This window comes from Gymnodraco acuticeps, unplaced genomic scaffold (genome assembly GCF_902827175.1).
Source record: "Gymnodraco acuticeps unplaced genomic scaffold, fGymAcu1.1, whole genome shotgun sequence".
Classification (NCBI taxonomy): Eukaryota; Metazoa; Chordata; class Actinopteri; order Perciformes; family Bathydraconidae; genus Gymnodraco; species Gymnodraco acuticeps.
Window position 1 is genome coordinate 40,107 of NW_022991766.1, and position 134,864 is coordinate 174,970.

At 40.7% G+C, this 134,864-nt stretch overlaps 5 protein-coding genes across 5 annotated transcripts; 2 read left to right on the forward strand and 3 right to left on the reverse strand.

Moving 5' to 3' along the window:
- Positions 1 to 13,902: 13,902 nt before the first annotated feature.
- On the reverse strand, positions 13,903 to 63,046 carry spata5 (spermatogenesis associated 5). The gene is given in 16 exon segments (XM_034199443.1): positions 13,903 to 14,047; positions 22,302 to 22,381; positions 22,599 to 22,652; positions 28,480 to 28,689; positions 38,345 to 38,499; positions 54,357 to 54,510; positions 55,450 to 55,551; positions 57,254 to 57,377; positions 58,508 to 58,564; positions 58,696 to 58,825; positions 59,128 to 59,437; positions 59,439 to 59,773; positions 59,981 to 60,039; positions 61,349 to 61,506; positions 61,690 to 61,814; positions 62,805 to 63,046. Coding segments are annotated over 16 exon segments (2,373 nt in total). The 5' UTR covers positions 62,980 to 63,046.
- Positions 63,047 to 63,988: 942 nt separating this feature from the next.
- On the forward strand, positions 63,989 to 82,978 carry nudt6 (nudix (nucleoside diphosphate linked moiety X)-type motif 6). The gene is made up of 5 exons (XM_034199429.1): positions 63,989 to 64,316; positions 65,592 to 65,795; positions 71,387 to 71,442; positions 79,406 to 79,460; positions 80,470 to 82,978. Exons 1-5 carry the CDS (start codon positions 64,079 to 64,081, stop codon positions 80,850 to 80,852), a joined length of 936 nt encoding a protein of 311 aa, XP_034055320.1. The 5' UTR covers positions 63,989 to 64,078; the 3' UTR covers positions 80,853 to 82,978.
- fgf2 (fibroblast growth factor 2) lies at positions 82,256 to 93,284 on the reverse strand. The gene is made up of 3 exons (XM_034199430.1): positions 92,688 to 93,284; positions 89,383 to 89,486; positions 82,256 to 82,577 (listed from the first exon to the last, which is right to left on the reverse strand). Exons 1-3 carry the CDS (start codon positions 92,863 to 92,865, stop codon positions 82,320 to 82,322), a joined length of 540 nt encoding a protein of 179 aa, XP_034055321.1. The 5' UTR covers positions 92,866 to 93,284; the 3' UTR covers positions 82,256 to 82,319.
- Positions 93,285 to 95,989: 2,705 nt separating this feature from the next.
- On the reverse strand, positions 95,990 to 99,091 carry bbs12 (Bardet-Biedl syndrome 12). Its single transcript, XM_034199435.1, has 2 exons — positions 99,029 to 99,091; positions 95,990 to 98,338 (listed from the first exon to the last, which is right to left on the reverse strand). Exon 2 carries the CDS (start codon positions 98,324 to 98,326, stop codon positions 96,401 to 96,403), a length of 1,926 nt encoding a protein of 641 aa, XP_034055326.1. The 5' UTR covers positions 98,327 to 98,338; positions 99,029 to 99,091; the 3' UTR covers positions 95,990 to 96,400.
- Positions 99,092 to 99,244: 153 nt separating this feature from the next.
- On the forward strand, positions 99,245 to 104,455 carry cetn4 (centrin 4). Its single transcript, XM_034199403.1, has 5 exons — positions 99,245 to 99,349; positions 100,091 to 100,246; positions 101,802 to 101,930; positions 102,127 to 102,264; positions 104,253 to 104,455. The coding sequence occupies exons 1-5, from the start codon at positions 99,347 to 99,349 to the stop codon at positions 104,340 to 104,342; spliced, it is 516 nt and encodes a 171-aa protein (XP_034055294.1). The 5' UTR covers positions 99,245 to 99,346; the 3' UTR covers positions 104,343 to 104,455.
- Positions 104,456 to 134,864: the final 30,409 nt, after the last annotated feature.

Consider the following 134,864-nt stretch of genomic DNA (forward strand, 5'->3'; position numbering starts at 1 on the left):
TCACAGATTTGGGGAAATTGGTCCGTGCGCAAAGCATTGTGGGGATTTTTAAGAGACCGCGGAGTCTACACATGTGCAGCCTCGAAATTTCTCGCTACGAAGTACGCCGGCCTCGGTAGAATTCCAAGTATGCTGGACATTGGAACAGTCCTTCGGCGGCACTCGATGACGTAGTATGCTTGAAATAGTGGCTCTGCAGCAGCCTTCCTCGACATTGAGAAACACCCTGTATCCCAAAAATAAATCAGATTATTATTTCATTCCACTATTTCAGGATTATTTAGACAAAGAATCCAGAGATTAGTCAGTCATTAGTTGCATCCGTAATCCTAATGTTAATTATTCCTCTTCAACACAAAAAGGCAGCTGGAGGCCTCTCAGTATCAAATGGAGTCTATTAACCTGCTTAACCAACGCTGATGTATACACACATCCCGGCTACATGGAAACACAACTCCCACTCTGACAGCCAAATGGTCCTCCTCACAGAAGGGCCTGTTGGGATTCATTTCATTTCAGCTACAATGGGTAACTTAAATCTTGATGAAGAGGATATATGTTGGTATACCTTTACTCCCCAGGCCTGTCCAGAGCACCTATGAAATTATTGCAGCAAATAATAGCCCATTTGTTTCTCCGAACATGGCACTGGGCCTTGTTAAAGTGAACAAAAAAAAAGAGCACCGACCTGCTTTTTATCACAGAAAAGAAAATAAGACACACTGTAGCTCTCTTTACAACATTATCGGACCCCCCTCTTGCTCCAACTCTCATTTCAAATCCCCCCCAAACTTACACCTTATCCACTTGTAAGCAGCTCTTAATGTGGTGTTGGGATCCCCGGAGCAGAGAGGCAGCTTCAGCAGGGGATATTTGGGACATACAAAGGGGGTATTATTTGTTGCATCCCCCCCAGTTGGCCCCCTACCAGCTTCTATTCTGTATGTGGCTCTGACTGTATCCTGATGGTGGCCAATGATGACTCCTTCCTGCTGTCTGGGTTTTACAAAGACCAGAGAAAGACCAAGCAGCCTGTCCAATATCCTTTCAGGTGGGACATGGAAGATGTGTGCCCTTAAAGTAGGGCTGCTCAATTAATCGTATTTTAATCGCAATTACGATTATGGCTTGCAATGATTACGAAAACAACGTAATCAAAATAAAACGATTATTTTTTAATTATTATTATTACTTTTTTTTTTTCAGTTGAATTATATTTAAAGTTCAGGGTAATCAACTGTTAAAAACATACTGTTCACATTTTTTTTCTCCAATAAATTGATGCTTTCAAAGTAAATGGATAATCGTTTTTAATAATCGTGATATCAATTATTGACCCAAATAATCGAGATTATGATTTTTGCCATAATCGAGCAGCCCTACCTTAAAGGTCCCTTATTATACTCTTGTTCATCAATATATCATAGGTCTCAGATATATACAGAACATGTCTCTGAAGTGCTCCAAACACCAAACAGATCATTGCAGCATTACCCATAATCCCCTCTGTTTCAGCCCTGTTTCAAAAGTGCTGATTCTCTGTCTGTTACTTTAGATGAACATAAGGAGCCCCTCCCCACGCCCCTCTGAGAGACATTTGGTTACAAAGAACTCAATGGTGCTCTAGGAGGAGATTCAGGTGATAAGGGGGGGGGGCTACCTTGGTTGGTGATTGGCTAATGGTTACACAAGACAAAACATTGTTATGACATCATAAAGTGGCCAAAATCTGATCAGCTCATTTTCAGACAGGTTTTTATAGAAATGGATCAGGACAAAAAGAGAGAGAATCTCTTAACGCAGAGGGGACACATGGTGATGTAGAAGAGACATGAAGAAGAGGGGACACATGGTGATGTAGAAGAGACATGAAGAAGAGGGGACACATGGTGATGTAGAAGAGACATGAAGAAGAGGGGACACATGGTGATGTAGAAGAGACATGAAGAAGAGGGGACACATGTTGATGTAGAAGAGACATGAAGAAGAGGGGACACATGTTGATGTAGAAGAGACATGGAGAAGAGGGGACACATGTTGATGAAGAAGAGACATGGAGAAGAGGGGACACATGTGATGTAGAAGAGACATGAAGAAAGGGGGACACATGTTGATGTAGAAGAGACATTGAAGAAGAGGGGACACATGTTGATGTAGAAGAGACATGAAGAAGAGGGGACACATGGTGATGTAGAAGAGACATGAAGAAGAGGGGACACATGGTGGATGTAGAAGAGACATGAAGAAGAGGGGACACATGTGATGTAGAAGAGACATGAAGAAGAGGGGACACATGTTGATGTAGAAGAGACATGGAGAAGAGGGGACACATGTTGATGTAGAAGAGACATGAAGAAGAGGGGACACATGTTGATGTAGAAGAGACATGTAGAAGAGACATGAAGAAGAGGGGACACATGTTGATGTAGAAGAGACATGAAGAAGAGGGGACACATGTTGATGTATAAGAGACATGGAGAAGAGGGGACACGTGTTGATGTAGAAGAGACATGAAGAAGAGGGGACACATGTTGATGTAGAAGAGACATGAAGAAGAGGGGACACATGTTGATGTAGAAGAGACATGAAGAAGAGGGGACACATGTTGATGTAGAAGAGACATGAAGAAGAGGGGACACATGTTGATGTAGAAGAGACATGGAGAAGAGGGGACACATGGTGATGTAGAAGAGACATGAAGAAAAGGGGACACATGTTGATGTAGACATGAAGAAGTGGATTTTTGGATTTTGTAATAGGTCCCCTTTAAATCAGTCACTTAAACTAAGTCTGCTTTTAATATCTGTCTTAAAGGTGTGTTGCAAAGACTCAAATATATTGATGACACTATATTCTAGAACAACATTAAGGTAATTACGTTACTCAAGGGTATCTTTTCCAAATGTTGAAACAATTAGCACAAACCGTGCTGTTTCCGCTCTGTGTTTTGTCTGTGTGTTTAGATAGGGGCATGTTGTTTCAGGTACCGATGAGACGTGAAATACAATCCATCGAGGCAAGTATGAGAAATAGATTCATGTGTTTTGAAAGCTTATCAGGTGCCAAAACACTGCAAAGTCGTTCATGATACTCAGGGACAGGATTTTACAACTCTGGAAAGTCTTTGGGGCATCAATTATTTTTATTTTCTCGTAAAAGTGTTCATGTTACAGTTGTGACAGCTTCATAGAAAGCTTAAATGTAGCTAGATGGCCAGCTAGATGTCAGCTAGCCGTCACTGCAAACCAACACACAACCTTTACTTGAGTAAAAGTACAAATACCACAGAGTAGAAATACTCAAGTAAAAGTCCTACATTCAAAGTTGTAGTAAAGGTACAAAAGTATTACAATCCGAATATACCAAAAATGAAAGTACTTATGATTGTTTTTCCAATAATATATGATATCACTGGATTATAATTGGTGAAATATCAATGTGAACATCATTTAAATTGTCCAGCTAGTAAAGGTGGAGCTAACTCAAATAAGTTGTATACTGCTAGGTATCTTTATTAGTTATTGTACATCATAATCTCTTAATTGATTTATATGTATTTATTTGATTAATTATACAAACCTGTTACGTAACTAGTAACTTAAGCTGTCAGATACAAGTAGTGCAGTACTTGCCTCTGCAATGTAGTTGAGTAGAAGTATATGTAGAATAAAATGTAAATACACAAGTAAAGTACACCTACCTCAACATTGTATTCAAGTACAGTACTTAAGTAAATGTACTTAGACACTTTCCACAACATATTACATCTATCAGAAGCTAGAATCAGAATTGGCACTCATTGTTTTATGCATCTGATTTCTACAGCTGTTTTTATGTGTACAGATGGGAAGTTGAATATTGGGCTGTAGCACGTTAACAAAGGAACGTTTCCTGTGTCTCAGTTACCTATATGTCAAACAAATTTAGACTTGAAATCTCCCGAGTTGGTGTACAGTCAAATCCAATATTATTCAGGCAGGCCTCTTCACCGGGCCCCCACGTAAATCCCAATTGTTGTTGCCGTTGTTGCTTTGTTACTAAGCATCTGGAACTGCAATACACTGATGTATACAGTATGTGCTGGCTAGAAAACGATTGGATGTTAGCCACACTGTATGAAACCACTATGCACTTATTGTGCCCATTAGTGGTGATAACATATGCTACCATGGGGAACGTGATTGTATCAAACAACATTTATGCTCATTGATTAGTAACATAAACATTTAATACAACCACTCTTAGAGAGAGAATAATCTGGTAGATTTGAGGAAGAGACAAGTAAAAGAGGACAAAAGAAATACAGTGAAAGGCAATAAAAAAGGGCAATAAAGACAGACAGAAAGAGTTGTAAAAAAGGGAAATATACTAGCTCTGCAGCCGTGTTGCAGGAGGTGGATTGGGGGGGGGGGTTAGGAGAAGCATTTGTGAGAATAAACGAGATTTCCTGAACTGAGAGCATTCCAAGGGCGCCGGTGGTCTCGGCTTGCCAAGAGGCAAGACGACACATGCTGGAGATGTCTGCCAGGTAGCAGAGCACAAAGAGCCCTCATTTCCTCCCTATCCCTCCCTCCTCCTTACCCCCGACACACACGAACATAAACACACACACACACCTCCCTCCACCATCCTCACGTCTTTCTCTCTATAGCTCATCAAAACAGAGGAGTAGCTGACGGATATGCAGCCTCTTTATGATTTAAGGAAGGGACAAATTCTTCAACACTTAGCAAAGAAATAGGAAAATGGATAATGAAACCTCAGACCTCGATCCAGCTAAAAACACAAGCCGTTTCTTTTGATGTCTTTAAAACTGTCTTTTATTTCGTTGTAATGAGGTGCATAAGACTGACTTCTGACTGACTGACTTCCTCTATACTGTGAACTTCAATCGAGTTTGGTTTTGATCGCTAGAACACTTTCTTGCACTGAGGTAAATCTTTTCATGGTAGATAACTAGAGTTAGTCTGGTCTTTCAGGTTTTGTTCAGCGTCTGGTCGGATTGGAAGCTTTTTGTGGTGGTATTCTTGGATGCACACATGTGTAAGCTGATACTAATACAGCCCTTGAAGTTTGATACTTGCCTGGGGATCCTGCTCCCCCAATGCTCACAAACACACATGCACACAGCTTCCCAGAGCTCATCCATCCCTAGGTGGTATCCCATTACTTGCTTGCAAAAGACACACACACACACACACACACACACACACACACACACACACACACACACACACACACACCCACACACACACACACACACCACACACACACACACACACACACACACACACACACACACACACACACACACACACACACACACACACACACACACACACACACACACACACACACACACACACACACACACACACACACACACCACACACACACACCACACACACACTTTTTGTTTTCTTTTGCCACTGTAGCTTCTACAAGCCAAAACTCTCACTCTGCCTTCTCATTACTGCATCTTAACACACGCAGGACAGGACATACTTTAAATAGTCTTAAAATGAGAACAGTGCTTAAGTTAAGAGAACAATACCAAACCTGCACTCGTGGTTAATGTTACAAACTCAGCCCTGGATGAAAACACAGTATTTAAGCAGAGATACTCGGATAGTTACAGCGTAGGTAATATCACAGCTTCAGCAGGACACCCTGTACTGTGGCAGCGGGGCCCTTTTGAGAACCGTGCGGTCAGGAAAAAAACTGTGAATAAGCTCTAATCCTTTAAGACAGCACCAATAGAGATTCCATCATGCTTGGCCCGTCACGAGACGAGAGCAAAGCTTGGGAGATGATAACGTCAGTCCAACACAAAATAAGGCCTGTTTTGACTGGCGGGCTTATAGCCGGTCTTTTAGCTAAGGGTTGTTTCCTGTTGGGAGGAGGTAGGCTCAGGTGGTGGTTTGTGCCAAAGAAAGGCAAAACAAAAAGGTATTCACGAGAGAAACTTTAAATATCCTCTGATGCCCTCGTGTGAGGCCAAAGACTGAGATGTTGTGAGTGTTCATGGGAGGTTTTCTTCACCTAAGTCTTAAGTCTTTATGGAGGTGGGTATTAAGAGGTATTCATATGAGCCAACGCACACAAACAAAAGCACATTGTGTATTCGAAACACACACGTCAGGGCGATTTTACCTCGGCGTCAGGTGGTGAGATCTTTCATATGATGATTTATAATGTTTGTGTCACTTTCTCAGTAGTCATGAGGCGGGAAACCCCACCATTCCGGTTCACCAGGCAGGTGATAAAAGCATAAATCATTTTCAAAACACCGCTGATTAAGATCTGGGACACCAGCCTGCGAGCATACATGAATGGAAAGCCACAAAGACACACGCACACACAAAGCAATGCAAGAGAGAGAAAGGAGGGGGATAGAAATCAAAGCTTCACTTAGCTAATGCCTGAATATTTACCAAGTGGCCCACTAATTACAGTCTGGTGGAATTTGACTGTGATTACAATTAGCAACGTCCAGACCAGCTAGGAAAACACTGGCAGATGTTCAGGCTGCTCAAACTGGCCTGATGTCGGGTATTTACTTTGTACGACTTCTGCTAAAGCCCATTAGACCACAGGAGGACTTTATAAATGAATCAACATACTCTATCAACTCTATCAACATGGACCTGGATATGGGGCCAGATGCACTGAAGCCATGTGCCTGACATTATAACAGCAGGTCCAGTTATAGGATGTACAGTAAATGGTGAATTGTGAGCGGTTTTAGACTCAAAAGAACCACAAACTCTGTGAAAACAAGCATGACTTAGTATTATAAATAGTGACCCTGTTATAGTCACATGTTGCAAAATTACAATGCAAGGCTCTTACTGGAAGCACGTGTTGGGACACAAGACCACAAGACCACGAAGGCTCATAAAGCATCTCAGCACCGTACATCGAGCTGTGGAGCTATATTTCAGGAAATGAACAAAAAATAAAAAAGATTTAAAAACCAAATGATAGGACTGCATGATGAATTCAAACGAGAATATACGAGTATTGCGATATCCAGTAAGCGCAATATTTGGTAAAGGCAAAATACTTTTCTGAATGAAGCATTGTGGTACTGCAGAGAAGTCCCGGCCTACAAATGGTATTCTAGGGACTTAATCAAAATCGACTTTATTACCAAGTAGGTGTACACATAAGGGGAATTTGCTTTGGTATATGTGGTGCATACAAAGACACAGAAAGAAGAATAGCATAGACAGATATTTGAAACAACGGATGAAAGTCCGTGGGGTTGATAACTTATATACAAGTTTCAATGATGATGTGAACAATGGTTAATACTGTCGAATCATATCACAATTGCAATATTAGTAAAAAATATTCAGAATTAGTTGTTTTTTCCTAACGTGCAGTCCTGGTTCAAATGACTGCCTTAAAGAGACAACATAACACATATGGAGCTGTTACAGAAGCTGCACACAATATTATTATTAGATACTACAGGACACAGTTTATTGAAACATAGGTCAGCTTTTCACCTGGTAAACATGTAGTGAGACGTGTTTCCTGCTGATGCCAGCCACAAACACAGTTGAATGCATCTGTCATCTATTTTATCTAAATTCCTTATATCACTCTGAGTTCATACTTTATCAGCAGGGATTAAACCCCTGATCACTTTATCTACTGAGTGACAAACAGGCAGGTTTAAATGTGGTTACCCCGAAGCATTAGTATTTATCTTTGCATGCTTTTAATCTAGGAATTGTCCGTATTGATCATACTTGTCAAAAGATCTGACCCATGTCAAGTTTGGCACCATCTCCTGTTCAGAAGCAACACTACAGTAGAAAGGGTTTCCAGAGGGAGGAGCATGAGAACATGAAGAAGAGGGAAAAACCTCATATAGGACATGAACATGAGATAAAAAGGACGTGATATTCCCAAGCGGTGGAACAAGACAAAAACATTAAGATAAATAAATACTGTGGGATGCTCTGTATTGTATTTATTTATCGCCTAAAACCATGTGGAGACACATTACAGATAGGCGAAGAAAACAAGGGACATTTCAACATCATATAATCAGAGCTAATTTGAAAAGCCCTCGCAGGAAGGAAGGTGTTACAACCATGTATTTGTTGTCATTGTTCCAACATGGTAACGCACATGGAGAGCTGTTGACTCAAACAACATCCTGGCACATTTCCACTGAGTGAGATATGAAGGTAGGTAATACTGGGAGAGAGGACATTTGGAACAGGGTGTGAAACTGAGCTCATACCAGATGGGACATGATTTGTCAGTTTAATTATTGTTTAACAACATCTCTGTTTATAAATATATAAATATTGAAAGCTTCATCAGAGGCAGTGGATGGATATGTAATCATGTGTCCTCAAGACAGTTGCAGGTTAGCTATACCTCCCAAGTGACTGCATTTATTGGACAAACTGGTGGATAAGAAATGGTTTGATAAGTTTGACTTTTAACTTCTTTGCTTTTCAACGAGGGAATTATGGCTTAAAAAAGAGCTATGCTGAAACGAGCAGTATCAGTTTCTAACAACAATTGTGCTGATTTGAAGTTGAAAGTGTATTCTTTAAAACACATCTTACAGTCTTTCTGATTTGCTTAGAAAACTGAGGAAGACATCATTTAGTGGAGAGTTTCAGAAACTAGCCTTGAGTTACGACATGTTCAAGACAGAATCGTATTCTCTGTCTACTCATAGCCCCCCCCCATCAATCCATGCCCGTTGATCGTCTTTGTTTGTCCTTGTTTGTTTATACTCCCCCCACCCCAACTCTCCCTTATATATAAAGTGACTTTGAGACCCAGAAAAGCGCTATCAAAATATTTTAAAAAAGAGGACATTTCAAATCAAATCAGTACTGCGTTACTGAGGCACATCAGTGCATTAAGCTAAATGCTTAATACCTGCTAAAATATTAAACAAAACAAGACTAGCCTCCTGATGTTAAGCGAGTATAGTTAACTATCTTCACCATTGTTAGCTTAGCGTGCTAACATTTGGATGCTGCCATCCCTAGAGTCATACCACTAGCATGGCAAGTCAGATGTATAAATTCCACTTTTCTATGTTTTATATATTATTGTAAACTGATATATTTGAGTTGTCTGCCAGACAAAACAAGTAATGATAAGATGTCACCCTGTAGTTACAACCATATTATGTTATTTCCTATGATTGTTATAAACAATATCACAAGAGTCAAAGCCCTTGAGTCTCAGCATCCATTGACAAATGTGAAACGCAGCCATGGTAATTGCTCCTATGGAGTATCTATATAGACATACTGTCCTTTCAACTCTAATTCTACTGCCTCTGTTTTGTTTTCGCCCCTTGATCTGATAAGAGCCCAGTTGGGAACTTCTGGTCCTGAACAAAGACCCATCTGCTAGTAATCTTCTCCACTGTAAGCACTGATAGCATGGATAAAGCCCAGCACGCATTATGGTAAACGAATAGGCTATTCAGTGAAATAACAAACCAACACTATCTTTCCTGAGGAATAATCCACCAACACAAACACACTGAAGGAGGGAAACAAAAAGTCTTAGACAAACTGCAAATGGTAAAAGGGACATGTTGTTTGAGTGTACAATCAACAAGACGGACAGCTGCTCCATAAACAGAGTGACAGGGGGCTCTTCCTACTGAACAGGCTGGATAAATATTCCTGGTGGTGCTAATCAATCACCACTGAGCAGTCACAGCGGGTCAGAGGTGGGCCTGGGTGATTGCCGCAATACAAAGGAAAGAGGAAGTGTAAGAAGTTTTTTTAAGGTGGAGGAGGGACAGCAGGAGGTTTGATTAGGGGGGGGGGTTGGCGATATGTCATCATGTAGAGACTAGAGGACTCAACTAACCTATTTACAGCAGCCAATGGACCTTCTACACTGGGAATTACATAAACTGATTATGCAGGGGAAGTTAAAGAAGCCCCAACAACAGATTATACTGGTTTGTCTGCATTTGTGAATAATGTGTTCAACATTTATCAAAAGTGATACAGAAGCGAGAGGAAGTTGCAGCACTTTGTGTGCCTGGGTGGAAACTATCCATTTGTTATCTTTTGTTATCCGATTGTTAGAATGTGATTCAGCTGCCTTACTCGCATTATGTCTGGATGTTTGTCACTGATGTATTACAAAGGCCAGAGGACGTTGGATGCAAAAGGACAGGATGTCTTAGTGATTAAAAAAATAGACTTTAAGTATTAATATAATTAATATGGGCCCTTTGAGTTTATATTTAAACTGCCAAGTTAAATCCGGATGAGGCAAGAGTTTCCCAACTCAAAACGACCTTGTTCTAACTTGATAAGAAGAGGAAATCCACACTCTACTGCAGCAGTGGTTGACAGATGGACATCAGGCCTGCTCCTTCTAAAGTAAACGCTACTTTCTCCACTATCATTCTCTCTACATCCCTCCCATGCTGTCCGTCAAACAGCTGAGGCCCCCAGGAGCCCCTACAATGACTTCATTGACACCCCAGCGTGCCATTAATCTTCATTTGTCCCATCCTATCCTGCCATTGGTATGGAAATGCACGCCCATCTCCGGTGTGAAGTGACAGTCAGCGTCGGTGGCAGAGGGGCGGTCAATGCGTGTTGGGTGCTCGAACCGTAGGGGGTTCCTATCTGTCCATTTGGCAGCTTCCGTTCCCCAATGCATGTCACAGGTTCCTTATTCAAATGACTTGAACTTTGCTAAACAACCACACACAGACACACACTCGGTAGGGGGTGCGGGCGGGAGGAGGTAATCTGATTTCTCAGCTGCCCGGGAGACCACTTCCTGAGAGGGAGGCTTGTGGAAGAACGCCTGGGGTTTCCCATCTGTCCACCCAGGGGTGTGACCCCCTCCCTACTGTTAGGAGTTTCTTTCTCCCTCCCTTTTCCTCTTGAAGCATCTTTTCCTTCCTCAGATCTACACACACATGCCCACGGACGGTTTCTCAGCCGCCTCACCGCTAATGGAGTTTGAAATGAGACGGCAACCAGTTGAAGAGGTGGAGGAAGTTGCTGTCATTCCCCCACCACAGCGATGGATCAATTCTCCACAAGTGGGCTGGCCTACATTTGTAAGTGGAGGATTTCTCAAAGAAGTACTGACAGTAGAAATCCAAATAGATGTTCAAAGCGGTTCACATAAAACAACTACAGATGCAACGACACTGTAGGCCGCTTTCTAAACAAGGATAAGTGAATGTTATGTATAGAAAAAAGTAGAGTAGGAAGAGGAATGCATGAAAAGTAAAGGGAGTGGTAAATGTAAGAACAGATACAGAAAGTATGTAATGGTTTTAATACAAAACAGCAGTTTCTCCTTTCAACTCTCTTGACTTTAAAATAGTTTTCAATTGGAACACATTTATTTTTTTCTCAAAAATGGTGCCAGACATTGGAAAATAGCTATTTATACAACCACGCCAGACCTTCTATGTCTTACAATCCCCAGAGTCAGAACTAAACATGGAGAAGTTCAGTTATTATCAGGGGTGCACAGAACTTTCTCAGTGAGGCACTCAGATGAGTACCAGGAGTCAGTGTGTGGTACTCCAACTTCTGGCCCCACGTAAAGTCATGTGATGAAGCCCTCTGTGTGTCGCGAACGCGACGGGGACGGGGACGGGGGGGGGGGGGAGGGGATAGTGCCAGTGGAGTACTTCGGGAACGTGGGGGGGGGTGAGCATGCCGTGAAGGTTGTGATCAGCTGATTTTGCGCAGTTCACCAGTGTGTGCACAGGGGAGGCGTAGTTTTGGCACAATTCCGTTGTACAGACCGACATTAACAGCTGCCCCGCCCCGTCTGTGCACACGGGGTCCGACTCTGGAAAAGCTTCACAAGTACGTCGGTACGCAAAGGCGCTTAGTGACACAAGTGACCGTATGCATTCAGATTTTTGATGCGCATGCGTACCTGCGTACCAGTTATGTGCACCCCTGGTTATTATGCTCCAAATATCTAATATCTAAATATATAATATCTAATAATATATATCTAATATGAAACAAACTCCCAGAAACCTGCAGGTCCGCTGCAACTCTGACTACTTTTAAATCCAGGCTGAAGACTTTTCTTGTTGCCGCTGCTTTTAATTGAACTATTCATATCTTAGACTGCACTGTAACTTTTATTCAGGTATTTTTTCTTTTAATGTTTATTTCATTAGCTTTTCTTTTTAATGACTGTTTTTAAATGCCATTTTCTTAATGTCTTTCATTTGTGTAAAGCACTTTGAATTGCCTTGTGTTGAAAGGTGCTGTATAAATAAACTTGCCTTGCCTTACAATTAACAAACAGTTAGGTTGCCAATGAAATCATTCGGAGAGTGTTGTGTTGTAGCGATTCTGTCACACCAACACACACAATCCCTCCTGTTATTCAAAACCTACCCGCTCACTCCTCCACAAGCCATTAAAAATGTCTCGTCAGCTGTGACAAGGCGGGTCTATAAAAGAGGCGAGCAAACCAAAATGGATGCGTTTTATTTTGAGGAAGCGGAGACGCGGACGGACGGCGCGATCGTCACGGGGGGAAAACCCTCTATTGGCTGCACGGAAGCGGGTGCTCGGCCCCGTTGGATCGCTGTTTCTCTGCTGCTGAGAATACGATATTGGCAGTTTCTGGCATCAAATCGACGAAAACTAACTGAGAATACCACCTACAATGAAATACAGAAAACGACCTGGTTCCAAAAGTCCCACGTACATTTCCCCCTTGGAAAGGCAGCTATTTTGTTGCCATTGCTTGTATTTTTCAACACATTATAAAGGATCACTAAAATGTTTGTTTAATGAAAAGGATAGTAATATTGATATTATTGATTTGTAATAATTGATATCCTCCTTCAGATTAAAACATTTAAAGTTAATGTTAAGTGAAGAAAGAAACCAAAGACAAAAAAGGGAAGAAAGACAGATGGCTGCCTGAGCAGGAGCTTAAGAAGCGCCGCGACATTCTCCTTTCCTGTGTCCTTTTTGACAAGGCACAGACTCCGTCTTTGATCAGCACTCAGGAAATTTCATTAGGACGGAGATGGGTGGATAAGAAAGCTTTTTGTGGATGGGAAGAGGAAGAGATAAAAGGGTCGAAAAATAGAAAATGGGGGGTTGCAATGGGGGGGAAAGAAGAAAGAGGAGATAAAGGATTCACTTCCACCTGTTGTGCGTTATCAATTGACTGTAAAGGCGGTGAAACTCTGCTGCAGTTGTTCATTAGCTTGATCCTAATTACTACCAACAACCTGATGTTCACCATCTTGGCTAATGATGATTGCATGTTAGCATCTGTTAATTAGCACTAAAGTACAAAATCAGAGGTCAATTGCAGGTCCTGGATATCTATTTCACATTTAGAGAAGATTTACTTGAAAGCATGTAAAGGTCATGGTTGCACTAGTGGAAAAGTCATAGGATCATCAAGGTAATAAGGAGACATCGCCAACAACAGATGCTGGTGTTCTTGATAAAACACATCTTACTCATGGTTTGCAATCAATCAATCAATCTGTTGAGTCTCCAAATGGAAACAGCCATATCTTTAGAGTTTATTTCTTGTTCCTTTTCAGTCATGATGAAACCTGAATCAATCTCTTGGAAGGTGTATGAAAGTTATTTGGCACCACTTAACTGAACTGAACCAAATGAACAGAAGCGCCAAAATGACTTCAAACCTGAAAACCGAAACCAAACGAGGTGTACAAACGCATCCAATCTAAACGCACCAAAACAATGCAGTGACAGAGAGAGAGTCGAAGACAAACGCAGGTGACCTTTAACCTTATCAATCAAGTACAACAGAGGAAGCGAGAGAAAGGAGGTGACAAGAGAAACAAACACATGACATATTCTCAACCTTATCAATCAGGGACCAAAGAGGAGGAAGGAGGGATTAAAGACGTCTGTTTACCTTATCGATCATGTCGGGTCGGTTGGTGGCGGCCAACACGGTGACGTCTCGGAGCTGCTCGATGCCGTCCATCTCTGTCAGGAGCTGAGCGAGGACACGGTCGCCGACACCGCCGGAGCCTGAGGAGCTGGAGAGGAGGACGAGAACAGAAGATAGATGAGTGGACAGGGTCGAAAGACAGGGAAACAACGAGGACATTGATGTGACGATGGTTTGGCAGGATGGATGATGGAGAGGGAAAGGAACGTGTGTAATTTAGTCAGAAACTATACGGAAAAGGAAGTAATTGATGGTGTAAAGTGATGAATTACATGATGAGTGGATTGGCGGAAGGATGGACAGCATACTGTTCTTGTACATATCCCATATTCTATTGACATGTATATAGACCTTTTGCACTAGTTCAGGAGCTCAGGTCAGAATAATTTCATTGCCATTTCTACACTGTAGCTTATCTTAGCTGAATCTTGAATGTTAACATAACATGGGTGGAGAGAAGACGTGTAGAAAAGAGAAGCCTGTCCCTAGAAACGATCGAATAAGGCGTTTGTATTAGCAGGATATTATGACCCATATTTACGCTTATATTATTTACAATCTCTAGTGACCGTAGTAATTGACCGTGAAAACAATGAAGAAGATCGATGTAGGGTGAGAGGAAAAGGGAAAATCGATCAAACACACCAAGGACTTTTACACAGAAGGTTGATCATTGCGTCCATTCATGAAACCACCAAGAGTCAATGTTGAGTTATTTTAACATGACTATTATGTATTAATGTCATATTTTTATGATGAGTAACATCACAGACAGAGAAGTACCCATTACCAATATCCTTTTCTAAACCTAACAAATTGTTTTCTTAAGTAAATTGCTTTATTACCAATGTTAACCACATGTTAGAACTGTTACATTAGAACTGTTACGTTAGAACTGTCACGTTACAACTGCCACGTTACAACTGCCACGTTACAACTGTCACGTTACAACTGCCACGTTACAACTGCCACGTTACAACTGTCACGTTACAACTGTCACGTTACAACTGTCACGTTACAACTGCCACGTTACAACTGCCACGTTACAACTGTTACGTTAGAACTGTCACGTTACAACTGCCACGTTACAACTGCCACGTTACAACTGCCATGTTACAACTGCCACGTTACAACTGCCATGTTACAACTGTTACGTTAGAACTGTCACGTTACAACTGCCATGTTACAACTGCCACGTTACAACTGTTACGTTAGAACTGTCACGTTACAACTGCCACGTTACAACTGTTACGTTACAACTGTCACGTTACAACTGCCACGTTACAACTGTCACGTTACAACTGTCACAGGGCCGCCTTAATGCACGGGCTGACATGGGCTGAAGCCCAGGGGCCTATGAAGATCGGGGGCCTATCATGAGCCAATAAAAAAAAATAAAAAAATAAAAAAATATTTTCTTTTTATTTCGGGTGTTTTTTAAAAATGTTAAATAAACAAAGTCTTGGCTTTCAGAATATGAAACTTGTATTTCCCAAATCATAAGATAAATACATTTTTGAAGCTTGTAAAGGGAAGAAGACAGCTCTCCCTCGCCACTCTGCTCTTCCACAGCGCCGCTTCCCCTCCCTCCGCTGACATTATGAATGTAAGGCGTATAGTAATCATAGATAACACGGCAGGGTCCGTTACAGTTTGTTTTCATCTGATTTAAAAAAAACAAAGTCTTGGCTTTCAGAATATTAAACTTGTTTCGGCAAATTCAGATGATAAATACAGCTTTGAAGCTTTTAACGGCATAATTACAAGCGGAGAACGGAGTAACTCGACGTCACAGCAAGCATAACAACAGCCGGTGTTTCTCGTGAGTGTTTTCCCCGGGAAACAAACACAATACACACAAACGCAAAAATACACAAACACACACACGTATACACACACGTATACACACACGTATACACACACGTATACACACACACACACACACACACACACACACACACACACACACACACACACACACCACACACACACACACACACCACACACACACACACACACACACACACACACACACACACACACACACACACACACACACACACACACACACACACACACACACACACACACACACACACACACACACACTCGCCAGCTTCACCAAAACCAGTAATCCAAACGAAAATATCTTCCCTCCGTAATATTTTGATCATTTGCTCGGCTAATAATCAGATCGATGGATTCCAGAGATTTTTCTAAAAAATGATGACTCCGTAACAGCACCATCTAACAGCCAATCAGAATGAGAATATGTTTCACATGTGACTTATTCAAATTGCGAGTGATTGAGTGACAGATGAAGGTTGTTTAGGAGAAAAAGTTTGAGAAGAAAAAGTGTGAGAGTGGCGCTCGGAAAAGGAAATTGTTGAGGGAAAAGGAGTTTCGAGACAAGCAGCTATTACAAAAAATGCCGAAGCTTACAGGTTATTTTAAACCTGTAGGCCAGGATGAGGAGGAAGGACAGATGAGTTCTGTACCGAGCGGCAGCGGTGCCGGCCGCGGGGCCTCGGAGCCAAGTAGGCCGTCTGGTTCTGATAGCGATGGAGTAGCGGGAGAGGAAAAACAGACAGGAGGGATGTTGGAGGAGATGGAGAGGACGACGAGGACTTGCTACGTGGAGGGGAGCCTCCACGTAGCAAGTCCAGAGAAAACTTCCTTTTCTCTGGAAGTTTTTCCTTGTACGATGTGAGGGTCTAAGGATAGAGGGTGTCGTTTTTCTCATACTGATATTCTGAACAATCTGTGCTGTTGTATTTGCTGTAAAGTGTCTCTACTGTAGGCTATTTTTATTATATGTACAGCACTTTGGCTCGACCAAAAATCGTTTATAAATGTGCCATATAAATAAAACTTCATTTGATTTTCATTTGAGCCAACGGCAACCGGACAAATACATGAGGGAGGCCCGATACGTCACTCATCTGGAGGAGAGGACCAGGCGTGCGTAGAGCAGAGTGGAGAAGTGCGACCACAGAGCCTGCCGAGGCTATAAATGACTTTGATTTGTTGTTTAAATAGGGGGCCTACAAAAACTATCAGCCCCAGGGCCTGATGGCAGGTTAAGGCGGGCTTGGTTACAACTGTCACGTTACAACTGTCACGTTACAACTGCGACCATGAACTCCTGCATGTCAGATTAGACGGTAGAAACAAACAACTCATGTCTTTTGGGGTGGAGGTTGTGGTTGTAGCGAGAAAAGACAAATGGGATAATGGAGGGAAAGAGAAAGAATGAAAACTAATGTCTGTTGGATGATTGAGTACATGGATGATAGAAATATTTAGCAGCATGCAATGTCCTGCTCTCCGGAGGCCAATTCAACACACGTTACTCATAGGTCACCAATATTTGCTGTATCACGTAATGATGAAAATGATCCAGTTCTCGAATACTTGAACTTCTGAATAGTTTCACTGACACTCCGATGGCAGGTTCTTTCATTAGGGCAATTTTTCTTCAGGAAAGGAAAGGCTTTGGCAGAAACAGTGAGCCTTCCTGCCAATGACGTCCCACTGTACTGCAACGCTCAAATAAAACAGCCCTACTTTAGACAAAGTTCACAAACATGTCACCTTGTTTGGACTTGTAAATGTAGTGCTTCTGTTCTGCCAATATAGTGAAATTTGGAAATGCTGGACTTTATCCCACACAAGTATTATTCTATAAGATCAACATAAGATATTGAAAGTCACAATTCTTTCAGTTTTCATGAAGGCAAGGCAATTTTATTTATATAGCACTTTTCAGCACGTGGCGATTCAAAGTGCTTTACAGATTAAAAGCAAAAGACATTTAAGAACAAATACAGCATAAATACATTATTAAAAAGGCATTTATAAACAGGCATAATAAGCAAGGGTAATTAAATAAATAAATAAACACAGCAGGTACAGCATACATGACTGAAAAGGCATACTGTAGTGTGAGTATGGGCAGCTCAATTAAAAGCAGCGGCAAGTAGGTGCGTTTTTAGTCGGGATTTCAAAATAGGAAGTGTTTCGGCGGACGTGCACGATTTAGGCAGTTTGTTCCAAATTGTTGGGGCATAATAACTAAAAGCTGCTTTTCCATGTTTAGTGGTTATTCTCGGAACAGAAACTAAATGTTTGAACCAACGCTGTGTCATTCAATCACAAAGCATTCGCTGCCTCACTTAAAAAGGTGGAGTCTGCCATTTTGGAGGACAGATTGTTGATATTTGAAATCAACAACCAAACAAATTCTCCCATCTGCATGTTTACCATTTCTTCATGTTTACATATTTTGCTGGGTTGTGGCTGAATCAAATAGTTATAAGCTTCGAGGCAAAATAAACGCTGACATTATATGTCTCATTATTAATGACTTAGGCTAAGTGTCAATGTAGCATTTGTTTTTTGAAAGCGATCTGACTTGTGCGACCGCTCTGAGAGCTTTTAGCTGGAACATTTTGAACTTTTAGAAAGGAACTGGGCTCCCCAGCACCGTCAAAGCTCTTGTCTGCCAGAAAAAATGAATATATGGACACTGCCTTATGGAAACGTGCATGAAATAGTCTGCGTCTTTCTGTCTCTTTTTCTCTGTCTCATATTCAAATGCACACAAGTTTGATTGGCTTGACCAAATCAAAAGTATTGCCAAAGCACATTGTACAAGGTGGTATAACACTAACATATTTCAGAAATCATGTTAACAATATTATTTCATTGAAAATCAGAGAGAGAAACAAGGTGATGGATATCATCAACCACCTGTCTCAATCCTGAGTTTAAAAGTCAAAATCTATTGAAAAAAAAAATGTAATTATTTCCAAAATACACAAAATGTTTGCATCTAACTAATGATTTGCTTCGGTCCATATATGTTGGTGTTTATCCTTTCAAAAATAAAATGTCTAACTGACCAAATGACTCGTGTGATTTTGAGAAATCATGTCATCCGGTGCAACTGTGAGGCTCATTGATGTTTCTTTTTCAAACAGAGCAACAACCTAGTATTTCAAACTGTGCCTCTAGCAGCAATCATTTGACTACAATGTGTTGCCAATATGTTGTAACACATAATATCAGCATCCCTATCCTTTAAGATACTCATCATTGCGTTAGTCAGTGCGTTACAAGGCGGTTATTTTCCATAACGCAGTGCAGACAGCCACCCTCAAACCTCAGCTCAAACACACACAGCTTCTGTTGACAGGCCAGCGGAAGTGCCAGACGTCATTAGCAGAGACAAGGCCGCATAGGAACACAAAGGAGCTCTGTCACTGAGATATGAAGGGAGAAAACAGAGAGGGGGGGAGAGTGGGGAGAAAAGGGAGGGAAGAGGATTAGGGAAAGGAGGACAGAGCGATGAATTGGAGAGAAAAGGCGAATGAGAGGGAGAATATGATGTGAAAGAAATACGGAGAGGAAGAATGAAGGTGGTGAGAGGAAGAGGGGTGAGCAATGGAGGGGGAGACAAAAGGACAGAGGATGTCAGGGAAATAAAAGGAGATTGAGGGTGACAGAAAAGGAGAGAATGGACAAAGAGAATGAGGCACAGAGGGAAATAAAAGGGGGAGACTTTCATTGTAACAAAAGAAAAATGGAAATATAAATGTATAAACTGACCAAAAAAATATAATATATGTAAAATTCAGTATCAATTAATGTCAATAATCTATTATAGTAGAGACAAAGAACATAAGTTTGACCCCAACTCTTTTTCAGGTTCATATTTTGTGCCGTTGTGATATGTTTAAATGCGGTAATGTTCAAAAAGTGCCTGTTTTTTTCCGTAGCGCCTCGTTCCTGTTCCCAGAGCCCAGTCTGCTCTGATTGGTTAGCTGGCCGGCTCTGTTGTGATTGGTCAACCGCTTAAAGATTTGTCCCGCAACTTAGCCTGCCACGTACAATGTGTTGGATTGCTAGCCAATAGAAGTGCAAGTGTTACACAGTGATGTCACTAAGTTCAGTAAGTAAACAAAGGAGTACAATATTTTTTGTGACAGTTGATCAATTAACTAAATGGAGGCGTTTCAGGCAGGGTTGCAACCTTTGACGAAACCTATATAACACACTACAGGAAAGGGAAAACATCCAAAATCTTGAATAAGGCCCCTTCAATGTAAAGCAGTCAAAGCCCAACTCCCTCAGTAAAAATATAACATATCTTCATGGAGCAGTTACTCTTGTATTCATTGTTTTTTCTTCCCTTTTCTTTTCTCAGTCAGGAATGCAGTTTTCAATCCTGAACACATTTTTCATCCGTCTGCTTCTATCCAACATTCACTGTCTGTTTTCGTATCCCCTACTTTGCCTCTCTTCCTGTCTTCTCTCTGTCTCCTTCGTCTCACTCCACCAGTTTAGACTCGTGGCAGGTAGGCTGACAGATTTACAGGTGCTTCTCATCTCCTGCCTCCAGAGACAAAAAAACACACGTCCACCACGCAGCCGAGTCTGTCTGGTTGTGTCAACAGTTTTGAATTCTTGCCTGCGTGCGTGAGCCACTTCATTGATTAAACATGGCAGGAAGTGGAGACCAATAAATAACCTTTATAGATCAGCGCTAAGTGCATTTCTTTTTAAATGGCAAGTAGCCCCGAGGCGCGGGTCCAGCCTCGCGTCCAAAGCAGCCGGCCAACAAACTCACACACATTATGGGTGGAGGATCAGAGTGCATTCTTAAAATTGAACATCAAGATAAGGAGGCGAGGGCGGGGTGGGGGGGGGGGTTATTCATACTGAAAAAATAAGCAGACAGAACTTGTCAGTCCCACTGGCAAAAAAATTGATTGATGAAGACAAGTTGCAATAGAGTTATTTCCTGTACACTGGAAGCGAGTCAAGACTGCACTAAACATAAAGGGCTGTTTGGGAAAATGAAAGCGCTGTCGACTGAACGGCTCGACTGACAGACCAGCAACTCAAATTAATTCTTAAAATAAGTGATTTATTCTTCTAAGAGCAATTCTTATTTGTCTTTTTCAATTTGATTTTGTTTGATTCTGCTTGTATAACTGTTAGTCAGTGTGGTCCACTTTGTTAAGAAGCATGTAGGAGAAATGTGAAATAATCTTTCGACTCCTGTAAAGAAAATGTATATACATGTGTACAGACTTTTCATAAAAAGCAATCTAGTTTTTATTATTTTAAATATGATGTGACATAACATTGAAGACTGTAGAGTGGTGAAGTTATTGTTTGATGACAATATGGAAGCTTTTAAAAGCTAAATATTGAGTAGCTAGTATAAAGAACATATTAAGGTGTTTATTCCAGGTTAGCTTGAAAAGTGGCGGTCTATATTTCAGTCTTAGCAGTAAGAGCAAAAATATGAATACTGACGGAAACTATATTGACCCGAATTTGTGATTCAAAGGAGTGTGAAAATGTAAAAGCTATAGAAATCAACACATGTTTTAGGGCAAATGTGTTGGAAGATATTTTACAATAACAATAGAACAAATTCACCTTTACACCTCTCGTTTGTAACACACCAGCCACTGGAAATTGAGATTGAGTCATTGGCATTTACAAAATCTTATATTTTCATAGAGGAGGAGAAACTAATGCTTATGTTAAGAAACCTGTGCTGAGAACATTGAGAGATTGAATGTTTTAGAAGAGTAATATGTTTGCATGTCCAATACCTTTGTTAGGATATAATACAACATTTCAGGATCAAAGGGACGTGTACAAAAACAAAATGTCAACATATGTCTCGTCTCTAAAACCAGTCAGCTTAGTGACCCAGACCAACATGGAGGAGTTACTGTTGGCCTCTCTCTGCTCCTTCCTGCAACATTGAGTTTCATCGACTGATTTACCAGGAAGCATGCTGCATATTTGGCCTTCCCCATCTGCCGTGGACGGGCACAATGAAGTGTTTGTGCGCCTCCGGTCTGTGTCCTCTGTCCGCCCCCCCGTCCTCTTTCCTTTAAGCCACAGATGTTCCCAGTGCCATCCGACTAAAGCGCCTCCGGACAAGACTGTGTCCTGTGTTTGGCCGGTGGCGAAAAGCCGCAAAAGTCTGAGAGGACACCATGGGAACAGAGTGGCCGGCTTTGATAGCGCAGTCATGCAGACTTTTTGAGATGTGTGCGCCTTCCATTCATAAGTGAATCTTTGTGAGACGAGGAATTAAAAACAGGCCACAGCGATGACTGCGCATTTGTCACCGCTGGACAATGAATGACCACAGTGCTGAAAATAGTAAACAGCGGTCAGCAGCGACCTTTCAGGGACAGGAAGTGGACATTTATAAAGTGGCAGGAACTCTTTTGTTGCCGTTTTGTTTTTGAATGTTGTGCTAATTGTAGGGCCACTTTCTATGGTGTTGAGAAAACAAACACACATTGTACCTTCCTCTCTCACTGGCGAGAGCGTCGATCTCATCAAAGAAGACGATGGACGGAGCGACGGCCCGCGCCTTCCTAAACACCTGCGAGCAACAATAGAGGAGAGGGAAACAGGACAAACTGTTAGCAGGACAAATGAATCACTCTCAGCACAAACATACACAGGAAATGTGACACTTGTTAATGTCATAAACTAGCTCTCAGCTCATCCGTTCATTACATCAGCAACCACAAATAGACTTCAACATAACAAAAGTATTAAAATACGTTCATTTGGTAATGAAAATGAAATGTACCAACCTCTCTCACGGCTCTTTCAGACTCTCCAACATACTTGCTCAGTAACTCTGGACCCTAGAAAAAGAAAAGTTTAAGGATTATTAAAGAGGCCCTGTAATGCTTCTGAGGGGTTTCCCTTTCCTGTAGTGTTACATAGGTTTTGTGTGCATGTAAATGGTCAGCAAAGGCCAACGTTTCCTACAGAGGGAGTTAATAACAAGGTACTGCATTATATTCAATAAAAAGCATGCCAGAGTGCAGAGTTTTCATTGCTTAATCAACTGCTGACAAAATCCCAAGAGGCGATTAATGAGGTTGAGTTTAAAGTATCTGATTTCAAGCAGCGGTTAAATAAATGGCACCTTTTTCAGGAGACTCATTTCTAATCGTGTTTATGTTTTGTGAAGTTTCACCTGGTTCCCTGTGTTTGCTGAAGGTTTCAACTGTGAGCTTAAGTTCTGATAGAGCAGAGAGCAGCTGCTGCTCCGTGGCGTCTTTAGAAGATTAAAAAAGAGGAACACAGTGAAACAGTGATAACACAGCGTGAGAATGTCATGAAGGACAGCAGGGTGTGTGTGTGTGTGTGTGTGTGTGTGTGTGTGTGTGTGTGTGTGTGTGTGTGTGTGTGTGTGTGTGTGTGTGTGTGTGTGTGTGTGTGTGTGTGTGTGTGTGTGTGTGTTGTAATTCCACAGGGCTGCTTCTATGTTCACTGAACACTGTGTACTGGTTCATGTTTGTGTGTCACATCTGTGGTTCAGCTGGCAAATGAAGACATTTCTCAGTGTGTGAACTCTACAGTACCGTGTTTGATATACTGCTAGTACGACCACTAACACTGCTGATGGCACTACTGCTACACATTCATTGGGCATGAGTTCACATGCAAACTGTGCGACCAAAGCATATCCCATTTAGTTTTAGATCAATAATGTGTGCAGAATGGACAGCCAGGATATTGTTGTCATACCCATGATTATCCCCACTCAGAAACACTGTCGCATTAATGATTTACTTCTAGTTTTGAGATGTATTCCCACAGAACGACAAACTACAAACCGCTTAAAAAGTTCACAATTTGGCAGCAGTTGGACCATTCACAGTTTGGTTTAAGATTAGTGGCAGCCTCACTATTACTAGCTATTACTGCTGCTGTGTATTCTGTACTATTATCACTGCTACCAAGACAACAACTTTATTCATCTAATAGGGACGATGCTATTTAACATAGAGCGAAAACAGAGAAGTTAGATCTACTGCTAATTTAACTGTATAGGGGTTTTCAAAATGATAATCTACCACCAACTATGATTATAGATATATGCAAAATATGTATTCATATGAAAAAACTAATCTCTCTCTTCAGTCCAGACTAAAAGGACGTTGTCGTGCCAAAAATGACTATGATTGCCGGAGTGAACAGGTTATAAACACACCAGGGGTATCGTTCATGTATTAGTGTGGACAGTAAAACATGATGCAGTTATTTATGTGGATCACTCATGGTAAATGTCAGAGCAGGTTATTTGTCTTGAGCATACAGGAGAAATATCTGTCCAGAGGTAAATATGAGCCTCAATGAATGTTATATGTGGCTATTTATCTGAAAATGTAAATGGCAAGATATGTCAATGACAAGATTTAAATGGTGGATTCTGATGTATTGAAAGACAATAATGCGTGCAGAAAAGACAGCTATCACCAACCAAGAGTCAGTATAATAACCTGTAAGGCTGTCCTACCAGATGATCGCTGTAAGGTATGATTTAGTTTGATGACAAAGAGGAAAAGGATATTAAGCCATTTTCCCATCAAAGTGTGACTGTCAAACCTTTTAGAAATGTCACAAGACTAAGATTAAGCCAGGTGAGTGAGGACAAGCTTCACTACTCCACCTATAATTGCCTTCTTACTGTACATTAGCACTAATCTTACTTTTATCTCACTATGACTACTCGGTGAACCTCCTGTACCCTCTCCCTCTCCTTCAGTCCATTCCTCCCTCTTCTCTCTTTCACTCAGAGGCAGATAAACATCCACTCAGCCCTAAGAAGAACTTCCTCCCTGCAATCCACCCTTTCAACACCTCTGGGCTGACGGGAGGGGACGACACTTAACTCGCAGCCCTTTTGTCTCCTGCAGTAAGTGTGGAGGTTGACTCATTAATCCCAGGTTCCTCTCTCTGAGGCCGAGCCAAGGGCTGGACATGGTGAGTTTAAAACCATTGACAGTGTAGAGATACGAGCTGTGTGTGTGTGTGTGTGTGTGTGTGTGTGTGTGTGTGTGTGTGTGTGTGTGTGTGTGTGTGTGTGTGTGTGTGTGTGTGTGTGTGTGTGTGTGTGTGTGTGTGTGTGTGTGTGTGTGTGTGTGTGTGTGTTGTGTATCGGCGGATGTGAGTGTGTTGGAGTGGCCGCTGCAGTGGGGGGAAACTGAAATTGACAAGATGATAATAGGGCTTTTTCACGCAGAGGAAACAGGCTGAGCCTTAAAGTATCCACATTTAAATCTGGATAACGTATCTATGTCAAAGCAACCGCTGCACTGGAAAAACCTGATACTGTTATTTCAGATGTTGGAGAGCGGCTTTCAGCGGGAGGGACAGGATGTTTCTGAACGGTTTCACAAAGCAGATACTCTTCCTTATGTCTTGAAAACTGCTGCGCAAGACTATAGTTCCACTCATCTATGCATCAAAGACAAAACACAAGTCACCGACAATGATAGTGTCCCGAACAACAAAGATAAATATGTGTCTTCTGCTATCAGTTGTGTCTGCAAATGTAATGCATTTTTTCCAAGAAGATGTGTTGTTTCCATTACTTACTAAATTACAATTGTACCATCAGTTTGATAAACTTCAACTTCGGCCACTCTGTCACTCTGAATAATAGGGCTGCACAATTAATTGAAAGGAAATCGAAACATGTGCCATATTCAAATGATTGTAAAGATGCAGGGCTATCCAAACCTTTACATCATATTCTACTGACTTAACAGAAAATATATGTTCGATATAGTTCCTCTAAAAAAATGTAATAAACACCAAAACATTTTCTTTGTTGGCAGTTGCTAACAAGTGAGTAAATCATACAACAAAACTGTTAGGGAATAATTTGCTTAGGTGTTCAACCTTCAACACAGTTCATCATTTCCTCCTCTCACTGTCTCCTTTCCACGGCATAGTTCTACGGCCTTGGGTATTGCTGCTATCTCTCTTAAGGAGGAGCAGCTTGGGCGCATTGCTGTTGCCAGTCTATGACCGAGCACAAGCCGCCATGAGGTAGTTTACTGTTCAGGGACGTAGGTTCCCCGACGCCCATTCTTTCCTATGGACGAGAGCTCTAGTTAGATTCAGGGTCCATATTGCTTTAGTCTCGCTGATAAAGAATATTGATTATTACACTCCGAACTAGTTAAAACCTCGAGCTACAGAAAGAGTTCTTCAGAATTGGTTTGGCAACCGTTGTGTCAACTCGTGACACACCACATGTCTTGTCAATTCTCCGGCTGCAACTCCAAATAAACCATCAGTGTTTGATCAAAGCTCCAGCTCTCCTCGTGCCTCTCTGACTCCTGACTCTCCATTGCTACAGAAGTTTCCCCCACAAAAACGTCATCACGGCGAACATTAGCCGCTATTAGCTTAGTGGTGGTAACGTGAAGTTGTGTTTATACATTAGCATTTTGCCTTTGCGCTTCAGAAATGACAAGCTGGTTTAATATGTGGAGATTATCCTGCTGAACAGAATGTGATAAGAATCATAATCAATGGGGGAATTTCTATTTATCGAGGGACCTCTTGCAATGCTAACTTCCGGGTCTGGCCTACAAAATTACGTCATCACTTCACTCCTCTATATTATTGAAAGGAATCACAACAAGTTATTATTTTCCATATGGTGCAGCTATAGTGGAACGCTTAAATGTAATTGGACGATGAAAAAAAACGATTTTTGGTATTTCAAGTAATTACTAAGACTTTGTCCCTACACATACAACAACCCCATGAAGCAAAATAAAACAAAACAAACAAAAACAAGTTTGCAAATCACATCCGCAGAGGGCTTAATGACCCCGGTTGAGAGATTCTGTCGAAGCTCTCGGTCTCGCATGGCAACAGCTTGGGGAAGTGTTTACTGATTAAAAATTCAACACGCTGATCAATCAATCTCTGTCAGCCGGGCCTGAATGGGCAGCGGTGCGGGTGACAGAGGAGGGGGCAGAGAGGGTGGGGTGATGAATGAGAGGGGACAAACAGAGGGTCAAAGGTCAGACAGGGAAGCTCTCTGCACAGGAAGTGGGGCAGCCAGACCGCCTCCAGGTCATCGGGGAAACATCTCCACTACTACTGTGACAAGTACGATAAAATGTGTGGATGTGGATGAATACATTTACTATCTGTGATCAAATGCCACTGACTCACAGGTCAGCTGTTCATTAGAAAACCCACACAACGTTTTTAAATATTAAATGTTTGTAGCAATTCATTCACATTTTTCCCGAATAGAATCAAACAATGAAGCGTCCGAATATGTTCCTGTAATAGGTTGGTGCAGCTATAAAACATGTCTTGAGTTGGAATATTTAAACATTAAAACGCCAAAATGAAGACTTGGTTAAACCATTAGAAAGTGAACTGTCAGTCAGACAAAATGAAAGCTAGGGTAAATAACGGAAAAAAGGGTTACAACAATACAACATCTCCGCTATTATAAAATACAAATGAGAAACATTGCATTTTTCGAATGATATTTGTAAGGACAAGAAAGCAAGTGCCACTGCAATGGCAATTCAATGTAACCCCGATTATGTTCAGTTACACACGAAGGTTGACCTACAATCCTTTACTGTGAAATGATATTGAATCATTCATCATCAAGCTATTGATTTGTTGTGAAAGCTTGCTCACAACATGTCATCAATCACTACACCTGCATCTAAGTTAAAGTCATGTTCTTTATATGTGTTTTTGGACCCAAGTTCCCATCGGCGAAAACACGTGGGTTTGCTGTCCTGGCTCCAAGATGGTGGAATGAGCTCCCCATTGACATCAGGACGGCAGATAGCTTGCACATCTTCCGGCGCAAACTGAAAACTCATCTCTTTCGACTCCACTTCGAGCGTTAGAACGATTAACGAAGCACTTTTATACTAATAAAGGACTGGATTACCTAAAGCCAGTTGAGTAGCACTTGAAATGTTTGGCTCTATGAAACCTGATATACTTATATGATTCTGTTTTCTTCAAGGTTGTGTCTTCCTGGTCGAATGTACTTATTGTAAGTCGCTTTGGATAAAAGCGTCAGCTAAATGCAATGTAATGTAATTTTTGGAATTCCTCCATTACTTGTATTCCCTATTGAGTTGTAATGCAGTGTTTTTTCACTCAACCAGAATATGACATGAAGAGGCAAACCTGTAAAACATTATATATTCATATCCAGTAAAAAATGTGGTTACAAAAAAGCATTTTGCAGCATCATCACCTTCTGCACAACAGGAACATTAAAAAAGTATTTTGTTGAAACAAATAAATGTAATGATATCATTCTTAGAATATATAATTATGACTTATTGATGAAAACTCACTTTAATAGCCAGGAAACTAGGAAATGTGTTTGTAAGGGGTTATAACAATTCATTTCTATTTGGAAATACAAAATGATAAACAGTAAATTGTTCTAAATACATTTAGAAGGACAGGTGAAATGCATGTTTTATTGCCATGAAACACTCTAATAGCAATTCAATTGACTCCAATGATATTCAGTTATACCAAACGGTTGAGCTAAAAAGTCCTTGACTATGAAATGAATCATCAAGCTATCCATCACTTCAGAAAAGAAGCTCAATAAACGATACCATTCCTAGAATATAGGATTATGGTTGATAAATGAAAACTCACTTTAATAGCCAGGAAGTTCAGTCCGCTCTCATTGGCCAGCGCCTTGGCGATCATGGTCTTGGAGCAGCCGGGGGGGCCGTACAGCAGGACTCCTTTAGGGGGCTGGATGCCCATCCGGGTGAAGGCCTCGGGGTGCCTCAGGGGCCACTCCACGGCCTGCTTCAGTTTCAACTTCACCTCCTCCATTCCGCCAACGTCTGACCAGCGAACCTGCAGGGAACGGGTGAGGTGGAGTAAAGAAACATTGTTGAATTTCAGGAACCAAATGTGATTATGTTTACATTGAAGTGTTGCCGTAAGCTGTATTGTGAATGTAAATATATAATATGTGAAATGCCAATTTTCTTCAAATTCACAGACACATCTAATACACCAAGTATTTATTGTAACATGAATGCATCATAATAATTTGGTATCCATCATTTAGGTTTAAAGGTCTCCTATTATGCTATTTTTAGGCATATATTATGGGTTTCAGATGTATACAAAATATATAGAATCATGTCTATGTGTTTTGCTCAAAATACCAAACAGATCATGCATTTTAGATATCCCTCATATCCCTTTATCTCAGCCCTGACCAGAATGGTTGATCTGGTTCCTTAGCTTGAAGAAAACAAAAAAAGGAGGAGGGGGAGCTAGTGCCTGCTCAGAATTATACGAGATACAGCTGAATGCTGCCGTGATTAAATGCCATATTATGTTCCAAACCCCATCAAGGATTATTTCTGAAACAGTATGGAGCTCAAATGCTTTTTCTCTTGAGGGTTTACAACAAGGTGAGTTCCTTTTTTTATTTCCTGCTTTTTTACGCATGCTCTCTCCAATACAGGTTAGCTCCTCTGAGTGTTAGCGATGCTTGCTAATGTAAACATGCACCGACCATATTACGTCCAAAACAGTCATTGTTTCTGATAGCAACGTTTCTGATTGGGCCGTGGGTCCACATTTCAGATATTACGTCATATCGGACGCAAATCTGGATCAGCTCCGTTGTAGACCTGTTTTTTGAGATGTGGGTATACGGAGGAAAAGAGAGAGGGTTTTGTTTTCTGACGCTGCGTGAGTTCCCTGACACACCGGGGACACAAATGTATGTTTAAAAGACATTAAAAAGTGCATTTTGCCTGATAGGTCCCCTTTAAACCAAATCAATATTAAAGGCCAATTTAAAGGTGGGGTAGGTAATTCTCTTCAGAAACACTTTTTGTTGTATTCCATGGAATGCTCTTAACACCCCGATAGCGATGAATACATTAAATGCTTTGACAATAAATACATAACAAAATATCATCTGTGGAAGCCGTGGCGCTGTAAAAAGCACGACCAATCATCTGAATCGGCCCGGCTAAAGTAACTGGATGGCCTACCTGCCTGTCAGCCTTCCATCTGTGCACAAACTTATCTCGTGCCCTCATTGGTCATGTGCGCGTTCGTGTGTGTTGGAGGAGGGGCTCTGTAAGGAAGGGGCAGATTATTTTCGGCTGCGTACTTTCAGATTCCAGCGCACTCGAGCTGGTTTCTCCATTCTTACCTACCTACCTTTAATAATGGGATCTATCATTGAAGCTGCTGAAAACCATTTTTGTATGTACTTAAAAGAAGCATTGTATCATGATGTAGATAGAGAACACAGGTTTACAAAAGGCTAAGGAATTATATTAAATGAATAGCGAGGAAGAAGAGGAAGAAATAGAAGACAGTAGAAGAAGACAAAAATGTAGAAGCAGGAGGAGAAGAAGAAGGAGGCGATGACTCAGAAGTAGGAAAATCAAAAAAGATAAAGTATTTGGTATTAAAGAAGAAGACTTAATAGAATAACAAGTTTGTATGAAAGTAGAATAGGACGAAGTAATACAAGAAGTAGTGAAACAAGAAGATGAAGAGAAAGAAAAACAACAAGGCCTGGAAGTATTACTAGAAGAAAAGGAATTCAAATCTGTCTGGAATCCAGTCAAAATACTGAATAATAAGGTTGCATCAGGTTCAATGGTATTAATCAATCACAGTGCAATCAAACAAAATGCATCACATGTATCAAACTGGAGGTGGACAACAGTGAGCGGCCAAGAACTAATAAATGATCAACATCAGTCCAACACGCTGCTCTAACTCACTCCAGTTCTCCTGGAGTTCTTCATTCAGCTCTAATCTCCTGCAGCTCAAACACAAACACATCGCCAACAATAAATGCAACAGACCAAACAAACTGATTGCTCGCTGATGTCCCAGATCCTCTCGTGTAACCCACACACACACATGACCTTTCAACTTTCTGACCGCTCGTGTGAACTGCAGAGAAAGGCAAGTTCTTCCAGGCGGATGATGGAGAGCAGAGGAGGGAAATATAAAAGCATTATTTGGAAAGAGATGGAAGGTCTCAGGTTGAATCATGGAGACTCTGAATGGAGCGAACAACAGCCAACAGCTGTCTTTCTGACGGATGGAAAGAGGGAGGAAGAAAGGGAGAGAGTGAACAACCGGAGGAGATGAGTCAGATAAGAGGAGAAGCCATCATCCCAAAAACCTCTCAGACCTCCCTTCATCCTTCCTGTTCTTTCCTTCATTACCGATCCATTACTCCCTCCCTTCTCCCCCATCTTTTCCTCTCGCCTATATTTCTTTTGATACCTTCACACCCTCCCTGTCTTTCTGTTTCTTATCTCCTCTCCTTTCTGCCCTCACTCTACTCTCTCTCTGAGTTTACATGCATATAATAAACCAGATTACTGGAAGAGAATCAGGTTATGCAGGAAGTCGTACAAAGTGTTTGCATCCACTGTAGTAGATTGGTAATCACATTTCTCTCCGAATCCCTGACCTTGTTGTAAACAGTGTCCCTCCTCTTTATTGTCATAGAGATGCTGACCCTGGGTGTTTCTCAATGTCGAGGACGCTTGCTTGGTAGCACATGTCTTCCGAGCGTCTTGCTTCAGAAGCGAGGCAAGCATCCTTAGCATTCGGAAAACAAAGAGTGGAACAGGCGAGCGAGTGTGCGTCATATGAGAGGCCTCGCTTTACATTTTCCGCCACAGATTTGGCGAAATTGGTCCGTGCGCAAAGCATTGTGGGGATTTTAAGACCGCGGAGTCTACACATGTGCAGCCTCGAAATTTCTCCAAACGAAGTACGCCGGGCTCGGTAGAATTCCAAGTATGCTGGACATTGGAACAGTCCTTCGGTGGCACTCGATGACATAGTATGCTTGAAATAGTGGCTCTGGAGCCGCTTTACTCGACATTGAGAAGCACCCCCTGTCCGTTGTCATGCACATATGTTTACAAACCAGGAAATGTATGTACTGTTGTGTCCCGTCAAAAGTGTTGAGTTCAGTCATGTTTCATGTTTTTGTTTAATCATTTTTTGTCTCGTCTCCCACTTCCTGTCTTATTTTGGCACCTTTTGTGTTTCATTCCAGGTCCCTTCACTCCCTATCCTTGTGTGTGTCTCCCGCTCTCATCAGCATCAGCCCCGCCCCTGATTGTTTCCACCTGTGCCAGTTACCTTTTGTTTAAATTCCCCAGCCTTCCTTTGTCTTGTGTCACTTTGTCTTGTCCTGTTTCCATGCCAGTAATCTGCTTACCAGCGATTTCATATCCTGGGTGTTTCTCAATGTCGAGGACGCTTGCTTGGTAGCACATGTCTTCCGAGTCACTTGCTTCAGAAGCGAGACAAGAATCTTTCCTAGCCTCGGAAAACGAAGAATGGTGGAACAGGTGTGCGTCATATGAGAGGCCCCGCCTTAAATGGAGCGCGATTTCCGCCAAAGATTTGGAAATTGGTCCGTGCGCAAAGCATTGTGGGGATTTTAAGACCGCGGAGACTACACATGTGCAGCCTCGAAATGTCTCGCTACGAAGTACGCCGGGCTCGGTAGAATTCCAATTATGCTGGACATTGGAACAGTACTTCGGCGGCACTCGATAACGTAGTATGCTTGACATAGTGGCTCTGGAGCAGCCTTCCTCGACATTGAGAAACACCCCACTTATTGCCACTCACGCATGCGCAGTTCGTACGTGCTTCTTGGCCGTCGGCTGAAGTCTTTGCGGTGTGTTCCAGTGCGACACATGGCCAAAACGCAGAGACGCGAGGCGACACAACAGTCGGGATCCGTCTGTGTCAGTTATTTGGTGACAGATTGGTGTGTCCGGGCCTTAAGACTTGTTTTGTATTCCTATTTTTGAAAATAAAGTATTTACTCAGCATTTGAGTCCTTTACCTTGTGTATCCAAGTTCGTGACATGTACATGGCCAAGGTATTGGTGTTCTCCATGAGAAATCTAGATAGGAAGGAAAGATTCTCTAACTCCTACTGATTACTGAAAGCAGTTGTTGTGTGTATATCATGGAGATATTGGTGCAGTAGACCAATAGAATATTCCTTCAAAATATAATATATTCAATGTGTTCTCTATTTTGTTAGATTGTACACTGAATATCTTTTAGTTGTGCACTGCGTAAAGCTATTTGACAACATCATCTTGGGCTCTTGGAACATTTGGCCACATATAAAACATAACTAACAGATTCATCAAAAAACTAAACAAATCCATGGCTTTTATCTGATAACTATGGAAATGTTGATCCTCCTTCCTCTCCACCCTCATCTTTTGACTTCTTATCTCTCTTATCTCGACTGCACTCCTATCACTCTTTCTTCTCTCACTTGACCTTCACCATCTCTTCTTGTCTTCCTTAAATATCGCTGTTTACCTCTCTCCCTTCCTCTTCTTCCTCTCCCCCTCCTCCTCCCCCCTCTCTCCATCCAGAGGTAACACATCCCAGGCCACCGGCGCCATCTCCGGGGAACGAAGCACCTAATGGAAACCTGGCGTCTTGCCACATACTGTAAATACCGAACAATTGATGGACAGCGCAGAGCGAGAGAGGGGAGAGGACGGATGGAGGGGAGGGGAGGGAGGAGTGCTGAGGAGATGAGGAGATAGGCCGGAAGCTGACCAGCCAACCAGAACGCCCCATTGGAGGCTCAGAGAGAAATTAAATGAAATAAAAAGTACAGTGAGTTGAAAGCCACAGTGAAACGGCTTGTAGAGAAATGGAGTTAACAGGTGAAGTGATACAGGAAGAATACACAAGACAATATACAAACAGTGTTGTTGCTGTACAGTAGAAAGCATTTAATGCACAGGCTAAATTCAATGGCTTCAATGAACTGTAATAACAGAGACTGGACATCTAGGGTTAATGACAACTGAGCAGTGGCGAACCATGTCTATCACAACTGGACCTTCTGTAGACACACACACACCCCCCGCCCCCCCCGGCGTTATAATGTCCGTCTTTTCACTGAATTGTCGTCTTGAAAAGGGTACTCACAACAATTCCGCAACAACTTCATCTTCACCTGTTGCACTTGTCATTTCAACGTTAAAAACAATAAAACGGCATGAATTGCTTCGTCGCATTAGATCCTCTGTCTCGAGCCAGTTAACTAGCGGGCCTTCTAGAGCACCCTGGAACCGAGGGGAACTCTGAAAGAATACGCCCATTGGCTACAAATCAATATCTGATTGGTTGATCAAACTGTCAGTCCAAACGTACGCTCTCATTCAGTGCAACGGCCAGGGCATTCAATCAAGGATGTAGAATACCTTGGTGAAGGATATTCTACCCAGAGACCCAGAACAAGATCTGATTGGTTGCTTTCTTTTCTAACACAAAACCACTGAAATGCGTAGTGCATGGTCCGAGAAGGACAAACAAATCAACAACACAGATACGATTCTCATTTATTCATTTTATAACATTTTATTTATATAATTAAATCGATTTTTTGTTTATTTTATCTGAGTGTTCCAGGGTATTCTCTGAATACCTTGAAGGCCCTGACGGTTCGCCACTGCAACTGAGTGAACTCATACTGTCGATGGGGACTGTGTGATACTGTTGACAGCTTGGGAACACACCATAGACTTTGAGCTGATATTTTTGTTTTAAATGAATATGACATGACTACTTTTAGCTGCATTACCCTTCATTAAACTGCAGAATGAAAATGAATGTGGCTGGAGTGTTTCAAATAATCCCAAATCTGTTATTGTACACCTTGCTCATGTACCGAGTTGCTTTTTAAAGCTATTTCATTTTCGACTCCACATTGTGTGTATTGTAATTAACACAGGAGATGCATCTTAAGCCAACTAAACAATAGGATTGGGATGTGTCATGGATGCATTACTTCTTATGACCAGCAGGGGGCGACTCCATCGGTCACAAAAAATGTCTGATTGTATAGAGGTGTATGAAAAATTACCCTATATTCCGTATTTGATTTATTACCAAAGTAATTGTATTAACATTTGTTGCTAGTTCTTTTTTAACACAGTTTGGTTTTCATTTGGTTAATTATGTTCCAATTTAGAGTAAAACAAATACTGTAAAGCAGTGCATACTTTAGGGGCGTGGCTTTGTGATTGACAGGTCCCTATAACCACAATTTCGGGATTGGGTGTTGATCGTGATTTTGTTTAGAACTTTATCGATTCTCGCAGTTTGTGATAAGTTCATGAAAGCTAATTATAACATTTTGGTAACGGATTCAATGTTTCTTAGTATTTGTATACATCCTCTGGTTAATTTTGGTTCAAAATAAAGATGATGATCAAAAAATTGAAAACTTGAGGACTCAAAATCACATTCTACTAACCAATGTTACATCACGGTGACTTCATCTTTGTAGATATGTCCGTAGTCAATAAACCATGCAGCATGACAACTGGTAGTGAAAAGGAGGGCTTGTACAGAAGTATTCACATGTCAAACTTTACCCAGGGTTACGGCCCGTCCACACGGCGGTGTGCTTTGAAGCTTCAACGCTTCTTCCCATTCCCTTTGAATGGGGTGACGTCACGATTTGCCGAACTGCATTGTGGTTCCGTTGCTTCGCGTTGCTCGCTTCAAAAGTTGAGCAATGTTCAACTTTTGAAGCTTCGTCTGAAGCGTCAGCCAATCAAATCATATGCCAGTACAAGCTCTAGCCAATCAAACCGCGTGCTTGTGTGTCCGGGGTGGGAGATTCATGTGATTGGTTGTTGGTCAAGTATCAGACACGCCCACCGGCAAGCTTCAACGCACGGCAGGACGCTGCCTTATAGACCTATGCTTTATGTGGTAAGTAGGGTGGATAATGCGGTAGAAAAATTCCTATAATTTGTAGCCAAACTGAAGGGAGTAAACCCCACTCATCAGGTGTAGAACATAAAAAAACTTATGCTTAGAATGACCTTTACTCAGACGGTGCAATCTGACCAAGATTGAGCTGTTTGGGGGCTTTAAAAAAGGCCTCTTTCCTCTGTGTTTACCGACAACATCCTCAAACCTGCCAATCATCCTCCTTTTCCTCGGAGGAAGCAGATGTGCAACACAACGCTGTAAAGTCTCATCTTGCCCCTATTTGTTGCATTCTTTGGTTAAGTCGCTGCAGACGTAATGGAGTCATTGTAAGAAATAACAATATAAAGGATTAATTGCAAGGTGCTTTTTGTCAAGAATGAAGCGCCTGTGGAATTAGAAGGCAATGTTTTGACTCACACCTCGCTGTGCGGCGTTTTCCCCCCGTCTTTACCTCCCTTCCTTTTGGTACGAGACCCAGTTATTATCTTTTACTGTTGTTTTCTGAACTTTACAAGGGGCCTCTCAGGCTCTGGCCCTTTGATGGGGTTGAAAGGAGGGTGTGGGGGACTTCTCAGACAAAAAAAAAACCCAAAGGAGACGAAGAGTACGTTTAAAAGGACGAATAAATGGGCTTGTGATACAGCTGCCAAATGAAAATATTAAAGCCAGACTGCGGAGTAAAAGATGATTGTAATGCTGGGTAAACAAGAAAGAAGTCAAAAGGTGGACGAAGGTCTTGTCGCAAAACAAACAAAGGATTGGACTCCCAATTTATTTACATATAAATCTAATATAAGTCCAGCGGTGTAATGTGCACAACTCAAATCTCTAGATACGTGATCTGAGGAGGTTTCAGAGGAACTCGAGGCGTGTATTCATCCGGCACCACTGGAAGTTTCTTATATAAAATGGATTAGAAACAAATGTTTGCACTCATGTGGATATAATCAAGTCCGGGGCTCTGCGGCTGCCCTTTCAGCTCAGCTGCTCTAGGGGGATAGAAAAAAAAATCCGAACTCAAACTCACTTCTCTCTCTTGTTTCCAGGAACCGGCCGCAAGGACTGAACGTCTCTGGGTGAGCTCAGTGCAGAGTGTTGCAGAGAGACGAGGGGGAAGAGGGGGGGGGGATAGGAAGGACATTTCTTCTTCTCCTCTTTCTCTTTTTTTGGCAGGAACCGTCAGCGACCCGATCTGCTTTCAATTACCGGTGGAGGATGATGTTAGCCCTCTTCCTGTCCGTTATGTCTTGCACATGCAAACTCCAAAACATCCTGGAGTCTCACCACTGTCCTCTCATCCCTCCCCTCCTCCCTCCCTCCCTCCCTCTCCCAGTATAGTGATTCATCTTCATTGCAGTGGAGGGTAAAATGGCCACAGGGTCATTTCCACTCTTCCTCAGCCTGACCCCCATCTTTTAAGTGCTGGTAATTCTGTGGTCAGCTGTCCAAAAAAGGGGTTTTCTGAACGTGGAAGGAAGCTGCTGTTGATTAGCTTGTAGTTGTTCTTGTGGTCGTAAGAAGTAGTGATGCTGGACGGGTTATAAACTGGTTTTCTGCCTTAAATGAAGCAAAGTGGGATGTAAACCAGTCTGCTTCTTCGCAGGGCCATCGCAAGGTTGAACGCAACTGAAACCCAACTAATGCTGATTAGAAACCAAGGCTTCGATTCAGATTGTGTCATTAAGGTTGATGTCATAAACAAGCCAGCCAGGCCTATTCATGCTTTTTTTTTAGTCCAGGACATGTACCACACTAAAAAGTAACCAAATATAACTTTTTCATATTCAGCTGAATAATTCATTCACCTTTTGGACGTGTTCCTTTAAAATGTCTTAACACAAAACTGGCTCCAAATCAAAAATCCTGACATATTTCAGCTGCTGTAGGTTTCTATCAAATTAAGATCTCAAATGTGTTCTCATCACGTTTCAGTGAACCATGCTGCAGGCTAAAAAATACAAATATATTTTCTAAAACTTTGAACACCCTGTCTTTGGATTTAAGTTGAGTGTACACCATTAACATCTTAAGACTGTTTAATTCTTATTTAATCATTTATACCATAAATATTCAGTCTTATTTCCTGTCTGATTCTTTTACTGCGATGTACTTTGTGATGACTACTCCAGGAGGTGCTAATAAACTTGAATTACTTCTTTTGACCAGCTGGATTTCTTTTACGCCTTTTGCCGTACTTAACACAAAACCCAGACTCGCTTTGGCAAGATTCAGGATCTATATCTGGAAGGCGTCTGGGATTTAATCTTCCAATTATATGTATTTTTCTTCTATTTCCAGGCTAAATTAAGTGCAGACAGTCTTTAAATCACAATGTTGTTTCACGGGAACATATCCAAGTAGTTTAAGAACTTTTTCTTCATTTCAAATTGTAGTACCACGGACAACATTTAGCTGTTTTGCTTTAATTCCTGTTGCAAAAAAGACTGGTAGTGGCACTTTCTGATGGCACTGGAACTAGTGTCGGCAGAGTTTGCAATGTGAATGGCACTCTTTGACCAAATGAGTGTTAGCGACTTGGTTCAGCTTTACTCATCTAATAAGGAAGCACAAGTTCCCTTAGCATCAATATAAGGACATAAGGAGATTTTTGTTTCCATGGCATAACGAAATAAAGTCATGTGGTTGGTTTTCTGACTAGTTTCAAAAACATAAAGTACGAATGAGTGAGATGGACAAAAAGTAAGCATTGATGGAGAGGTTTCAGTACCTTGGGGACATCGATGGCGACCTCCCTCATGGCGCTTGGCTTCACAACAGTCATGGCCCACTGGAGGTCCTGCAGAGTGACCGTCACCGTGCCCTTCAGCTGCTGGTCCGACTGATGGTAGGAACCACCAAGTGCTCGCCTCAGTGCATGCAAACCTGTAGGATAAAGGTTTGTTAGCGAAGGAAAAAAACGTGTTAATTTGAACTTTTCTCAATGAAGTCGTGCGTCACCAAGATAAAAAAGATATGCCAATAGACCAAAATGTTGCTCAAATACGAACAAAAACAAGAAAGTAAGTAATACCATGGCAGAGTCTTAACCAAGGTTAGAAATGTTGTTGTTGTTTATTAAAAGACATCCAAGTCCACGTATTAAAACAGAATTTAGAAAACAGAACCCTATAATTTGAGGCATGAAGAAGGAAATTAAACGGGTGTTTGTTTTCCTTAAGAAGCAACGTTAGTGTCGTTGTGGCTTTAGGGTTTACATTCCAAAACCACATGCATCCAGTCCAACTCTTTACCCAAAACATTCAGGCTCGTACACGCCGAGATGATACACGCCTAGCAAATGCAAATCTCAGAATGAACACTAATTCCCCTTTTGATCGCCAAAATAATTGGCCTTGCATTATTGTGGAGAAAAGAGAGTAGGCCGAAGGGAAGGGAAGTGTAATTGAAGTCTTAAGGTTTGAATAGCCTCTGTTCCCAGAGCCTCCAGCATGTGCACAAAAAGAAGACAGCAACACAAACACTGATGCATCAATATAAAAAAAAAGCTTTTGTGTTGCCTTGAAAACGAGGTCATAGCAGATAGATGTGAGGGAGAAAGCTCAGTGAACAGACAGCTGAGTGAAGAGTGAATAGAGCCGAGTACAGACATATCACACATATGTCTTACAAGACACAAAAGAAAGATTGTATTTATTTCACAGGAAGAGTTATACAACATTCTCTTCATCACACCAATAAAGCTGTCAAGTTTATGTCAGGCATTGAGGGCTCTAAAAGTAAAAACAACCTATTCCTTTTCTTTATTAATAAGGTTGGCAGTGACGGCCAGTTTGAGCACTTCCAAAGCTTTGATTGACATTAAACTCCTCTGGTTATATCACCTGAACAAAAGACTCGTTATTTCATTAAGAGTCTGTAAAAACAGAGTGAAATGAACAACAAAACGCCCAATCACCAAGCTTAGAGTGATGTTTCGTGCTATGCTAAGTGCAAGCTAAAGCTAAAAACGTTGTGGAAAACACCTAGCTGTTTAAATCATTTCACTTTTGGATTATGGGTGAAATTTGATGAATTTGGCAAATCTTCCCAATGACAAATATTGCACATTTGCACCAGGTCTGCATAGCTGAAGAGGGTTCTTGTTTGTGTTAGATAAGGGCTCATCATCAGTGCACAATTCCTCAGAAATCAGGTTGAAATACTGAAGCGATGGCTTTATAAAAACCTTTAGTATTCTTGTCGGGGAAATATTTTCCAAGGCCCATAACTCATGCTGTCCTGACTGAGCACCCGCACCTGTAACCTTGGCTGCTGTGCTCTCAGTGTTTTGTCTCCCTGCTCCTGCCAGTTGGCTTCAGCTGATAGTGTTATCATTCTATCTTGTTATGCACAATGTTGATTATTCTCTCTGAACTAAACACACGGGTCTGGGGTAGAGTTCTTCAGAATTGACGTGGCAACTCTACCGTGAAGTCATAACCTCTGACTCTTGGTCTTGTTTTGTGAATTCTCCGGCCAAAGCTCCAAATAAACCCATCAGTGTTTGACATCAAAGCTCCAGCTCTCCCCGTGTCTCCTTTGAGTCGGTGACTCCTCCTGCATTGCTACACAGAAGTTTCCCCCACAATTCTCAACATTGTCCAGAAGATTCAAGTCTTTCTATGTTAAGGAACATTGAGGATATCATTCAAAGTACAACAGCGACTCCTCTGACTTCCCAATTTGATTCTCTCTCACTGGAGATCAGCCTTAAAATGCTTCTTGGTCTTATATTGTTGGACGGCAAGCAGTTGTGGTCAAGGGTCAATCTAAAATAAAGCCATAATTGCTGCAGGAACTTCCTTTTCACCTTCTAGTCTTTCACAGTCTGTCAGAAGATTTAAATGAATGCCCTTCCCGTCATAGGACTTCTGTTCCAACAACCACTTGAGATGATATCTCTGTCAGAGAGGAAATGAAGGCTGATTAAGGACCTTTCTCTGCAGCTTGTCCTCAGCATAGGATGTTATTTCAGATCAGGACAGTTTGAGAAATTCCCTCAATGAAAGGGTTTCCAAAATCATAGCAGAAGTCTAACATGCTGGTCATGGTAGAAACACAGTAGGCAAACAATTGCAACTTTACTGACAGAATCAGTCAAGTTACCGGGGAACATTGCCAATCTCTTTCTGCTTGTAATTTCCTCCAATTCACATTACAGAGAAACAGGCTCTGCTGGTTGCAATATTGCATGCAATCACGACTTAATAGGCAGGGAAGAATGTGTGAGAAAACGACTACAATGCCGAAAAGGCCATGTGTGCGTCAGCTGGCATCCAGCTGTGCAGATTGACCATGTACAGGTGGGAGGACAGGTCTTCTGTGAGTGGATTACACTACATTTGGACAATGATTAGTAGTTACAGAACCTGCCCACAACCACGTTTCCAACCCCAGTGTTGGGTAACAGCGTATTAGACACACAACCCTTCCCGACGCACATGTGCACACATCACACAGACGCACACACAGAGACTTTTGGCTTCCTCTTCTGAGTTAAAGGGGGGAGGAGGTGGCGAGGGCTGGAGGGGAACGGACGTGGTCCAGGGCTCGGGGCCAGGGAGCAGACGAGAGGGGATTTACGATCAGACTGCATCCTGTTTATATTTTCCAGGACCTGTACGACTAGGCGAGGCACAGACGGAGAAGAAGAGGAGAAACACAATTAATGCGAGCAGGTTTGTCTTCAAGATGTGGTCAATGTGTTCCCCAGTCCCGGCCCCCCTGGTGCAAGATGTCTTTTTCGAGCTCCTTCACTCTCTCTTCCACCCACCCGCCTTCTGACTCTGGATCCCCAGAGGTTTAAACATCCCAATCGTTCCACCTGGCTGCTGCTGCCTCAGCTCTTCATCTGCGTTAAAGCTTCGGACCGGCGCTGCACAAAAACATCTGGTCTGAGTGGAAGGGACAAGGCAAGACAAGACAGGATGTGGAAGGAAGCTGGGGCGAGGAGGGAGATGAGGAGGGAGAAGAGGAGGGAGATGAGGAGGGAGATGAGGAGGAAGAAGAGGAGGGAGAAGAGGAGGAAGAAGAGGAGGGAGGTGAGGAGGGAGATGAGGAGGGAGAAGAGGAGGGAGGTGAGGAGGGAGGTGAGGAGGGGAGATGAGGAGCCACAACACCATGTGCACAAACCCCAAACCATCAGGCCTGCCCTGTGAAGGTGGAGGATCCTTCAGGGAGTGAGAGTCAGACCTGAGAGTGTGTTCGGATCATGAAGGACACCCACAAGGGGATAACCCTTCAGCATGCTTATCCATTATGCTTTTATACAGGATTACTCATTTTACATAAAGATGTTAAGGGTCTGTTAAAGGGGCCCCATTATACTTTTGGGGGTTTTGCTTTTCCTGTAGTGTGTTATATACGTTTTTGTGCATGTGAATGGTCTGTGGGTTTCTCTCCCACACACTCCACACACCTGACAGAAACGCCTCCATTGGACTCCTTTGTTAACTTCTGTAACATAGTGACATCACTATGAAACGCTAGCACTTCTATTGGCTAGCGCTCCAACACATTGTATGTGACAGGTTAAGGGCGGGACATCTCTAAGCGGTTGACCAACCACAACAGAGCCGGCCAGCTAACCAGTCAGAGCAGACTGGGCTCTGGTTTCAGACAGAGGGTGAAAAGAGGTGCTGTTTAAGGGACATCAAAGACGTAAAATATACTAAACACAACTACACACACAAAGAAAGTCATAAAAAGTGTAATTATAAATTAAATGTAAGATTTAATCACTAATGCTGCACCAAGCGCCATTTTCGATTATATTTAAAAAAAGAATAAAAGTAAAAAGTCTACATTAACTTCTCCAAAAACACATAAGAAAAAGGTTGAGCATTGATAGGTCTTCTGCAGCGTTGATATATGAAGTATTATTAGAGTAAAAGCTTAGTGGCTTTTTTCCATAACACATTTGGAGCTACTGCAGACTCAACATATCTGCAAAAGTTGTATTTCTTGATTCAATCAAAAGTTGGATAATAATTGATAGCAGTGTGAGTAGACAGAAAGCTTAAAGGGGCTCGTCAATAAGGCTGAATACAAGTCCTGGAGGCGGAAAATGCAGCTGACAAATGTTTAATAAATATTTCACGGAGAATCAACTGAAGAGTGAGTGAAGCACTTTCTCCAGCAGTCATGAGAAGCCTTGCAGAGGAACAGAATGGGGTTCACAAGCCGCAGAGCTCCGAGTGCAGCCTGAACCCGGAGGGCAGCGGAAACTCCATTCAACGACGTGACTTTAACGTTTTTGCTTCAGGGATCCTCTCTCTCCTGACTGCTCTTGGCCGACTCCGAGCACACATTTGGTTTAGTTATGAAAACATCCGATGGAAAGGGAGGAGAAAGAGAACAAAAAGAGACAACACAATTTAATCTGAACCTTATGTGGACTCATTTTCTTCTACTCCTTTTTTTTTGTTGCAATCCTTCTCTATCCAGAATGCTTCAAATGTGCCGAGATCTAGTGGGAATTGAGAGAAGCAGGGGCCCCCTAAATGTACAAGAATGCACATTTGCAAAACCTCACAGCAGGGCCTAAACTAGATATGGAAGAGAGAGTTAAAGCTGGCCAGGGAGAAGAGGGGGGTGGACAGTTTGTGTTGTTTTTTTAACAGGAATGGTCATACTTTAAATATGTTGGTCCGAAACACTGAACTCTAGACCTTCTCTCTGGGGGTCCCCTCTACTAAAGAATCAAACCCTTTAATACTAAACATTATACTTGGAGATACTTCATGGTGTGATGATACCACACGTAATGTCAACGCATCACATGAACCCTCATATTCTGACAGGCTTTGATGCAGATTCAGTTTCAACCGGCATCAAATCGTCCTCAAATCAATTTATCATGGACCAAGCCTGGGAGAATAGCTGGGAGCTGTGTCTGTCGGACAGCCTTAGAAATCAGAGAAGGTGCCCCAGTCATTATGGGGCCATTCTCATTTAGTATTACCCTTTCCCAACCCATCAGGATACAGGAGCCCAACAGAGGGATATATTGTTACTACAACACAACACCTCGTCTGAGGATGTCCAAAACTAATCCTCAGGATAGGGACCAAGCAACAAAATAACTAAACAAAAGGGAGGCAAAAGTAGGGACTGCAGTTTCAGTGAATAACATGTCAGTATGCGAGAGGAGTGCAACAGTATCCTTTGTAAAAAAAAGTAAAAAAAGGTTGGTATTGTTTCACATTTGGCCAATGCATGTTACCTCCAAAGAGATTTTCTTGGTATAGAACTAAATATGAACGGCAGTATTGTGTTGATGCTGTGGTTGGAAAGAGGCTTTCTAAATTCTGTCCAAACCTTTCAGCCACAGCAGATCCACAGTAGAGACTGGACGATGAATCGCCCTGGAAAATATGGACAATTGTCAGACTGATATACGGGCATCTCGGAAAAAACAACGATATGTCTCCATTAGATTGACCACCTTTTGTTAAGACAGCAAATCAAACATTGATGAATACACGTATGATAATGTTCTTATGTTGACAAAACAAAGAAACGGCTCTCAAACACTGACATTGGCTCCAAAAGTACAGTTTCGTTCAAGCTATAAACCAAACAAAGGCTTTTCTTTGAATAGGTATACAAAACCGTTTGGACACTGCCCTGTATTGTGTGCACGGTGCAGCTGGATCATCAAGTTTTATGTTTGCATCTGCAAGTCAACTCAAGAGACCTCCGCTTCCAAAATAAAAAGGATGAAATGACGGAGGTTAGAAGAAAACTTCAAAAAGGGGAAAACCTCACAAAGCTCCATTGTCAGAGACAGCGGATCATCATGAGGAAGGTGTGTGAGGAGAAATCTGCACTTCAATGCATTCCACTTTTCAACAGGGAAGAATTAGGAGTGTGTGTAGCTTAATGTTGCATTGTGTAGCGCTGTGTTTAAACACCCTCCTGCGACACTGCCCTCAGATGAATTGAGAAATACTTTGGGCATTACACCATCACAAAACCACAGGAACGTTTTCATTACTCGCCGGGGCTTCCGGAGCACTCTCCGCACCTGTATTTACAAAACCCAACATCTGTTCCCGGAGCTGAAACACCGCAATAATATGTGCTCTTAAAGTGCACATACACACATATGGATATGACAAAGACTAATACACAAGCTCACACACTCCAAACATGCAGGAAACGTGTGCAAGCATACACACACACACACACACAGCTGTCACTGGGTAAAGGTAAGTGCTGGGGTTAAGGAGTACAAGCAGCACATTTCCGGATTTTATAAACAGAGGCCTCAAATAAACTTCACATGCTGATCCGACTGATATTTATGTGACTTGTCCTGAAATTCCTGCAGAGTCTTTAAAAGGACAAACGAGTTGGAAAAAGCGCTTTATAAGGCAAGGCGTCCGCTGTAAACATCAGCGAGCATTCGGCAGTGTTTGGCCCATTTAGTCTCCTACTGCAGAATTTATGTCAAACACACAAAACTCATTTTTGCCGCCGCTTTTCTTCTCAATGCAGAAAGTATTTATCTTTAGAGGATTGAAGAGTGTTAGCCAAATCACTTTGCACAATTACCCGGTAAATCATTTCGGCCGTTTAGTCTAACTCGGAGAAGCGGTTGTTAAATATTGAGCCTGATCTTCGCCGCCAAACCAAAAGAGCTTTCGGCTGACAAAGTGCAGAGTTGTGTGTTTATTATTCCACATAATCAATTTGACTGGCCCTTATTTTGATCCAGTGGGCTTCCCCTGTTTAGAGAGGCTTGTAAACAGTGCGCCCGGATGTGGCACAAACCAAACAAGCACGCACACGCATACACACTGGGACAAACGTGCGCCCTCACACACACACACACACATTTAGCACTGTTTAGACTGTGGAAGTGAGTCATCTGCTTGCACCGGGATCAGTGGAACGCCAACAGGACGACAAAGAGACGCCCAGAGTCTGCGAGGCTCCAGCAGACCACATGAGAGCTTCCAACGCCACACGAAACACCTCGAGGGCCTCGTTATTGAAGAGATGTTTTGTATAATCTGTGCCGAGCTGGGAACCGGGTCAATGTAACGTTTGGGGAAGTAAGATCAGAAGAAATGAGCTCCTATGTGGTTATATCAGAGGAAGTCTCTCAGAGATAATAAATATGAATACAACACCTTCAGCTGGCTGTCTCCTTATGGTTTGAATCAGCACGTCGCAGGTTTACTCTGCTTCTATACAAACTATAGGTTCACACAAGTGTAGGTCTTTCTAAAATCTGATCTGAATCTGATAATTCTAACAAATGGACTTTAAAATGTTTGGCTAACTGTTTTTAGGTAAGCCAAACATTGGTGGGGTTGCAAATAACAACACAATAGCATTCACGCCAGTTTCTTAAAGTCTAAGGTAATGCCTTTAAATATTCTGACAATCAAAGATTATCTCCATATATATTTAAAACGCTGAAAATAGCATTTATCTGCCATTTTTGTAATATGTTTTATTTCTCTGCCATTTTTTAATGATAACAAAATACTTAAAGACTAAGACATTATCAAATAGTTAATTAAATGCTTCAATGTGATTAAATGATTGGTAATATATTGTTAGCTATGCCTTTTCCTTGTGAAATAGCGTTGTACAGAATAGTTGTCTTTTAAAAGTTGTATAAAGATATAAAAGGCCACATGTTCAGAGTTTATTAGGTCACATTTCCACTACAGCGTGCCGTGCCCGTATTTGGTTGTGTTTCCACTAGGCGTAGTTCCGGCTAGCGGGTACCTTTTCACAGTTTTCTGCTAAACTAGAGAGAGAATCGCTGGCAAGGGGGCTACAACAAAATGAACATATTTGACCGTGATTTAATTGTAATTCACGTTTCAAAATGATGCCGAAGTAACAACATACTGATACCGGTTAGTAAAAACCATGAATTAATGCTTTGACAAGTCTGCAGACAGACGGCAGGCGAAAAAGCTTTTAAAATGCGTGTTTTCTGAATGGAGCTTGGCTAAGCTAACGTTATATATGCTCCGACCGTCCACACTCACAACAACGGCCTACAGACATAAATAAACCAGCGACTGTATTCGCCATGACACAGGCAGTCTGTGGTTTGTACTTGTTTAACTTTTGTCTAGTTTCTGAACAGATATGAGGAGTTGTGAGCTCTGAGTGCTAAGAGCTAACGTTGGTTTTGTGTTTCGCATTGAAGATGACGTCACGGCTCCGCCTACACTGCGTTACTATAGTTACTGCCCCAGCTACTAAACTGTAATGGAAACGCAGCATAAAGTGAGCCGGGCCTAACAAGGCCTAACTATACCGTACTAAGCCGAGCGAAGCCCTGGCCTTCAGTGGAAAAGCGCCATTAGTGAAGATGTTGGGCTTTGCTCAGCTTTTATGCTGAACTTGGTTTATGAAATTGCAAAATAAAAACATGATTGTATATCAATTAGCTTTGCAGACCTGCACCATACAATCAAATATGGAGTAAGCATTTAAAGTCAATTTCATAGTGGAGAATCAAAAATATTTCTCAGATGTTTTTTCATAACTTGCTGCATCATTAGCCCTTTACCTGAAAAGCAACATAATCGGAAAGCTCTACTGCTAACAAACAAATAAAACCTGACTGTGACGATGTCCAGTAGCAGAGTGCGTGCCGCCACATGTCTGACAGAGCGCAGTCACAATGACGAGGAGCTGCATCAGAGACACAGGAAGGCCGTCAGAAAGCTTTATAAACAGAGTTACTGGCGTGCAGGCTGTACATTTTTCTGCTGTGACTAACAGAGTCCAGCACATCATCTTAATGTGTACATAAATCTGTCAACCTGCAGAAAGCATGATGAAAGCCATGTCCACTTCACACACGGTAACTGAGACAGATGAAGTTCAGAGGAGGAGGAGGAGGAGGAGGAGGAGGAGGAGGAGGAGGAGGAGGAGGAGGAGGAGGAGGAGGAGGAGGAGGAGGAGGAGGAGGAGGAGGAGGGAGTCTTAAACAAGTTGAGCATCGAGATACGTGATTTGATTGTTACGAGGACTTTTAAAGAGGACATATTAGCCTTTGCAGACCATTGACATGCACACAAACCTATATTTTTCAAGGTTTCAAGGCTTTTATTGTCATGTGTACATAGCTATAGTGTAGTTATGACAATGAAAATCTTAGGTCACAGACTCCTCCAACAGTGCAACACAATAAAACAGACGACATAGTGTAAGTAAATCAAATCAAATAGAAACAGAATATGATAGGAACTGTGCAGAGTAGTCTACAGTAATTAGAATATTGATGATATATGAGAAACAGATGAATGTTATGTATGTTCTTTCAAAATAAATATACGACACTTCAGGAAAGGGAAAACCCCAAAAAGCCTCTTTGAAATGCTGACATCGATTCAAATATGGTATAATAAAATGAGTATCTCTATCTGCCGTCACGCTGACACTTACCCCTCGCAGCTGAGCCTAACCCCCCAGCGGCATAACATGTTCTCAGTAGAGGCCTTCCTTTGAGGTTACTACAGTTCATCGTCTGAACCTTCTGCAGCAGTGATTCAATCTAATCATACACTTTGAGTTTTGAGATGAAAAACTACACTGCCAACACGTTTAATACGGCAACTATGTATTCACTAAACATTATCAAACCAATCAGACGTTATATTCAGAGGGCATCTAGCGCGGCGGTTTCAAAATCTAAATTTCAACAAAAAGTTCTGCTACACAAAAGTATTTTTGACTTTATTAGAAAATCTTGTCAAATACTTTGGAAAAATGTACTCCACGGGACGGAAAAAGTAAACAATACGAGAACGTCTGTGACATTTCTTTGGTGGGGTGATGAGAGGGAATAAGAAGGCTTAAGAAATGTAGGAAAATATTTACCTAAACAAAACAGTAGGCTTACTTTTTCAGACATTACCTAACTTGTGTGTAAAAGACTAGCTTTACCTCTTTAGGCAAAACCACTCTTTGATTGAATTTCTATCAACAGGCGTGTGGCGCAGTGGCCTAGTGTGTTGGTGTTCGGATCAGGGGAGCCCAGGTTCAAACCCCACTGCAGTCAGCATGTCGTTGTGTCCCTGACGGCCTGTCTACACTACAGCTTCAAAAAAAGCTTGGAGCTGGGCGTGTCTGAAGCTCGACCAACAACCAATCACATGAATCTCCAGCCCCTGACACACAAGCAGCGGTTTGATTGGCTAGAGCTTGTACTGGCATATGATTTGATTGGCTGACGCTTCCACCGAAAGCTTCAGAAGCTTCAAAAGTTGAACATTGCTCAACTTTTGCAGCCTGAAACGCCAGGAAAGCTCCGCTCTGCTTCCCACAATGCAGTTCGGCGAAAAGTGACGTCACCCCATTCAAAGTGAATGGGCAGACGCGTTGGAAACCGTTTTTGAAGCTGTCGAAGCTGTAGTGTGGACGGGCCGTGAGACACGTCACCCCAAATTGCTCCTGTGGGGATTGTCCACAGTACTGAGTATGTAAGTCGCTTTGGATAAAAGCGTCGAACATGTTATTTTAAGTACTTAAATAAATGTAGGGAAGATTTTAAGCTTCATGACACACGTCTTTTTGTCTTTTACACAACCTAACATTCAATTCAATGTATGGACACTAGCTGTGAAACTAAAGTAGCTTTTTTTAATTAGATAATTAAAAACTGTGGTTTATTCATTTTTACAGCAAAGTGATCTATACAGATGTACCGTAAACAGGATGTCACATTCTTAAGCCACATTCCTGTGTTTTCCTCTCCAGCTTTAAAACCCTACCTTGGAGGATCAACCTGGATCCCCTCGCTCAGTGCACATGATGTGAAGCGCAGATCTTCTAAATAATTTGTGCGCTCAGCAGAGGCTTCCAGGGGATTTGAGGAGCCCTGAATGAAACAGACTTTAATAGATCTTGAAGGAGTGTGCATTACATTACGTTCTAAACCGGCCGATCCGTGATCAACTGTAATTAAGTTCTGATTATGTAAAACATCTGTCGGCAAGAAGTTGTGTCTGGAGGCTCCGTACAACTCAGAGAGGACAAACAAAACTTCCTGAATGACATCAAACTTTCCATGCACATAGGAAGAAAAACACGCAAAGAAAAGCCACTGCTTTCCTCCAGAGATGAAACCATTATTGAAATGCTCTCAGATCTATAAGCAGGTTGGTATTGTACTAAATGCAGGATGTGAAACCCTACATTCGTCTCGTGTGTGCGTGCATCAGAAGTCTTTTTGTGCGCATGCTTCTCTGCAGCTGTGCAGGGTTTGTATCTATGTGCGTGACCCTAGTGTGTAGCAGCCGTCGCATTTATCTCCCCCCCCCCCCCCTATTATTATTTTTCAGGAAGCGGTGCGTCGGAGCGTACGTTCCCCCAGCCGCTCATTGTTACCTGAGAAGGAAACAACTGCAGTTCCTACTCGACGTGTCAGTGTGCCTCTTCAGCTTTCCTCTCAATGCAGGCAGAGCAGGAAACAACAGATATCAACTTCTGTGTGTGTGTGTGTGTGTGGCAGTGTGGTGTGGTGTGGTGGTGTGTGTGGCAGTGTGTGTGCGTGTGTGTGTGTGTGTGTGTGTGTGTGTGTGTGTGTGTGTGTGTGTGTGTGTGGTGTGGGTGTGTGGGTGTGTGGGGTGTGTGTCTGTGTGTGATGGTGTATGTGTGTGTGTGGCAGTATGTGTGTGTGGTGTGTGTGTGTGTATGGCGGTGTGTGTGGGTGTGTGTGTATGTGTATGTGGCGGTGTGTGTGTGTGTGTGGTGGTATGTGTGTGGTGGTGTGTGTGTGTGTGTGTGTGTGTGGCGGTATGTGTGTGTGTGGCAGTGTGTGTGGCGGTGTGTGTGTGGCGGTGTTTGTGTGGCGGTGTGTCTGTGTGTGTGTGTGTGTATGTGTGTGTGTGTGTGTGTGGCTGTTTGGCGGTGTATGTGTGTGTGGTGGTGTGCGTGTGTGTGGCAGTGTGTGTGGCGGTGTGTCTGTGTGTGTGTGTGTATGTGGCTGTGTGTGTGTGTGTGTGTGTGTGTGTGTGTGTGTGGTGTGTGGTGTGTGTGTGGTGGTGGTAGTGGTGTGGGGGATGTTGTGGTGGGTGGTGTGTGGGGTGTGTGTGTGAGAGGTGGTGTGTGTGTGTGTGTGTGTCTGTGTGTGGCGGTGTATGTGTGTGTGTATCTGTGTGTGACGGTGTGTGTGTGTGTGTGGTGGGCGGTGTGTGTGTGTGTGTGGGGTGGCGGTGTGTGGTGTGTGCGGTGTTGGTGTGTGGTGTGTGTGTGTGGTGGCGGTGTGGTGTGTGTGTGGTGTGTAGGTGGTGGTGGCGTGTTTGTATGTGTGTGTGTGTGGTGGTGTGTGTGCGCGGCGGTGTATGTGTGTGTGGCGGTGTGTGGTGTGTGACGGTGTGTGTGTGTGGCGGTGTGTGTGTGGGGTTTTGCGGTGTGTATGTGTGGCGGTGTGTGTGTGTGTGTGTGTGTGTGGCGGTGTATGTGTGTGTGTGGCGGTGTGTGTGTGGCGGTGTGTGGCGTGTGTGTGTGGCGTTGTGTGTGTGTGTGGGTGGTGTGGTTTGTGTGTTGGGTGGTTGGTGTTGTGTGGCTGTGTGTTTTCGGTTTGGTGTGTGTGTGTGTGTTGTGTGGCGGTGTGTGGTGTGTGTCCTGTTTATGTGAAGGCCATACATTGTGCGGTAGTTATAAGGATGGTGATGCCAGGTGGATCCTTACACATAAGTCAATTTGAATATTATGAATGATATGTAAATGTCCTGTCCACCAATCAGAGTAAAGTCTAATGAAGCTTGGCATGATACAAGTAAAGCAAACGGTGACATATCTTAAGCTTGCATTAACCAAAGCCTACCTACCCAAAACAATTGTAACTTTAAGACAAGGGAACCGGATGTGAATGATTAGCGTCTTATCTTCGAGTTGCAAGACGTATTTCTGTGGAAAATGCATCATTTAGTAAGTTCAGTTTAGTTACTGATAATCACAGTATTGTTAAACTGAGCATTACTGTTGTTGTATGCCACATGTTATTTAATGAATAGGTTTGTAGCATGAACACTGAAAGCTTTACTACCTATCCTTCCTGATGAGAGTGCGGAAGTACGAACACATCTTTTTTATTATGTTGTTTTAATTGTTTTTTATTGTTTTTGTTGTTTTGTTTCACCCTTTTTAATTTTGTAGCACTTTGAGTTTTGTTTACGCAAATGAAAAGTGCGCTTATAAATAAAATATATTATTATTATTACCTACATCCTTTGACTAATCTCAAGCTAACAGTCAAGCTTGTTTCTTTAGCAGAGACACGTAGCGTAACATATATCATACATAGAGTATAGGCCAGGGGTGTAACGGTATCCGTATTCGTCCCGTATTCGTCCCGTACAGTCACGGTTCGGCACACGCAGTCACACGACGAATACGCCTTTTTTTTACGAGTGGGAAAAAAGTGTCATTCAGGGCAGTATCCACTACACTATATATAATCCAGGGGGCGGTATTGCGCCTAAAAGCTGTTTGCCAGCCGCCCTTAAACAACACATGAAGAAAACACAACAACAAAACGAACAAAATACAAGAAAAAGAAAAGTTAGTATGGCGATTTCAGATAACACACAGGAGCTAGAACCCACCTGCTTCTTTTAAATCAGCTGTGTGGGAACATTTCGGGTTCCCTGTGGACTACAATAACGATGAAGTGCGAGTGGTGGATCGGACGAGTGGTGGATCGGACGAGGACGGTGTGTCGGCGTTGTTAGACAGCGGTGCGGTATGCTAATGAAACACTAGCCAAACATGCTTAATCATATCAGAAGGCATCAGCCAGATTTGCCAATCACCGGAGCCCGGCAAAAGACAGCTGCAGTTCAACAGCTGATCCCCGCTGTTTTTAAGAAGCCAATAGACATGAAAGTTAAAAGAGAGTGACCAACATAAATAACGGAAGCTTTTGGCATATGTTTTTCAACGACTTTGCGCTCTTGAAACACTTTCTTATTATTTATGTCATATTTTCAAGACATTCTTTTTAGCTTTACAGCTTGATGAAACCTTTTTGTTTGACATCAGCCATTATAGATAATATGGCCATCTGAGTGTACTGTGTATGGTTTGTTTTTAACTGTTTAATACAGTTAATTATTCAAAAAATAGTTGTTTTTTTTTAAAACTGAAACTTGCACTACTGTTCAAACATAAATAACAACAAACCTGCATTTGGGACTTTTTTTTTGCTTTTTCTTGTTGTACCGAACCGTGACCTCCAAACCGAGGTACGAACCGAACCGTGAGAACCGTTACACCCCTAATAGAGTATACACTTTCTTTTAAACCACTTCAAAACGTGTTCTGATATATTGTTCATCTAATGATAGTCTTTATTAATTGTATGTAAATGTTTCTAAAGGCTGTGGTAAGTATAGCTAAGATAGTAAACTAAATGGCTAGGTTAACAATTAGGTGTTAGACTGCTCATGCTAATATCCTAGAAAGACATTTACTGTGTGAATAAAACCAGACTACAAGCAAGCTGCATTTCAAGTGGACGCCAACTCTGAAGCCTCTGAAGCTGTGTTTGTATTCCATTTCAGATTTCTCTCCTCAGTTTGTATTTCATCTGTGCTTTATGTCCACGTCGAACGAGCCGACAGAAAGAAACAAAGCATTAAATGCGATCTGATTCTGTTAGTTCTCCTGCGGCGTGCTTGCGAGGGCCTGTGTTTGTTTAGTGATTTGGGTTTGGAGGCTTTTGAGGGAAGTGAGCGGAGTGAATCAGGGTTTGGGGGAGGCTGTTGTCTCCCTCCGGGGCGCGAGGAGGTTTCTCAGAAAACACTGCCAGTCACGTCTGGCCCTTTGCGGACAGTAAATCACGCTCTCCGCCGGAGCGCTTCCGCACAGCAGCCTCCTCAGCTGGAAATGCAATATGCCACGTACCGAAGGCCTGAGACCACCCAGGAGGCGCACGGGGTCACACACAGAAAAACAAATGTGCGTGTGCTCGTTCAATCCCACACACACCCACAATCGAGCACATGCAGATACACACATACGTTATATAAGCTCAGGATGTGAGGTGGATCAGTTTGTAGCATCAGGGGTGAGGGGGCAAAGGAATTTCACAACAAGTGGTGGTTTCAGTGGTTTCTCTCACTGGGATCTGAACACCACAGAAACACACAACTTCCTTTATGGCAAATATCAAAGAGTGGCTGACCTTCTGTGTAGCAGGCATGTCAGACTCTCCGAGAAAACATCGAAAATACTGTTAAAAACTAATTTAGGAAGAGATAAGTCACCAGGGATTGTGGTTTGGGTTAAAAGCAGAGGTTGAGTCAGATGTACCTAAAGCTCATTAACAAACTGTTGTTGGTACGCAGTTTGCTCGTTGGTTGGCGTCCACGAGTCAAACCGAACTACTAAAAGATGATGAGCCTCTTCGGGCCAGCTGACATGTGCGGCTTTGTTTTGGTTTCCTAAATGATGTTGGTTTCGGGAAGAGGAAAATCATTAAAAAGAACAGAACAACTGGTCAAAGTAGCTGTGGATGTTCTTGGTTGGTGCGGTATTTTTATGATATGGATTTTTGGACTTTCTCAGGATCTATAGCTGCATTTCTGGGAAGAGAAATGTTTGCCTTTGCAGGACATGTTGTACATCATGAAGAGAGAGGACACAAGGTGGCAGACCACATTCAGACGGCCATAAAGGTGCCAGGAGAGGGAAACATGTTTTTTCCTCAGCATTTTGACTTCCTGTATGACAGTAGGAGAGTGTTTACTTGCCTGCTTCTTTGCTAACAGCTGCGAGGTCCGCTCCTACGTATCCATGGGCAGCGTCGGCCAGCTGCGTCACCTCCTCGCTGGTGGCATTGCACGGCACGAAGCTCAGCTGCTTCTGCAGAATATCTGCACGCTCGGCAGCAGTAGGAACTCCCACCTGCCATTGTGAAATGAATAGAACAAGAAATTGTATTACAGACATTGGTATTCAAACTGAAATTGTAGTGGTACTCAATATGAACCCTGAGGAACCCCAAACCATGAATGAATGGAGTACAGCACTTCTCAGAGCTTTACAGAGACATTTTCAGTAGGTCTGATTGTTAATTTCATATTGTGAAAAAGCAAACTGTTGCTATTACTATTTATTTTCACCAGATGAATTCACTATAAACAAACAGTAGGGTGTTAAAGGTCACATATTATGCAAAATCCACTTATTCATGTCTCTTCTACATCAACATGTGTCCCCTCTTCTTCATGTCTCTTCTACATCAACATGTGTCCCCTCTTCTTCATGTCTCTTCTACATCAACATGTGTCCCCTCTGTGTAAAGAGACTCTGAAAGTTTCAGGAACAAAGATTCTCTCTCTTTTCGTCCTGATCCATTTCTATAAAAACCTGTCTGAAAATGAGCTGATCAGATTTTGGCCACTTTATGATGTCATAACGATGTTTTGACTTGTGTAACCATTAGCCAATCACCAACCAAGGTACCCCCCCCCCCTTATCACCTGAATCTCCTCCTAGAGCACCATTGAGTTCTTTGTAACCAAATGTCTCTCAGAGGGGCGTGGGGAGGGGCTCCTTATTTTCATCTAAAGTAACAGACAGAGAATCAGCACTTTGGAAACAGAGCTGAAACAGAGGGGATTATGGGTAATGCTGCAATGATCTGTTTGGTGTTTGGAGCCAAACACTTCAAAGACATGTTCTGTATATATCTGAGACCTATAATATATTTATGAAAAACAGTATAATAGGGGACCTTTAAATGAGCACACGTGGCTAGTTGTGGGTTATAACTGAAGATTAAGCTACATTTGCAATACAGGACCTTCTTTTGATTCCCCCACAGGCTGTAGTTTTACGCACCTCCAGCTCCTTGTCGAAGCGTCCTGGGCGGCGCAGGGCGGGGTCGATGGCATGGGGCCGGTTTGTGGCCCCCAGAACTATCAGCTGACCTGAGTGACCCTCCTACAAGAACAGGAAAAAGATCACAAATCAGTTTTGTCCTAGAAAATGTGACGTTGGGCTGTGCATTCCTTAAGACAAAGTACAAACAACAGTGCATTACTATTTGAGGCATCAAGGTTAGTTTACCAAGACATTTAACAAAATCATACAGTAAGCCTACAGTATGACCTTGGTCAGGGTTACACTAGGAATCTCCCGGTAAACTTGTATTTACTATAACCGTGAATATTGATACTGTGGTCGATTCATTCATACATACACAGTAATACACAGTATGTATTACCATTGAAGTTCAGGTGTGCTTGTCCACTCAAAAAGCTTTGGTAGCGCTCAGACTTGTTTAAACACCATCAAAAGTGTTATGAAACAGATGATGGATGCGGTCTGGTATATTTCACACAAACACTGCCAAATCTGCTGTGCTGGCTGAGATATACACCAGGAAATGACATGCAAATTGTAGCTTGGAGTCATCGATATCAACTGTCTAGGAGCTAAGAGAACTTGGGTCTAACTTGATGACCAAGCATGTGTGGCTTTATCCAGTCGATTTCCATAAGCACAGCCTCAGAGAACATCTGCCCTCGGCCCGATGTTAAACCTGTGTTTCTCGGGGTGGTCTGCATGCAACATGAGAAATATTTGTTCCACCTTTCGACACCGCAGGGAGAATTGAAACAAAAATAAATTACAGTGCGAGAAAGAATGCAGAGGAGCAGGAAGTGCTTTATCCACATTTCCAAAACCAATCAGTGCTGGTGACCTTGGATCATCTGTGTGTGTGTGTGTGTGTGTGTGTGTGTGTGTGTGTGTGTGTGTGTGTGTGTGTGTGTGTGTGTGTGTGATATCACGATCATTCATGCACTGCGGTCATGGGGATGTACTTTGCCGATAAAGTTATGCCAAATTGGCAGGTCATGGCAACCTGAGGTGATTTATTTCCCAGGCTCCTGTTGGGCATGTGTGTGTGGGTGTGTATATGTGTGTGTGTGTGTACGTGTGTGTGCATGCGTGTATATGTGAAAGCGTGTGTGAATGTGTATGTGTGCGTGCGTGCGTGTGTGTGTGTGTGTGTGGGGAACCATCTTTTTTCTCATCATCAGGCACTGACAGAGCGCTTGGAGGACTAACAACACCCCAGAGAATCAACCCACAGTGTGTGAAGGCCGGCCAGCAGGCAGAGATGGCTTCTGCATGACGGTCTGCATTTCCACTGAGAGCATTTCCTGACAGAGCAGTCTGCTAGGAGCGCTGGGTTCTTCAGTCAAAGAACAAGCTTTGGTCAATGTGAAGCAGATCTCCAGAGAAAGGAAAATCTATAGTTCGTGCTATAACACTGGCTAAAGTAGACAAAAAGAAACACATAGAAGGAAGTGGCCATCACTACTTAGTGTATAACGTATATATTAAGTGGAAACAAGTTGTTTATTTATAAATTAGTTGACTCAGATAAGTTACCTTTAGGTGGGAGGTGCAGGTTTAAATGGAGTAATGAAAAGAAATATACAAAGAAAGGCATGAGAACACATTTAAACAATGTTGCATTGTACTTCCGGAGCATAGAGCTTGTTTCATAATCTGAATGTACTGAACGTGTCATTTTGTAACTCAAATATGGATTTTTTTTTTTAAGATATCACGGGAGTGCAGGGCTCATCAAAAATAAGTGGTCAATCGCAGGAGGGTCAAAAAGGAAACTCACTGAACCAATCCCGTCCATCAGAGTCAGCAGAGAAGCAACGACTCGTTTCTCTACCTCGTTCTGCGCTCCGTCTCTCTTCGGACACAGAGCGTCCAGCTCATCGATGAAGATTATCGCAGGTTGTCTGGAAATCAAATGAAAATGTGAGAAAAGCTGCCAACAAGACTGTAAAATGCAAAATCACAAGCTGATCATGAAGACTTTATTTTAGGTGCAGAGCTTTGAATCATAAATCAAATGTCATTGCTGGTCTTGCTCTTTGAATGTGTTTAATATTTGGTGTGAGCACATTTATCTTTAGCTATTCTTTATTAGGTAACACCTTACAATACGACTACCCTTTTAAAGGGTTTACGAATAGTTTGTCATTATTTTATTAATTAGGTTGTGAACACTTTATAAATCCTTAATAAGCTTTTATAAGACATGAGATAAACAGGGCAACTGTGACCGGTTGCTTGCCAAATAGTGAGCCCTCATTTATCTGTACTGCTAAGTCTTATTAGAAATGGTGATTTGTTTCACACTTTACAAGGCTCCCTTTTGACAACGATACATTTTAGTAACTCGTAAATAAATGGTCATAAGAGATGCCAATAAACATCAAGATGGATGGGGGGGAATCAACTCCGTGAACAACAGATACCAAGGATGCTGGCTGATGAAGAAGACGAAGTAAGCTAGGTAGCCAATATAAGACTTAGCAGTACAGATAAATGTGGGCTCACTATTTGGCAAGATTACTAAGTCTTATATTGGCTACCGAGCTTACTTCGTCTTCTTCATCAGCCAGCATCCTTGGTATCTGTTGCTCACTGAGTTGATTCTCGCTAAGTAGCCAATATAAGGCTTAGTCATCTTGCCAAATAGTGAGCCTGTGTTGATGTAAGAACTAATAACTTATAAATGGTTCTTAATGATTAATAAAGTGTTTACAACCTAATTCATAACCTAATTATAAACCCTTTATGAATCCTTTATAAGGGTAGTCTTATTGTAAAGTGGTACCGTTTATTATTGGTGTACTGCAGTTAATATACGGTAAGTATTGTGGCTTCATTTGCTACTTTATTGCACAAGAGAAATTATTACTCTATCAGTGGTGTTACAAGTAGTTGATTTCTTACAAATACGATACAAAAGAAACACGTTTAAAGACAGCGGTGAACAAAAAGAAAGCATTAGGGTGTTTGGTATATATAGAAAACACACTATGATAGAGGTAATGATGGGATTAGCCGTTTAAAACGTTACCTCTGAGACGCCTCAGTGAATATCTGCCTTAGCCTTGCCTCCGTTTCACCATAAAATCTGCGAAGACATGAAACAACATCATTATTGAATCTGGATGACTATACAGTTCCATCCCTTTGGATCATGTGCACAGTGGTTTGCATTACAATTCAAATTCATTCAGTGATACTTGAGCAATTTGACCGTACTTGCTAACAATTTCGGGGCCGTTGATGACCGTCATGTGAGCTCCAATCTCATTGGCTATGGCTCGTGCAATCATAGTCTTCCCGGTGCCTGGGGGACCGTATAGTAAGACTCCACGGGGAGGTGGGATACCTGCAGAGAAAGCAGCCTGCAATTAAATCTTGTTTTAAGTTAAAGTAAGACCCAGTTGAAATCCTGCTTTACTGAAGATATTCTATTTTTCAGAGCTATTGTCATATTTGTATTCTACTTACTTTTTTGTACATTTCCTTTTTTTTCATTAATCTATACTTTCTCCTTTTTACAAATGATTCCTTTTATTGTGATTATGCATGCACCATTTTAAGTTTGAAAATGTCCTCATTATACACCAAAGCAAACTCCTTGTTTGTATGAAAGTACTTTAAACCTGATGCTGATTCTGAAACACGTACCATATTTGGAGAATAACTCTGGATGTTTCAGAGGAAGCTCGATGGTCTCTCTGATGACGTCCAGCTGGCTGCTGAGCCCTCCAATCATGCAGTATTTGATCTTTGACCTTTGAGCTTCAGCATCCGGGTCCTCCTGCCCTGCTCGGTCTCTGAAGCTGACTTTAGTGGAACAGGAGAGGCAGTAGAAGGTGTCCGAACTCTGAGCTCCACCAGGGGGAGCTATGAGGACACTATCAGCCTGCTGTGAGCTCTCCAGACTGTAAGACCCCTCTGCAGGAGAATCATGGGAGGACGGGGTGCAGGGAGCAGTGGAGGGGGAGAGGGGGGGAGGAGAGGTGGAGGAGGTGGGCAGGTCGTCGTGGGGTGCTGGCTGCAGGACCCGACTCTCCATTTGAGCTCGGGGCCCCGTCAGAGCCGTTATCGTCCACAGTGAGCAGGCTGAGCTGCAGGGAGAGGTCGGCTGAGGTGGAGTCCAGCACTGAGTCCATCACGGAGGACTCCTCTGGGTCAGGGGGGGGTCCTGAGGGGGGAGATGGTCTGTGGAGGGAGACTCCATCCTCCCCTCTTACGGTGTCCACCCGGAGATTGCATGAACGGCCGAAGTAGGTCAAGGGGACGACATTTCCTGGCAGGAGGATGTTCCCAACTGGGACAAGACGGACAAACCAGTAGAGTTATTCCACCCAAAAACTGAACGGAGACATCAATTCAAAACCAGGACACAATATTCATTTTTCGCCAAATTGGGAAAATGTACAGGTTTCATAGCCGTCAAAATTCAGAATCAAATTGTAGGTTCCCAATGATTTACGACATATCACAAATCACGTAATAGTGTGAAAAAGAGACTTACCCAGAGACCTCAGTAAGAAGTTCTTGAACTCATCTGTCTCTAGTGTCTCGTCTTTTGACCTGAAAGAAAGTTATAGGCATGTGAGAATTAACCATTAAGACATTTGTAATGATTTTAACCTTTATAAATTACAGATTATAAAACAATAAATATGTCATATCATGTTAAATAAAAACAGATTTGTGTGGATGAAGAGTGTTACAAATATATGTATTTTGTGGTTAAATGCAATCCGGACAATACTAATTATTATTATTTGAAAGTTTTGCTTATGAACTGCAGTTAGGACATTTCCCCAGCAGATGGCAGCATTTACCTGAGATGCACAACATAAAGCTGTGTGATACAAACTAAAGGCATTTTCAGAGGTATGGAATTATGGTTGATACTCTTGTACATTATTACAATGATGTATTAACATAGAACTTATTCAGCCATTTGTATTGTGATTTGAAATGGGCTTAAATAACACTTTCATAAATACAATAGATAATGCAGCATTATATGATTTGTGGATATGTGATTTGTGCATATGTATGGAAGCCCATTTCTGCCACTTAAAAAAAAAAGTCATTATAAGAAAGAAAAAAAAGTCGAAATTCTGAGATAAAAAGTCATTTATCAAGAAGTGCACATGATTTCTGGAAAACCCGTCAATGCATCCACTGATTGCAATTCCAAATGGCTTAAGCTTGTCGTAACCATCAATGTGCCATACATAGTTTGGACCACAGCTGTGGTAGATGCGCCTTCGCAGTCTATTTCTTAACACCAGATCAACACCTTCACCAACTGTAGCAGTAGTCACACTGTTTCTCTGTCAGTCACAATTCCATGTAACCAACATTTTTGGTGCATCCATCTGTAACCATGACACTGACCAGATGTTTCCAGTTGCTGTTCAATGAAGGTTGCCACATCGGTTTTATTCTTTCAACGCCAGGGATGCTTCTTGCTTAAAATCCTTTCAAGGGTGCGTTTGCTTAGTACAACTCCATGTGAATCAGCAAGCAAATTAAGTATTTCATCTGTTGTAAATCCACGTTTAAAGTAGTCCTCAATGTACTCACAATCCATTTCCGTGTCAAGATAAATAGGAGAACTCGAGCCAAAGAGCTGCTGGATTGTCTGTTGTGACAAAGTATCTCATAATGAATTTTATCTCATTATTTCGACTTTCCTATCTCATAATATAGTTGTTTGAAGTAGTGTTGTAAAAGACTGCATTAGTATTATTAGATAAGTGTGTCTAATGAACTAGCAACTGAGAATAAAATACCTATAATGTTGTATAACTAAGTATAGTGTGAACATGACATTTTTAATATAATGTGTATTTTAGGTCAGTGAGAGCCACATGCAGGTTACCTGTTGGAGAGAACCACCTCCACAGCCTGAAGCACAGGACCGGTGATGGGGTGCAGCATCACCTCTCCTCCTGACTTCACCCTGAGGTTATTCTGAGCACATTTCTGAAGACCAACTTTACCACTAGGAAACGTGGCAACCGGCCATCCTAAACACACCTGGAAGGCAGAAGAAAAGAGATAAATAATAGCAACATCATTCACATCAAGTCAAAAGGTCAGAAATAAGAAGAACTGAAGGCATGCCAAACTGCATTACCCATGTAATATGTTAGTCAGTGGAATTTAAAGATACAATTGTTCACAAATATCTGATATAGAAACTGATGAGAGGAGAGAGACCTCTTGTTGTCCGGTGGGACTCGTCAGCAGGACCGGCCTCCCGATGCAAACACTGGCTGACTTCATTGAGTTCAGGCTGAGTTGGACTAAAGTCGATCTGCAACTCTTGGGTGTTTTGTCATCAGCTGGGAGGAAAGATAACAAATATATAAAGTAAATACACAAATAAAAGTACGGCATTCAAACGTAATTCATACAAACTAAAGCACTAGTTACTGCTCTGACAATGGTGAAGAAAATGCTAAGTTTGACTAGCATTTGAGTTGTGGTCTTGCAGACAAGAAACAACCTGTGTTGTGGATAAAGGGTTTAGAGATTCATTCATTGTTGTCTGTAAGCAGCGGGACAATTCGCTTAAGTAGAGATGTGAACAACTTTTAAGAACCTAGTGATTGTTCTGGCTGTATTCATCCCCCCTTTTCATACTTGCCAAAAGGGGATTTACCTAATAGCCTAGAGGCAGGGGAAGACCAAATAAAGTCCCCTTTTGTACAGAACTGAGTCTTACTTTGGAAAGAAAGTTTAATTTGTGTAGTCTTATATGTATGACACAACCTTGACACTGACAGCATTCCTTTGCTGATAAAAAATACACACAGAGAGTATTGGTGCAGTTGGTTGTGCGTTGGTGTTCGGATCAGGGGGTCAGGTTCAAACCCCACTGCAGTCAGCATGTCTGGGCAAGGCACTTCACCCCAAATTGCTCCTGTGGGGATTGTCCTGAATATGTAAGTCGCTTTGGATAAAAGCGTCTAACAAGTAACATGTAATGTAATTTATTTCATCCAAGACTTGGAAGAAACATGACTTGTATGTCACTAAATATGCATGCAAACACTCAAATACCCCCAAACCTGACAGCCGGTGTGGCCTCAGTCAGTGTCTCATTTTAAACCAATCTGCTTGAGCTAAAACTCAGAAACATGTCTCCGTCGTCTCCTACTGACAGCACTTTACAGTTAAACAGCATCAGCAGCATCTCTGAGGGCAACAGGGGCCATAGCGGTTCTTTATCTGCAGATTGTTAACCTGCTGATGCATTCACACATGCTAACGTTTCACCTTTATCAAACTACTATTGAACTCTTGTGTTTGTTTAAGCCCAGGAGTCTTACCTTTATCAATGAAATCGTTGACAATGAATGAGTTGCAGTTCAAACTTTTGCAGCTTCCTCCATCGCTGCGGGATGTCTGCAGGCTGGAGGAGTCATTGGACCCCTCGTTCAGTAGCAGGGAGCTGTCCCCCTCACTCAATCTTATAGATTTGCTTTTATTTTTCTTTGAAGACATTTTAATATTGGAAAGATCCCCCACGTGAGCACACAGACATGTGTAAACACGGAGCGCTGCTGTAAACTTCCTGGTTAGAGTTTAGTCCCGCCTTCTTTTACCGTAAACACCCGAAATGCACCTTTGACTAAACATTTGACTTTTTATGTATTGGATTGTAACGTGAAAGTACGAGATGTAATAACAAAATCAGGGATTTCCCCCCTTTAAACCTTGGTTTGTAAATTAACTACAAGATCCTGAAACTAGAAAAAAAGTTGTGCCATATTCAATAGATGTTTTAAATAATTGAAGGTTGTATTTGTTGCCAAGAAGTATAAACACGTTATTCAATTTGTTTAAATCTATAAAATACATTATACAGATGCAGTCTTTCATTCGGCATATATAAAAAAAACGTGTTTCCGAGTAAAAATTAAAGAATGAAACCAAAAAAGTAATGCCAAATTCAATAGAAAAATCATATAATTTAAAGGTTTATATGTTGCCAGGAAGTAGAAACACATAATTCAACATTTTTAAAGATACTTAAAACATTATAACGATGGAGTATTACATTCGGCTTATATGTTTTCATAATTGTTAAAGGTTCAATTTGGATTTAAATGACTGGCCATCAGACATTGCCCCCTCCCCTCACACTCACTTTATTGTTGTACACTGTACCCATCCTACTACATTCATATTCATAGTGTTATATCTATCTATTATTATGCATAGGCCTATGTATCTATTAATACACCATACTCCACCCTGCTGTTTACATATCTCGTTTATTTTTTGTTTTATCATGTTCATCATGCATTTTTATTCTGGGACAGGATTGTTTTAAGTGTTTTTAATGTTCCTTATATGTTTGTTTGTATGTATAGTGTAAATGATATATTGCATCTTGGCTAAATTGTCGGAAGTGTGAATGAATGCAGTTCGTCACATTACCAAAGCAGTGATTTGAAGCCAGCTAATCCAAGCATTACGGTTATTATGCAACTTCCGGGGCGGACCTTTACGTAACTGTACTTTACGGAACACACATGCCGGTTAAAAGAACAACTACTATTCTCTCCCATTAAACACTTGTTTATGTTAAAGTAGTATAATGGCTGTTTGTGCCTTTGCTTCAATGTTTTTCCCGCTGGTGAGAGGAAGAGTGTGCTGCAGAGCTTCATCTCGTGCACGCCCAGCTTTCCGTGCGTTCTCGTGCACTGCAGCTCGAGCTCAAGGGTCCGGGGCTCTGACCGGGAGAGAGGACCGGTTCGGTGGAGTGACAGTGAACCTGTCTGACAGCTGTTTACCGGAGGACATCAGTGAGAAATCATTCAGTAGATTACTGAAAGGTAAAGTATGAATGAGATTCATCCACATCATGTCATCAACTCGGAAATCTGCAGCAACTAATCAGACAGAGGGTGTCGTATTGTCATACTGATATTCTGTACAAACTGTCCACTGAGACAAATGTAACATGTGATATTGGGCTATATAAATAAACATTGATTGATAAACTAGAATAGTGAGCGAGCCTTATAATATTACTTCCTGGGACTTTATAAAGAAGGCTGCATGATCAGAAATATTGCTATAGAGTTTCCCTTGTGCTTTATGCTTACATGCCCCTTATATCTCAGCTAATTGTTTCTTTCCAGTGCATCTGCAGGTCAATGTTTGATTTATACACTAGGTGTTGTCAGAGATGTCGATTTTTAGATCTTTCAACATACGAAACAAACTGTCATAATAATACAGTAGTTGTTTAGTAATAGAAATACAAGAAATGTTGATAATGTATGTTACAAGTTCCCAAAGTGGAGTCTTTGAATGGCTAGTTGTGTCTTATTAGTAGGGCTGCTTGATTTAGACTATAATAATTACAATTATATTAACTGATATTGTGATTGGGATATAATATTTTTGAAATATTATTCACATTATCATTAAATAAATAATTAAATGATTAAGCCCATGAAATACAGTTTGTAGGCGAGGACTTCTCTGCAGCACAACAACACTTCATTCAGATATTATAAATGCTACTAGTATACAAACTGTAGTATCATATAATGTCCTTTGTTTTCTGTCATGTTTGTATTAATGTTTGGAACTAATTGAAGCAGGTCACCATTGTAAAAGAGGTCTATGATCTCAATGGGTTTTATCTGTATAAATAAAGGTTTTGAATTGAATTGAATAGTTTGTCTTCACCCAATATTGTGCTTCCCGCACTAGTCCTAAATAACATTTCGAATTATCGTGCAGCCTTAAATAATAACAGTCCAAAACCTAAACCTAATTAATTAGGGATCAGATAAAAAAAAAAAAATGTTTATAGACTAACTGGAAGCAGCTAAATACATTTGTATTTGTTTTGTTTATAAATGGCATTTGTTAACTTCTGAAATAAGTGCAAGTGGGTATTTTGCTAAATTGGTTAAATGTTTCCTTTCCCTTCAGGCCCACTAAAGTGTCTCTGCTGTTTGTCATCTTCTCTCTTCCCATTTCCCCCAGAATAAGATTAGGCATCAATCATACTTCCTGTCTGTTTTTATAGCAGCGACATCTTCAATAATGCATTTGAAAGTGTGTCCATCCTTGTGAACTTTTGACCTCTGCAGATTCTTTGGTCCAGTGGAAATCGGAGGGGAAAGTCGCAGTGTGGCTCCGAGTTCCCATCTCCCTGAGCCGATGTGCCGCCGCTGCCTCTGAGCACGGCTTCTCCTTCCATCACGCCAAACACGACCACACGGTGCTCTCCCTCTGGCTGGGGGAGGAAGAGAGCCGGCTGCCGGGGTTTGCTACCCACCAGATCGGAGTGGCAGGTAGAGATTTATAGCCTACAAGTTCATTCTTCCATGTCAAGTCAAAGTTAACTTTACTGTCAATCTTTCAGTTTGTGTGTACAGGCGAGAGATCGAAATACCGTTTCCCACAATCCCGAATACAAAAATACAAATATACACAATCAACAGACACATGTATACATTAAGACATAAATACAAGCACAACAATCAATATAAATAACAGTCACTTCAATATCTTTGGGAAATGTACATAGTGCAAGATTGTCCATAGCAACGTAAAAAAGTGTCTTGCTGGATTTGAGTGTCTGAGTGTGTGTGGGGTGTTAAAGTCCAGACGGGGGCAGGGGGGAGGGAATGCAGCCTCCTGACTTTAGAAATAGTAGTTTGACAAATATGAATGTTACCCAAAGGTCCACTTACACTCTTTTCATTGAGCGTTTAGCTGAATCTCACAGTCTTTATCAGAAAGATGCAGCAAACAGGCCTGAACACAGATGAATTCACCTTGAGTGAAATGTTCTTGTCAAACCAAACCTTCATTGAGCTGTTTGTGCTTCCAAGTGCCGAATGTCTGTGCAAACAGTCATAGCTGCTTGTAGTTATTTATACCCAAGATTTGATGTACTTAGAATACCCTTTTTGACTAAATAAACTGCCTAATATGTGACTATATAAACAGAAAATTAACCAACAATAGTGAAAATAATCTGCGCTTAAAAATCTCTCAATTAACTGCCGTATTAAAGGTAGGGTAGGTAAGAATGGAGAAACCAGCTCGAGTGCGCTAGAATTTGAAAGTACGCAGCCAGAAAAAATCTGCCTCTTCCTTCAGACTTCCTCACAGAGCCCCTCCTCCAACACACACGAACGCGCACATGACCAATGAGGGCACGAGATAAGTTTGTGCACAGATGGAAGGCTGACAGGCAGGTAGGCCATCCAGTTACTTTAGCCGGGCCGGCTCAGATGATTGGTCGTGCTTTTTACAGCGCCACGGCTTCCACAGATGATATTATGGATTTATTGTGAAAGCATTTAATGTATTCATTGCTATCGGGGTGTTGAGAGCATTCCATGGAATATCACAAAAAGTGTTTCTGAAGTGAATTACTAATTATTATTATTAAACTTGATTTGGATAGAACTTTCCATACAAGAAATGCAGCACTAAGTCCTTTAAAATAAGAGAAAATAGACATTCAATGGACATGAAAACAGAGAAAGAAATGCAAAATTAGGATAAAAATATGGAAAATCAAACACAATTGATAAAAAACCTTCAAAATAAGAACAAACATTGGGCAATTGGCGTTTCATTTTTCAGTATCTAAAGTATTTACCTCCCTTTTCCTGAGTCTCATTTAGAAAAACAAATCTCTAACCTTAGGTCAGAAATCTATTATGTTTTCGCACTTCGTATCTAATATGTTGCAACTTCAAAATCATTTAAAAGGAGCCAAATAAATCTGTGGTAAACTATGACCTGCAATGGGGTTTCAAACGGGAAACATCCGTGGATCAGAGGTTTGTTTTTGTGTCAGCCTGTTGTGTGTTTTTCAACTTTGGCCCTTTTCACTTTCATAGACAGAAATCCATCAGGCGTGAATGTGGGAGAGGATTAACAGAGGGAGGAGTTACAGGCCTGAAGTGTGTGAGTTTCTGATCATCCAGCAGAGGGCAGAGTGTCTTTATAACTGTTAAGAGAGGATGAACTTCAAGCATGTCAGAACATGTCCAGAGCATCCTTCAGCACAGAAGAGGTCCAGAATTTCCATTTGTTGTCGCCAATAATGAAACTAAGGATAGGAATTTTAAATATGCAGCTGTTTGGATAATACTGATACTGGTTTGCCCGGTTACTTGCAGCTTGTTGTTGTTAAATAGACAAGAGGACCACACATATTGAAAAATCAATTGAGACATAACTGCATTGACACGGGAGAAGTCATCCAATAATAAGTCTTCGTTTTGGTGTCTAATGACCTCCAGAGACCCTAGAGTTTTAACATTCTGTACTATTACTTCAACGAGACCAATGTGGGTGTTCATATTGCTGAAATTGAGGCCAATACTCCTATAAATGGACGTATTATCACTTTAGAGTCGGTTTTAAAGGGGCTCTGCCAGAAAAGGCTTAACAATGACGTGCAGTGGTAAAGGAAACACGAGCCTCAGAGGAACCCAAATGTAAACAGTAGCTATTTTTACATACTGATAATTAAAAGTTCATATTGCAGGATTAAATATGCAGGTTGACTTGTGCTGCTGTGTTTACCTTGGGATGCAACACGGTTAGGGTGACTGGAGAGTCTGAAATAAAGTAATAAGTCAAATAAAATGTGAAATTAAGCATTCTGTCTTCACTCCGCCAGCTCTGTTGTGATTGGTCAACCACTTAGAGATGTCCCGCCTCTAAGACACTTATCATATGTTGGAGCGCTAGCCAATAGAAGCACGAGTGTTACATATACGTCATTCACACCAACGGTGTTTCAGGGCCGGTTCGGAGCTGGAGCTTGAAAAGCACCGGGTTTTCCTGTTCACACCGCAGCGGAGCAGCCTCTTAGCTCCGGAATCCGGTTCGTTTCAAGCACCAAAAAATTGTCCGGCCAGAGCAAAAGCACCACATACGTCACGCTTACGTCGAGGCGGGGGCAGAGACAGATCAACTCCTGAACAACAACAAAAAGCCCGCGTTTTATCCAGTTTACACAACGATGGAGAAACTTAACAAGAGTTTCAGCCATAGACTGTATATATAAAGGTTTCTGCTCATGGTGAAGCAACGTGTCTGCGTGTTAAGGTGGAACCTGAGCATTCACGTTGATCACCTCTCATTATAACTCATTATAAATCTATAAAACTATAAATATTAAACTTTACTTCACGTGTTCATTTGAGAACAGCTGTTACATACCTGGGTGAAGGTTACAGTTCATTTAAATGAAAGATACAACGTTACTCCACACTCATGGTTCAGTCCTTATATAAGAAATAAGACCGACCTCGGAAGCAGTTGTGTTTTAAAAAAACCTTTATTGACACGAGTACACTTTTTTATAAGAATATAACTAAACCACAGAAATGACTCCGGAAAAGCAGCAGATAGAGCCATAAGAAATGAATGCGACTGATTTCATCCGCGCGGTTTGGCTTTATGAAGCAGGCACGCAAACGGTTACGTCATGACGCAAACGATGACGCAACGACGCATTACCAGTCGGACTCTGGGCGGTGTGAAAAGAGCCAGAGCTAAACCGAAGAACTGGTTCTGAACCTGAAAAGCTCTAGCACGGAGCTTGAACCGGAGTTGCGTTGGTGTGAATGAGGTAATAAGCTCCCTCTGTGGGGGACACAGGGATTGTAGCCTTTGCAAACCATTTGCATGCATAAACCTTTATAACACACTACAGGAAAACTTAATAGAACCTCTTTAAAGACTGATTTTGGCTGATGTATGTCTTGAGTCAGCGTCAGTGTTTTTAATGGTTCATCACCTGGTGACTCACGATAACTTTAATAATTGCATTTTGGAAAGCTTCACTCTTTGTCATGCCGTCTCCCCACGATGCTCCCCAGTGATGTGTCCGACACAACCTAAACAGCAATCAATCCTCAACTAATTCAATTTTGCATGGAAGCCTAGGGAACCAAAATCAAGGTCTCAGACGTCACAATACTTGTTTCGATAGTATTCTGTAGTGAAACTCAGCTCAAGTGTGATCCAATTTCTACATCTGACCTCATCCTGACCTACACAGCACCCTACAATTACTGTAAAAACTGGAACGCAGTAGAAGAAGCCTACGTGAAATATCAATTAAGAGAAGACATCAAACTTTGATTCAGAAGCCACGTGTATTATAATTTATCTACCACAGAACCCACAGCTCCTGTGACGGTGGCTTCTGGGCTTTCTGTCTCAGTATTCATAATCCCTTTGTTCTCCTCTGCTTCCTATGAGCACTTGTTTCCTGGACTGAACGCTACATAATGATAGCCTCCCTCAGCTGGCACAGGGATCGGGAATGACATCAGTTTCCACTTGAAAGTCCAAGTCAGGATTTCAAGACGACCCATCCCTATTTACACATCTGTGACATTCATGTAAAGAGGCCGGTCCGGGTCAGTCAGACGGACCAACCAGAAAACAAATAGTCCGGTTTACTCTCCTCCTTCAGAGCTGTCATCATCAGCGGCACATAGCTGTCTCTCTGAGTCACTGCCTGCTGAAAAAAGCTGCTCAAACAGGAGGAAATCTGGTGAAGTGGGATGTCCACATCATTCACAAGTCAATCTGAGTCACAGAGACTGTTTAGACTCGAAAAAGGAAAGGAACGTATTTGATTTCATCTTAGTCCTCTCCTTTTCCAGACATCAACATGCTGTGCTCTTGTTAGCTTATTAGATTTGTAATTTTAGAAAATGAACACTTTTGTCCCTATTTATTCTAAATGTACTGTGTCGTTAAAGCAGCCATAGCCAATATTTTATATCACCAATGGATCACATGAATCTCGTGGGTTAAGGGGTCACTTATTGTGAAAAACCCTCAAAAAGAATTCCCGAAATTCACAGTCATTGTCAGCTTCACGTAGCATTGTAGCTTCTTTGAGCTCATTGTTTTGGTTTGCAGCCCGCAGCTTTACTAATCTAATATGTTATGGCACTCCAGATAAAGGTCCAAGTGGCACTTTTATTGGAGTTTAATTTGCGTTAAAGCCACTTAAAGGTGGGGTATGTAATTTATTTCAGAAACACTTTTTGTTGTATTCCATGGAATGCTCTTAACATCCCGATAGCAATGAATGCTTTGACAATAAATACATTTTTTTTAAAATCATCTGTGGAAGCCGTAGCGCTGCAAAAAGCACGACCAATCATTTTAGCCGGCCCGGCTAAAGTAACTGGATGGCCTACCTGCCTGTCAGCCTTCCATCTCGTGCACAAACGTATCTCGTGCCCTTTCTTCTTTCTTTCTTTCTTTCAGTCTTTATTTCGAACAGATTAAAAAACAATAAATAACAAATGTGAAAAACAGAATACCGTATTGTTATAATACAGTATTTATCCACATTCATGGTAATATTTGTATATTCAACAAAAAAAAGTCTTCATATTAATAATAATAATAAATCATATGTGTCCGAAAGGGAGTAGGAGGAAGCAAATGCTTATTAATTCCCTCATTGGTCATGTGCGCGTTCGTGTGTGTTGGAGGAGGGGCTCTGTAAGGAAGTAGCAGATTTTTTCCGGTTGTGTATTTTCAAATTCTAGCGCACTCCAGCTCCAGCTGGTTTCTCCAAAAGTATCTACCCCACCTTTAAGTTCGAGAAGTGGAGTAAACTTAAATTCTGTGTGAGTCTAAATTATGAGCAATGTCAGTTGAGTGTTTTGTCGGTGGACGTAATCGACCTTTAACAAAAGAGTTGTGAAGAGAAAACCTTAATTGGACGAGGCCGATTTTCACCAGAGGTTCTTACTTAATAATAACTAATAATTGACTTCTCCTTATAGGTCTCCTTTTTAAAGTAACTACTTCAGTGCAACATTTGGACCAGTGTTTGCAAAATATGTGAAATTAATGTCATTGATTGTTTGTTTTCCAGGTGCAGTTGTTGATGAATCCAATGGAAAAGTCCTTGTGGTCCAAGACAGAAACAAGGTAGCCTATGTGTGGCTTTATTACAAAGCATTGCTCTAAATTATAATAATTAAAAACAGTATAAATTATTGCCGTATATTTCCCTAATGTTCTTCAGGAAACAGTAGAAAATCCAGAAAACATTACATTTCTAAACAGGAATTTATTTGCTATTATGACACATTTCACAAAATAAAATCATGATGTATTTTGGTTAGTTGGAAATATATTTTGGCAGCTAGTTTACCAAATATTGCCTAGTTGAGTCAGAAAGCAATGGAAAGGGATCCTTCCATCCACAGTGAAGAATAAACCGATCAGGTGCTGCCAAAGATGTCTGTGATAGATTGTGTTTGTTTAGTGAGATGTATGTTGCCTCTGTGGTTGGAAATCCTCTCACACTTAACATTGCTCCACACAACATTAGTTGACCTGAAGCAAACACTCTGTTTACGTGAGCTGAATGCAGTCAAACAGCTTCATGAGTGTGTTTCTCCCTCAGCTCTCACATAGCTCTGCTGTAGTGCCCAACAGACCCGCTTTAAAAACACACTTTATACACAGATCTGTTTGCATTCAAAAACAAGATTGCACCATGATGCTGCGATTTCAAAACGAATGATGTTTAAAGATGTCTCAGCTCACTTGACTTGATGTAAACAAGGCAATAAGTAACGTTCACATCAACAGGGGGTCCGTGGGGTCTTAAAAAGTATTAGAAGTTGATAAATCAATTTAGCGAAAATGAAGGCTATTAAAAAATATTAAACGGCATTTTCCAAGGTATAACATTTTGTAGCTTGTTTTCATTAAGTATATAAATGGTCCAAAGAGGTTGTGTTCTACAGTCTGCCTGAATGTAATCATTGCGTAGGTGTGTAGTGATTCTGTGTAGTTTATTTATGGCATCCCGTTGGGTTTGACGTCATCTGAACAGGACATCGCGCGCTCACTGCTTGATAGCGTGAAGGTCCGTTTACGCCGGTTGTTAAACAACATCGTTATGGGGGAAATGCAAGTCTGCGTCCAAATGGTTGGAAGATAAGGAGGAAGGACAATCAATACTGTATATAGTCAATGTGAGGTAAAGTGTGTCGCCAAGGTAACCGGTTAAAACTCAAAGTGGCGATGAGGTCTTAAAATGTATGGAAAGGGTCTTAAAAGGTATTACATTCAGGATTCCTGCATATACCCTGATCAAGTGTACATGTTGTTACCTAATCAGTATAAATGCTGAAAAAGTGTTCTAGTTAAAGGTGGGGTATGTAATTTATTTCAGAAACACTTTTTGTTATATTCCATGGAATGCTCTTAACACCCCGATAGCAATGAATACATGAAAAGCTTTGACAATAAATCCATAAAAAATGTCATCTGTGGAAGCCGTGGCGCTGTAAAAAGCACGACCAATCATCTGAGCCGGCTAAAGTAACTGGATGGCCTACCTGCCTGTCAGCCTACCATCTGTGCACAAACTTATCTCGTGCCCTCATTGGTCATGTGCGCGTTCGTGTGTGTTGGAGGAGGGGCTCTGTAAGGAAGTGGCAGATTTTTTCCGGCTGTGTATTTTCAAATTACCTCCCCCACCTTTAAGGCAGCTGCTTCTGTACTAAATACAAACATCCTTTGTAATGTGACCCCACACCACCATTACTGCTAAAGTACCAGGAAATGGTAGCATTAAACGTCACACAAGTCCTGGCATTGTGCAAACCCATGTTATATAAGATACACTAGTATTTCAATCAGGAGAGACGGTTTTGATGTAAGAATACATATTTATTGCCAGGAATACACAAATGGAGTTTTGGCGATTAGGCTCTGTTGTGCAGGAGTGTCATTCGGGAGGGGAGAACCGATGCGATGAAACCCCCCTGGGGTCTAGACCCTGGTGGTGGTGAATAGATGGTTGGGTTCGTTCTGAAGGGGAGGGGCTTAGCTTGACCCTGGATTCAGAGGGACATGAGGTGAAAAGGGGTGGAGGGGGGTTGCGTCGAGTCACCTGAAATGTCAGCTGTCAGAGGGGAGAGCAGATTTAAAAGGGTTAGCGGAGCGCTATGATAGGCTTGTGAGAATAGAGCGAAGTGATTGGTTAAGCTGGGGAGCCCCGATCACTTATTGAGAGGAGAGAGAGTAGTAACATGGACATAGTAAATCAATCCAATCCACTTTATTTGTATAGCACATAAAAACAGAGGGTTTGCCAAAGTGCTTCACACCAAACATAACATTATAATAAAATATAATATTACAATAATAGATCAAAAGCACACATAAGAAAAGATAAAAGGATAAAAGGCACACATAAGAATTAATACACGGTACATACAGGCTATGGACAGACAATAAAAGCATAACAATTGATAAAACATAGCTCAGACTGACTCGAAAGCGAGGGAAAAGAGGTGGGTCTTTAAACGGGTCTTAAAAATTTGGAGGGTGGGCGACAATTTGACATGGGCGGCAGGTCGTTCCAGAGCCTGGGGGCTACCGCTGAGAAGGCTCGATCTCCCCTGGTCTTTTTCTTGGTTTTAGGGACTACCAGCAGCAGCTGATCAGCCGACCTCAAAGCCCTTGAGGGGGTGTACACCTTTAGGAGGTCGGAGATGTACTGAGGGGCCAGCCCATTAAGCGAAATGAATGAGTAAAGAAGGTCTTCCTGGTTGAACTTGCGCTGAGCTTCATATAGATTTGATGCACTGTGGAAATGTCGTAGTTGTTGCTCCCTTCCCCCAAGAACAAGTTACAACAAGCCACCATTAAAGACCAAAATGAAAAGCATGTTAAAAGTGTAAATGCCCCTTAACGCTAGCACAGGGTTTCAAGCCTGTGTAAGGTTAAAACTTGAGGGTACCCAGAGATATCACAAAAGTCTCCCTTATTTCCAATTATTGCGTCACTGCCATCAAAAAAATATATAGCACACATTCAGATATCTGTGTAATAAGTGTATGTGAAAATAACAGTGTACCATTGATGAGTAAATCATAGATTTAATTTAACCCATAAGAACCCGGACCCATTTCTACTTTTGGGAAAATTAAGGGGAACATAATTTAGATTAAATAGACCACCTAGAACACATTTCTGACAAGTAACCCCCCCCTAGAGTCAAATATCTGAAAAGTGACATATATGTCACATTGGGCTTTAATGGTAAAATAACTCATACTGTATAACTTCATTAACGAGGATGATTTTTTTTGGTTTAAATTAGTTTGAACATTCTTTGAATTGAAGAATAAGAACATATTAACTCAATATAATTGAATCAGCTAAATTAACTGAGCAGATCATAATCATATTTCTAATTGTGCATATATGTCACTTTGGGTTTACTGTGAAAGTTTAGGGTTAAAGTCCCGATGTCACACCGATGTTTGTCTCATTTGTTTCATATCAATTTGTTCAATAAATGTTTCCACAACAGGTTCAATGTAATAAAGGACATGTTATGTAAGCATTTTAATTCTTAAATGGTTTGAATGTTACCTTTAGCAACAAAAAAAAGCTTTTGAAATGTAGCTCGTTATGTCACATGTGTTAGTCTGGCACATGGCCATCTTGGACATGTTGTCATGGGAACACAAAATCACATGTCCTGGCCCAGGACCCCCCAGACTGTTCAGGGTGTGTCACTGAGGGACTTCATGAGATAAAATAAAGGCTAAAGCTGAATAAGGAACTTTCCAGAACATTTAAAGTGCATGTGACACCCGTGTCCAGGGGCGGACTGGCCATCGGGAATACCGGGAGTTTTCCCGGTGGGCCGGTGCTGTGCGTGGGCCGGAGGGCCTAAATCCTGCCTAAATCCTACCGGCCCACATTTGTAAGTGTTCCGGCCACTCCCTGGAGTGTGTGCACCAGATTGATGCATTTAACTTCAACATTTAAAAAAAAAATCTTCCCGGGGGAGCATGCCCCCAGACCCCCCTAGGGGAGGTGAGGTCCACCACCTGCCCACACCCCGTGTTAAATTGTCTCACCCATATTGAGGATGTTGCCTACGCCCATGTTTTATTCCATGTGTCAGGCAAATTGGGTCCAAATGTTATTGCATCACTGATCTGTTAACATTAAAATCACTAAATATATGCTGTAACTATTTTGCTCTAGGCAACTCAAGGGCTCAGGTAATGTGATTACTATATGAATAATGGTCCAAAATAACATAAAATGCATAGGGTTTTTTGTTAAGTAACATACTTTCGTCGCCGACCGGCCGATACATGCCGCACATTAAGTGGGCCTGTCTGTCAATTAATCCCCGGGCCACTTTTTCCCCCCAGTCCGCCCCTGCCCGTGTCACTGTGGGTCCTTATGGGTTAAGGTCATTTAAGTATTCTTAGCTAAGGCCCGTGTTTTAGGACATTGTAAACATTTGTTATGAGCAAAGTGTTATTGATTGATTTGACTGCTGATTTATGAAAACAGTGTATTTGAAGATAAAATAACATTAAACTGGATGTTGTCTTTTATACTCAACTGAATCCAAGCATTCAAGACACAATTATATGGCTTCATAGATAATTAAAAAGAATCCTTGGTTGCAAAACTGTTTACCAAACAGCCTGTTAAACATACATATAGCAACATGAACACATTTGTCATCATTCATTGTCAAAGAACTAACAACTGGCCTCCAGAGGAATAAAACATGTCAGAGTTCAGATGTCTGCAGGAACAAAATGTACCCTGATTTATTCCAACCTATATTATTTGTCATTACTCTATTGTTGTCCATGGCTTATACTGATCAATAGCTCTTTGAGGATTCCCCAAATGATTGTCTAACACTGCGTCGTATTAGGGTGAAGTTAGAAATACATCTGCCCAGAAAACATCTGACAATACATGACAATATAATCAAATTATTTAAATCCTTCTGCAGCATCACATTTGAAGCTGGTATGCTTTTCTCTTGTAAGTCTCTCATACCTCATTCACACCAACGGTGTTTCAGGGCCAGTTCGGAGCTGGAGCTTGAAAAGCACCGGGTTTTCCTGTTCACACCGCAGCGGAGCAGCCTCTTAGCTCATTTCAAGCACCAAAAAATTGTCCGGCCAGAGCAAAAGTACCACATACGTCACGCTTACGTCGAGGCGGGGGCAGGGGCGGGATCAACTCCTGAACAACAACAAAAAGCCGGCGTTTTATCCAGTTTGTACACAACGATGGAGAAACGTAACAAGCAGCAGTGGTCCACTGAAGAGACCAGCTACCTGCTGGGAATCTGGTCTTCCGAAGAGGTACAGAGGAAGCTGGAGCACAATCGGCCATTGTTGTTGTTGTCGATGTCAGCTGTGAGGGGCTTCCGCGCGGTTTGGCTTTATGAAGCAGGCACGCAAACGATGACGCAATGACGCAGCACCAATCGGACTCTGGGCAGTGTGAAAAGAAACGGAGCTAAACTGAAGAACCGGTTCTGAACCTGAAAAGTTCTAGCACGGAGCTTGAACCGGAGTTGCATTGGTGTGAATGAGGTATCAGAAAGTTCAGGTTACAGTAAAACCACTATAACATCTGAGTCCTTTGACCAATATAGTGCACATTATAATTGACTTTATGTAAGTGGGCCTGTTTGCTGACAACATGCAGCAATGTGTCCCAGCTGGGAATCCTAAAAGCTTCTAATGGGAAGCAGTTAGTGGCATGGAAGTGTGGGAAGTATGTAATCTCTTCCTCTCCTCCTTCATCGGGATGTTTACTGGAAATGTGCTGCACAAGAGCCTGGCAGTTCAGAGCTCACGAGGGGGTACGAACTTCCGGAAACTAAAGATATTATCACTCACAACAAGGGACAGATCCTCAGTGAACTGAAGGTCGTTTACCGACTTGGGGAGTAACAGAAAACATGTAACAAGATTACGTAATTAGCATTCAAAACAATTAAACTGTATTCCCTAACAGTTACAAAAACATTGATCCAACCAAAAAATAGGGATTACTTGCAGGATTACAATCTTACAATGCACTCATTTAATTATATATAAACTGCTGCCAGCATGTGCTTAATGAAAGGCAGGTTTCTTCTTTTCTAAGGTTACATTGTTCTGTTTTCTTGCATAATAACATCGCTGCTACAACCCGTTGCTGCAGATACACGCTTTACAACATCAGGAAGATACGTCCCCAGCTGACTCAGAAAGCGACTCAGGTTCTGGTCCAGGCTCTCGTCATCTCACGCCTAGACTACTGCAACTCCCTCCTGGCTGGTCTACCTGCATGTGCCATCCGACCTCTGCAGCTCATCCAGAATGCAGCGGCTCGTCTGGTCTTCAACCTTCCTAAATTCTCCCACACCACTCCGCTCCTCCGCTCCCTTCACTGGCTTCCGGTAACTGCTAGAATCCACTTCAAGACACTGGTACTTGCTTACCATGCTGCGAATGGATCTGGCCCTTCCTACATCCAGGACATGGTTAAACCGTACACCCCAGCGCGTGCACTACGCTCTGCATCAGCCAAACGACTCGTTGCGCCCTCGCTGCGAGGGGGACCCAAGTTCCCATCGGCGAAAACACGTGGGTTTGCTCTCCTGGCTCCAAGATGGTGGAATGAGCTCCCCATTGACATCAGGACAGCAGATAGCTTGCACATCTTCCGGCGCAAACTGAAAACTCATCTCTTTCGACTCCACTTCGAGCGTTAGAACTATTAACGAAGCACTTTTATACTAATAAAGGACTGGCTTATCTAAAGCCAGTTGAGTAGCACTTGAAATGTTTGGCTCTATGAAACCTGATGTACTTATATGATTCTGTTTTCTTCAAGGTTGTGTCTTCCTGGTCGAATGTACTTATTGTAAGTCGCTTTGGATAAAAGCGTCAGCTAAATGCAATGTAATGTAATACACTTAAGTAAAACACATTGTTCCTCTTGTATTTATTTTTCATTCCATTTAAAATGGAGGTAATCCAAAACTAGTGGAACATTACTAAAAGGGGTCCTATTATCTTCAACTTTGGTATTTTATCCTTTTCAGACCATTCACATGCACAAAAACATGTAACAAACGACAGGAAAAGGAAACCCCCAAAAAGCATCATACTGTGAAACTCAGATTAGTTTACTGATTACCATTATTTTACAGGTAATAAGTCATATAATAATATTAAAATAATATTTATAAGAATATAAATCAATGTTAATTTTTTTACACTTTTAATACACTTTTAAACCTTCTCAACCCTGTTTTTTTACTCTGAAAATGACTACCGAGGTGTCCCTGAGCAAGGCACTGTTCCATACACTGCTCCTACAGTAGGATGGGTCAAATGCAGAATGTACATTTCCCCTCTGTGGGACAATTAAGGGCATATCACAAGAGAATATATCAAACACCACACTGATTAGAGTTACACAAAATATCTTTATTTCTTCCTTTCCAGCCCATTCATAGAAACAGCTTCAAAAATATAGCATTCTGTTCACAATGCACACAAATAAAAGCTGTAGTGCACATGTGTTCAAGGAACAAGGAAAGATGAAATAGCATTTATAAATGGGGAAAAAAAGCACTGCCTTCAAATTTCTTTGATAACTACAAAAATATATATATATATATATATATATACAACACTGACATCATAACTTAACCAGCAGCATACTGTTATTAAATATCGAGGGTAAATGGTGAAACAGCTTTTGAAGACACACTTCACCGCAGCAAATGTAAAAGCCTCCAGAGTGAGGCACTAAATATAAAACATAAAATGAAAGGATGCTCTTATTAAACATCTCTCTAGATGTATCATTATTAGTTTAGATACATACGAAGATACTTTCACAAAGTCCGCTACTTGCTGTGATTTTATATAACAAAGAAAAACGTGGTGCCATTGAACACTTGCAGGAAACAAGTGACTTTAAACTGGACGGCACCAGAAGAAGTTTAACACAAAACAAGATACAGATATGACTCTAATATACATTTACAGCAGTGCCTTCTATCATGATGTTGATTTTTATTTCTGTATTTCAGACAATGAATGCTTGGAAGTTCCCCGGCGGCTTGTCTGATCTAGCAGAAAATATTGGTGAGTGTCACAAAACTAATACAGTACATCTACAGCTAAAGCCTTCGATTTTAGATGATACATTCATTTGAACCGTACAAAACAAGGCACATGATATATATATATATATGCAAATATTTATATCTGTTTCTCCAAATTCACCTCTAAAGCAGCTTTGGTATTATATACATGACCCAACACAAAAAGCAGTGTTTGTCTTTACAAAAAATATATATATTTTCCCTTTTCCCCCACATCTTAACATCAGATGACTCTGACAAGGGAACGTGAATATATTCCTTTAAGTCAAGATGTTTACAATTCCTCCATGTACATTTAGTAATATTTTAAATGTGTCCTATTATACTGTTTTTCATTACTTTATTATAGGTCTCAGATAAATACAAAACATGTCTCTGAAGTGTTTGGTTACAAACACCAAACAGATCATTGCAGCATTACCCATAATCCCCTCTGTTTCAGCCCTGTTTCCAAAGTGCTGATTCTCTGTCTGTTACTTTAGATGAAAAATAAGGAGCCCCTCCCCACGCCCCTCTGAGAGAGATTTGGTTCAAAAGAACTCAATGGTGCTCTAGGAGGAGATTCAGGTCATAAGGGGGGGGGGGGGGGGGTTACCTTGGTTGGTGATTGGCTAATGGTTACTCAAGCAAAAACATCGTTATGCCATCATAAAGTGGCCAAAATCTGATCAGCTCATTTTCAGACAGGTTTTTATAGAAATGGATCAGGACAAAAAGAGAGAGAATCTTTGTTCCTGAAACTTTCAGAGTCTCTTTACACAGAGGGGACACATGTTGATGTAGAAGAGACATGAAGAAGAGGGGACACATGTTGATGTAGAAGAGACATGAAGAAGAGGGGACACATGTTGATGTAGAAGAGACATGAAGAAGAGGGGACACATGTTGATGTAGAAGAGACATGAAGAAGAGGGGACACATGTTGATGCATAAGAGACATGAAAAAGTGGATTTTGCATAATAGGTGACCTTTAATTAATCTTTCTCAGGTACTACTGCGGTCAGGGAAGTGTTCGAGGAAACTGGCGTTCGCTCAGAGTTCAGATCTCTGCTCAGCATCAGGCAGCAGCACCACCACCCCGGCGCCTTCGACATGTCGGACATGTACATCATCTGCCGACTCAGCCCTCTCACCTATGACATTAACTTCTGCACTCAAGAATGTCTGCGCTGCGAGTGGCTCCAGCTTGCAGAGCTAGCTAAGACCGAGCACACCACCCCCATCACCGCTCGTGTCGCCCAGCTACTGCTCCACGGCCTGGAGAGCGGCTTCCACAACATCGACCTCTCCATGGAGGTGATTCCTGCCGTCTACTCTGGGAAGTTTTACCAGCTGTATCACCGGCAGCTTCCTTCCACACTGAAATCCTAGCAACCCGATGGGGTTATGTTGACACATAGCTGTCAGTATTACTCATTTAAAGTGTATTTATTACTGGAAGGATGTTTGCAGTGTGTCTGTTCACAAACAAATATTTGGAACAATAGAGTGGTGCAAGAATGAGTCCTAAACCTGGATATTAGCATTGAGGAGTTAGCATTGAGGAGTTAGCATTTTGGGGTTCCTTCATCTGGTTTGGGATACAAGGACTTAAGCTTATGAGATGTTCACGTTTAGTTATACAACAATCAGTAAATACCCCAGTGGTGAATGTCTCAAGCTTCTATGTGTCATAAAAGCAATAGTTGCGACTCTAAATCACTAAATTAAACGCCATCGCGTCACACATTAGCCGCATTTAGCTTAGCCCTGTTGACGTGAAGTCACGTGACAGTTATGAAGTTCCTTGATAGCCCAACGTTAGCTTTTTTACTTCTGGCGATTGCATTAAACTATTAAAACAATGATGTTAATATGTGAATATTATCCTGAATAAATCCCGATTATTTTTGTGTTGAGCCCTTGCCATGCTAACTTCCAGGTTGGACTACATACATATGTCATCACTGCGCCACTCTATACCTGAACCACCATTTTATACGGTTCATATTTATAACACTTGTTTGGTAGCCTTATAGGGAGAAAGTGGCCCCAAGCAGCTAATTTAATTTGTCAAAGGCACTATTTTTAAAGGTTGCTGTGTTTTTAACTTGTAGCAGGTCTTGCTAACGATCTAACTACCAGTGTCAGCTGAAAACAGCTAACATAAGGTTAGGTGTTGCATTATCAATATTGGCTGCCTTAATGCAATTACTGACTGGTCAAGTAACTCACAATAATATTTGTTGTTGAAGTTAACTGCCTTTCTGTCATTGAACTAGACATCATTTAAAACCATTGTCCTCGTGGGAATTTGGCAATACAGAAGGGAAACAAAAACAAGCTCAGGAAACCTGTTCAGTTTCTGTGTGTGTGAGTGTGAATATTCTGAGTGTGAATATTCTGAGTTGTGTAAAATGACACGATAAAAGTAGTGCTTGGGCTTTGATTTGGGTTGGTTTAGTGTGCTTAGTTTTTTTGACAAACTACAAAATCCTAAAATGTAGTTATTTAGTTCAGTCCCTAATCTCTTATCAGGTTATAATGGTGTATGATTTGAATGTATGTTCTTGTTTTAACAGTATATATGGACCCTATACCTTCATCTTATAGCTACGTTTAGACTGCAGGAGCTGAACAGTAGGAAAGGGTTGTTGCTTTAAGTCAAAGAAGATCTGTTTAGCCAAAATGAACACTGCCATACTCTATGGTACAATTCAGCAAGGTACCTGGTTTCAGTTGCATTACTGCAGCAGTTAGCAGGTCTACATTGTTTTACTGTGAAGCAGCTAGGTGTGAATGTGGCCACAGTTTGAAAGTAAAAGCTGACTAAGAGCAGACATGTTCAGGATACAACAGTCAGAAAGCATCACAGCTGTTTTGGGGCAATGTCGATGGAGCCACCTTGTCTTCATTGCCGTCACATCTTCTTCTAGCCTTGGCAGCCATTGGAAGAAACAGGATGGCCTTTTGACCTCGGCTAGTTTTGCTCCCGGGCTTGTACTGGCCGGTTCTCTTCAGTGCCACGTACATGTCGGGGTACTTCCTGGAGCGGTACGTGTTGTAGTTGTTGCTCTCGAGCCGCTCCAAGAAGTAGCATTCATCTGTCGCTCGTCTCTGGAGAGAAGACACAGAGAAATCACTTTCATTTGATGTTCAGTCGACGGAAATTAAGTGCTATTTAAGGAGTTAGCTAGGATTAAATCTACACCTTTTTGCTTTTGGGACAACTTCCCATTGCAATACACTCAAATGTCCTTGCAAACGGAGGAAAAATACTGTGAAACTAGTCTTTATTATTTCAACAAATGGAAACTGAAGTTAGGTCATACTGTCTGTATGATTAATATAAATGTTACTTTCCAAACCGCTTGAACCCCTCTCTTTCTATTATACCACTTTTATCAAACAGGTTATTTTGTTTGGATAACATTTGATTGAATTTGTGTAGTATATATATTGTTGGACAGGGAGAATATGTGTTATGCTGAAATGTTCTGATATTAAAGTGCATAAAACACCAAGCGCTTAATGTCACCTTTGTTTTGAAGAAGACTGTTGGTTTCTTATATATTCTGTGAGCTGCAAGTGTTTCAAACCAATAGAGTAAAGATATTTGCAGGAAAATACGCTGACCAGGGCCATTATTACAGCTTAATTCAGTGTCTATGTTCAAATCAAACATCTAATATTGTTCATTGTAGGTGAACGGCTTGAAATGTTAAACAATAATGATTTAAACAAACTGAGAACATATCAAAAAGTGAACAAATAAAGATGGCTTAGACCAGTGTTTTTCAAAGTGGGGGCCCCGACCCCCCGGGGGGCCGCCAGGGGGCACCAGGGGGGTCACGCAAGGTTTGAGGGAAACGGGATTTTTTTTTTTTTGAAGTTTAATTTTTTTTTTAAGATGTTATTAATAACTGCATATCTATCAATCTATGTGTCCTTTGATGCCAATCTTTTAATATTGTTTGTTTTTGAATCACACGACCGCCCTTCAAGCCAATCAGAATCGAGCTGAGTATCTGCCCAGCTTTTGGAGCAAGTGAGAGATAGTGAATATTTCGCTCTGCAGCTGGATGAGCACGGATGTAGCAAATGTCGCAGAATTGCTAGCATACATCAGATTTATTTCAGAAGACAACTTTGTTGAGAAAATATTATTTTGCAAAGCACTGGAAGGTAGGACCACATGAAGAGACATTTTCCAAGTTTTAGATGAGTACATCATCTCAAATGGACTTGACTGGTCTCGTTGTGTGGGTGTGTGTTCAGATGGGGCAGTGGGGCTATGACAGGCAAAAAAAGCGGAGTGACAGCTTTTATCAGGCAGAAGGCCCCAAATGTATTGGCAACGCACGGCATGTTCCATCGGGAGGCACTTGTACACATCATTTAAAAAAAAATTGCAACAGGGGGGTCCCCGCCAGAGGATAATGCTATATGGGGTCCTTGGCATGGCAACGTTTGGGAACCCCTGGCTTAGACAAATTGTTCAATCTAAATTATTTATCTCTCTTGGCTGGTATGTTATTAACCATATCCATCACAAGTGCTCACAATATCCGCTCCTTGAACCTTCTAGAAAACATGAATTACTGAACGTCTGGCCAAAATCGTTCTGTCTCGCTGGGCGTTAGCTGCCCAACACCCTGCTCAACAAGAGACTTTTGTTTTTACGTTTCTTTTTATTTGACTGTGACTCTACAGCTATTAGTCAGAGGACATTTTTCTTTCAACGGCAACAACCACCCAGGGAACAATTAATTATACAAAGTTACAGCTTCGAATAAACATTTTGCGGAGTTTTATTTCAATTGGAAAACCAAAGAAATGTCATAATCTATTATATTAGATAATCTTTTTTGTTTCTGTTTTTTATTGAACTATTCATTTATTCAGTTATTTATTTTTTGAGTTTATTTGTTATCAAACGCTCAAGACATTTCTATTTTACATTTACTATCATACATACATGATGCAAGTGTATTTATTAAAACATTTTAAGGTTAATGGTGTGAAAAAATATAGAAAATTAGTTAATCTTGTACAAATCCTATAGGCAGAACAAATGTCTTGTTTGACTAATGTGTCAGTCGTCAATTATATCAACAAAGAACATTTTAATAAATAGTATACAACTAAAACATGTGCATCATACCCGTCAAGGTGCTAAATTAGAGGGTAAAAACTGTCATTTCAATATTCAAATTGTTTTCACCACAAATGGTAATAATAAGAGAGTTAATATTTGTCTGGGTTTTAAATGTTTTTCTACGACCGAGTCAAAGCAGGACAGAGAACTGGGTGGCAGCTGCTGGAGCTTCTCATTAGGGAGGAAATGCTTCTTGCCAATTACATGGCCTGTGGACAAGTCTTCACAACCACCGAACCACATCAGTCACACACACTTCAAACTTCACACTTCCACTGCCACCCGCTGTGAGCAACAACTCTGTGGCAGCAGACCAGCAGCCGTTCAGAAGGTTGACTGCTTCTCATGCAGTCAGGACATCCTTCAGATCCATTTAGTTTGACAGTACGGCAAGTAATTAAACAAAATACAAAATATTACGTTTCTAATTCTTCTTTTGCTTATGTAAGATGTTTGATCAGTTAGTTTTACTTCTGGTCAGTTCGACAATCTGTGAGTTTAATTGAAACGTTTACATTTCAAAGAAAAAAATACTTCAAATGATTTTCTGCCACCAGTCATGTCTTCCTATTTAGGGCTGTGTTACTTAGTGAGCTACTGTATGTCTGGTCAATAAAATAGCAGACTGCATTTACCTTAAACTCAAGCTTTTTCAAAAGTAGCATCTTCTCTCTAACGTTTTTATTTTGCTGATGAGTTTCTTTGTTTTTCCAAGTATTCCTTTATAATTGTCAAACCTATCCATCTTTTCTTTTTTACCATGCTTTTGAAACTCCTCTCATTCACAAATGTCATTATCAGAATAAAATCCATTCCCAATTTACCCAGTCAATTGTTGGATGCAGCTCCTTAAACGTATCTGTGTTTCTGTGTCTCGTCTCTCAGACTAAGTTCTGCTAAGTCCCCATGCCTTCCCAAACCCCCCCCTGGCTGTCAGGTTGCCCGTGGAGATCCTAAAAAATGCACACTTAATCCTGCAAATATTAGAGGTCACATTCTTCCACAAACACACCAGCAGCAACTAGACTTTTGGAGAAGTCTGCGTCCTATTTTCTACTTTAATGAGCCTGATTTTTCACGAAGAAGTTGAACATTAATGGAGTAACATCAACCATTAACCCAGTTGCAATCATTTTAATTATCATAGTGTCATACCTTCTAACTGAAGTGGGTATTTGAATAGAAGTATTGTGTTTGTTCAGCAGATCCAAATTAAGGTCTTGCACATCATGTATTTGTTTATTTGCCTTTTTGGACTTTGTGGGTACAAAATCGAATCCCAAGTCATGTAACATAATGTGATTTAAGACGTAAGCACTCAAACTCAAACTTGCTAGCGTTACCATGATCAGTGACATGATGTTGTTGGCCAAGGCAATGTTAATGCCAAGAAAACACTTTAAAACGTTTAAAAAACTGCACTTGAACCCACATTCTGATCATTGGCCCAGGGTCTATTTAATGTTTTGACAAACTTTTTTTATGCTGAGTGCTGACTATGACAAACGTGTGTCAACTTAATTATTTCCTGCGAGGGAGGATTTCTTGTCGGGTGGCTGTTAAGTACTTGTTGTTACTTTCCATAACACAGCAGTCTAAATGCTGCATGTGACGAAGGCAGAAGACATTTACTGTGGGTGTTTAATATGTCAAAAGGACTGATGGTACAAATGGTTGCCTTTAGATCACAAATCGTCAGAGTTGGGAAGTAGTGGAGTACAAATACTTCGTTACTGTACTTAAGTAAACAAATTTGGTATCAGTACTTTACTTCACTACTTATTTTTCTGACGACTTTTTACTTTTACTTCTTACATTTTTAACACAAATACATGTACTTTCTACTTCTTGCATTTTCAAAACAAGCTTGTTACTTTAGTTTTAATCTGTGTTTCAGGATAGCAGAAAGCCTGCACATCTTCCGGCGCAGACTGAAAACTCATCTCTTTCGACTCCACCTCGAGCGATAGAATTACTAACAAAGAACTGCTAACAAAGCACTTATATACTAATAAAGGACTGGCTTACCTAAAGCCAGTTGAGTAGCACTTGAAATGTTTGGCTCTATAAAACCTGATGTACTTATATGATTCTGTTTTCTTCAAGGTTGTGTCTTCCTGGTCGAATGTACTTATTGTAAGTCGCTTTGGATAAAAGCGTCAGCTAAATGCAATGTAATGTGTTTGGTGGCGTGATCATTATTATTTAGAGTCATTAGGCGCTTTCACACCAAGTACTGTTCCCAGGAATAGTTGCCGGAACTTAGTTCCCCGGAACTCTTTAGATCCGGAACTATCTAGTAGATTGCGTTCACACCGGAATAAGTCCCTGAGGGAGGATTACGCAAATGAAGCCGCTGACGTTACTTCTTCTGCTTTGGGTTTACTGGCAGGCCAGTAACTTCACGGCGTATACTGCCACCCGAAGTCCCGGGTAAATCGCCAGAAGCGCCAACACTCCACCGTGCCCACGTTTTATTTTGTGTTGCCATAAATTAGTCTCTCTCCGTTGGTGCGCTGGACTAATGCTAATAATGCTAATGCGAGCAAATAAAATGGCGGCTTCACAAAATGGGGCGTGGTTTGCAATTTGCCCAGCCAATCAGAAATTGGAACATTTTCCTCCCCAGGAAAGTACCACCTATATATTGCTCGCATAAAATCCCCGGGGTTTTTTGCTTTGTATGTCGGGGGCGGGAGATTCATGTGATTGGTTGTTGGTTGCGTTGCTCGCAAAAAATCCCCAAGCTTTCAGACATGCCCAGCTCCAAGATTTTTGAAAAGCTGCTGTGTGGACGTACCGTTATTGTTCTTTTAATATAAAGGGAGGTCAGTTACTCTTTAAAACAGTTGGTAGTTATGGGTACTTTTTACTTAAGTACATTTCAAAGCCCATACTTCTTTACTTTTACTTAAGTAAAGAAGTTTAGTCAGTAGCCTACTTCTACCAGAGTATTTTTGAGTATCGCACTTCTAATGCCCCGGCCACAGGACGAAAACAGTCGTTTGCGTTACTGTTTAGTGTCATATAGACCGTTCGGCCACACAAGGACGACCGAATACGGCACTAAACGACTGCGGAAACGATAACAGGTCCCAAGGTGGATAGAACGGCATACGCAACGCTCTGGGGGGTCCAACGGCTCCGTGTGTACGCCCTATACGATCACTTTCTGATAATGATGAGGCAATAGACCCGCCTCTCCCCACCTCTGCTGCTCACCCCCGCGTCAAAGTAAACTGCACACTGAATTCAGATTATTTATCTTTCTCTCGATATGGACATAAACGCGAGTGAAGTCTAATCCGACAGGATGGAGACACCTCTCAAACTACCTAAACTAGTTATAAATATGTTTATTTTTACTGTCGGCCGGGTCACTCATTACTAGGGATGGGTATCGTTTGAAATTTATCGATTCCGATTTCGATTCCGGTTCTGCTTATCGATTCCGGTTCTTATCGATCCCCCGTTTCGATTCCAAAATTGTAAAATAAAGAGGTCAAACGTTTAGATAACAAAAATATATTTATTCTTAAAAGCTTTAACTGAAATTGTTACTAAAAAATATACATGCAATACAAATGTATTGCACAATAGCTGTGCTTTATTTTAACTGAGCTATGCCTGTGGCAAGCTATTAACAGGCATTACACTTTGCCTTTTCTTTTTCTTTTTTAGTGTAGTGGAGCCTCACTTTAGAGTGTTTACCGCGACCTATCTTTGGTGTTATGAAGTGACTGAGCTCGTGAAATGTCTACGGGAGGCCGGGGGAGCATCGCTGCGGGGCAACTGTGGACCTCTGTCGCCTGTCAGCGCAATTTATATGATGCCGTTTAAAAAAATGAAGGGCGGTGCCGGCCGTCAGCATACCGAGCCGGCCGTCAACGGCCCGCTGACGACCGGCCGTTCTGTGATTCTCCAGGTCCGCCCTGTATTCCACCGGGTCACCGCAGCACCGCGGTGCAGACGGACCCGCTGGAATACAGGGTCTACCGCGTTTAGGAACCGTTAAGCAGAACCGAAATTGTGTATTTTGTATGGGTACCCGGTACCCGGCATTTTCTTATCGGTTCTCATCTGGAACCGAGTTTCGGTTCCCAACCCTACTCATTACTGGATCAGCTGCTGCATTAGACAGACACTGACGCTGTCCGAAGAGAGGGAGGAAAAAGAGAGGCTCCGTGTATTTTATTATTATATTATATAGAGTCGTTATTCATTTGTTTTAAAGCTCAATAAATAACAAAGAAGACCTTTGACCGGCACTTTTATAATTTTGTCGGAAGGTTTAAACTTTAATACACGTTGACTGGCGAAAAACTCTGCCCGCTTCCCTCGGCCCCCACCGCGGAGAATAAACAGAAGGGCAACCATGACAACCATGCTTCTTCGCTGCTTTTGTGGAGGAAGTTACAGCGCCACGTACAGGCTCGGCATATGTACTGCAGCTTCTCCAGCGGTTGGAGCTAAACGGAGCGGTCTCGTGTGGACAGACACTATCCGCTGAATATTGCGTGTGGACGGAAGCTTTTTTGCGATTGCGTTTGCGTTAATCCTATGCGTTTAGCCGTTTTCGTCCTCGTGTGGCCGGGGCATAATTGAGTAAAGGATGTTGGTACTTTTGCCATCTCTGCAAGTCGTTTTAATCCCCATACAGAGAAATACCATTTGATGATTTATAGGGACATAATCCCAGCACACTTTACAGAAAGGAAACAATTTAGTTTTTAGTTCAGTAGGATGTTGGTGTAGCTCACTCACCGCTCCAAACAGTCGTCCATCTCTGTTCATGGCCAGATAGCGATTCGCACACACTCCTTTGATGACCACTTCGCCCACTGAGGTCGCCTGGAGTTGAAGTTTTACTGAGGAAGAAACACATTTAGTTTGAACAAATACAGACATATTTAGTAGTTTGCTTGTGGGATGTTTAATTAAAGGGATACGAGTAAGGGCTGTGCAGCAATTTTATAAAAATCCAAAACCAAATCCTATTGATGTTTATGGTTACCACAGAGACAGCAACTCGCAAAACATGTCAAATCAAGGATGCAATGTGAGGCATTTCAATATGTCATGTTTTCTACAGGAGTAAACACGAGTAACAAGTGAGAGTAACAAGTAAGGCCTTAAAGACAACCTGTTCTAACATCTTGCAGGGCACAGTTGAATTTGAGGAAAGATCTGTGACTAGCTAGATAGCACATGAAATAAATAACAAAGATAGATAATGAACCTAAATCTGCATTAGTTCATGTAAGGTGGCAGTGAAACAGTGACAAGCTGATCACTCATTGACACACCATATCACCAAATTACAAAGTTGTCAAGGCTATGTAGAAGTTAGCAAATACATTCCTGCAGACATTGTTTGTCCAGTCTGTGTTTTCCTGATAAACACATTTCCAATAGTAACTTTCATTTGAGCTCTGTTTCTATTGGAGACAGTAAATCAGATGGGAAAGCAAAAATAATAGGCTAAAGAACCTAAATTAAGCTAGCCGATCATTCATTTTGATAACCAGCAACTCATTTGCAATTCTCCTAAGTTCCTTCTTCATTTGATACAATCCAATGTTTTTTTTTCGTGCAGCTGAACCACCATAAACACAAGTAGTATGCAAAATTAATTTCAACCTTTAAAGTAGCAGTACGAGTCACTTAAAGCAGACTTAGCAGAGTACCTGTTGCCTCGCACACGTATCAAAATCATCTCCACATTTCTTTAAAGAGAATGCTCGCCAACACAGCATACTTTGCAAAAAAAGGAAGCAGGGGCCCCATAAGGTAAATGAGAAGGTCTGTCCAGAATTATTCCACATTAAGACTTCACATAGATGCGCATCTGTCTACAGTTAAGCTTGCTGCCTGGATAATTAATGTCTCAGATCAAAGAAGAGGTGTTCTTCCCAGAAGAAAATGAATAATTAGTGCGAGTGTGCTGCCGTGTGTTTAGTGTTTCTAGGAATATTACGTCCCATTAATGTGAATACAGAAAAAACCTCCCCTTTAATTGTGACAGTTAAATGCACGCTAAAGGGGGGACCCAAGTTCCCATCAGCAAAAACACGTGGGTTTGCTATCCTGGCTCCAAGATGGTGGAATGAGCTCCCCATTGACATCAGGACAGCAGATAGCTTGCACATCTTCCGGCGCAGACTGAAAACTCATCTCTTTCGACTCCACTTCGAGCGATAGATTTATTAACAAAGCACTTATATACTAATAAAGGACTGGCTTATCTATAGCCAGTTGAGTAGCACTTGAAATGTTTGGCTCTATGAAACCTGATGTACTTATATGATTCTGTTTTCTTCAAGGTTGTGTCTTCCTGGTCGAATGCACTTATTGTAAGTCGCTTTGGATAAAAGCGTCAGCTAAATGCAATGTAATAGTAATAATAATAAAGGGTCATGAAAATGTTTTCTCTCAGCGATTGTGATGTTATGTTAAATGTTCGTTGTTTGTGTTTCATGTATTGTGTCTGGATATGTTTTCTATGTTGGTGTTGGACATGGAGCTGCTGTGATGCAAGTCAAATTTCAGACTTGATCTGACCAATGATAATAGTACCAAGTATTATCGTATCGTATCGTACAGTCTATGTACAATGTGGGTCTACTGTACATGTGGAATAATTCTCTCACAAAACTTTGACATGGGAAGAACACATGATGGACAAGAGTCCAGTCTATACTGTATGGCACATAACTCCTACTTGAATATGTATCCGTCCGAGCTTTTTGAACATTAAAGCATGGAAACATGTCACAGTAGAGACACAAAATACAAATATGGACCTGAAAATAGGCAGAATATGTCTTATTTAATTTGTTCCATTATTATATTCTGTAATGTGTCTGCTTATTATATCTTATGTCAAGCCTGATGAAATTAATGTGGTGGGACCATTGATAAGGTAGTGAAAGATTAGCTCCGTTTTTAGGGGATTTGTTTAGTGTTACAATAAATGTAATTTAACTTGTTAATGTTTCTATGTATTTAGTGCCTGTGCCCCTATCTAAAGCTTTGGATTGCTTATTGGGGTGTCCCATTTCCCTTCTTAACTGTTTGTGACTAAAATGAATTGAATTGAATCCATTTCTCACTAACATTACCAATTTGTATTGGAAGGTATGTTATGCTATCCAAAAGTTGGCGGGTCAATCACCTCCCTAACAATAGGAGCATTGATGAAAGTCAGCTCTGCTTAACTGTAAAAAAGCATTGCTGGGAAAAGCCAAATGATTAATACTGACTCCTGTTGTGTGACTCATTGGGGATTACTTACACTTTGATACTGATCATTTGCTATCCAGAAAAACAGAAAGTGTCACTGAATGTAATTCAATTATTCTAAAAATAGTGCATGTGTCCTTGAGCTGGTTTCAGATATGGCATTTGTTTGAAAGGTCACAATGTGTCTTGGGCAATGCACTTCTAAACATGTTTTCCTCGGAAAAACCTTTTTCTTTAACGTCCCATCTCCTCCCCTCCCACTTACTGATGCAACCCAAAAATTATCAGTGATACAGGAGCACAGATTGTTTCAATTTCAATCAAGGAGAACTTTATAAAAGTTAAAACTTCTCTCAATTTAGAAGTGAGTGAAAACTAAGAGTGATTGGGGGTTGTAATTATTATTGAGTTTTCACAGTATAATTTTTAGATATTAGTTCATTGACGTCAAACACTGACAGGGAGCTGTAGATCAGGAAATGACTAATTACGGCTTGTAACTCCATGTTGTGCTGTTCTGAGTGACGTAAACTCCACAGTAAGCAGTGTAAATGGCTTTGACTCAACCTGGGGATCTACATTTACTAAAAACATCCTGCATTTTCCATTAAAGTTCCCTTTGATTAAGGTCTGCGGTTATTAAACTTTCCATTCGTAGGCCTACACATGCTTTAGTGTTTACAAGTGGAGAGTAAACCTCAGCAAGTTGGAAAACTCACATCGTTCCTCCATGATGATTTGACTTCCTTGTTGCAAATTAAAAAAGGGCATAAAGAAGCTTTGTGTGCGGTGCAGAGCAAAGACGAAGAGGGAGTGGAAGTACTTACTGTGGGGGTCGGTCTTCTCCCGGATTCCATCCACACCCCCTTCAGGCTTTATCCTCAAGAAGAAGCCCCCGTTCTTGCAGTACAGCCTTTTGGGGTCCTTGAAGCTCCCGGGAGGAAAGCCGCCGCTGCCTCCGTCATCAGGTGTGGAGGGAAGTGTTGTGATTTCTCCCGTGGCCATATCCTCCTCTTGCCTTGCTTCCCGGCGACTGCTTCGTCTCCTTCTTGAGCAGCTCAGGAGCCCCACTGTGGCCTCCCACTAACTGTTCCCTCCTCCCCTCCTCCACAGAGCTTCACAAACACTGGTTCAGGTTAACCCCAGAGGTCAGTTTGCCTAAAGGACCCCCCTCTCAGGACAACCAGTGCCGTTTGAGACCTGAGAATGTGAGACAGAAAGACTCCTTAATGCCTTTACTTGCAAGCGTCCGAATGTGTAGCTTGTAGATCGGGCAGCTGCTTTGCCAGTGTACTTTGAGCACACTGGTAGGGGGGGGGATTGCATGCAGATTCCCCCTTCGCTTCCACTCTTCTTGCAATGAAGTGTTTAAATCAGGGCAGCTGGCTTAGATCTGTGTGCAAGGCTTTCCCCTTCGGGCCTCAGTTCGCATGCGCCCTAGGAGCACCAACACACACTCGCTCACGCCCACTAAAGGCTCACTTTTCTTACCAACCAACCCAGGAGTCGTGAAAGGAGATGAGGGCAAGGAGGGGGGGGACGTGCAACTTGGACTGTGCCACTGAGACCCTTCTGAGCGCCAAGAGCAGCATGTGAACCGAACCAGTGTTTCCATTCATGCAGCCTGAGAGTTGAATAAGGTCTATTCATAGGTGCAAAACAACAATGTGGAGGAGAGTTGCCAGGAGACTCCGATGAGCAAGCCTGCGTCCAATCTGAACTTACCCAGAAGTAGTTGAGAGTTAGTGACGGGAATTATTTGATTTTAGGACCATCCATTTGCCAAAACAATCACTGGTCAGGCCTTCTGGGTAATGGTAACCACATCTGAACTCGTGGATGGGTGAAAGTCAGCTGTGCTGTTGGTTCAACTGGTCAGTGTGGAGGAAATTCCACACAAAAACAACCTGTGAACAAATCATAGAAGTTTAAAGCAAAGTTTTGTTATTTAATAAAGTCAATAAAAGTCAAAGCATCAGAGTTAATCTATTTCAGCTGAAAGGACAGAGTCTTTGCACACAAGTTTGCACAAGAACTGACAACATACAACAGAAAATACAAACACTTTATACACTCAAAAGCAAGGAAAGGGGAAGGTCTCAGCGAGGCAATCTACATTACAGGAAGTGTTGGCCAGATGGGTTGAAACGTGCATACATGTTAATTACAAACCAATGGTCGAAGAGACTGTCTGTTCTAAGGAAGTGAGAATTAGAAGCTAGATGTGAATTCAAACCGCGGGAAAATCAAAGCAGAGAAGGAAGTTATAATTAAATGAGACTTACAGTAATGATACATTTACTACAACAGTCAGTAAAACATCTGACATCCTGTCAGGACAATCGAGTGACTAAAACTTGGATATTTGTAAGGACTAAGTCCAAATAGGAGTCCAAACAGAAAATATCTCAGATGTGTATCGGACATCCTTAGGAGCCTTTTCCTGGGACTGTATCAATCGAGAAACTCTCCATCCTTAATTTTGGTTTGCCAGTTATTTATTTCTAAAAATACATGCATGACACATTCTTGTATCGGATTGGCACCTGTTCTCAAACAAAAATGACCTACGAGTTCCTCTGGCATTCTGGTGCAGGAAAACTACTTTAAAATTATAATTTGTGAATACCAATACCTCCATACCCCATGTAGCACATCAAAATAAAACTTGCCTTAAGTTCCTTTCAAAATCTTGGAATAGTAATTGTTCGTCAATGAATAAGGTACCCAATGGTCTCATCTTGCATATATGAAATTAAACTGGATCATCGTACACACCTTGTAAACTTCATTTAGGTAATCTATGATTTTTGCATGCATCAGTCCAGGTTTTTCTCCATGCATATGAAGCTTGCAGCAGCCAGTAATGTGAAAGCCTGAATTCTCAGATGTGTCAGACTTCACCCCTGCTGAGCAATGCCTGAGTCAAGGTTGTTATGGTTCCACCGTAAAGCATTTGCAAACGTTGTAATACACTGAACTATTTTTAGATTGCAATTAGACACTCAGAGGAAATGGAAGGTCTCACGTGTCGCTTTAGCTGACAGCTTTGAAATACAACGGGCATAATAGGAAAGAGTCCAAAGGTAACCGAGAGAGTGATTGTCTTTTACGTGAATGATCTTAGTTTTTTCATGGTTTTTTAAATGTTCCAATTAGTAGACATTTCTTCTGTGGAATAAGTTTGTTTATAACTTATTATTTTTATTGTATTTGATATGTTCTCGTTTCATATTACATGTCACTTGTTAGACGCTTTCATCCATATGAATATTTGTATTTTATCTTTTTTGTGCATTCTGACACCAACTTATTATGTGTGAATAAATATTTGTATTTAAATGTATCTTTTTATTGCACAATTTACTTTAACTTCTTGTGCTAATATAACTAACAGTATTTTACTTTTTTTTTTTTTTACATCCTCACGTTTTTATAAATATTTTACATATTTATTTTTCGTTATTTTTTTTTTATTTCCTTCAAAAATGGAGCAACTGTCATGAAAAATGTTCCCTTAGAAAAATAAAGTGTTGTGAATCTGATTGTGAAATAAGCCTTGAATCACGGGTGAATCAACGTAAGCCAGGCATCAAGTGCCAAGGATTGTAATATTCCTGTGACCTTCCAATGATCTTTTAGGAAGGTACATTGATGGTTTCTAGAATACATTTAAAAAAAAATAATAACATTATTGCACTTCGTTCAAGGAAATGACCTAATAAGACTCAACCAAAAACATTGACTGTCTGGAGCTGTTCCTTCTGCAACAAACATTACTATTATGACAGAGCAGGTCATTAAACCTCCACAGTCTCAGGGTATGAGGTGAGCAGTGTTAGCCAAGCAGTAGGAACATAGTGAAGTGTTAGCAAAAATCATAAGGGAACGGTAACAACACTAAAAACACACCGGTGAGAGGGGGAAATGATATGGTTGTGTTGGACATGCACTATTTCTTTTGGGAACTAACCATGAAGACAAAAGGTGTGTTCACAGTCATGTAATGTAAGCGTATTCAGGCCTGGTTGATAATCCATATAAACTGACTTGTATTGTATTTCCTGTGAAAGAAATTGAGAAATCTGACATATCTAATAACTACTGACCGTACTTCATATCTGTTTTGTTTTTTATTTCAAGATGCTGTTCTCCAATTTCTTCCGAATACCTAGAGGTCAGGATTCAAATCATTAAAGAAGTAAGTGCTTTCGTGAACATGCATGAATTAGGAATATCCATGATTTTCACAATTCAGAATCTCTTTCTCAGTCTGGATTAAAGAGTCAGATAAACTCAAGTGTCATATAATAATTTGTCTCCCCCAAGTGGTAGTACATGTGAAGTCTTTTTTTTAAATGTTGTTCTTTGACTATTTATTGATGACAAGAAAATAAAGAATATGAAAACACTTTATTGGACTTTTCCTTTGTACCAGTCATACAAAAATACCTTTACAAACAAGTTAAATACATATATATTTCCAATTTGGGATCAAAAACAATCAGATGTGAAGAACAGCCAATCCTTCAAAATGAAATCACAACAGCATCAGCTTTTCTTGTGTATCATCAGATGTTTGGTCAATGCCTGTGATGACCTCCGCGTCAGTCTGCAAGACCAGGACGACCAGATCTAGAGCTTTCCTCCATGCTTCCTGCTTCACACTCAGATTATCATAGATCTGTACTGCGGGTGCTTTGCTTGATTGAATCAGTAATGAAACTCCACTATCCTCCTCTTCACCTTCCAAGGAAAGCTGTGAGAACTTTGCATCAAGACTTTCGTTATTGTTCTGCAGTTGTTGGCGTGCTGCCGTCATGGCTTTGACTTTTGAGAACCTTCCGGTGTTAACCATTACGGTGGATATGTAATCTAATAAACCATCTGCAATGAGGTTCAACACTTCGCCTCTGTAAGGGTTAGCGGCTGAGTCCCTGTTCCTCTCTCTGTGATGCTTGACATGCTTCTCTGCTTCCCTTTGAAGGTGGTGAACACAAAGCATTTCAGTCACTCCAGCACCAGGCAGGAGGACTTTGTCTTCCAGCATGTGGTGTAAACGATAAGCACAGGCCCAGAACCGGTCCTCCATGGCCTGCAGCTTGCCATGTACGCAGCTTGAGAGAATCACTGTGACCAACTCGCTGTTTTCTACAGTGGAAATATTCACAGTAATTAAAGGTTTCCCATCATAGCTGCTGAGGTCCCTCCATATTTCAGCCTTAACACCAACACCGACACAGTGCCTACTCAACTGTGTGGCGTATGTCACCGGAACAGCTCCCGTTGCTTTAGCAAAGGCTCTCAAAACGGAAGCCTTCACTTTTTCCACCGCAAGTATATGGTGTCTACAACAGCGCTGAATCACTTCCTCACGAACCAGCCCGCTGACAAGTATCAGGTTCACTCCCAGGTTCAACAGAAGAGCCACGATCTTTTCCATCCACTCTTTGTCTTTGCTTGAACTTGTAAATTCGGACTGGTCGCTCACGCACTGTACACCTGTTAGCTTTTTAAAGCCAAGATGGCGATAGGTGTCTGATAGATCTCCATTAATTAGAGCAACTCTTAAGGACTGTTCTTTTAAGTGATGTGCAACTGAAGCCTGTTCATCAGATACAAGAACGACGCAGCCTGGTAAAACACATGCATGCTCCTCTGGTAAACCAGGAAGCACACAAGTCATCACTTTAGTAACATCAAATGTGGAACAGCTGATGTTTCCTGGATGATTTTTTGACTGTACTCGGCTAGCTTCTACTACTAAATTCATCGCATCGACACAACCATGACTCAATCCCTTTGCGATGTGTGCAATGTCAGGGAGCTTAGGGTGATCAGGTTGCGTTACTGTTGAGACATTTTCTGATCTGGCCTCGTAAAAATGTCTGCTGAGTTTTATTTGTCTTTGTCTACTGCCATTTAGAGTCTTAAGACCAACTGTTGATGTCTCTTGCAGGTTGTGTGATGCTTGGGAAGCTTCTACATTGGGTTTCTTTGACAGTAGAAATCCTAAAGCATGTGATTTCGCATTGAAGCTCTCAGATGGCTCAACATCGAGACCCTCAGTGGAGACGCTGCTTTTCCTGCAAACATCGACGCATATATCCATCCCTTCAGACAAAGCAGAGATGATGTGAGGGACTGGAATCCCTCTCTGAAGGCACTCCAGAGCAGCACGACTCCACGCTCCTGCGAGAAACAGCAGGCATCCCGACCCTGTGTGATAGACCTTCTGGTGGGCCTGGATAGTCTCGTGAACCAGCTGACCCACGGCACAGCTCAGCTCCAGATTCTCAAAGATGCGAAAACAGGAGCACACCAGAGCTGACTCCCCGCTCGCTTCATCCTGGATGAACTTGTACTTTTTATTGGGGCCCAAAGAGGAGTGTGTGATTCCTGCCAGCGCTGCGAGCTTCTGAAGTCCAACATGTTGTCGGTGGTTTATAATGGTGCTTCCAAGCATTACTTGAGGTGTCTGAATTGTAAAAGGAAAATAAATATTGATTACAAACTAAAAGTATTGTATTGAGTTTGGTTACCATTGCATGTGTTAAGTCTTACTAACATTAATATGTAGTGGAAGGTAACTAAGTACAGTTTATTTTATATTAGCATACGTTTGAGGCATGGCACTATATGCTATAGTACTTTATACTTTACTTAATTACATTTCAGTGGGGAATATTATACTCAACTAAGCCTATATCTGGCATCTAACCCTAACTCTTGTAACAAGTAACCTGAAAAGTTATAATATTAGTATACTAAACATATGATAAGCTTATACAATATGGTGCATCATTATATATTAAATGAAGCAGCAGTCACTTTAGAAGTGTGAATAGAGCAATAATATAATATGCATACAAAACACATGTTATCCTGCATTATGTTAGATACTTAAGATAAACTTAGCTGGTAATACTTGGTGAACTTTAACATTTTGAATGCAGGACTAGCTATTAAGTGTGCATTAAGGTAGCTTATTTCTACAACAAACCTGCAAGACAGGCAGAAGCTTGCATGCTGAGCTAACAAGCTAATACTTTACTTCGAAAACAATACGTAACTTCTAAATTAACACTGCCAAAAACGAACCAAAACTACATATGTCTGCACATGAAGATTTAGCAAAACAAGCTTCATCTATAAAGAGTATTTTTACCTTAATTTAATGACATATGATAGTTGTTTCTGTTCCCACTGACCAGCTGCTCCGGGGGAAAAGATTAAGCACTGCGCATGCGTAAGGTTTCATGGTTGCCAGGCGACAAGAAACGGTCTCAACCATTGGAGGACACTGTAAAATCCCGCCTATTACCGTTTGCAATTGGCTATTTTAATTACGTCACGCTGCTATAATGGTTTCTATTGGCTATCTCACATGTCATTCAACATAAGACCGTTGCTGCGTGCCTGCTTTGTTGACATCCGGTTATCATACACAACTTTTTCGACTTTCCCGGCTGAAACATTCATTTAAATGGTATGTTTTCATATACATGTTTGGTACAATGTATTTAATTTTCAGAAAATGTCGGGAGTTACCCTGAAATGCTGACAGACAGTGATATAAAGCCGTTCAACCGTGTTTGTTGGTTAGCCTCATGGAAGCTAAAGTTAGCTAACTAGCATGATAGCAACACACACTACTTAGGGCTCTTTCTGCTGCTCCTGCAGAATTAGTTACTATCAGTGGTGGAAGAGGTACTCAGATCTTGTACTTGAGCAAAAGTAGAAGTGTGGGAATACTCTGTTACAAGTAAAAGTCCTGCAATCAATGTCACTCAAGTAAAAGTACAAAAGTGTTGGCATCAAAATACAGTTGGTACCAAAAAGTACTCATTTAGCAGATTGGTCCATTTCAGAATCATATTATATGTGTTGATTATAATTATTGATGTGTTAATGTGTGTATCTAGCTGGTGAAGGTGGAAATCATGTGTTATGTATTTATTTTCTGCAGGGTAGCTTGTGAATTTCTACTAACTAAAGTTGTATTTGATTATGCTTTTTTATTATTATAAAAGCAAAGTAACTAAAAGTACTACGTTAATGTAGTGGAGTAAAAGTACAATATTTGCCTTTGAATTGTAGTAGATTCGAAGTACAAAGTAACATACAACTTACTTTACTGTAAGAACAGCACTTGAGTAAACTTTACACAACTAGTTACTATCTTATACAAAGAAGCAACCACCTCTCAATGTGTGTTTTTTCTTCTTAGGCTTCAAGTTACCGAAAACCAACCTCTTCGTCTGGTCCACGGAAAAAGGCAGTTCCCAAAATGGAACTGAACGAGGAGCAAAAGCAAGAAATTAAAGAAGCTTTCGACCTCTTCGACACAGATGGCACTGGAACAATAGATGTGAAAGAGCTGAAGGTGGGTTCCTGGTCTAATGGAGATGGCAGGACGTGTATGTCTGGATGCAGAGATAGAAGAACTAGGATTATTAACTTAACTATAAGTAGCAATGCTACAGTGTTAAAAAACTCAATTAGAAGTAAAAGTCCTACATTCAAAATTGTACTTAAAAGTACAAAAGTATTGGCATCAAAATATACTTTAAGTACCAAAAGTAAGAGTACACATTTTGCAGAATGGGCCCTTTAAGCCACTTATATTTGAGCTATTCTATTATAATTATTGCATTAATGTTTTCACCACTTCAATGTTGCACTTGTGTCGCGGTTATTTGAATTACTTCATATACTACAGGGTAGCTTAACCTATGATATTATATAATAATGTATGTATTTTGTAATAATACTACTGTTCTTAAGCTGCAAAGTAATAGGTAACTAAAACTGTAAAATAATGTCGTAGAGTAAAAAGTACAACATTGATTTACAAAATATAGTAGAGTTGCATAATGTGAAAATACTTACATGTTTTACTTAAAGGTAGGGTAGGTAAGAATGGAGAAACCCGCTCGAGTGTGCTAGAATTTGAAAGTACGCAGCTGGAAAAAATCTGCCCCTTCCTTCAGACTTCCTCACAGAGCCCCTCCTCCAACACACACGAACACGCACATGACCAATGAGGGCACGAGATGAGTTTGTGCCCAGATGGAAGGCTGACAGGCAGGTAGGCCATCCAGTTACTTTAGCCGGCCCGGCTCAGATGATTGGTCGTGCTTTTTACAGCGCCACGGCTTCCACAGATGACATTGTTTAATGTATTTATTGCTATCGGGATGTTAAGAGCATTCCATGGAATATAATAGAGATGGGAACAATTAATCGAATATTTGAATATTCGAAATTATTCAGGTATTCAAATATGAGAATGAGTTATGAATATGTTTATTGTAATTTTTATTTTTTTGGGAGGGGTGCCTAAGTTGATTACATATGATCAAATGGAATAATTCAATGTATACGACAGTGCCATAGCTAAATGTGTTGGGTCTAAAGGTGTGTTTTGCTCCGCTCACCGGTCCCTCACAGCGGGCAGAGCTGCAGGTGCTGGTCTCTCTCTCTCGTCCGGTTATACTTCACTCACGTTTATGTTCAAATCCATCAGAAAACCAAGTTATGTTTTAAGCATGAAAGCTGTAGGCCTATAGCTGTCAACTGTGATCACCAGTTAAATACATTTGACAAATTGGACTTGGTTTCTATACTTATTTGAACATGTATTTATTTATTTTTTTGTAAAAATGTTTCCCCCATTTTTTTTTTTTTATAGGATATGTACATTTCGGTTAACCGTTTTTTTGGGGGGTCGAATATACATTTGCCTTCAAATTCCCATCCCTAGAATATAACAAAGAGTTTCTGAAGTGAATTACCTACCCCACCTTTAAGTACAGTACTTGAGGAGTAGATGCACTTTGTTACTATCTACCACCGGCAGAAAGCGTACGTGTTGATGAACAAATCCCCTGATAATGGGGACACGGCCGCCTCAGATTTCCCCTGTTTCTGTTCCACAGGTTGCCATGAGAGCGCTGGGCTTTGAACCAAAGAAAGAAGAGATCAAGACCATGATCGCAGACATTGATAAAGAGGGCTCTGGAACAATTGACTTCAATGACTTTCTCACTATGATGACAGTAAAAATGGTGAGTGTAACACACCTGCCTAATATCCTGGGAACATTCTTAGAAATGAAAATGTGTCATAACAAGTGTCTAGATTTCAAAAAAGTTATTAATAGGTGTTGTTTTGATGACATTTGGTTGCCAGTTCCAGTAAATGGGAAACGGCTTGAATCGACGCTGTAAAATATTAATCACCATTATGTTTTCATGATAATAGAATGAAAAAGACTCCAAAGAAGAAATTTTGAAGGCTTTCCGGCTGTTTGACGACGACGGCACAGGAAAAATCTCATTCAAAAATCTCAAGAGAGTTGCCAAAGAGCTGGGTGAAAACCTCACAGATGAGGAATTACAGGTATTGTATTTTTATTTTTTACTATGTATAATGTTTTTGGTAGTCAATCCACATAAACATGCCCCTTCAAGAAGATGTGTTGTACTGAAGCACTCAAAGCCCTTCTTTCTTTCTTTAGACAGTTAGGTTTGTATGTATTTAAGTAAGTTATAACCTTTGTCAGGGTGTCCGCGGGGTCTTAAAAAGTATTAAACGGCATTTTCCAAGGTATTACATTTAGTTAAAGTGTGTCGCCAAGGTAACCGGTTAAAACTCCAAGTGGCAATGAGGTCTTAAAATGTAAGGAAAGGGTCTTAAAAAAGGTCTTGAAAGGTATTACATTTGACTTCAGGATTCCTGCATATTATATTATATTTATATTTATATTATATTTGTATTAATAGTTTGTTTTGCAATTCTCACGTCACATTTCAGATACATTAGAAACTTCCTATTAACCGCAGCAGCTAAGCTATACCTTCACTCGATGGTCCTCTCCCACATCAACTACTGTCTGATCAGCTGGTCTAATGCACACTCTGCAAACAAGCACTCAAAACACTAGACAAAAAGCCATTCGGTATCATCATTGTCACATTGTTAAAAAAGTATACTCTGTTCATCTGGGAAAATCTCATAGTTTACAAAAATGTCTGCTCACTCGTGGGTTGGCTCCTCCTCCTCTGGCTGGCTTCATCAGCCTAAAGCCCACCTCAACCAGGACTACTAGAGGTGCGGCTAGGGGAGACCGCACCATCCCATTTAGGAAAAGTGCATTTAGTCAGGCTGTCTTTTCATTCCACGCATCCCATCAATGGAATTCAATACCACAACCAATAAGAGAGTCCTCATCCTACTACACATTCAAGCAGTGTTAAAAAGTGGCTCATTAATAATCAAGTGTCAGCACTGATGTGTGGGTGTAGGTGTTAGTATGAGTGCGTAGTGTGAATGTTTTATTTATTATCATGACTTCCTCTTATCTGTATTCAGTGATGTCGCCTATTTTTTTTTTTTTTTGGTATAACAATGTTGTGGTATTTTAATTCTTGCTTTTAGGATGCCTATCACCATCTGGCAAAGGGACTATCGGTGAAATCTAGCCTTTTGGCTAATTCGAGTACTTGTACATGTTGATTAATGTACACACTGTCCCTAGTTTTAAATAAATCAATTCAATACGTTACAACTAATGAATGAGTTTCCCTTCCCTTTACTAAGCTGGAGCCTCCTAATCAAAACTCTGCCTTAAAGCACTAAATGTATAGAGAGGCGAAGTCCCGCCCATCTACTTCCGGCCCACGGGACCTTATTTTGGAAAAAGTATGTATTGAAGTCAATGGGGAGAGAAAACGTATCTTTCGATCCCGTTTGAATTGTGCCACGAATTACACATATGATGTTTGTCGATCTTAAAAAATTATTTCCATGTCAAAAAAAGTCAGTTTGTCGTAAAACTGTTGAAATATAAAATTATGGAAAATACGCAACTAGAAAGACTACAAATCCGGGTCCCGCATGCTGGCTCTTACGGAACCGACTAACTCCCCTTGTGTGTATGTACAGCTCTCAACGTGCCCAGACTTGGAGTGATTTTCACCTCTTTGAATACACAAAACAAGTGTTACTTCACATTTCTATTTATTTGACTTGCAAAATTATCTTTTAAATTGACAAACATCATATGAGTGGCACAATTCAAACGAAATAAGGTCCCTTGGAGGTCCCCCCCCGCCTCTCTATAGGATGTATCACGAAGTAAGAGCTGATTTCACTGCATAACGTTCCTCTTCACTTTCATTCATTAGCTTTACATCACACAGATCTTTACAGCTAAGACGTAGTTCCCCTTCTGTTCTCACACGTTATATCAAAATAGCAGCTTTAGGCTATTTCTGAGGAGCGTGGGCTCTGAGACTGAGAGGTCACACTGTCAGTCGCAGTGAGTGCTCGCTCCGTCATGTGATGCATCAAGCGTACCTTTTCAGACTTTATTTCTTCCTTTTTAGGAAATGATCGACGAGGCAGACCAGGATGGTGACGGTGAGATCAACGAGATGGATTTCATGAAGATAATGAAGAAGACCAATCTTTACTGAGCGTCTTACGGCCTTCCTCTGAGATTCACTTTTGAGTCTAAAACACTTTTTACAGAAGCTCTTTTTATCGGGACAGATTTGTGTAGTTTGTGAATAAATATTTTAACATACTGTATCTTTGCACAGCTTTTTCTACAATGCAAGACAATCAAATGTATTTCATAATGTTCATTTCGTCAGTGTTGTGTTTAAATTGAACCTCCCTCAGATTCATATTGTCTGCATTTACAGACAGACAGACCTCGGGGAACAGACAGTGAAAGTTGTGTGACTCAGCTTGTGTCGACTAGCTTCGATTATTTTACTGTAGACAGAAATGACAAACTAGACTTGGGATGAGTAACTCTAACTAAAGTCACTCTCACTTCAGTTGTTCTGTTACTGAACAAAGTCTCTAATGTGATCGCGTTATAGGAAAGCGCTCCTGCTGATAATTATAATCTACAGAAGAAGACTTGTACTTTATTTGCTTTGAGTGAATACGCTGGCTCTCTTTTAAACCGAGCAATACAGACAAGAGTTAGGCTGCAATATCTAACTCGAATTCACCACTGTGTATTTTATCATGCACATTTTGACATATTATTTGACATTAAATATTGATTTAGTCTTTGTTAAGACAGACTTTAGTTGTGTTAACTCTAAACTCCTATGTTTATATACATATTCTAATTCCATTTTATTAGTTGTTTTGCACCTTTTTGCTTTTAATTTATCATGTTTATATGCATATTGTTTCTTTTCTTTTATTCTGGAATGGAGCAACCTTAATAAAACCCAATACCCCCCTTCAGGATAAATGAAGTATTCTGATCACTCCTATACAGCGATACTGCAAACACCATACTTTTGTAAATAAACAGGATATTGTAGTGACGTGTTTTTCCGTCTGACGGCTGTCTATTATTTTGAGGATGCTTTCCACTGATTATGAAAGTTCTGACAACTGTTTTTTTAAAGTGGAAGAACATCGAGTGGAAAATATGAAAAGCGTTGGCTAAAGTGTTTTTTTATATATATTCCGAAAAACAAATAAAAATGCAAGCATTGTAGATTTCCAAAATAACTTGTTTCTCAAATCCTCCCTACTTAGAGATATATCTGAGCATGCAAGACTCGCAAAGTCTTCGGGTTTATATGGATTCCTTATATTTTTCATCTGACGAGCTGAGACTTAATATTGCTTGAGATGAGCCAAATCAAAAGTCCAGTATTTCCAAAACTCATTTTATGTTAGCCTCTCTGACTCAGAGCCATCCACCTTCCGAGAGTTCAAAGTACAGCAGGTGAAACAGAAAGAGCTGAAACTCAGAGTGGACACAAACAAATACAAATATGCACCGTAACGAATTATGATGATGCAACCCTAACTGTATTTAAAGGGGTCCTATTCTGCTCATTTTCAGGTTCATATGTGTGTGTGGTGCCTCTACTGTGACATGTCTCCATGTTCAACAAGCTCTTTATTTGTTCTGTTTTCACCTTCTGTCTGAAACCAGAGGCTCTGATTGGTTAGCTGGCCGGCTCTGTTGTGATTGGTCAACAATTGTCCCGCCCCTTAGCCTTTCACGTACAATGTGTTGGAGCGCTAGCCAATAGAAGTGTGATTGTTACATAGTGATGTCACTCTCCAATAGAGGCATTTCAGGCAGGGGGGGGGGGGGGGGAGAGAAACTCACTTTTGGGATGTTAGCCTTTGCAGACCCTAATATAAAACCCTAATATAAAATACTTCAGTGAAATAGGGAAAACCCCAAAAAGCAGAATAGGGCCCTTTTCATTCATGTTGATATCGGGGAAAACAAAGACAATTTTTAAAGATAAAGTTACTCAACCTCTTAGAGATGTCCCGCCCCTTAGCCTATCACGTATGTGTTGGAGCGCTAGGATTTAGAAGAATAGAATTGGGAGGGATGAGACCCTCTTTAATGGTCTCACATGCAGAGCACACAGTGAAATGTGTCCTCTGCTTTTAACCCATCCTAGTACCAGGAGTCTAGAACTAGGAGCAGCTAGCTAGCCGATAGAAGTGTGATTGAGCCCCTTAGCCTATCACGTACAATGTGTTGCAGAGCTAGCCAATAGAAGTGCAGCTGTTCCATAGTGATGTCACTATAATAATAATAGCTTGGATTTATATAGCGCCTTTCAAGGGACCCAAGGTCGCTTTACAAGTAATAGGGCAATAGGGGGGGCGTGGGAGAGAAACTCACTGTGGAGGGAACTTTTGGGATGTTAGCCTTTGCAGACCATTTACATACACTAAAACCTAATATAAAACACTACAGTGAAAGGGAAAACCCCCAAAAGCATATTAGGGCCTCTTTAATTCATGTTGATATCGGGGAAGAGCAAGCTACGCACAACCAAAATAAGTCGGTAAAAGCAGAATTTGAACACTGTTTCTGTGCTCCTACAATATTCTTTTTATTTACTGTTTATTTAACATTTCAATCAACCAGATATTCAACATTGTGGACGATAAAGTTACTAACTAAATACTTCAACAGCTGTGCAGAAACAAAGATCGGAAGACCTTCATGTAATAAGAAACATATTTCAGTAATTCATCACCAAGCAGCGAGAGAGTGCTTTAGCTGCACGAAGCAGTCATTTTGGAAGAGTAGGTGTTGTTAACACGCTGGATCTTTGATTTTAAAACATAACTTTCCAATTGGAGTTTGATGTTTTGGTACCCGGCAGTTTCATGGCCTTTAATATCCTCTCAGCCCCTCAGCTGTTATTCCCCTGCTGCTGTGGTTCAAGCTAACAGTCGTCTCATACTCCCACTGCTCTGCCGCTGCTTTACTTTTCCCATAAAATGATCAATTTCCAAAACAACAATTCGCTGCAAGTGTGGTCGTTGCTGGTAAAAGATGATTTTGTTATTAGCTCTTAAAGGTCAAGGATGTGTCACCATCGTGTAGACAACCTATTCACAAGCCCCCTTTGAGTAAGAGGAGCTCAGACGAACTAAACACCCTCACTGCGTAGAAGCAGAAGAGTCGCTGCAGCCGGGGTATGTTGGCTTTTAAGAAATATTTATTATTAATAGATTTAAAACACATCTGACTGTTTGTAGATATGTTCTAACTTGTACAGTATGGGGAGGAAGCTTGTCTTGTTTATTCCGATCTGTTAAAATAACAATTAATTTGCTTGTTTGTTTATATAAACTAAAATGACTTTAATACGACAGGAGGTGTTGCTATATATTGTGTCTCATCCTTCTCCTCCTCTTCATACGTTATTGTTTTACACCTGGCACATTTACATGTCTCGCATTGTAACGCTCGACCTGCTGTTCCACCCACCTTAAAAACCTTTGAGAGGGTGAGGTGTGCACAACTTTTGAAAATACCTTTGTTTAAGAAGGAGGTTTTAAAAACATCCTCTTAGATTTTAGTACAAACCAAAATATATATGACAATGTATGATAAGTGTGGGGGAAACACCCAATATAACACCTTGTATTGGTCTACGTTTTAAACAACCATGTGTGTTTTAGTGGACAGCTTTTATCATGCGTATAGTATGAGGATATTTAACATGCGTGAGGAGGTATCAGACACTTACATGTATCCACTTTTTAGCAGTTGCTTCATAGTTTTTCAAAAGGATCTCTTAGGACTCCGTTTTTAAATGCATTTGGATTTTTTAAGGAGTCTCAAATAACTTCAATCAGGCAGCAATGTGTTCAGTGTCAGCCTTTTAAGTGTTTTTTGAATAGTCTGGTTCAACAGGTTCATTTGGCTGCAGCTGACTGGCTTTCATCTTCACTTCTCATTACTCTACAGCAGGGGTGTCAAACTCAATTTCATCACGGGCCACGTAGGAATTATGGTTGCACTCAAAGGGCCGGTTGTAACTTTAAGACTATATCAAAATACATGTATAAATATTTTATATAAAATAATGCATTATATTACATGATAGCCTCTGCAGTGGATTATTATCTAATAGGGTAATAACAACGTCTGAAAGCAGAAGTCTAAGGCAAGTCATTGCAAGTCTCAGTGAGAATAACACAAAATGATTTAAAAAGAAAAGCCAAATTCTGGAGAAAAAAAAGTGACAAAAAAAGGGGAAAATTCTAAGAAAAAAGGCATATTTTGAAGAAAAAAAGTCAAATTCTGAGAAAAAAGTCAAATTTGAGATGCATTGTGGGACATATAGTTTATGGGCAACGTGCTTCTGTAAATCGCCATGTAACCGTATAATAAACATATTATATTCTTTCAGAAATATTGTGGGGCCACAGAAAATGAAGCGGCGGGCCGGATTTGGCCCCCGGGCCTTGAGTTTGACACCCCTGCTCTACAGTATTTTTTTGGACTAAATCGATTTTTTAAATAATTATAACAACCAATATTGCATTGAAGGGGTTCCAACAACTTGACGAACCAAATAAAAACCAAGGAAAATCATTTAACAAAATGAAGTAAAGACAGATTGAATCATCTGACAGCCGGCAGCCCTTATCAGTCGATCATTTTCACCGTCTTTATTTTCTCAACCCTTCGCACTAAAGGGACCTGTTCATCTAGCTGTGTTAAATGCACAGAGACTTTAATCAGAGTGTGGCAGGTCGACATCATTTCTAGAAAAATAGCTGAAGGTGACTTCAAGGAAATTTCTACTTGAAATCCGACATGCAACCAATGCTTTTACACGCGTGTTTAGATAAAGAAACTGTGGGCGTGCTCACACTTTCAGGTGACGGATTAAACACCTTTTTGTGATCAGATAACATCGATAAGTCACTTCAAAATAACAGCATTCAATTCAGCAACTTTGGGTATTTTCTGATAACAATTCATTTGTTAAAACTACATTTGATAGATTCATATGGAAGATAAACAAGCCGGCAGTCACACTTGCTTGGATTATTATTTTATAAATTCCCTTTAAAATGATTTAGTTGATTAACTGATCTTCTCTAATCTTCAGTTATTATGCTCCAAATATCTGGAACAAACTCCCAGAAACCTGCAGGTCCGCTGCAACTCTGACTACTTTTAAATCCAGGCTGAAGACTTTTCTTTTTGCCGCTGCTTTTAATTGAACTATTCACATCTTAAACTGCACTGTAACTTTTATCCATGTATTTTTTCTTTTAATGTTTATTTTATTAGCTTTTCTTTTTAATGACTGATTTTAAATGCCATTTTCTTAATGTCTTTCGTTTTTTGTAAAGCACTTTGAATTGAATTGCCTTGTGTTGAAAAGTGCTATATAAATACACTTGCCTTGCCTAACTTTTATCACAGTACATTTAACTCTCATACGCGCAAAAAGAAAGAAATAATAATAATTATCTACACGGCATTCAAATTCTGCTCCCCCTTCTTTTCTAACCCTTTTCTTCGTTTTTTGTTTTATTCTCTGTCCGTCTTTGAGTTTTTAGAAAAGCGCTATATAAGTGTCATTTATTATACAACAACGACAACAATAATGATAATAATAATAATTTAATAATGGGAGTTTCCCATCCTGCAGCTGTCCCCAGTTTTAGTTGTTATTCAAATAGATGGAGTTAGTAGTTTGATAATTTGAACAATATTAATGTCGAATGAGCCGAGTCTTACAATTAGATTTTAAGTATTTATTAGATGGTTGTATTTCTGTAATGACGACAGTGAAAATTCATCAAGCATTAAAACCCATCAGTGTCATTCCTGCTGCGGTGACGGGGGAGCGGACCAGAGGAGGCGATCCCCCACCCACTCCCTGGTTCTTCCTGTGCACTTACGGTAATATCAAACTCCCTTTTCTAAATCACTGAAAGTCTCCTCGTTCCGGCTCTACAAGTGCTTTTGAAATAACGAAGCATTTTATGTTCATGTATGCAGAATTAATCTAACAAATAAACTATCATGCAATATGACAGATACGTGAACCGATTTAATTTTCACCTCGCACCCACTCAACCCCGACATGCAAACCGGTCCCGAAGAGGAGACCGCAGGAAGTCATAACACTGCAGGTGGGAGGAGGAAGTGAACGACATCATCATTTGTAATTAATTTGACAACACAAACGCTGTATAAAGTAATATGTTTTACCTCATGCTGTTAGCTTTCAACGTCTCAACTATAGGAAACACAAAAGACAGATGATTAATATTCATTTGAAATCCACACACACACACACACACACACACACACACACACACACACACACACACACACACACACACACACACACACACACACACACACACACACACACACACACACACACACACACACACACACACACACACACACACACACACATCACTTCAGGGGACATTACATTGACTTACATGCATTTCCTGGAGACTATTCCTAACCTTAACCATAAGCAACACATGCCTAACCCTAAAATGAATGATTCCCCTCATGGGGACCTCCATGTTGTCCCCATAAGGGAGGCGAGTCCCCACACGTGACTGTGTAAACAGATGTAGGTCCCCACAAGTATAGTAATGCTAGGACACACACACACACACACTTGTAAATATTACAGTAACAGACATGAATTGTATTTATTTGTTTGTGTTAAGGCATGGTAAACACACCCTGAACTACTAATTAATACTTTGAGTCAAAACAAACATAATGTGCAATGATAGCAGAGGTTATGAAAGTTAGACACAGCAACAAAAACACTTACCAATAAACAAGAAATGATTTGACCTATAGGTCCAGGTGTCCTGAATAAATTATATAAGAAACACTTACAGTATTAACTCACAACAATACTCACCTCATGAATATTCTAGTAGCCGGTATTTGTCACCTGGATTGAGATCTGTTGAAACTAAAGAGAAGTCTATAAAACCTGTAATACCATTTTATTTTACGACAAAATATCTTTATTAGCGGAAGCATTTTACTTCCTCCTTCAGAGGTTGTATCTGTTGTAGTAAACAAATCTGTTTTATATCAGGCGCAGTGCAACATTCCAAATGGGAACCTCGCAAAGTAAAGCCATTTAGTTCCTTGACAAAAACCTTAATGTTATACTCATAAATGAATGACTAATCTTATAGAACATTAACATAATAAACAACACATCTATATTCAAATTGTGAGGGGGGTTTCTCGTAGATTTACCGCATTTATCCGGTAAATCTACGGCTGCAGGTCTCCCTTGAAAAAGAGATCATTGATCTCAATGGGATTTTACCTGGATAAATAAAGGTTTTGAATTTAATTTGAATTGAGCACGGTAGTTTTTTCCCCCTAAATATACGACTTAATTCTGTGAATATTACTACTTGCTTCGTAATTAATACTTTCTTACCTACAAAGGCACTGTAACTTGAATTCATGTATCTTTGCTTTTAAATGCCATTTCATTATATGCTCTTAATGTCTTTCATTTGTGTAAAGCACTTTGAATTGCCTTGTGTTGAAAGGTGCTGTATAAATAAACTTGCCTTGCCTAATACACCGTCGAGGTAAATAGCCTACAGACCTTTGAAGGGAAAAATAATAAAACACAGAGGAAGTAACTCGAGGAACAAGACCTTAGGAACACGACAGACACTTCCAACAAACCAAATGAGAAGTGTTTTATAACATGTGACTGAAAAGAAAACGCTTCTCAGATTTGAAGTGGAAAACTTAAAAGAAATTCAGTTATAAAATGTTGCAACGCAGCGGTTCTCTGTGTTGCCACAGAAACTGTTCTTACCCCCCCCCGTGTGTCTGCAGCCTCACATCAGTCACAGTTCTCTCTGCGTTTAACGCTCTGGCTGACCACAAAGCGACTCTCACTGCGAACATGTTTGCACCCTGACCGAGAGCTGTACTCATCACAGAAAGCAGGCCTCACATCAGAAGCGGTTCACGAGCTCTCAGATGAGACCACGTACTGAGAGTTCGCAGAAGCGTTTTAAAGCTGCTTTACTTCAAAATAATAAGACCTGTAGACATGGCATATTTTTTTTAATATACAGAATTAGTTTTTATACAATATCCTGAAAATGACTGCTCAACTTTTCTCTTTTATCAAGTGACTTTGAATCTGTTTTTAGTGCCTTTTTGATGACATGAAAGATTACATTTGTCCACCATTACATAACTTTGTTTTAGCGTGTGGAGAGATAGACACCTAATGACTTAAAGACAGAAGAACACTTTGGTCAGGATGGCATGAGACTAAATCTAGTTCTACTTTGTAATAAGCCAACCATTTCCTATAATGCTAATGTTCAGGTTCATACTCGTACTGTGTGCCTCTCATGTGACATGTGTAAATGCTTAACCCTCCTGTTGTCTTCGACTGATTTACTACTTTCATCAATCATAACTTTTTTGTTTTACATTGGATTGCATCAAGGCTTCATGATATCCTTCACAGTAGACATTTGAACATATACAATTGCTGATCACCACTTTCATTGAATTTTGGATGATTTACTCAACTTTGTAACACCATGGTGTTCCCGGTCAAACATGACCGCCATAAAGAAAAGGAATTAGTAACCATCCGGATCAGATACAACACACACACAAACACCCCCCCCCCCCCCCCCACCCCCCCCCACACACATACACTAGATGTGTCCCCCCCCCCCTTATGTGCCCAATCCCCCCATGTGAATCACACCTGACACACACACACACACACACAGAACAATTTGACACATTTCCCGCTCTTATGTGCCCCTCCCCCACATGGATCACACCTGGCACACGCAATACATGTTCAGTGTCTATTCTTTGTATATTTACTGCAGTTTTTCATGTATACCAGTAGTCTGATACAATATGTACAGTTTGAAAGGGTGTTAAATGAAATGTGGTGATGATTCATGGTTTTTGTGTTAATGTAATAGCAGTTAAAACAGGACCGGTCAAATTTGACCGTGAACACCAAAGTAAGGGAGGGAACGAAGACAAAATGAGGTTACGAGAAACTTCCTCTGGAGAGAACTTAGGGATTTTGCACAAAACCTATACAACACATTACAGCGAATGGAAAACCCCCCAAAACCATGATATGGTCCCTTTAAAGGTTTCACTAATCGTTTAAAGGTTGTTGTGTTTTTTTTAAATGCCTTTGGTTGGTCTCTCCTCTCCTCCAGCATATTATCTTTTTATTCTTTTGAGCTCAACTTCTCAGAAAGACATTTCCAAGTTGTTGGTGTTAATAAACTCTTATACTGTATACGAGTGTATTTTGATACACTACCAGACACTAGGATGTTTTCATCAATAAATGGACAACTGGGAACAATAGTTTAAATCTCTCAACAAAATGGAGCTGAAAAGACAGAGTAAGTGAAGTGCTGGTGGAGGATCAAGTCAATGTGTTGCTACTTAGTAACCCAAAAAATGGTCTTGTTAATGTCTTAAAACTATCAAATGATGTTAACCATTAAATACAAATAACCCTTAACAAAGTCATACATTTGGTCTACATTGATGCATTATTGTACGTCTATCTGTGCACACATTTTCATTCTGACACACTGTCCCCTTTAACACAGTAAGGCTTATTCCCACATGCACATGCTAACCGGCACACATGACCACACACTCACACACACCACAGATTATCAGATTATCAGGGGTTCCTTGATGGCAGCCAGAAGAGGAAAGTTCTTCAGAATTAGAAATCTACCTGAGGACATTTTCCCTTCTGCATGTGCATCACAGAAGACAGTCCTGATAAGAGGGGAGTGTGAGGTGATGCACCTCTCAACCCACCCACCTTTTCCCTTTAGTCAAACAGAGAGAGAGGAGACGAAAGGGGTTTTCTCTCTCTATCTCACTTCCTCCCCGTGTACAGAGTGTGTGTGGAGTGAACGTGTGCACCAACACTGACGCGGCAAACTTTGTGAGCGCTGTGTTCACTGACTAACAGGTGATGATTTCTGAATTTCCAAAATGTGTAATGAATAAAGGAGGAGATGACCGGTATTCTCGAACTATTCTGTGATGTTTCCATTCAATGCATTTCATTTAACCTTAAAACACAGATAGGATTTCATGATTGTATTTCTATTTTCTCTGCAGTAATTGTATCATTGTTACATTTCAGCAGTGACACCCCCAAGACATTTTAATGTGAACACTTTGGCAATAAAACGGTTTCTGATTATTTTTGTTTCAAACTTCTATAGCGGCAAGAAGCAACGACACACATTGGCGAAGTTAGAGAGGCAAAGCTGTGAAGAATACTGTCAGGAGTTTACAGTTTTACACACTGTGCTTCAACCAAACTAGACAGCTAAGCAGGAAGGGAAAAGCAAACACCCATGAGTTGTGCCTAATAAACTCCTGTTTTGCCCTACGTGTTTGTAAAGTGGCATTTGCAGAAACAAGCACGAAAACTAGAGGGGGTTATTACTGTACACTGATTTCTTGAACATCAGAAACATGTCTTACTCCTACTGTTCTGGTACGGTAAATAGATGCTCTATCTCAGTTTGCGTACCCCTGTACTTACATTTGCTATTTTGAGTGCACTAATGGGGAAATGAGCCACGAGTACCCTGATGGTGCACTCATAACGTCCATAATGTTGAGTGTGGAACGCTGGAAACCTTGTACTCTGCGACCGCCATCTTGCTGTGCCTCTGTTCAAACATTGATGTATAATAAATAAACATATTATAAAGAGAACTGGGTACAGAGCAAAAGGGGGGGGGGGGTGGTGGTACTGTTCATTCCTGAGAGAGCTGCTCAGTGGTGCGTAAAGCCAAACTGGACCGGCACTCACAATTCCCTGAATCATCCATCGGAAAGCTTTCCCCCACTGGGCCTGAGGAGAATGCTCACTTTGGTTTTCCTTAAGTCTCGCCTTCAGTCGGATGCGTCAAGTCCGCTTGGGCCCAAAAAGACTTGATTCCACTGGTTTCCATTGGGGAAGAGACGTCTGTAGAACAACTCCCAAGGACAGACACTTGAATAGCCCATTTTTAAATCATCATGTCGTAAAACGGCTAAAACCAGAATCCAGATTTTTTTTTCCGAAGTCAATGGGATCAAGTATTTTTGGGTCCAAACGACGTACCACCGTTCGGCCACTATGAACGTTTGCTTCAACACTCACTTCCTGGGGGCTTTGACCAGCCGCAATTGGGGTTACTACTGTAGGTCAAAACGGTGATTTAAAAATGTTAACGCGCGTACCGTTACACTAGTGTCGAAAGCAGCCTGTGTTCATTTCTATTGGGTCAATTGAGCTGTAACCTTTTTACGAACTCAAAGTAGATCAATAATGCATTCATCAAGATTTCTCCATTGTAACATGGTTTCATTTGATGTCGGATTGAATCTGGTGGTTTAATTAGAGTTTTATTGTGAAATTGGTTTCAAACTGTCACTGACCAGTTAGCGACAGCATTTCCTAAACAGCATTTCATCCGACTTGATAACACAATCGTTTTTACATACAGCTCACTTCTCCTTCTGGTTGAACATCAATACTTAAAAGTGTTTCCTGTTGTTGAAGCATGTTGTGTAGGTGGCCCTGATGCAATGAACACATTCAGGTTATCAATACCACACCACGGCTCCGCTGATTCAAAATGAAAATGGGAAGTGCCGTCTTCCTGTAGTTTCCTGTCGGGTGCGCTCAAACATCTTTACATTCACACACATGCATCTTTAGGCCCCACGCACGCGCTGCTTGACGCCACTCTCGTATCACGTAGTGGTGACTGCCAGTGGAAAAGAAAAAGTCATTACTCACACGCCAGTTTCTGCAGCTTTCCAAGTCTCTGCGAGTGGTTTTCCTGTGTCCTCAGGGATAAGTATAAAAAGGTAAGCGAAACAACTATTTGCATTTCCAGCAAATCTTTTGAAAAGCTTCTTCGGGTGATCTGGTGCCGTCTGCTCAAACTGAAAATATGAAGTTGGTTGTTTTTTGCCTTTTTGCAGTCTTCTGCAGTTCTTTGGCCGGGACAGTGCCAAAGAGATTATTAAAAGAAGCCCTGAGCCTCTTGAATGACTTGAGAGATAAGGTGGAGGTAGGTTCGACTGCATTTACTTTATTTTCCAACTTTGACCATTTTTGGTTTTCTTTACTAAGTACTATGTTTCTTTTGTGTCCTGCAGCTTAATACGCAGATGCTGAATACTCTACCGCAGAACATTGAGGTAAGACAAACTAACTTATTATTGTGGACAGTACGGTCAACGCCACTATTAGTATTTGTGGTTGCTTACTCACTGTTGTTATTCTCCCACCTGCTGTCTGTTGTGTGCCGGCTGCTGTAGGAGTTATGAAATCACACAATGTGCCTCAATGTGAAGTCAAAGGCTTCGCTTTCAGGTTTAAAAAAAAAGATTGATTTGTTTGACTTCACTTTTGAATTAAATACATTATTTATACTCTACATTACAGGCAACAGTCAGACACAGTGGTGGGAGAAGTATTCATAGATGTTTTACTTAATTAAAAGTAGAAACACTACAGTGTAAAAATACTCTTTTACAAGTCCTGCATTTAAAATATAATTTACGCAAGGTACCAAAAATATTTTTTCTTTTACAATTTTTTTATCATATCAAATCACAGCCGGACAACGTGGATCGAATTTAATGACTTTATATACTGCTGCTTGATATCTTAACCTATAATTATACATTATAGTTTAATTATAAGTATATTTAAACGTGTTAGCCAATAACTCAATCTGTAAAGTAACTAGAAACTAATTTTCTCCAATAAATGTAGTCAAAAAAGTACAATATTGGCTTCAAAATTGTAGTGGAGTAGAATTATATATACATTACATGACTGAATATATTGCACACGAGTAGGAGCTGCAGAAAACGTAACTAAAACTTATCTACACTATTTTGTAGAGTTAATTGAAATCCAAGCATTTACTTTTAAATGAAGACACTTTTGCATTTGATATGAAAAACATCAAATGAGTATTATTAATAGCAGTACAAATGTATTTGTAAACGTGTACAAACTAGTCACTTTGCATTTTGGGGGAAGTGGATACACCTGCATCCAATCAAAACATTGTAAAATCCCATTTACTGCGAACCCTATATTTTGAAGATGCACCAAAACAATCCCACGTATCATTTTGATTGTGTGTACTTCAGATAAAAGCTGTTACTTGTAAATTGAGAGCAGCCCTCCTTCTGATCAGGCTGCAGTGAGTCAGGTCGAGAGTTGCTCAGTGTTTTCTCACAGCTTCCGTTACTCTCATGTGAGATGTGATGAGTAATCAGACTCAAGCCATGACACTTCCTCACCAAACTTTCTCTAGCGTGCTACAAAACAATCGAGTCAATCGTCAAACAAAAAAGGGAAAAATAGAGCAAATGACGGCTAATCTTAAACCACAAATGATTAGGAAACGCAGAGTGGGTGTGAAGCAACAAAACTGTTTTTGTTACTATTCTAGAAAAACAACGACAACTGCACCAGATTTTGTGAAACCACCGCCATAGAGAAGTGTACATTAAATAGCAGTAACAACGTTTAAGTCAGAAGTTCCTTACGGGTTCTCTTCAGATCTCCTCCTGAGATAACATCTTACTAATTAGCACACACTCATCTAAAACCAGGACATCAAACACCGTTTTAAAAAGAAGTGTCCTATTATCAACACCTTAAAAGATTACAAGAGGGAAACTGTAAAGACAAAAACATCCAAATATCTTTCAGGAACAGAAAGAGATTTTTTTGTATTATTTGAGTTGGTTAAGTTTCAGTTGAGGTAAAAGCGTTATGCATGTTTGGAAAGTGCACCGATGGAGTCATGACATGAAACCAGAAACAAAAGCTTACTTGGAAATGTTTTGATGGAAGTTATGGCAAGATTTTCCCCTCACATGAATGCATGAAGAAGTGTATAATACTAAATCATCACCTCTAGAAACTAAAAAAGATATACTTGTAGCACAAACTACTACTTTTGAAGCTCTAGCCATTTTCTACGATTTATTTGGAATATTTGACGGTGCAATTTTCCAGTTCTGGCTTTGATTTAAGCTCAAACTAAATCATAAATACTACCTAAAAGTATCTTGTCATTAGTATGGATTCTCGCTTTTTATGGTACTACTGTTTACAATTATTCATATAATAAATAACCTGGCTTATGATTTTACAAGAGGCCACATTGGACACTAATATATGCTCGAACGGGATTTATTTTGTATTCACCGATTGAATTTTCCCCCTCTCTCCAACAGGACAGCTGCTGTCCGTTGAAATGCTTCCAGGATAATCTGAAGAGTCATTTCAACACCACAGACATAAGGAAACTGTCCTGGAGCCTCAATAGACCCATCACTGTAAGTAAACTGGCATGAGGAGAAAGATATCATAATAATACAATTATGTGTCAATGCAACATTTGCAGTAAAGTCCACTTTTATAACTATTGTATTTCTTTGATCTATTTCAGAAAAAACATCTTTGCTCCTCTGGAAGCGATACAATGGTAAGAGATCATGCTATCGATGTTTTCTCCTGGTTGCTGATGTCTTAGTGATTTAAAGTCGGGTGTTGGATGGTAAGTTAATTGTCCCTGTGTTTCCCTTTAGCTCCAATGCACAGACTGTGGCTCGAATCCGAGGGAAAATGCAGGGACATTCTTCAGACGACTGGAGTCTCTTGTTCAAAAGGTAAGGGCATTTTCTTTCTTTTATCAGAACATGTATTTCACTTTATCATAAGGAAAAGGTGGCTGGACATCTATATGAATATGAGTGCGGTAATAATTCAATATGTCTTTCCCTCTTCAGGCCATAAACCGACTGAGCGAGTGAGAAGAGCTGGAGATCTTCTTGTGACCGAGGACACAGACACTACACAGAACAGATGCTCACATGTTAAAGCCTTCTTAATATTTAATTTATTTAATATTTATTTAAATAGTGTTAGTGTTGAACCGACTTTGAAGATTGTATTCTCAGGGAAGCTGCTTTGCCGCCACCTAGTGGTCATGGCAGTTTGTATTTCACCGAAAGTGAAAGTTTATTTATATGCTGTAGTTCTCAAAGAATATTAACTATATGAAGTTTCTACTATGTACGAACTGCAGGGTTTTTTATTTAACAAAGTGTACCATTTGAAAATAATAAATTAATTACAATACAGAGGTTGTTTTTAACTTGGTTTATTTGTAAGACGTCATTTATAAGTATGTTTCACTGCTGTTTGAAAAGCTTTGGGAAAATGTTTGACACTCGTTTTTAGGGATATAAACTGTAGGTTTGAAGAGGCCCTACTATGCTTTAGCGGTCTTCCCTTTCCTGTATTTGTATACATGTACTGTACATGGTCTGCAAAGCATATGCAGATATCTTGAAGTCCAGATGTAAAACCTTTTAAGACCTTTTTTAAGACCATTTCCACACATTTTAAGACCTCATCGCCACTTAGAGTTTTAACCGGTTACCTTGGCGACACACTTTACCTCACATTGACTATATACAGTATTGATTGTCCTTCCTCCTTATCTTCCAATCATTTGGACGCAAACTTGCATTTCCCCATAACGATGTTGTTTAACAACCGGCGTAAACGGACCTTCGCGCTATCAAGCAGTGAGCGTGCGATGTCCTGTTCAGATGACGTCAAACCCAACGGGATGCCATCAATAAACTACAGAATCACACTACACACCTACGCAATGATTACATTCAGGCAGACTGTAGAACACAACCTCTTTGGATCATTTATATACTTATTGAAAACAAGCTACAAAATGTAACACCTTGGAAAATGCCGTTTAATACTTTTTAATAGCCTTCATTTTCGCTAAATTGATTGATCAACTTCTAATACTTTTTAAGACCCCGCGGACCCCCTGGCAAAGGCTAAAACCCCTGTGTTCCCTTTATGTTAGGAGAATCTCACTCGTCACCGGCTTGATCTTCAATATCAGGATCCATGTACTTATTATCACATACAGAGCATCAACTAGTTCCTGAACAGTGTCCTTCACATGCTGATATCCAAGAGAGGGAGTCACACAGTCACAAGATGGAGGAATAGAAAGCAGTCTTCAATGTTTACTTCAGATTAGCTCCACGTCAGAAATGAGCATGCTTGATGTCTATCTCCATAGAGGCTGAATCATCATGTTAATCACAGAGCTATCATATGCCTCAAACAGTCCTGATGCTCTTCTAGGTAATCACACATCCTGTCATGTTCACAGCTACAGTTGGGATGCCTTTGTTATCATGTTACTCTCATGTTGGAAGAGAACATTCAGTGTTTTCCCAACACCTCCAGAGGGAGTTTCTCTCCCACACACACCTCCAATGGAATCCTTATTTACATACGAAACATAGTGACATCAATATTTAACACTCACGCCTCTATTGGCTAGCGCTCTGACACATTGTACTCTAACAAATACAACTTTAAAACGTTCCTTCACTGGGCAAGAATGCTCCAGGTCAACTTTCCCATCTCAACTCATACACCACGTACTCTGAACTTAAACAAAAAATAAGCAAAACATCCGGTGTTTCACCTGAACTGAACCTGCATGGAACTCATTATATACTGTACAGTTGAAAATAAGCTTATCAACAGCCGTACAAAAAGAAATAAATGACATTAAGTTTCAAACATGAACAAATAAAGTAAACTATGTATCTCACAACAGAGCTGGGCAGCTAACCAATCAGAGCAGACTGGGCTCTGGTTTCAGACAGAGGGTGAAAAAGGCGGTATGAGAAAAATAAAGAGCTTTGTGAACATTAAAGCATGCAGACATGTCTCAGTACAGACACTAGATACTAATAAGAACCTTAAGATGAGCATAATATGTCTGCTTTCAGTTTTAATCACTGTTCTTCATATTCAGCAGTAGGTGGCAATATACATCATGTCTGCTGATAGGAACACATGTCCTGAGTTATGAACATGTTTACACACTTACAAATCAAAGAAGAGGTGCCACAAACGTCCTATGTGTTGGATTAAAGCAATGGCCAAAAATTGTGTTTAAATTATTACAAAACTTTAGATGTATTTAATTGTTTAACGAGATAAAGTGTCCTACAGTATACCTGCCTTCACGAGTGAACACATTCACATTAGCGCCTCATAATAAAACATTGGTTGAAATGTTTTAATCTCCTTCTTAGTTGTCACTGTTTCTTCATTTGCCAATGTTTGAATAAATTGTCAAAATCACATTCACTTAAAGGTAGGGTAGGTAAGAATGGAGAAACCAGCTCGAGTGCGCTAGAATTTGAAAGTACGCAGCCGGAGAAAATCTGCCCCTTCCTTCAGACTTCCTTAGAGCCCCTCCTCCAACACACACGAACGCGCACATGACCAATGAGGGCACGAGATAAGTTTGTGCACAGGCTGACAGGCAGGTAGGCCATCCAGTTACTTTAGCCGGGCCGGCTTTTTACAGCGCCACGGCTTCCACAGAGGATATTTTGTTATGGATTTATTGTCAAAGCATTTCATGTATTCATTGCTATCGGGATGTTAAGAGCATTCCATGGAATATAACAAGTGTTTCTGAAGGGAATTACCATACCCCACCTTTAAGTGTTTGGCATTAAGTGTCCTTCACTGATTCCTTCTGTGATACAGGCTTCATACCAAGGGATTTAAGGCCCAGATCTAAAGTCATTTCTGATGATATTCAATTAGATAAAAACTAATACCATTCAATACTAAGGATAAATCACAAGGCTAATGATTGTCTTTTCTATATCACTCTGATTTGCCATTTCTGGCAGAGCTTCAAGCTTTCAGGCAGTTCATATGTACAATATGTGACCATCTAGAAACTGAAAAGCAAGAGTTTCAATACAGCTTAAGGATTGTTTACATTCATTACAAATATGTTGTGATACGGTTGTGCTATGCTCTGTATTCCCATCGGTCTTGTTTATTTAACAATCAGGCTTATGTCACCCTGGAGCTAGTTTCTTAAATGGATGTGGAACTAATTGTCGTTGTTATCTACGAAGTTCTCAGAAGTGAAAAAATGCCCTAAAGTAACAACCTCGGCATAAATGTCACAAAGTTAAATAAGGAGGAACTGTTTCTAATCCGGGTATCTCTTTGTGAAATTGTGATTTTGGAAGAAAGCGAACATCTTTAGTTAAATCTGTGATATTCACTGAGGGCCTCTTTGTCTGTATAATGTTAGTTTCACAGTAGGAGGAAAACATACATAGCCAACAGGAAAGTGTGTTATGGTTTCAAGTTTGCTTTGCACTTCAAGAGCTGAGCATCAGGGGCCTCATTTATAAAGCGATATACGCTCCAAAAATGGCGTACGCCAGTTTCTACGCAATGTTTGGGATTTATAAAATACTAACTTGACAGGAAAATGTGCGGTCCTCCAAGCAAACTCTAACCCATGTGTACGCAAGCACAACAACGGGAGAGACGAGAAACTGCGACACCGTTGGCAGAAGGAAGAATGGAGAGAAATATGTGGAAATAATACTATAAATAAAATGTTACCTCTCATTTATCATATATGAAGAATTCATTTTCAAACATCTAGTATCGAGTATCTGCCTTTCCAGGGCTTTATCGGATCTGCAGACAAGATGTGCAGACTCCCCCAGTGAAGATCTTCTCAAAGAATTAATGACAAAAAAGGCTGAATTTGACATTTTGGCCTCAGAAGAGGCAACACAATCACTTTTAAAAACACGCCATATTACTATGAATTCGGAGATAAACCGAGCAAAATACTCGCCCACCAAATTCGACAATCCTCTTCCTCTCAGCACATCACTCAAATGAATACTCCTGATGGAATATCTATTAATCCTCAAACCATTAATGACCAATTCAAGGACTTTTATAGTTCATGATATACTTCTGAGAGCTCATCTGATGAGACACAATATGACAACTTCTTATCCCTAAACATCCCCTCCATTGACCCTGAGACATCGTCTGGGTTAGATGAACCCTTCACAGTTAATGAATTAAAAGCTGCTCTAATGTCGATGCCGAGTGGGAAGTGTCCGGGCCCTGATGGCTTCCCTGCTGAATTTTTAAAAATGTTTGCTGATAGATTAACCGCTCTATTGCTAAACATGTTTAATGAATGGTTTCAATCTGGCACACTTCCCCCTACGCTACGTCAGGCTACTATTTCTCTTATACTGAAAAAGGACAAGGATGCTCTTCTTTGTGGTCATTTCCGCCCTATATCTTTGCTTTGTGCTGACGTCAAGCTTTTAGCTAAGGTGCTAGCAAAACGTTTAGAATCTGTTCTGACTACTATCATCTCCACAGATCAAACAGGGTTTATTATTTGACATATTATATTCACCTTCTCCTGATCTCCCAGAAATTATTATTTCAATGGACGCTGAGAAAGCTTTTGACCGGGTAGAATGGCCTTATTTATTTCACACATTGAGAAGATTTGGCGACACATTTATTTCATGGATTAGGCTTCTATATACATCCCCCGAGCTTGCGTCCGCACAAATAATGATTATTCTGATTATTTTCCCCTCAAACGTGGAACTCGGCAGGGTTGTCCACTTCCTCCTCTTTTGTTTGCCATTGAGCCGCTGGCGGTGGCCCTCAGGTCCAGTCAGATGCAGGGCATCTCAAGGGGGGGAGTTGAGCATAAACTCTCCTTGTATGCTGACGACCTTCTGCTATTCATCTCGGACCCAGACAAATCTATTCCTCCAGTATCGGCTGTGCTGAGGGAGTTTGGGCAGATTTCGGGTTATAAGTTACATTTTAACAAAAGTGAACTGCTTCCCATTAACGCTTCAGCTACAGCCCCTTTCAAAGTTACCATTTAAGACATCTCTGGCCAGTTTTAAGTATCTGGGCGTTTGCGTGACCAAGAGCTGCTCAGATTGGTTTAAGTGCAATTTCTCCACTCTGTTGGTTCGACTGACTCAAGACATTTTAATTTGAATGCATTAAAATGAATGTGCTCCCCACATTTCTATATCTTTTTCAATGTATACCAGTTTTCATTCCGAGACATTTCTTCCATTCACTTGATCGCTCAATTTCTCAGTTTCTATGGAAGAAGAAAACGCCCAGAATTCGAAAAAACATTCTTCAAAAAAAGGAAATGGGTGGCTTCGCATCAATATGGGAGATCAATGGGATTGTGTCTGTAAAACAACTTTACATTGATGGAACATTTGCATCTTTTGATTAGCTAACCCACTTCTTTAGATATGTACAAGTCCGAGATTTTATTCGTAATCGTTTTCCAAGTTTCCCTGCTATTCCTCCTTCTACCTGGGTTGACACTCTCTTAAGTATTAACCCTAACCTCAAGGGTACCATTTCAAAGCTATACAATACTCTTTTCACATGCCACCCTCTGCCCTCTGATAACCTTCGCACTAATTGGTCAGAGGACCTCAATATAGAGATAGGGACTGAGGTATGGCAGTCTATTTTGAAACGTGTCCACACATCATCCATTTGTGCCCGCCGCGGGGTTTTTAAAGTGGTCCATAGAGTGCACTGGTCCAAAAGTAAACTAGCTCGCATCTATCCTGGCACTGATCCTAACTGTGATAAATGTCCCCTAGGACCAGCTAATCTCGCCCACATGTTTTGGACTTGCCCCACCCTATCTCAGTTTTGGAAGTCTGTCTTTGACTCACTCTGAGCTATCACGTCTGTTACCATCCATCCCTCACCCTTAATTGGCCTGTTTGGTGTCTTACCCGTTGATCATTTACTGCCATCCTATTTCGCTGAACTTGTAGCTTTCCTCACATTGCTGGCTAGGCGCGTTATTTTGATGCATTGGAAGTGTCCCTCTCATACACATTGGATAAAGGATGCCCTATACTTTGTGAAATTGGAAAAAATTAAACACTGTATTAGGGGCTCAGACTTAAAGTTCACAAAAATGTGGCAACCCTTCTTAGAACATAATTAAGTCCCTCCAGTTGGAGCCTGTCCCCGTTGGCTGAGTCGCCCCCTGTACCGCAGCAGTTCACAGGAATGCTCACAAAATTACTAGCAGGTTTTTATTTTTTCATTATTGTCTAATTGTAACTGATGTATTGTTTCTTGGGGTTGTTTTGTTAGCAATCACAGGGTAAATGTAATGTATTGTATTGCTGCTGTCTTTGTGTATTGAAAATCTCAAAAATAAATCATATTTTTAAAAAAAGAATTCAGACTGAACATAGTAAAAAAAATGATGTTTTACTTAAAGTGAAAACTAACCTTGGATGATGGGATGGTAGACTAAAAGCTTTAGGAATCCAAAGTACAACATATAATAAGTACCCTGTATCAAGATTGATGCAAAACAAGTGACATTTGACCTTTTTAGACAGATTTAGCACAAAAATCCACTTCTGGGGTCATTTGGGTGGATTTGACCTATCTCTGGTCCCCCTTGGTCGATTTTGATGATTGACACCTCTTTCTAACCGCTAGAGCCAATGGAATCGAGGGGAAGTTTACCCTCGATTCACCCTGAAGAAATTCCCAGGCCCCTTGAGAGGCGAGTTAATATCAAATCCAGCTGTCCGTATTCACCTTCAATATTCAGCACTTTAAATCACAAACACCAGGTGGATTTACAATGTGTGAGGTATGGTTAGCTTCTGTGGTGAGAGAACATAACCACAGAAACACATGAACAAGCAACTGTGCAGAAACAAAGCAGCCCCACTACCTGACTCTCACAATGACAGGTGCGAGCATGTTTTTCAGCAGGTGTCCTCATACAAACTGCGGACTTCCCAGATGTCAAGGGGGCTTTTTTAAGCAACACAAGTAAACTCATAAACTTTACAGACATAGTTCACACCTGCAAACAAAAAAGTCTGTAATTGTTGCAAAGCACAGCGATAAATTGCATCAAGTGGTTTTAACAGTGAAGAACCGTGTCTATCACAACTGGATCTTCCGTAGACACACACACCCGCGCCCCCCGCCGCCGTTATAATGTCCGTCTTTTCACTGAATTGTCGTCTTGAAAAGGAACAACAATTCCGCAACAGCATCATCTTCACCTGTTGCACTTGCCATTTCAACGTTAAAAACAATAAAACGGCATGAATTGCTTCTATCACGATCCTCTGTCTCGAGCCAGTGAACTAGCGGGCCTTCTAGAGTACCCTGGAACCGAGGGGAACTCTGAAAGAATACGCCCGTAAATAGAGCGGCAAGCTTTGGGACGGCCTCCCCTCTCTCCGGCAGAAACAGGAAATGCCGTAACTGTATGTAACAACGGTTTCAAATCAGCATCTCTTCGACAAAACATTTAAATTAATAACTCAAATAAAACTCCAAACATCTTTAATTGTGTTTCAAAGCTCTTTTAGTTTTAAACCTGATGTTTATAAGCGTCTTAGTTTTTGCAACGGTCTGTAAATATACACAACTTTATAATAAAATGCACACATTTACCTTTTTCTAGACTAAACACAGGTATGATCCTAAGTTACAAACATATGAGGTTATCATGAGGTTGTTAACATCGCAGTTTATCAGTGGATGTTTGCTGGAACTACTTGTAAACAGCGTGTTTCCTGACGGACACACACAGCGTGACTCCAGTCAGGTAGAGACCGGTTTCAAGTCAACACCGCTGCAGACTCGCTGTTTGAGGGCTTGATAACCCACTCCCCCTCCACACCGCTCCACACTCCTTGCTTTGGAACAGCACTTAATGTGGCGGACCTCCGCGCGAACGGAGAGGTAGTGTGTAGAGCAGGGGTGCCCAACCTTTTTTTAACCGAGAGCTACTTTTAAAGTTGCCAGTCTGCCGAGATCTACCAGTCCAAATAGAGAGGCGTAGCCATTACTGACAGCCTACTACCAGGTAAATACACACTACTACTTGTATACAACTGACCTTCGTACGATTAATACTTCATAAAATAATGCCTTTATCTTACCTCTTTCTAATCTACACACATACAAGTATTGTAAGTATACAACAGTGTTGTTGATACAGAGTTGGAGTTTATTCACACGTCACTACAGTGGGTAATGTATTCAAGAAACATTGAACAGTGCTGCCACATATGACACAGGAAAAAAGAAGAGACTCTGAACCCTTTCTTTGCCATTATATAAAAATAGTGTTGCTACAAAAGTATAAATTAGGCTTACTAATAAGACAACTCAGATCTGAAGCTACACAGGAATCTGCTGCCAACGTGCAATAAAAAAGACAAAATTAATAGAATCAAACCCTTTTTTGTTGCATTTTAGTAGAGTATAAAGAGAAATGCCTATAAAATAGGATTCAAGCAACACTAGTTTCTTAACCTGAATTGATAATAGACTATAATCAATTTAAGTTTGCATTCTTATACCATTTTGTACAATAATTATAATGAATAAGTTCAAACAAACTAAAACTTACAGCTGATTAATAACGGTATCTAACTTGAGTTTGTATTATATCAAAAACCTGTTGAAATGCTACCGTTTTTTACTGTCCCCCAAAAGCGCGTTGGCAGCCTCCAGGAATGCTTCTTACACAACTTCGCCGTCTTTGAAAGACTTCATGTGTTTCTCAAGAACGTGACTGACACGATAAGATGCTATGGTAGCAGCCTTGCTCTTGTTGTTGGGCCTGGTGAAAATGGACTGCTGTGCATTTAGCTGTCCTTTCAGGCCCCTCCCCTTTTGGAGCGTAGGGCAGAATTAGGAGGGAATTCCGTCTCGGAGCGTTTGTGCACTGTTTTGAAATGCCGCTCCTAAATTACTCTTCTTCGATAAAGCTATGCTCGCATTGCAGATGAGAGACAGATGGACTTTGAATTGGAATAGATACAAAAATAATCATCCTCCCACTCGGAGTGAAAATTATATATGTTTTGCTTCTGCCATAATTGCGGTCTTGTTTGTGTGCGGACTGTCACTCCTGTTGATACGGACAACGTTAGCGAATTAGTGCACTGCCCACTAGCCACGCCCCGACACATGGGGTCATGGCGGCCAATCACAAAGCTTTGATGCGTTCAAGTGCATTATTCTGGCACAGGAAGATTATGTTATACAGATTATACAGGACATTAACGATAAAACAGAATATTGTTGTTCTATTTTTAGACACATCTCGCGATCGACTGGGAATCTCCCCGCGATCGACCGGTCGATCGCGATGGACTGGTTGGGCACCCCTGGTGTAGAGGTAGGGTGTAGGGTGTGGTTTGGGATTGGGCCATAGAATACCTTGGTTGAAGGATATTCTTCCCAGAGACCCAGAAAAATATCTGATTGGTTGCTTTCTTTTCTAACACAAAACCACTGAAATGCGTAGTGCATGGACCAAGAAGGACAAACAAATCAACGTAACACTGTAATATTTCAGCTCAACAACACAGATAGGATTCTCATTTATTCATATAATTAAATTGATTGTTTTATCCGAGTGTTCCAGTGTATTGTCTGAATACCTTGAAGGCCCTGACGGTTCGCCACTGGGTTTTAAGGGAGGTGAGCAGCATGTGCTTAAAGCAGGGGTGCCCAACCAGTCGATCGCGATCGACCGGTCGATCGCAGGGAGATTCCCAGTCGATCGCGAGATGTGTCTAAAAATAGAACAACAATATTCTGTTTTATCGTTAATGTCCTGTATAATCTGTATAACATAATCTTCCAGTGCCAGAATAATGCACTTGAACGCATCAAAGCTTTGTGATTGGCCGCCGTGACTCCATGTGTCGGGGCGTGGCTAGTGGGCAGTGCACTAATTCGCTAACGTTGTCCGTATCAACAGGAGTGACAGTCCGTACACAAACAAGACCGCAATTATGGCAGAAGCAAAACATATATAATTTTCACTCCGAGTGGGAGGATGATTATTTTTGTATCTATTCCAAGTCAAAGTCCATCTGTCTCTCATCTGCAATGCGAGCGTAGCTTTATCGAAGAAGAGTAATTTAGGAGCGGCATTTCAAAACAGTGCACAACCGCTACGAGACGGAATTCCCTCCTAATTCTGCCCTACGCTCCAAAAGGGGAGGGGCCTGAAAGGACAGCTAAATGCACAGCAGTCCATTTTCACCAGGCCCAACAACAAGAGCAAGGCTGCTACCATAGCATCTTATCGTGTCAGTCACGTTCTTGCGAAACACATGAAGTCTTTCAAAGACTGCGAAGTTGTGAAAGAAGCATTCCTGGACGCTGCCGACGCGCTTTTGGGGGACAGTAAAAAACGGTAGCATTTCAACAGGTTTTTGACATAATAAAAACTCAAGTTGGATACCGTTATTAATCAGCTGTAAGTTTTAGTTTGTTTGAACTTATTCATTATAATTATTGTACAAAATGGTATAAGAATGCAAACTTAAATTGATTATAGTCTATTATCAATTCAGGTTAAGAAACTAGTGTTGCTTGCATCCTATTTTAAAGACATTTCTTTTTATACTAAAATGCAACAAAAAAAGGGTTTGATTCTATTAATGTTGTCTTTTTTATTGCACGTTGGCAGCAGATTCCTGTGTAGCTTCAGATCTGAGTTGTCTTATTAGTAAGCCTAATTTATACTTTTGTAGCAACACTATTTTTATATAATGGCAAAGAAAGGGTTCAGAGTCTTTTCTTTTTTTCCTGTGTCATATGTGGCAGCACTGTTCAATGTTTCTTGACAACATTACCCACTGTAGTGACGTGTGAATAAACTCCAACTCTGTATCAACAACACTGTTGTGTAACTTCAGTTAAATACTTGTATGTGTGTATATTAGAAAGAGGTAAGATAAAGGATCTGCAGTATTTTTATGGAGTATTAATCGTACAAAGGTCAGTTTTATACAAGTAGAAGTGTGTATTTTCCTGGTAGTAGGCTGTCAGTAATGGCTACGCCTCTCTATTTGGATTGGTAGATCTCGGCAGACTGGCAACTTTAAAAGTAGCTCTCGGTTCAAAAAAGGTTGGGCACCCCTGGCTTAAAGGGTATCTGTATAGTAAAGCAAAGACGATGGATGACACTGTACAATGTCTTTATTTCTTTCCGTAAGATGTATATTTTAATTGGTTAAAAATAATTATATTTTAGGTTTCTGTGCCAGGTGTTTAAAATGAAGAGCTGTCCAGTCAAATCCTCAGGTATTTGAAAGATTGGAAAATTACATCTCCAAAGTAAAACCGGTTCCAAAATTCAGATTCATCGTTCAGACATTTTAATATTAGTAACAATATCGATCCTGCTTATTGTTAGAACAAAAGTCTATGTTTTACAGTCTGGCCGTGCACCCGTAAAATAATAATATTTGTATTTATGCTGTGACCTTATGTAGCAAACTACTCCCATATCAATGATTCTGTAAGGGACGTCTGATTTAGGTTTTATGAAATGTTGCCGAGTCATTGTGATTACCAAAGATACCACCATTATTACTGTCTGTTTAACATCATGGCAACAAAGTGTACTGGTATGTATGAGCAAACAATGAAATTGTGACATTGTTCATGTGTCATTTAATCCCCTAAATTCTGACAAACATTTCCAACTAAACGCCATTATTGTGTGACCAAAGAATGAGTACCGTACAGGGAGCATATTGCAGAAACAGCTTGCTCTGTTTTTTGTGGAGAATAGATTGAGGAACTATCTTTTTCATAGTTAAAACCAAACCGATGTGTTGCACGGATGAGTATGAGCACACAGCCAAGCAGCTGTGGGTCTGACACGAAGACACCATGAAGTCACGTTTGAGTAAAGTCCTCATGGCTTTGTGTCTTTGTACAGGAGTAAGAGTCTTTGAACCGGAGTATGAGCACACAGACAAGCAGTTTGAGTATGTCTCTGTGGCTGTGTGTCTTTGTACATGTCAAATGGTTAAGAGTGGAGTGGAGTGGTTACAAAATGCGAGAGGTGCAGTTCTGCAAAAGCAAAATAGTCTCAAATGTGACTCAATCTGTCAGCCGTAGTGACCGCAGGTTCATCGTCACCACTTCATCATGCTGCCCAAATTTGGACATTTTGTCTCTAGAAACTAGATTCACACTTGGTCTCAACTCTTTTATGACAAGCTACAGCGTGCAGCAAAGACATACAAAAGTTTGACAGTTTAAAAGTTACATCACCCCCCCACACACAACACATCATGGCAGGTGACACATGCAACGACCACAACATGAAACGATTCATTACGTCTCTCTGCATATAGACAAATCTTCAGTGATAAACTATGTATCTTATCAGTAGATCAAATATGGCTTCTGGTGATGATGTCTTTCGCTCCTCTCCAACTCTGCCTTTTTTCATATTATTTCAGTGTTTGTTTACTTTTATTTCTATTTACTTGCACTTTTAACTATTGTATCTGTTGTGTTGCTCTGTTGGAGGAGCCTGTGACCTAAGATGTTCATCGATATATCTACCCTGTAGCTTTGTACGAATGACAATAAAAGCCTTGAATCTTGAGATAAATGCGTGTTCTCTAAGTGTTGTCAATCATTTCAATAAATAACAATAATCCATGATTGATCGTTTTAATCCCAGCAGTCATGATTAACACATGAAACAGGATTCACCATGATTACTCACAAGATTTTACTTGTATTCCCATGTATTTTGGGGGTAGACCGTGTGGTGTAAATAAAGACATGTGTGACAAGAGAAATCAGAGGTTTTTTTAAACATGATTTCTGGATAATTGGCATGTCGGACAATTTTCCGACACTTAGCTAAAGCATCGACAACATCATGTCCTTGAGAGCGCTTTGATTGCGCCACAGAGGGCATCATTTTGATTATTAGTCATGCTGCTTTGTACTGCGAGCATACAGTGACGATCTTTTGATCATTCAAAATAAAAAAACTTGCTAGAGCATGCTTAAAAGAAAAAATAACATTCCTCTGGTTTCACCTCGTCTAAAGAACATGTGTCATGGATTCGGTGTGGGTTTCAGCGAGGTCGTTATGGAGGTTTACTGATGTCCAGTGGTCTCAAATCAGTGAAATGTGTGAAGCTTATGCCGGTTCTTACGCTTTCGTTGCCTTTTCTACTGCTAAGCAATGAATGGTAAACATCTGTGCTAGTAGGGAGGAATAGTGTAAACTCAGCAGACTCTGGAACAGTTTCATCCCACAGGCCAGAAGACTGTTTAACACCCGAACTTTTGAGAGAACATCCATAACATTCATCTGTTTGCAACTTATTCTACTTACTTGTCTGCACTTCTACTATATTCAATTGTATTTATATTTACTATCATGCCTAAGATTTACCTTATCATGACTTTGCACTTTGTATGCTGCTGCTAATTGGCCATCTTTGTCAGGCTTTCCCCATTGGTTGGGTTTTATATATAAATCTCTGCTTGGGCTGGTTCCCTCTTATATGTGCACATATATGTGTACAAAACAAAGTCTATATGGCCTGCACTCGCAAGATGTTAATCAGATGCTGGTTCCTAAAGTGAGAACAGAACTGGGTAAAGACGTTTTCAAATATGCTGCCCCCTCTGCTTGGAATAATGTACAGAAGGAGCTGAAACTCTCAGATGTTATCACTATGGGGGAATTCAAGTCCATCTTAAAGGACAGAGAACAAGAATCCATTGATCGATGTGATTGCTATATCCCATGATTGAAGTCGTTTTAAATTGTGCCAGTTCTTAATGATTTCATTTGCATATTGACTGGTTAATGTGCCATTTCATTTGTGTTTTACGACTGCCTTTATTGTCTGTGTTTTATCTGTTGTAACTTTGTTCATGCTGCCCTTCTTGGTGAGGTCGCTCTTGAATAAGAGATTTGAATGTCAGAGACTTTTTACCTGTTTAAATAAAGGATATATATTAAGCTTAGGCCTAACATATAATACACAACTTTCTTTCTTTGACATGGCCAGAATCTGTGGTGGAATTGAGATAAGTGCACCTTCTCACACAGATCGATGTGTATACCTTTTTCACTTTGGGTATTAAACGCTAGAAATGTATGACCGGTTGAGCTCTTTTTAAGTGATTTATGATAAGCTCTATATGAAAAGAAAATGAAAACAACGTTTGAAAATCAGTTTTCATTAGATGATGAAACCCTAATTAACTGATGGAAAAAAACAGAAGTTCCCAAACATGGACAGCATGATTTTCATGTCCTGTTCTGTAGGTGTGGAAACAATTAGTTGGTACTTTTTTTTGTAAAAAAACCTGCACCAAGGAAAACACTCATGGCGCCCTCACCAAAGGGGCAATGATTAGCATTTGGTTCCATCCTTAGCTCTGCTATCACACTATTAAAATCTACCCCGACGGAAGCATTAATACCATGCGGGAGACGACAGAGCCCTACAAGGCTTTTGCAAAATTAAGAAAACTTATCAGAGATAGTATGACGAACTAAATAACATAATGCACTGTGAGAACATTCATGAAGACTAGGCATGGTATTACACAGCGTGGGCGCAAACAATCTTGCATCTATAACACCTCCAACACGAACAATTACATGCGAGTTGAACTCTAGATGTTGCATGCTTCTGATAATCGTGTTACAACTAAAAAGATGTTGCAAGTGCGAAAAATAAAAGTAAATGCAATAATCTTTTTTGACCAGTCATAAAGGTAGATGTTTGCACCTTATCAAAGTGTGGGCACCTCAGAGTGAGAAGTGGAAACAGCAGGGATGCCCCCACAGAGCGACACATTCCATGGATAGAAATTTCCCCACCCTCTTCACTCACGTCAAAAGTCCTGTCACTTTATTTTTCTTTGGGTGACTCCTGGAAAAAACTTAAGACTGAAACCTAACCAGTGAGGCAACACCAGTGAGGCAATAGCAGTGAAGATTAACTGACATGCCAACACAGAGGCAGGGTGACAGGCTACCTGGGATCCTTGCGGGGAATCCCCTCAAAATCGTAGGCTTTCGAGAAACCCTTCCCTCGATGCTGCTACGCAAGTCTCTCAAAATAGATTTCTCTTAGGTGATATCGTTCATGTCGCTGTCTATTTTTACCTGCTGATCCTTTAACTATTAACTGCCTCATTCTCACTGGAATGCAAACACACAAAGTTATAACTCATTCAATGCACTACTCACCAACAGTATATCATTTTAAATCAGTAACTTTTACTTATTGAATAATGGGGTGATATATATATATGTATATTCATTTACTTGCAGTACCCAAATCATTCTGTAATGCATACGGTTTGTTCGGGATGTCAGAGAACTAAACGTTTATTATCATATTGATGAAAGTACCATAATTACTACATGGGTGTTTGATGAGGACAGTTATGCTAACAGTTGTAAATTAGATAATAAAGAAACGATGGATTATTAAACGTTAAAAACAAACAGTATTTAAAATGGTAAACATTTGCATTTCAGGTATTTTTAGACATACCTTCTGTATGAGACTGATTTGTTTAAATGTAATAATATTAAACATAAGTTCAAACTAGCAGCAGCCACAACTCAAGACATAACCCTAAGTCATACAGATAAGGAAACATATATAGATATTAGTTAGTTTCGTTACTTGCAAACAATACCAACAAATGTCTCTTAAGGAAGGAACGCAACCCTCTTTATTTTATATTTCTTATTATTATTATTACAATTATTTGTTTAATCTATCAAAGTGTATTAGTATCCTTTGTTGTGAAGCA

Coding starts and splice junctions, on each gene's coding strand:
- nudt6 (XM_034199429.1), top strand. CDS start 64,079: ATGGCTGTTTGTGCCTTTGCTTCAATGTTTTTCCCGCTGGTGAGAGGA. Junction 64,317..65,591: donor ATTCAGTAGATTACTGAAAG/GTAAAGTATGAA, acceptor TGACCTCTGCAG/ATTCTTTGGTCCAGTGGAAA. Junction 79,461..80,469: donor TGATCTAGCAGAAAATATTG/GTGAGTGTCACA, acceptor AATCTTTCTCAG/GTACTACTGCGGTCAGGGAA.
- fgf2 (XM_034199430.1), bottom strand. CDS start 92,865: ATGGCCACGGGAGAAATCACAACACTTCCCTCCACACCTGATGACGGA. Junction 89,487..92,687: donor GGAGAAGACCGACCCCCACA/GTAAGTACTTCC, acceptor TTTCTTCCTCAG/TAAAACTTCAACTCCAGGCG. Junction 82,578..89,382: donor ATGGACGACTGTTTGGAGCG/GTGAGTGAGCTA, acceptor TCTTCTCTCCAG/AGACGAGCGACAGATGAATG.
- bbs12 (XM_034199435.1), bottom strand. CDS start 98,326: ATGCTTGGAAGCACCATTATAAACCACCGACAACATGTTGGACTTCAG.
- cetn4 (XM_034199403.1), top strand. Junction 100,247..101,801: donor TAGATGTGAAAGAGCTGAAG/GTGGGTTCCTGG, acceptor TCTGTTCCACAG/GTTGCCATGAGAGCGCTGGG. Junction 102,265..104,252: donor TCACAGATGAGGAATTACAG/GTATTGTATTTT, acceptor CTTCCTTTTTAG/GAAATGATCGACGAGGCAGA.